Raw genomic sequence first — 144,179 nt, 5'->3', positions numbered from 1 at the left:
TTTCCTTGTAACAATTTTGACAACTTTCTTGAAATAGTTTTTTCTCTTTGCTTCTCTGATACTACTCCCACGTGGTTTGCTTTGTACATTTCTAGCATCTCAATTTCATTCCCCCTTGCTGTCTCCTCTTCCTCTACTTGACCTCTAAATATTAGTTTTTTTCAGGCCTTGGTCTTAAACTCTCTTCTCACCTCCCTCTTATACTCTCACTCTAGGTAATCTCATTCATGGCTTTGAATTCCATCAATATGCCAGTGATTTCTAAAAGTATACCTACAATTCTGATCTCTTCCTCAAATTTGAACTTATGTAGTTAACTGTCTACTTGATATTTCCACTTGAGAGTCTCACAGTACTCTTCATACATCCAAAATAATTATTTATTTCCCTCCTTACAAAGACACATGATATTGCTCCCCTTACCCAGTACCAATAAATGAAACTCTGCATTGCAGTAAATGGAACCACAACACTCCCATTAGCTCTCTCCCAACTTTCTCATAACCAATTCATCACAAGTCCTATATGGTCTCCTACCAACATAAATAGTCAGTTTACTTTCCTCCATTTTTCCAACCACCAACCTAGCCCAAACCATCTCTTTCTTGGATTGTTGCAATGGCCTCCTTTTGTTGGTTTGTTGTTGTTGTTGTTCTTGTTTGTATGTTTATGTACTTTTATTTTATGTAAATTTGATATTTGTGCTTTTTGCCAATCCAAAAAATATAGAAAGATATTAAATGTAAAGTAACTATTTCCATCCCTTCATCTGCCTCTTCTCTGTTCCAACACCCAAAGGCAAGAATTTGTTTGTTTCTGTTTAGAGAAAAAATGTGTACTTTAAGAGTAAATATTCTCCTTGATTCTAATTTTCCTTCCCTACAGTCCTATACAAGAGTAAGATAATCTTTCAAAAGCTAATATATGATTATTTCACCACCCTGCTTAAAGCCCTCATCACTTACCATTTCCTTGGAAATGGAATTTAAACCTACAAATATCTACATGATCTTGCCTAAGACTACCTCTCCTAACTCATTTCACACCACTCTCCACATTACTAAGGTCAGCTACACTAGCCTTTATTCAAGTTCCTCAGAAAAAAATTCTTTCTCAACTTAGGGTTTTGAATATGCTCTTCCCTCTACTGGATTCCTCTTCCCTCAATTCTTTATCCTTCAGGTCTCAGTTCACTGCTACCTACTCAGAGAAGTGATCTCTAGCCACTTCACTCAAAGTAAGTTTTCTCACCCCGTGCCATCATCTGCTCTTCACTCATTCCCTTTTATTCTTAGTAGCTACTGCAGTTTGTAGTTTTATGCTTACTTTTGCTTTTACTTTTCTTTGTTTTCTGCCTTCTTCACCAGTCTGTGAAATAAGTTCTAGGATTGCATGGAGTTCATTTGTACCATTCACCAATGGATACATACAATCTAGAGCTGAGTTAATACATAGTAGATACTTAATAATCATTCTGTCCAAGAGAACTACTGATCTATTTTCTCTCACTACAGATTAGTTTGCATTTTCTGGAATTTTGTATGAATAGAATCATAGAGCATATATTATTAATTGTCTGGAATTTTCCACTAAATACACTCACCCTTTGTAGCCACAGGTTTCACATTCACAGATTCAACCACGAACCAAAAATATTCCAAAAAAAAAAATAAAAAATAAAAATTTAAAAACAATACAGAATCACAAATACTTACATAGCACCTGCAGATTGATTTGAAGTATATAGGAGGATGCATTTAAGTTAGACACAAATACTATGCCATTTTATATGAGGGATTTGAGCATCTGTAGATTTTGGTATCACCGGGGGTCCTGGAATCAATCCCACATGGATACTGAGGGGCAACTGTATAATCATTTTAATATTTATTCATATTGTCATGTATATCATTTCATTTCTTTTTATTCCTGTATTTTATTCCAGTATTCCACAGTGTGGATATACCACAATTTGTTTACGCATCTACCTGTTGATGAACATTTGGTTTGTTTCCAGTTTTGTGCTATTACAGATTAACTTACTATTAACATTCATGTACAAGTATGGAACTATGCTTTCTTTTCTCTTGGGTAAATACCTGGCAGTGGGATTACTAGATCATATGGTAAGGGGTATGTTTAACATTTTGAGGACATGACAAACTGTTTTCAAAAGTGGCTACACCATTTTATATTTCCATCAAAAGTGTTGTAACAGTGTTCCAATTGTTTTACATCCTTGCCAGCATTGGTCATGATATATTTTTTTTTAATTTTAGCCATTCTAATGGGCATGTACTGGCATTTCATTGTGATTTTAATTTGCATTTCCCTAATGACTAATCATGTTGAGCATCTTCTTATATTTTTATTGGCCAGTCATATATTTTATTTCATGTATTTCCTATTCAAATATTTTTGCCCATTTTCATGTTGGATTGTTTGTCTTCTGATTGAGTAGGATGATTTATTTATATTTCCCAGATACAAGTTCTGTATCTAATATATGGGATACAATCATTTCCTCCCAGTCTGCTCCATTTTAGGCACATATACATTTATAATTGTATGTCTTCCTGCTACATCATCTTTATCATTACGAGATGTCTCTTTATCTTTGGTAACATGCTTTGTCTTGAAAAATATTTTACCTGATATTAAAATGCCACTCTAGCATTCTTATGCTTAATACTTGCAAGAAATATCATTTTTCATCCGTTCACTTTCAATCTATTTATATACATATATTTAAAGTGTGTCTCTTAGAGGCAGAATATAGTAGGGTCCAGCCTTTTTTCCACTCTGTCAATCACAGCCTTTTGAGTGTTTAGACCATTAACATTTAATGTAAATATTAATGTTATTGACTGTAGGTCTACCACTGTATTATTTGTTTTCTCTTTGTCTCCTACTTATTTTGTTGTTTTGTTTTCTCTTTCTTTCCTCCTTTTGAAATATTTTGGAATATTTGAATAATTTTACTATTCTATTTGAATTTATAAATTAGTTTTTTAGCTATATTTCTTTGTGTTATTTTTAGTGGTAGCTCTACGAATTACAATAAATATACCTAATCACAGTCTACGTGGAATTTATATTGTGTCACTTCAAGTAAAATGTAGAAGCTTTGCAACCAAAGGTTCTTCTACCCTTCTGCTACCAACCTTGATGTTCTAAATGTCATATAAATTACACCTTTGTAAACAGAAAGCCCCACCAAACAATGTTATGATCTTTGCTTTCCAAAATCATACATATTGTAATAACTTAAAATAACTTCAATAACTTTAATTTTATAGTTACCTAGATGTTTATCATTTTAGTTGTTCTTCACTCCTGAAGATCCAAGTTTCTCTTTGATGTCATTTTCACAGATGCCATTAGTATTTCTTATACAGAAGGTCTATTAGTAATGAAACCTCTTGGTTTTCATCATCTGAAAATGTCATTATTTATCTTTATGTGCTGGGAATAGAATACTGGGTTGACGGTTCTTTCCGTTGAGGACTTTATAGACATCGTTCCATTGTTTTATTATCTCCATAGTTTCTGATGAGAAATTTAGTATTGTTTCACTGTGTGTAATGTGTTATTTTTCCTGGATGCTTTAAAGATTTTTTTCTTTAGCTTTGGTTCTCAGCAGTTTAATTGTGATATGGCTAGACATAGCCTTCTTTCAGTTTATTCTGTTTGAGGCCAGCTGACCTTCTTGAATCTGTAAGTATATGCCTTCCCCCAAATTTGAGAGACTTCTGGTCATTATTTCTTCAAATAATTTTTCTGCCCCAATCTCTTTCTCTTTACTTTCTAGGATTCTAATAACCTTTAGATATTCTCCCACAGCCCTCGCAGTTAGCTTTTTCAATCTTTTTTCCCCTCTCTCTTCTTCAATTTGGATAATTTCTATTGATCTATCTTTAATTTCCCTGATTTTTTCCTTTGCCATCAATATTTTTTTTAAATTTCAGATATTGCATTTTTCAGTTCCAAAATTTTCATTTTCTCTGAGAATTTCTATCTTTCTATTCTCATGAAGTGTGTTTATCTTTACCTCATGAAACATAGTTGGAATAGCTGTTTTAGTCGAAAGGCACAAAGATTTGGTTACACAAGATACATAAATCCTGAAGATTAACTGTAGACCATACTGCCTGTAGTTAAAAATCCTGCATTGTGCACTTTAAAATATGCTGAGGGTAACTCCTATGTTAAGTGTTCTAATAAAAATAATTATAAATACATAAATAAAGAGTGCAGGAGGAAATTTTTGGAGTTGATGGATAGGTTTAGGGCATAGATTTTGGTGATGGTATCATGAGTGTATCTTTATCTCCAAACTCACCAAGTTGTATAGATTAAGTATAACTTTTTGTCTGTCAATCATTTATCAATAAAGTAGTTTTAAAAAATAAAGTCCCACTCAGATAATCGCAACATATTTTTAATCACTTGTGGTCTAGAAAATGATTGGTGTTTGTTTGTTTTATCAGGAAATCAATCTTGTCCAGACTACATGTTGTACTTGAAGTTTCTGTGAGCATATCCAACTGGATAATTAAGGAGGGAACTTGAAATGACAATATGAAACTCAGAAGAATATATATTGGGTATATATATGGAGTCATATCCCTAAACATAATACTTCAAACAGATGAGTGGATTAGTAAGAGAATATGTATAAAACAAAAGGTTTAAAAAAAAAAGAATTCTACAGCAAAGTACCAATCTAGGTATCTGACAGAAAAACCAATACGAGACAGATATGTCAACTTTACTCCCTATCACAATGCCTAGATTATATTTGATGATCAATAAATGATTGTTGAGTCTCTGAATGAAAAAAACAACTTATGAATTCAGTGAAATAATTCTAAGTTTAGAATAGAGTTGAGCATATTTTGATTCAGAGAGAAAGGATCCAGTAGATAAAGAGTTGAGTAGGAAGAGTTGGAGAAACAGGTAGGAAAACCAGTTGGGAGTTTACTGCTATATTAGAAACAATACATGGGAGCAGCTTTATTAGGAATTTCCAGTGAAGATGGAAAAAGGTCATAGGATTTAATATGAACTTTTAGTGGTAAAATAAACGGTATTTTGCAATTAATTTAATACATGGAGGTAATGAAAATGGTGCAAAGTTAGGTCCTCATGAGTGAGTGGTCACGTAAATAATGGTACCATTCTATAAGAAAAGGTAGATAGAAAAGTTCATTTTTGACATCTCCCTTTACCCCATTGTCTCCATTCCAAATAAGTCACTATGAAACAGGACAGAAAATGGCATTACCAAATAGTATGAACATCAAAAGAAGAGATGCTTCTACACAAAAGAGGAAGAGTAATCATTCAGAAGTGACAAATGTTAGGGGAATTCCAATTCCACACTAAAGTCTTATGTCATATGAGTGATGAAATAAAACAGCCTCCCCTAGAGAATTCTTCAATTTATTTTGTGAAAGAACCATGTTTACGTTAGAGCAAGGGGAAGAGAAATTATTCTGTGATAATTGCTGAGGACATATAGGGATTTGTTTACAGTGGAACAGTAGAATGGTAGGGATGAAGGCCAATGGCAATGGTGAGAAGAGCTGGGGCAAGGATGTGTAGTACGATAGGGAGTTAAGAGTACAAAGGAAATAGATATAGAGGGCAATATTTTTTAGCCAGTAACTAAAGGTAACAGAAATAAGAAACGTGAGTAGAACTGACTGATCTCAAGTATTCTTATCACTGATGCACAGAGAACTAATGAAGGATTAATCTGACCTGGTCTTGACATGGATTGCTTTTACTGCTTGTGCCAGCCCTTATGTTGGTGAGACCTGTCTTTACTTTACATGGTAGCATCAAGGAGGATACTTGTATAGATGGGGTCTACCTCACTGTGAGCAACCTTTGGTTTGGTGAGGTCTGCCATACTATTTGTAAAATAAACAAAAAAATGAGAAAAAGACAGACAATTGAATAAAAAAGTGCGTAAGACAGAAGCAAAGTAAGCTCGCACCTAATGATATATTTTGTTGCTGTTGTCTAGAGATCATCATGAAATAAATATTAATACAGTTTGCCATTTTAGCCTTTTTCAAATGCACAGTTCAGTGACATTAATTACTTTCACAACTAGAGGGCGGCAAATGGCCTACGATGGCCAAGATAGGAATGAGAATGAGATCAGTGACTCACATATAACTCAATAGATATTTCTGGGAACTATGAAAAGTTACAGACAAAATGGTCTATCTAAAGGTTACAGTGACTTCTCCACTCCTGCAAACTGTTGCCACCAAGTAATTAGAAATCTAATGCTGCCAGATCTTTTTTGGTTTTTTGAAGAATTAGAACATTTGGACTTTCAGGTAAAATCTCTAAAATTTAAAATCAAGCCACCAGCTTATGAAATTTGTTATAAACAAAAGTTTTATTTTGTATCAGGAAAAGCCTGTCATAAGTTAAGTGACATGCCTTTCTAATGGATCAAAGATGGAAGCTTTGTGATTTTGTCCCACAACTTTGAAAAAGTGAGATAAATAAGTGGAAAATTAGTATTACTCAAGGATAAGAATGGCAAGGCAGAACTAGCAGGTCAAGGAGTCAAGGGATTCTAGTGTGGTAAGTTATTTCTTAGTGACTTTTTAAAAATTTTGTTAGCATGTAGAGACAGGGAGGCTCACGGCAGGGAAGTGCACTGTCCCCAGCCTGAACCCACCCCACCCCCACCTGTGCAGGAGGAAGGAAAAGCACTGATGCTGAGACAGGGAGGACCCGAACTACTTCTGTGGATGAGGTCCACAACAGCAGTCACAACAGCTTCTACATGCTCAAGGATGGCTTGTCACTACAGTAGCAGCCATGACCACCATGCACATATTTGACTACATTGACAAGAAAAAGTCACCAGAGGAACCTGGAAAGAGAAGAGGAAGTCTTTCTTCTCAAAGTACACTCCAGAGTAAGAGAAGAAGCAACTGATCTACCAGATGATTAAAAATAAACAGAGAGATACTAAAAATATGAAAAACCAAGAAAATGTGACACCACCAAAGGAATATAGTAATTCTCAAGTACCAGACCCTACAGAACAGGAAACCCTTGAAATGTCTGAAAAGGAATTCAGACTAACAATCTTAAAGTAATTCAATGAGATAAGAGAAGAATCAGTTAAACAACACAATGAAATGAGAAAAAATATCCATGATATGAAGGACGAACTTTATAAAGAGATCAATACCTTTAAAAAGAATGCAGCAGAACTACTTGAATCCTGGAACTGAAGGATTCATTCAACAAAATAAAAAAAAACACAACCAAGAGCTTAAGCAGCAGATTAGAGGAGGCAGAAGAAAGAATTTCTGATCTTGAAGATGGTCCTTATGAAATAATCAAAGTGGACAAAAAAAAGGACAAAAGAATTAAGAAAAATGAAGAAAATCTAAGAGAGATACCATCTTAAGTGCACAAACATCCAAATCATGAGAGTTCCAGAAGGGGAGGAGAAAAGTAAAGGCATTGAAAATATATTAAATGCAATAATAACAGAAAACTTCCCATATATAGGGGTAGACAGAGACCTTCAGATCCAGGAAGCTCAAAGATCTCCAAACAGATTCAATTCAAAAGGATCCTCTCTGAAATACATTATGATCAAAACTGGCAAAGCTCAAAGATGAAGAGAGAATACTTAAAGGAGCAAGGAATAGCATTAAGTCACTTATAAGTGAGACTGTATCAGACTAACAGCAGACTTCTCAACTGAAACTCTACAGGCAAGAAGGAAATGTGATGATATATTCAAAATACCAAAAGAAAAATAATATCACCCAAGAATACTATATCCAGAAAAGCTATCCTTGAGAAATAAGGGAGAAATTGTGTATTTCCCAGAGAAACAAAAGCTGTGGGAGCTCACCACCACCTGACCATCCCTGAAAGAAATTTTCAAGGGAGCCCTGCATCTGGAATCCAAATATCAATACTAACTATTACAAATACACAAGAAAAAATAAAACCAACTGGTAAAACACAAATGCAAAAGAGAAAGTAAAAAGAAACAAAATCTTAATGCCTCAAAAGAAAATCAAATACTGAGGATGAATAATAAAATTGGAAGAAAGGAACAAAAGATAATTAAAACATGTAAACCATAAGTGATAAAATGCCAAAAGGAAGAGAATACCTTTCCATAAAAATCTTAAGTGTAAAGGGATTAAACTCCCCCTTCAAAAATCACAGACTGAGTGACTGGAATAAAAAGCTAGACCCAAGTATATGCTGTCTTCAAGAGACACACCTCACCTGTAGAGAAACACACAGACTAAAAGTTAAGGGATGGAAAAAGATATCCCATGTAAAAGGAAACCAAAAATTAGCAGGAGTAGATATTCTTATATTGGATAAAATACATGTTAAAGCAAAAACCATAAAAAGAGACAAAGAAGGCCACTATATAATGATAAAGGGATCTATCCAACAAGAAGACATAATGGTACTAAATATGTAGGCATTAAACACCGGAGCACCCAGATATATAAAACAAATACTATTAGACCATAGAAAGAGATAGACTCCAATACAATAACAGTGGGGAACCTGAACACACTAATTTCAGCTCTGGACAGATCATCCAGGCAACAAATCAACAGAGAAACACAGGATTTAAACTACACCTTACGCCAACAGGACCTGGAAGATATCCACAGAATAGTTCATCCAACAACTACAGAATATACATTCTTCTCAACAGCACCAGGAACATTCTCCAGGATAGACCACATGTAAGGTTACAAATCAAGTCTCAGCAAATTTTAAAAACTGAAATCATTCCAAGTAACTTTTCAGATCACAATGGACTAAAACTGGAAATCAATAACAAGCAAATCTCTGGAAACTAAACAAATACATAGAAACTAAACAGGCTCTTGAATGACTCATGGGTCCAAGAAGAAATTAAACAGGAAATCAAAAAATTTCTTGAAATAAATGAAAATAAAGACATCATATGAAGACCTGCAAGAAACTGCAAAAGCAGCACTAAGAGAGAAGTTTATTATAATAAACACTTACATCAAAAGAATGGAAAGATTTAAAATAAATTAACTAACACTACACTTCAAAGAACTAGAAAAACAAAAACAATCCAATCCCAAAGTAGAAGATGGAAAGAAACAATTAAAATCAGAGCAAAACTAAATAAAATAGAGACCAAAAAAAATGATGCAAAAGATCAATAAAACAAAACGTTGTTTTTTTGAGAGAGGAAATAAAGTAGACAAACTATTAGGTAGGTCAAGAACAATAACAACAACAACAAAATTAATAAGGGAAAAGACCCAAATAACAAAAATGAGACATGAAAATGGAAGTACTACAAATGATACCACAGAAATGTAGATAATCATCAAAAAGAAATCATAGGGTTTCAAGAAGGCGGTGGCTGCGGCAGCTGGCGCAGAGTAGCTGAGGTGGAAAAAGCGGCCACTGGGACTCAGGCAGCCGGGAAACTTGTGGACGTTCCTCTTGCCATCTCTTAAGGGAGGACTGCAGCTGCTGGCCAGTTGTGGGGGCTGAACACCACTTTGCCCCCGGCAGGAGAGGCTGCCTCATTTACAGGCAACAGCTTTGAAGTGTGGAGCAGGAAAAGAACTGTTTCTTAGCTGCAAAAGCGAGTCTCGAAACAGGGAACACGGCACCAGGGCTGCTGTGGATGCAGACAGGATCCCGGAGGCCGGGGCCGCGCTGAAGGCGGCCAGCTGCCCTATTCAGGATTCGAGGTTTCAGTCCGGCATTAAAGAAGATTCCTGGGAGCGCCCAAGCCGTGCCACGACTGAAAAGCCCGAGGCAGCAGCAGCCAAGAACAGGGAAGGCGAAAAACCAGAGGCAGAGAGTGAGCACCCGACCTGGCACAGCACTGTGAATGACCCCTGGCCAAGTCCTGTTCGGGGGGCTGATGCCCATCCGGCTCCCACCTGCATCACCAGTTCACTCACCGCCCCAGGGCTGCCTCCATTTTCCCAGGTGCTGGCAGCTCCGCCTGGCTCGGCCGTCACTGAGCCTTCCCACTTGCTTGGCCCAGCGCGGGGCTTTCCGGAGCCTGCGGGCCGGCCTCCCCTCCCACTCCCTCCACAGTTCTCTGGTGGGGCTGGAGGCGTGGGGCATCCCCGGCCAGTGTCGGGAGGGCAAGGAAGTATGGGCGGGCCGACTGTCACTCCACCACACCCTGGACTCTGACCCCCAGTAAACTTCCTGTTACTGGGAGGCAGATACCATCTCTGCGGCCACAAGTTTGGAAAATAGCCTAAAAAATTTCTGGTTGGGAATAGTGTGCTAGGAGAGTTCCCAGGTCCGATTGAACCTGCCAGAGAGCTGGCTGCAGGTGGGTGCTAGATTCGGTCTATGCTGGGGGGATACAAAGATGAACAAGCCCCGAGAAAGATCTACACAGTGCTACAAAGGCACCCAGAGTGAGCGGTCGTCTGTGCCTACCAGAAACCTGGCAGACTTCCTGGGCGAGGCGGTGCCGAGCAGGGTCTTGAAGGCCCAGCTGATAGACGAGGGTTGCAGAAGACACGCCCCAGCCCAGCACAGTGCACACAGAGTGGGGAGATGTGCAGCCAGGGAGGCGGAGACTCGACAGAAACCACACACCCTGTGGGGTCGCCACTGCAAGATCAAACAGCCTGGGCCAGAGCACACGGAACAGGGAGAAGTCCTGCACAGGAAGTGAAAGCTCAACAGAGATCACACACCCTGTGGTACGTGATCCACCAGCCCAGCAGAGTCCAAGCTGACCAGAAAAGTGGCTCCCTGGAGAAGCCCAAGACCCGAGGCAACCACACACACAAGGCACTAGAGGCCAACTGAGCAGCCACAGAGGGAGCCAAATGAAATTGGCAACCACAGCAACATCCTAGTTAGTCATTAGTCTCAAACCGGTGGACTGTGAAACCCCCTGCCACAATGAATAAACACCAAAGAAAAGATACCAGAAATACAAAAAATCAAGAAAGTACACCACCAAAAGTTAATAAATCTCAAACTCTAGATCCCATAGAACAAGAAGCCCATGAAATGACTGACAAGGAATTTCGAGTGATAATTCTAAGGAAACTGAATGAGATACAAGAAAACTCAGCTAGACATCATGATGAAATGAGGAAAAGTATACAGGATCTGAAAGAGGAAATGTACAAGGAAATCAATGTCCTGAAAAAAAATGTAGCAGAACTTGCTGAACTGAAGAAGTTATTCAACGAAATAAAAAACACAATGGAGAGTTTAACCAGCAAGCTTGTCGAAGTTGAAGAGAGAACCTCTGAACTTGAAGATGGGCTGTTTGAAATAACACAGGCAGACAAAAAGAAAGAAAAAAGAATCAAGGACATTGAAGAAAATCTGAGGGAGATATCAGACAACCTTAAGCGCTCAAATATCCGAGTCATGGGTATTCCAGAAGGGGAGGAAAATGGAGATTCCATTGAAAACATATTCAACAAAATACTGGCAGAAAACTTCCCAGGTATAGGAAAAATCACAGATCTTCAGATCCAGGAAGCTCAACGATCTCCAAAAGTATTCAACCCAAAAAGGACTTCTCCAAGACATATCATAGTCAAATTGGCAAAACTCAGAGACAAAGAGAGAATCTTAAAAGCTGCAAGAGAGAAGCGTCAAATCACCTATAAGGGAGCCCCAATCAGGCTAACATCAGACTTTTCATCTCAAACCCTAAAAGCTAGAAAGGAATGGGATGATATATTCAAAATACTAAAAGACAAAGATTGCCAGCCAAGAATACTCTACCCTGCAAGGCTATCCTTCCGAAATGAAGGGCAAATAGTATATTTCTCAGACAAACAAAAACTGCGGGAGTTCCCTACCACACGACCACCCCTACAAGAAATCCTCAAGGGAGTACTGGGTTTGGTTCCTGAAAAATAATTACCACTGCCATAAAAACCCAAGAAAAATCAATACCCACTAGTATAATAAAAATGGCATTCATGAAGAGAAAACAAACAAACAAAAACGCTATCTACAACCTAAGGAACCAACAAACACAGAAACCAAACAGTAAATCAGAAAGCAAGGAACAAGAGACACCTAAGACAACCAAACAACCAATAAAATGCTAGGAATAAATCAACACCTTTCAATAACAACACTTAATATAAAAGGCTTAAATTCCCCAATCAAAAGACACAGACTGGCTGACTGGATCAAAAAGGAGGACCCAACTCTCTGCTGCCTACAAGATACCCACCTCACCTGTAAAGATTCACCAGACTAAGAGTGAAAGGATGGAAAAAGATTTACCATGCAAACCGTAAAGAAAACCGTGCTGGAGTAGCCATTCTTATATCTGACAAAATAGACTTTAAACTAAAAACCATAATAAGAGACAATGAGGGACACTACTTAATGATAAAAGGACTGAACCATCAAGATGACATAACAAAAATACCACATGTACTCACTGATTGGTGGGAGCTAAAAATTAATATGTAAATTCACACACACAAAAAAAAAAAACTGGGGGGGGGAGAAGAAGATATAACAACCACAACTACTTGAAGTTGATACGACAAGAAAACAGGATATTGTTGGGGGGGAGGGGGGAAGGGAGAAGGGAGGGAGGTTTTGGTGATGGGGAGCAATAATCAACCACAATGTATATCGACAAAATAAAACTTAAAAAAAAACAAAAGAAGACGTAACAATCATAAATATGTACACACCAAATGTTGGAGCAGCCAGATTTATAAAACAAACTCTATTAGACCTAAAGAAGGAAATAGACACAAATACTATAATAGCAGGGGACCTGAACACCCCACTGTCAATATTAGACAGATCATCCAGGCAAAGAATCAGTAGAGAAACACAAGATCTAAACAAGACTCTAGACCAATTGGAATTGGCAGATATCTACAGAACATTCCACCCAACAACCTCAGAATATTCATTCTTCTCATCAGCACATGGATCATTCTCCAGGATAGATCACATGTTAGGTCACAAATCAAGTCTCAACAAATTCAAAAAAATTGGAATTATCCCATGTATCTTCTCAGACCACAATGGATTAAAACTAGAAATTAATAACAAACAAAACTCTGGAAACTATACAAACACATGGAAATTAAACAGCATTCTACTTAATGACATATGGGTCCAAGAAGAAATCAAGCAGGAAATCAAAAAATTTATTGAAACTAATGAAAACAATGATACATCATACCAAAACCTGTGGGATACTGCAAAAGCAGTATTGAGGGGGAAATTTATTGCATTAAACGCTCACTTCAGAAGAATGGAGAGCTGGCAAGTGAACAACCTAACACTTCACCTTAAAGAACTAGAAAAACAAGAACAATCCAAACCTAAAGTTAGCAGAAGGAAAGAAATCATTAAGATCAGAGCAGAACTGAATGAAATTGAAAACCAAAAAACAATTCAAAAGATCAACGAATCAAAAAGTTGGTTTTTTGAAAAGATAAATAAAATTGACAAACCATTAGCATGGCTAACAAAAAAAAGAAGAGAGAAGACTCAAATAACCAAAATTAGAAATGAAAAAGGCGATATTACAACTGATTCATCTGAAATACAAGGAATCATTCGAGACTACTATAAACAACTATACGCCAACAAATTTGAAAATCTGGAGGAAATGGATAAATTTCTGGACACACACAAGCTCCCAAAACTGAGCCAAGAAGATGGAGAAAATCTGAACAGACCAATAACAAGAAAGGAGATTGAACCTGTTATCAGAAGGTTCCCAACAAAGAAGAGCCCAGGACCAGATGGATTCACAGCAGGATTTTACCAAACATTCAAAGAGGAATTGACACCAATTCTTCGCAAACTATTCCAAATGACTGAAACAAAGGCAAATCTCCCAAACTAATTCTTTGAAGCAAACATCATTCTGATACCAATACCACGTAAAGATACAACTAAAAATGAAAACTACAGGCTGATATCCTTGATGAATATAGATGCAAAAATCCTCACTAAAATATTAGCAAACAGAATACAGCAACACATTCGTAAAATTATTCATCACGATCATCTAGGATTCATCCCAGGGATGCAAGGTTGGTTCAACATACGCAAATCAATAAATGTGATACACCATATTAATAAACTCAAACACAAGGACCATATGATCATCTCTATAGATGCTGAAAAAGCATTTGATAAAGTACAGCACTCATTCATGACAAAGACCCTCTATAAGTTAGGTATAGAGGGAAAGTATCTCAACATAATTTAAGCTATATATGACAAACCTACTGCCAATATCATACTGAATGGGGAAAGGCTGAAAGCTTTTCCTTTAAGAACAGGAAATAGACAAGGATGCCCACTCTCACGACTCCTATTCAACATAGTGTTGGAAGTACTAGCCAGAGCAATCAGAGAAGAGAAGGAAATAAAGGGCATTCAGATTGGAAAAGATGAAGTCAAACTGTCCCTGTTTGCAGATGACATGATCCTATATATCGAACAGCCTAAAACCTCTACAAAAAAGCTCTTGCAATTGATAAATGATTTCAGCACAGTAGCAGGATACAAAATCAACACACAAAAATCAGTAGCATTTCTTTTCTCCAATAGTGAACATGCAGAACGAGAAATCAAGAAAGCCTGCCCATTTACAATAGACACCAAAAAAATAAAATACTTAGGAATTGAGTTAACCAAGCAGGTGAAAAATCTCTATAATGAGAACTACAAACTACTACTGAGAGAAATTAGAGAGGATACAGGAAGATGGAAAGATATCCCATGCTCTTGGATTGGACGAATCAGCATAGTGAAAATGTCCATACTACCCAAAGTAATATACAAATTCAATGCAATCCCCATCAAAATTTCAAAGACATTTTTCTCAGAAATGGAAAAAACTATCCAGACATTTATGTGGAACAATAAAAGACCATGCATAGCCAAAGCAATGCTGAGCAAAAAAAATAAAGCTGGAGGCATAACACTACCTGACTTTAAGCTATACTACATGTGGGGAGCTGCCCACGTTACACCGTAATCGCCATTACAAGATGGCGCCGGCCGACACTGACAATCGGCAAAAACAAGTCTAGAGCGCATGTGCTGGGAATTTCCCCACCTCCAGTCTCTGCCTCTCCCGTGGCGTCATCTGGGCTGATGTACGACCGCCAGTCAGAGAGGGACACGTCCTAGGCGAGGGACAGTTTTCTATAAAAGGGAACGGGTTTCTGTACTTGGGGTCTCCGCCCCGATAAGCTTGTGCTCTGCCTCTCAAGACGCATTAAAGCTTTACTGCAGAAGGATCCTTGTGTGCCGCGTCGTTCTTGCTGGCGAGACGGTAGCGCGGGACAACTACAAAGCTATAATAACCAAAACAGTATGGTACTGCCATAAAAACAGACACACTGGCCAATGGAATAGAATAGAGAATCCAGAAATCAACCCACACGCTTACTTCCATCTGATCTTTGACAAAGGCACCAAGCCTATCCACTGGGGAAGTGACTGCCTCTTCAGTAAATGGTGCTGGGATAACTGGATATCCATATGCAGGAGAATGAAACTAGATCCATACCTCTCACTGTATAATAAAATCAACTCAAAATGGATTAAGTATTTAAATATACACCCTGAAACAATAAAACTTCTTAAAGAAAACATAGGAGAAACACTTCAGTAAATAGGACTGGGCACATACTTCATGAATACGACCCCAAAAGCACGGGCAACCAAAGGAAAAATAAACAAATGGGATTATATCAAACTAAAAAGCTTCTGCACAGCAAAAGAAACAATTAACAGAGTTAAAAGACAACCAACAGAGTGGGAGAAAATATTTGCAAAATATACATCTGACAAAGGATTAATATCCAGAATATATAAGGAACTCAAACAACTTTACAAGAAGAAAACAAGCAACCCAATTAAAAAATAGGCAAAAGAACTAAATAGGCATTTCTCTAAGGAAGATATACAAATGGCCAACAGACATATGAAAAAATGCTCAACATCACTCACCATTCGGGAAATGTAAATCAAAACCTTTGGGATACCATCTCACTCCAGTTTGGATGGCTAATGTCCAAAACCCTGAGAATGGTAAATGCTGACAGGTTTGTGGAGAAAAAGGAACACTCCTGCACTGTTGGTGGGACTGCAAAATGGTGCAGCCTCTATGGAAAATGGTATGGAGGTTCCTCAAACAATTGCAGATAGATCTACCATACGACCCAGCTATCCCATTGTTGGGAATATACCTAGAGGAATGGAAATCATCAAGTCGAAGGTATACCTGTTCCCTAATGTTCATCGCAGCACTCTTTACAATAGCCAAGAGTTGGAACCAGCCCAAATGTCCATCATCAGATGAGTGGATACGGAAAATATGGTACATGTACACAATGGAATACTACTCAGCTATAAAAACGAATGAAATACTGCCATTTGCAACAACATGGATGGACCTTGAGAGAATTATATTAAGTGAAACAAGTCAGGCACAGAAAGAGAAACACCACATGTTCTCACTTATTGGTGGGAGCTAAAAGTTAATATATAAATTCACACACACACACACACACACACACACACACACACACAGACACACACACAAAACCGGGGGAGAAGATATAACAACCACAATTACTTGAAGTTGATACGACAAGCAAACAGAAAGGACATTGTTGGGGGGGAGGGGGGGAGGGAGAAGGGAGGGAGGTTTTGGTGATGGGGAGCAATAATCAGCCACAATGTATACCTACAAAATCAAATTTTAAAAAAAATAAATAAAAATAAAAAAATAAAGAAAAAAAAAGAAATGTAGATAATCATTAGAGACTATTGTAAACCACTATATGCCAACAAATATAAAAACCTGGAGAGTATAAATAAATTTCTGGGTACATACAAACTACCAAGACTGAGCCCAGAAGAAACAGAAAACTTGAGCACACCAATAACAAGCAGCAAGTATGAGACAGTAATCAGCAGTCTCCCAATTAAAAATAGCCCAAGACTGTATGGCTTTACTGCTGAATTCTACCAAAACTTTAAAGAGAAATTAATAACAATTCTCTTCAAACACCAAAAAATTGAAACAGAGATCATTCTCCCAAACTCATTCTACGAGGCCAGCATCACCTTGATACCAAAACCAGACAAAAATATAGCAAAAAAAGAAAAGTAAAGGCCAATATCATTGATGGACGTAGACACAAAAATCTTCAACAAAATACTAGCAATCTGAATACAAGAACACATCAAAAAAATTATATACCATGATTAAGTAGTATTCATCCCAGGGATGCAGGGATAATTCAACTTATGCAACTCATTACATATGATGCACCACATCAAAAAAATCAGGACCAAAATCCACATGACTATCTCAACAGACAAAGAAAAAGCATTTGACAAAATTCAATATCCCTTCATGATAAAGGCTTTCAGCAAGTTAGGTATAAAAGGAAAGTATTTCAACAGAATAAAAGCCATCTATGACACAACGATAGTCCATATCATCCTTGAGTCTGAATAGGAACAAGACAAGAATGCCCACTATCACAATTCCTATTTGACATAGTATTGGACGTACTAGTCAGAGCAATCAGGAAAGAGGAAACAAAGGGCATCCAGATTGGAAAGGATGAAGTCAAACGGTCCCTCTTTGCAAATGACATGATCCTATATGTAGAAAAACCTACAGATTCTACCAAAAAACTCTCAGAACTGATTAACAATTTCAGTAATGTTTCAGCATAAAAATCAACACACAAAAACCAGTAGCATTTTAATACCCCAATAACAAACTAACAGAAAAAGAAATCAAGAAAGCAAGCCCATTTACAACAGTCGCAGCAGCAGCAGCAGCAGCAGCAGCAGCAGACGACGACGACGACGACGACGACGACGACGACTAAGAAGAAAGAAGAAGAAGAAGAAGAAGAAGAAGAAGAAGAAGAAGAAGAAGAAGAAGAAGAAGAAGAAGAAGAAGAAGAAGAAGAAGAAGAAGAAGAAGAAGAAGAAGAAGAAGAAGAAGGAAGAAGAAGGAAGAAGAAGAAGGAAGAAGAAGAATGATTATTCCTAGGAATCAATTTATCCAAGGAAGTGAAAGATCTCTACAATGAGAACTACAAAACACTATTGAAGGAAAATTAAAGAAGACACAAAAAGATAGAAACACTTTCCACGCTCTTGGATTGGAAGAACTAACATGGTGAAAATGTCCACACTACCCAAAGCAATCTACAGATTCATTACTATCCCCATCAAAATACCAGTGACATTCTTCACAGAAATACAAAAAAAAAAAAAAAAGGTCCTAACATTCATATGGAACAATAAAAGACCTTGAATAGCCAAAGCAATTCTGAGCAAAATTAAAAAAGCCAAAGGTATAACACTACCTGAGTTCAATTATACTACAAAGCTATTGTAACCAAGATAGCATGGCACTGGCATAAAAACAGACACTCAGACCAATGGAATGGACTCAAGAACCCAGAAGTCAACTCACATACTTACAGCTAACTGATCTTTGACAAAGGCAACAAGAACACACATTGAGGAAAAGACTCCATCTTCAATATATGGGGCTGAGAAAATTGGACATCCATGTGCAGAAGAATAAAACTAGATCCATATCTCTTGCCATATAACAAAATCAATTCAAAATGGATTAAAGACTAAATATAAGACCCCAAATCATAAAATTACTAAAAGAAAATATAGAGGAAACACTCCAGGAAGTAGGACTGGGCAAAGACTTTATATGAATAAGATCCAAAAAGCAAAAGCAACAAAAGAAAAAAACAAATTGGATCATATCAAACTAAAACTCTTCTGCACAGAAAAGGAAACAGTCAATAGAGCAAGAAGACAACCAACGGAATGGGAAAAATATTTGCAAACTATACATCTGACATCTGACAAGGGATTAATATCCAGAATTTATAAAGAAATCAAACAACTTAACAGTAAAAATACAAATAATCCAATTAAAACATGGGCAAAAGAGCTGAGTAGACATTTTTCAAAGAAAGACATACAAATGGCCAACGGGTACATAAAAAAATGCTCAACATCATTAATCATTAGGGAAATGCAAATCAAAAGCACACTGAGATATCATCCCACTCCATTTAGACTAGCCATTATTAAAAAGACCAAGAATAACAAATGCTGGTGAGGATGTGGATAAAGGGGAACCCTTCAACGCTGTCGGTGGTAGCATAAAATAGTACAGCCATTATGAAAAATAGTGTGGAGGTTTCTCAGACAACTACAGATAGAACTAGTATACAATCCAGCAAAAGCCTCCTATCTAAGATATGTAACTAACTCATAAATTAATAAAAAATAAATAAAAATAAAAATTTTGTTAAATTTTTGACATGCAAAATTGTATGTATTTATCATGATCAATATGATATTTTAACGTATATATACATTCTGAAATGATTACATCTAGCTAGTGCACAAATGCATTACCTCACATAGTCATTTTTGTGGTAAGGACACTTAACAACCACACTCTTAGCATTTTTTGAGAATACAATATATTTTCACTAACTCTTTTCACCATGCTGTAAAATAGATCTGTTGAACTTATTCCTCCTATCTAACTGTAAATATGTACCATTCGACCAACATCTCCATAAGCCTCCCTTTCCCCTAACCATCCCAGCCTCTGGTAACCATCATTCTACTCTCTATTTATGTAAAATAAACTTTTATTCAGATTCTGCATATGAGTGAGATCATGCAGTATTTATCTTTCTCTGCTTATCGTTGTACCTTTTATAATTAGCACCTTGCAACTGATAGACAATAAATACTTGTTCAATGGTAAAAGAAGAAAAGGAAAAAGATCGATTGATTTAATCTTATTGGACCATTCAACTTAATAGTGCCTTCATTAAAGTCATAAAAGGGCTTTTCACTTCCCAAATATTTGAAAGGGGCAATTTTTTACCCTTACTGGATTTTCCTAAGCTAACAAAATTGATAACTCATAGCGTCCCATTTTGTAAGCAAGTTTTAGGGCTTTTCTCTTTTAGATGTCAGGATAATAAAAATTAAAATAAGAACCACTAAGTACAAAGATCTTTCTCGTGAGACTGGCAATAAGCATGTTCCACTTTTTGAAATGCAGTGAATATTTATGTTAACCATTTTATATAAAATCATACGAATCTCTTCTAAAAAAATATATCCTTTAAAATATTTATGCTCTTTTAGGACAGGGAACATAGGTTTAGAACACAGAAAGTCTAAGTTCCTTCTTCTATTCCAAGAAATGCATGATAAATTCTTATTCAATCTTTGTTTAACTGAGCAAAATTGAAAATTGTATCAATTCTCACAGCCTTGGCTTCAAGTTCCTTATTTGTCCTTTAATAATCCAAATTTTCATGACTCCATCTTGTCTTAAAAATCAGAACAGGTTCTGTACATTTTGTTTGAGGCTTTTTGGATTTGGGGTTTTTTGTTTGTTTGTTTTTTGTTTTGTTTGTTTGTTTGTTTGTTTATAAAAAGGTCTAAAATGAAACCCACTGTAAAAAAAAAACACAAAATTTAGAAGCTTATTGACTTCAGAAGTGTTTGTATATATTTTTCTTGCTCTCAAGAATTTCATAGCTATTAGGGAAGAAAGCACACAGGAAGTTTTTTTCAATATAGTGTAATTGATATGAAAAGACAGATTTTTCATGAGGGTCCATAGTGGCACAAAGGAAGTGTCGGATCCTTTTTATATCTTGGGAAGGTCAGGTAGAAAATGGTAGCGTTTGGTTGATACTTCAGGGCTTGAGTTAGGATGCTGCTCTATGGTTACATGAGAAAAAAAGCCAAATGTTAGAATTCTTTTGGAGGCAGAAGGATAAGGCCTCAAAACTTAGATCAGAGACAAGGGACTGAGGCACATATTAGAAGTCAAACTTGAGAATTAACATGGATCATATACCGAGGATAATACTAGACAGGAGCAATAGGTAGAGATAGGCTTAAAGAAAGAGTTGTGTAAAATTTCTAAAGATAATAAACAGCTGATGGAATGGAAATCGGAAGGCAGAGCCAAGGGCTAAGATTTTCAATCAAGATGGCATTTTAAGTTCCTTTTTGAGGCACTACCTTTCACCAAACACATAATAATGTTAAGTAAAATATAAATAGTGAAAATAAAAGACATTAGGGACAAAAATGGAAAACATTTTCTGTGAATCATAAATGAAAGAAAAAGATACAACAATGAGTAAAGCTAAAACAATGTCCTGTTGCTCTCTGCACTTAAAATCAGGCAGTTGACCTAGGAATTAATCTCCCACAGATTCCTGGGAGTTGAAAGTGCTTCATGTATGTTTGGAGACTGGGGCCAGGCTTATTGATTACAACAAAGATCTGGGGTGGTATTTGATGGAGTTTGGATGTGTTGTCCCCTCCAAAACTCATGTGGAAATTTGATCTACAACGTGGCAGTGTTGGAAACTGATTGAGTCATGGGGGTGGATCCCTCATGAATGGATTAATGCTCTTCCTGGGGGAGGGGGAGTAATGAGTGAGTTCTTGCTCTATTAGTTCCTGTGAGAGCTTGCTGTTTATAGGACCCTGGCACCTCCTGTCTCTCTCTCTCTTGCTTCCTCTCTCGCCATGTGATCTACTTGTACCTGCCAGCTGCCTGCCACTTTTCTGCCATGAGTAGAAACAGCCTGAGGCCAGTGCCAAATGCAACTGTCCCAGAATCATAAGCCAAATAAACCTCTCTTCTTTATAAATCACCCAGTCTCAGGTATTTCTGTTATAGAAACACAAAATGGACTAAAACACTATTTTCCCACTCATAAAAGAAGGTTGAAAAAAGCTGTTAACAATCTCTGTCTGAGGCAGATTATGTGAAGTGACATAACTTGGGAAGCTCAAGAACACAGACCACAGAATCATGAGCAGAAATTGAGTCAAGTCTCTGTAGGCTGAGTGACTGAATCTGCGATATCTCCAACATGATCGTAAGAGAGCAAATCTGAACCATTAATATACTCAATATTGTAGACACTATCAGTGCCCCAGAGTGACCTGACTTCCAAAAATATATATTTCTTTGCCTGCAGGTTCTATCTGGTATTTGAAGCCCTATTTGTCACCCATGGAACAAGCCAGAAGTGCCAAGGAATTAATGTTCCCCAGAGTAGTCCTCAACCAGTAACTGAGAAATTGGTGAATAAACACCCCAGCTCCCTCAGTCCTTCAGTGGGGTAAGTCTGAGGTAGGTATATTACACTAGATTCTAGAGTTCCTAAAAAGAAATAGGTTTCATTTGCTCACAGTGATAATTTCCTTGATAACAAACCCTAATACTAATTTTGGACTGAGGATCCCTGGGGGCCATGTAGAAGTAAAAGTAAAATGCTAGAAAGGTAGAGGTACAGAGAAAAAGAAGGAAGGAAAGTGTCACTAATTCAAAAAGAAAAACCAAGTAATGGACAGTCTTAGACTTAAAAAAATATATGTGTTTGGAATACTCATAGACATAAATGAATCAATAAAATTCACAATAAGAATAACAAAAGAAAAGCAAACAGAAACAAAATAAGGTGGATATAAATATTAATCTATTAGAAACTTTATAAAGGAAAATTTTAGTAACTGAAATATATGTATTAATGAATAAGATAAACTTTTGACTGGACCTGGAAGAGAGAATGAGAAAATTGAAAGATAGTACTGAGGAATTCACCCATAATGCATCACAGAGAATAAAAGTCATAAGATATATAAAAAGTTTGTTTAAAAATAACATGATATACTTAAGGGTTCCAGCATACTCTTAATAGTAATTCCAAAAGAGTAGAATAAGAGAATGATGAAAAAGTGATATTTGAAGAGGTAAAAGAGTTCATTTTTATAAAAAAATTAAACAAAAACATGAATTCTCAGATTTAAAATATATTCCATATACTAAGCAAGACAGATAAAAATCAATCTATAACCAGATGTATCAGATAGATAACAATTGATAAAACAATCTTAAAAGCAACAGAATAAACAAAGTAGAACTTAAGGCAAAATAGAAATAATGAGAGATAGCACATAAAAATTCAAGGAAAATCTAAAAAGAAGACCAATCAATCAATAATTGCTACATACCTGATAATAGAGGGTTAAACATATAAAGCTAAAACTGACAGAATTAAAATTATAAATTGACATATCTATAAACATGGTGGGAAATTTTAACATATGTTTACCAAAAATCAAAAGATCAAGCACACGAAAAATTAATTAGGAAGTCAAAGATTTGAATGTGAAAAATAACAAGCCAGATCCAGGTTGGAGGATCCAGGATCCTTCTTCTAACAAGAAGGATCAGGTTGGAAGAGCCTCACACTGAAGAATATTCCCAGAAAGTTTCAGCCAGGCCAAAGTAGAATCTTTGACTCAAATTTGCTGTTAGGTGACTCCTGCATTGATCAAGATTGGGTTGCCACCCTTCTCCATCATTGGCCAGGAGTAGCCCAAAGTAAGCATGGTCTGAGCATTCACATGTATGGCACAAATATTTTGTGTATCTTCCAAAAAACTGTATGTCCTCTCTTGGTAAGAAGTGGATATTTTCATACACAAAAAATGGAGAGTACTTATCACTAGCCAGCAGAGAACCCTAACTAATAGAAATACATGACACCTGGTCATCTATTTTATGTGGAAGAAAACATGGCCTGAAGCGAGGAATACAACACACACACACACACACATCTTTTTTTAAACAATGGCCAATGGCTTACCCAGATAATCAGGAGCCTGAAAGGAAAGTGACAGGAATATGGAAGGCAAGGAAGTCTGGGGTAGAGGCATATTGACATATGTATGGGAGTGGGCACTAAATGGAAAGATTTTTGTATCATATGCTAATGCCCAGTAGAAAGAATCCACATGGAAGAGGTACTGAACAAATATGCATTAGCCAAACTTTGTGTTTTGGCTACTCCAGAACTGGCACCATGGGCACATGAATAGAATGGGTGAGGTGACAGAGTGGAAACTATGCATGGATTCAACAGCATGGACTCCATCTTATCAAGATCCACCTCACTACTGCTGCCTCTCAATGTCCAGCCTGCTGACAACAAAATCAGTGCTGAGCTCCTAATAATATGCTATTCTTCAGAGATTGATCAGCCACTTGGTGGTAAATTAACTACATTGGGCTCCTTCTGTCCTGGAAGGGTCACTGGTTTATGCTGTTAAAAAGAGATGCCGACCCTCTAAGTGGGATCTAGGCCATGCCAGGTGAGTCCCTGCACCCAAGAGAGGCCACAGACACCAAATCCTGGGCCCTGAGGCAGTGGTGCTGAGACCCAGCACCTTCCATGTAGGATCCAGGCCATGCCAGGTGAGTCCTTGCCCATACAAGAGGCCCCAGCTGCTGAACCCCAGGACACAAGGCAGTGGCACTGAGACCCAGCACCCTGTATGTGGGATCCAGGCCATGCCAGGTGAGTCCCCACCCCTGAGAGAGGCCCTAGCTGCCGATCCCCAGGCCCAAGGCAGCAGTGCCGAGAATCAGCACCCTCCACACAGGAACTAGGCCATGCCAGGTGAGTCCCTGCCCCTAGGAGAGGCCCCCACCACCCACCCCCAGGCCCCAAGGCAGAAACAGACAGCTGAGCATCAATAAAACTCCCTAATATTGCCACAGACACAAGGGTGGAACAGGTAGACTGTGATAGCCTCTGCCAAAATGACTAAACACGAATACAGAGATATTAGAAATATGAAAAAGCAAGAAAGCACACCACCACCAAAAGGATATAATAACTCTCAAGTTCTAGATCCTGTAGAACAGAAAGTCCTTGAAATGAATGACAAGGAATTTTGAGCAACAATTCTAAGGAAACTAAATGAGATACAATAAGACTCAGACAACACAACGAAATGAGAAAAAGTATACAAGACCTGAAAGGGGAAATGTACAAAGAAATCAATGCCCTTAAAAAGAATGTAGCAGAGCTTGTGGAGCTGAGGATACATTCAACAAAATAAAAAACAACAGAGAGCTTAACTAGCAGGCTAGAACAAGCAGAAGAGAGAATTTCTGACCTAGAAGATGACTTATTTGAAATAATACAGGTGGACAATAAAAAAGGAAAAAGAATTTTAAAAATTGAAGAAATCTAAGAGAGATAACAGACAACCTTATGCACTCAAATATCTGAATTATGGGTATTCCAAGAAGGGGAAGAAGAAGGAAATGGCATTGGAAACATATTCAATGAAATAATACTAGAAAATTTCCCAGGTATAAGGAGAGAAACAAATCTTCAGATTCATGAGGCTCAAAGATCCCCAGACATATTCAATCCAAAAAGGTCCTCTCTAAGACATGTTGTAGTCAAATTAGCAGAACTCAAAGACAAAGACAGAATCTTAAAAGCCACAAGAGAGAAGCATTAAGTCACCTATAAGGGAACCCCTATCAGACTAACATCAGAAACCCTAAAATCCAGAAGAGAATGGGATAATGTATTCAAAATACTAAAATACAAAAATTGCCAACTAAGAATACTTTACTCAGCAAGGCTATCCTTCTGAAATTAAGGACAAATATTATATTTCTCAGACAAACAGAAACTGTGGGAGTTCACTAACTCATGACCAGCCCTACAAGAAATTCTCAAGGGAGTACTGGGTCTGGCACCTGAAAAACAACCATCACTACCATGAATAATCAAGAAAGAACAAAATCACCAGTAAAATGAAAAATACTAATAAGAAAGAAAAAAAGTTTATCTACCATCCTAAGAACCCAACAAACACAGAAGACAAACAGTAAATCAGAAAGAAAAGAACAAAAGGTATTTAAAATATCCAAACAAAAATCAATATAATGCCATGAGTAAATCAATACATTTCAATAATAACTCTTAATGTGAAAAGATTGATCTCCCCACTCAGAAAACACAGACTGACTGATTGGATTAAAAAGATGGACCCAACAATATGCTGCCTTCAAGAGAACCACCTCACCTGTAAAGACACACATAGACTACTAGTGAAAGGATGGAAAAAGATATACCATGCAAATAGAAATGAAAAAAGAGCTGGAGTAGCTATTATTAAGTCTGATAAAATAGACTTTAAACCAAAAACCATGAAAAAAGATAAAGAAGCCCACAGTATAATAATAAAATGATCTATTCAACAAGAAGACATAACAATCATTAATATATATGCACCTGACATTGGAGCAGCCAGATTTATAAAGCAAATGCTATTAGACCTCAAGAAAGAGAGAGACACTAATACTATAATAGTAGGGGATCTGAATGCCCCACTCTCAACATTGGACAGATCATCTAGGCAAAAAATCAACAGAGAAACACAAGATCTAAACAAAACCTTAGACCAATAGGACTTGGCACATATCTACAGAATATTTCATCCAATAAAACAAGAATATACATTCTTCTCAACACATGGAACATTCTCCAGGATAGACCACTTTAGGTCACAATTCAAGTCTAGACAAATTCAAAAAAATTGGAATTATTCCATGTATGTTTTCAGACCACAATGGATTAAAATTAGAAATCAATAATAAACAAAACTCTGCAAACTATACAAATACATGGAAATTAAACAACATTCTACTTTATAACATATGGGTCCAAGAAAAAATTTAACAGGAAATCAAATAATTTATTGAAACTAGTGAAAATAATGACACATCATACCAAAGCCTAGAGGATACTGCAAAATCAGTACTAAGTGAAAAATTTATCTCATTAAATGCTTATTTCAGAAAAATGGAAAGATGGCAAGTAAACAACCTAACACTTCACCTTAAAAAATTGAAAAACAAGAACAATATGAAACCAAAGTTAGTAGAGAGAAAGAAATAATTGACATCAGAGCAGAACTAAATGAAATAGAAACCCAGAAAATAATACAACAAATCAATGAAACAAAAAGTTGGTTTCTGAAAAGATAAATAAAGTTGGCAAACCATTAGCAAGGTTAACTAAAAAAAGAAGAGAGAAGACACAAATAACAAAATTTAGAAATGAAAAAGGTGATATTACAAACAATACCTCAGAAATACAAAGAATCATTAGGAACTACTATAAACAACAATAACCAACAAGTTTGAAAGTCTGGAGGAATGGGTAAACTTTTAGACACATACAAACTACCAAGACTGACCCAAGAAGACATAAAAAATCTGAACACACCAATAACAACCAGAGACTGAAGCTGTTATCAGCAGTCTCCCGACAAAGAAAAGCCCAGGACTGGATGGCCTCACTGTGGAAGTCTACCAAACCTATAAAGAAGAATTAATACCATTCTTCACAAACTATTCCAAAAAACTGAAACAGAGACCATTCTCCCAAACTCATTCTGTGAGGCAAACATCATCCTGAAAACATCATACCAAAACCAGACAAAGATAAAACAAAAAAAGAAAACTGTAGGCCAATATCTTTGATGAATATAGATGCAAAAATCCTCAATAAAATACTAGCTAATAGAATACAGCAACACAGTGAGATCTCAGCATGCTGCCTTACAGCAATTATAAAATCATTTTCCACTGTGCTTTCCAAGTACTGATTTTGTGTCATTTCTCCCTATGTGTTATCCAGAACTCATAGCTCACAGCTGGACTTGTGATGCAGCAGCAGCAGGAGCACCAGAAGTGGAGGACTGAGTAGACCTGAGAGGAGAGTGGCATGGAAGACCAGGTTCCCTGTTCCACCTGATGAGACTTTACACCAATTCGAGCGGGGAGAGAAACTCTTATTAAAAACCTGGAGGAGGTGCCCTGCTGGAAAAGCCAGAGTCCCATGGAGACCATGCACTGAACAGTGCCAGCACAGAACAGAAAAGATAGGCCTTGCCAACACTGGACCCCATCCCCAGCCTGGCCGAGTGTGCACTGACTAGAGAGGTGCCCCACTGGAGAGGCCCGAGATCTGCAGAGACCATGCACCCCGCCATGCCAGGGCATGACTGAGCAGGTAGGTCTCGCTGCCACCAGACCCCAACCCTAGCCCAGCCAACTGTGCAACAACCAAAGAGACACACCCCTGGAGAAGCCCAAGTGCCATGGAGACCATGTGCCCCATGGCACCATCACACAACCTAGCAGGAAGGCCTCACCACCACCAGATCCCATCCCCATCCCGGATGAGTGCATGCCAACCAGAAAGGTGCCCCCCGGAGAAGCCCAAGACACAAGGTGACTATGCACCTGAGGTGCCAGTGGGCAACCAAGCAGACAGTGAGGCAGCCATGCCAAATTGGCAGCCCCAGCAGCAACCCAGACAGACAATAGTGTCAAACCAGTGGACTTTGAAATCCATTGCCACAATGACTAAACATCCAAGGAAAGATACAACAAATATGAGAAATCAAGAAAGTACACCACCAAAGGGGAATAACTCTCAAGTTCTACATCCCATAGAACAAGAAGCCCTTGAAAATTCTGACAAGGAATTTCGAGTGATAATTCTAAAGAAACGAAATGAGATACGAGAAAACTCAGCTAGAAAAAACAATGAAATGAGGAAAAGTATACAGGAACTGAAAGAGAAATGTACAAAGAAATCAATGCCCTGAAAAAGAATGTAGCAGAGCTCGCTGAGCTGAAGAATTCATTCAAAGAAATAAAAACACAACAGAGAGTTTAAACAGCAGGCTTTCAGAAGCAGAAAAGAGAACTTCTGACCTTGAAGATGGGCTGTTTGAAATAACACAGGCAGACAAAAAGAAAAAAAAAAAGAATTAAAAGCATTGAAGAAAATCTAAGAGAAATATCAAACAACCTTAAGCACTCAAATATCCGAGTCATGGGTATTCCAGAAGGGGAGAAAAAAGGAGATTCCATTGAAAACATATTCAACAAAATAGTGGCAGAAAACTTCCCAGGTATAGTAAAAGACAGAGATCATCAGATTCAGGAAGCTCAGAGATCCCGAAATGTAGTCAACCCACAAAGGTCTTCTCCAAGATATGCTATAGGCAAATTGGTAAAACTCAAAGATGAAGAGAGAATCTTAAAAGCTGCAAGAAGTGTCAAATCACCTATAAGGGAGCCCCAATTAGACTAACATCAGACTTTCTATCACAAACCTTAAAAGCCAGAAAGGAATGGGATGATACATTCAAAATACTAAAAAAACAGAGATTGTGAGTCAAGAATACTCTACCCTGCAAGGCTATCCTTCTGAAATGAAGGGCAAATAGTATATTTCTCAGACAGACAAAAACTGCAGTAGTTCACTACCAAATGACCACCCTTACAAGAAATTATAAAGAGAATAATAACTACCTATAATAACTAATTATAAAGAGAATAATAACTACTTCTATAATACTGAAAAATAACTACCACTGCCATAAAAACTGAAGAAAAGTGAAAAACCACCACTAAAATAAAAATGCCAACAATGAAGAAAAAAAGATTATACACAACCCAAGAAACCAACAAATACAGAAGACAAACAGTAAATCAGAAAGAAAAGAACAAAAGAAACTTAAGACATCCAAACAAAAATCAATAAAATGCTACAAGTAAATCATCACTTTTGAATAACAACTCTCAATGTAGAAGGAATAAATTCCTCAATGTAAAGAAACAGACAGGCTGACTGGATTAAAAAAGAGGACCCAACTATATGCTGCCTTCAGGAGACCCACCTCACCTATAAAGACTCACATAGACTAAGAGTGAAAGAATGGAAAAAGATTTACCATGCAAACAGAAATGGAAAATGAGCTGGAGTAGCTACTCTTATCTCTGAAAAAAATAGACTTTAAACTAAAAACCATTAAAAGAGATAATGAGAGCCACTACATAATGATAAAAGGATTGATCCATCAAGAAGACATAATAATCCTAAATACATATGCACCCAATGTCAGAGCACCCAAATTTACAAAGCACACTCTATTAGACCTAAAGAAGGAAATAAACACTAATACCATAATAGCAGGGCATCTGAACACCCCACTGTCAATATTGAACAGATCATCTAGGCAAACAAACAGCAGAGAAACACAAGATCTAAACAACACTCTAGACCAATTGTATTTGGCAGATATCTACAGAACATTCCATCCAACAACCTCAGAATATTCATTCTTCTCATCAGCATATGGATCATTCTCCAGTATAGATCACATGTTAGGTCACAAATCAAGTCTCAACAAATTCTAAAAATTGGAATTATCCCATGTATTTTATCAGACCAAAATGGATTAAAATTAGAAATTAATAACAAACGAAATTCTGGAAACTATACAAGCACATGGAAAATGAACAGAATTCTACTTAATGACATATAAGTCCAAGAAGAATACAAACAGGGAATCAAAAAATTTATTAAAACTAATGAAAATAATGATACATCCTACCAAAACCTGTGGGATACTGCCAAACAGTACTAAGGGGAAAATTTATCACATTAAATGCTTACTTACAAAGAATGGAAAGATGGCAAGTGAACAATCTAATACTTCACCTTAAAGAACTAGAAAACTACGAACAATCCAAACCCAAAGTTAGCAGACAAAAAGAAATCATTAAGATCAGAGGAGAACTTAATGAAATTGAAACCCAAAAAATGATACAAAAAATCAATGAAATAAAAAGTTGGTTTTTTGAAAAGATAAATAAAATTGACAAACTAGTAGCACAGCTAACTAAAAAAATAAGAGAGAAGACCCAAATAAAAAAAAATTAGAAATGAAAAAGGTGATATTACAATAGATACCTCTGAAATACAAGGAATCATTAGAGACTACTTTAACCAACTATATGCCAACAAACTTGAAAATCTAGAGGAAACAGATAAATTTACTGACACACACAAACTACTGAGCTGAGCCAAGATGATGTAGAAAATCTGAACAGACCAATAACAATAAAAGAGATTGAATCAGTTATCAGAAGGCTCCCAACAAAAAATCCCAGGACCAGATGGATTCATGGCAGAATTCTACCAAACATTCAAAGAGGAATTGACACCGATTCTTTACAAACTATTCCAAAAGATTGAAACACACGCAAATCTCCCAAATTCATTCTATGAAACAAATATCACCTTGATACTAAAACCAGGTAAAGATACAACTAAAAAAGAAAACTGCAGGCCAATATCTTTGATGAATATAGATGCAAAAATCCTCAATAAAATACTAGCTAACAGAATACAGCAACACATACACAAAATTATGTACTATGATCAAGTGGGATTCATCCCAGGGATGCAAGGTTGGATCAACATGTGCAAATCAATAAATGTGATACACCACATCAATAAAACCAGTGACAATTACCATACGATCATCTCTATAGATGATGGAAAAGCATTTGACAAAATTCAACATTCATTCCTGATTAGTACTCTCTATAAACTGTGTATAGAAGGAAAGTATATCAACACAATTACAGCCCTATATGAAAAACCCACTGCCAATATCATCCTGAATGGGGAAAATTTGAAAGGTTTTCCCTTAAGAACAGGAACAAGACAAGGATGCCCACTCTCTCCACTCCTATTCAACATAGTGTTGGAAGTACTCACCAGAGCAATCAAGGAATTGAAGTAAATAAAGGGCGTCCAGATTGGAAAAGATGAATTCAAACTTTCCCTGCCTGCAGATGATATGATCCTATGTATAGAACAGCCTAAAGCCTCTGCAAACAAACTCTTAGAGTTGATCAATGAGTTCAGCAAGGATGCAGGATACAAAATCAACACGCAAACATCAATAGCATTTCTATACTCCAACAATGAACTAGCACAAATAGAAATCAAGAAAGCTAGCCCATTTACAATAGTCACCAATAAATAAAATACCAAGTAATAAATTTAACCAAGGATGTAAAAAAACTCTATGATGAGAACTACAAACCACTATTAAGAGAAATTAAAGTGGACACAAAAAAATGGAAAGATATCCCATGCTCTTGGACTGGAAGAATTAACTTTGTGAAAATGTACATACTACCCCAAATGATCTACAGATTCAATGCAATCCCCATCAAAATTCCAATGACATTTTTCTCAGAATTGGAAAAAACTATCCTAAAATTCATATGGGAGAACAAAAGACTGTGAATAGCCCAAGCAATCCTGAGCAAAAAAAATAAAGCTTGAGGCATAAGACTATGTGAGTTTAAACTATACTACAAAGCTATAATAACCAAAACAGCATGGTACTGGCATAAAAACAGACACACAGACCATGGAATAGAATAGAGAATCCAGAAACCAACTCCTGCACCTACAGCCATCTGATCTTTGACAAATGCATCAAGACTATACACACTGGGGAAGAGACTGCCTCTTCAATAAATGGTGCTTGGAAAATTGGACATTCATACGTAGGAGAATGAAACTAGATCCTTACCTTTCAAAATGGATTAAAGAATAAAGTAGAAGTCCTGAAACAATAAAACTCCTTAAAGAAATCATAAGGGAAACACTCCAGTAAGTAGGATTGGGTACAGACTTTGTGAATATGACTCCAAAGTCACCGGCAACCAAAGGAAAAATAAACAGATGGGATTATATCAAATTAAAAAGTTTCTGCACAGAAAAAGAAACAATTAACAGCAAAAAGACAACCAACACAGTGGGAGAAAATAGTTGCAAGCATACATCTGACAAAGGATTAATATCCAGAATATACAAGGAACTGAAACAACAAAAAAACAAGTAACCCAATTAAAAAATGGGCAAAAGAGATGAGAATAGGTATTTCTCAAAGGATGATGTATGAATGGCCAACAGACACATGAAAAAATGCTTAACATCACTCAGCCTTCAGGAAATGCAAATCAAAACAACTTTGAGATACCACCTCACTCCTATTAGGATGGTTAATATCCAAAAGACTGAGAATGATAAATGCTGGTGAGGATGCAAAGAAAAAGGGACCCTCCTACACTGTTGATGGGACTGCAAAATGGTACAGCCTTTATGGAAAATGGTTTGGAGGTTCCTCAAACAATTACCTATAGATCTACCATGTGACTCTGCTATTCCACTTTTGGGTATATACCCAGAGGAATGGAAATTATGATGCCAAAAGCATAACTGTACTCCCATGTTTACTGCAGCACTATTTACAATAGCCAAGAGTTGGAACCAGCCTAAATGCCCATCATTGGATGAGTGGATGTGGAAAATGTGGTATATCTACACAATGGAATATTACTCTGCTATTTTAAAAATGGAATACTACCATTCGCAGCAACATGGATTAGCTTAGAGAAAATTATATTAAGTGAAACAAGTCATGCACAGAAAGAGAAATACCACATGTTCTCTCTGATTTGTTGGAACTAATAAAAATAAATAAATATACAAACAAACGGGGGGAAGAAGACACAACAATCACAATTCCTTGAACTTGTTAAGATAGGTGAACAGATATGATGTTGAAGTAGGGGAAAGGGGAGAGGTAGGGAAGAAAAGGAGCAATTAGTAAAGGGACAGGATAATAAACTACATTGCATATTGATTAAAAATAAATAAATAAATAAATAAATAAATAAGGGAAAAAAAGAGATGCCTATTCTGGGTATGGGTTTTTACCTTTCCTGCTAATAGGGCCTCAACCAGAATCATTATATGGAAGCTTACATAATACCTGATTTGAGGTGTGGAAGTGGGTCTATGACTATGAGATCCACTGGTCATATCACATACCACACAATCTAGAATCAGCCAGTACTACAGACTGCTGGAATGACCAGCTTAAAGCACAATTGAAGTGACGGCTTATAGGCAATGCTCAACAAGGATAGGATTCTATTCTTTAAGATTCAGAATACGAATAAAATCAGAGATCTCTATATGGTACAATGTTCACAACAGGAATAAAATATGGTTCTGGGAACCAAGGAGTAGAAGAAGAACTGGCCTGACTTACCATCACTCAAATGACCCACCTGAGTATGTTCTACTCCCCATTACTCTGGGCTCTGCATTATTAGATGTCCAGGTCTCTAATGGACATATTCTTGCCTGGGATTACAGGCACAATCTTACTGAACTAGAAGCTACAGGTGCCACCTGAGTTGCTTGGACTCCTTGTGTCTAGGGACTTGCAGATGAGAAGTCAACATTGTAGAAAAGGATATTAACCATAATTAGCATGAACAGATTTGTTTCCTTTTACACGATGGTGGCAGAGAGAAAATGTGTGGAACTTAGGTAATATCTTTGGTCACCTTTTGATACTTTCATGCCTATTTGCATAGTTGCAGCAATCCCAGTCTGAGAAGGGAATGATTATCAAGGACTCAGTCTCCTCAGGAATGAATTGTTAGCTCAAATGACCAAGCAAGACTTTAAGACCTGCTGAAGTTATAACAGAGGTGTGAGATGAGTAGCAATTGTGGCCTGAGACCAAGTGCATTGATGAGAGTAGTATTTGAAAGAAAGTGAGCCGAGATGCTGGGTACTATTCAAGCTTTATTAAAGGAAAAGAATCTGCCGAACTGTGCTCAAAGTGAGGAACAGCTGGGGGCTGCCCTGAAAATGGGAGACAGCACCAGGTGTGGGGGTGGTGGAGCTTATACAGTGTGCCAGGGGCTGGCTGATACCATCAAGGAGGGCCATTATGCTAATGTGGATCAGGGTGGAGAACTGCATCCTTGCAGAAGCAAAAGGGACTTCTGTTTAAGTCAGGAGGCCTCTCCTAAAGGGAAGTGTGGAGGGACTTGGTGCTGGGGTGGAAGACGAGGCCGGCAGCTATTTTGTGCTCATTGTGTGCACAATGGTACCGGTCACATCCAAAATCCATTGACAGTCCCCATAGTAATCAAGGCCCACAGGAACTATAGGGAAGATGCTCCCTAAACACATGTGGAGAAATAGAAATGTGTGGCAAAAGAAGTAGAATGTAACAAGGTAGAGATGCACCACTCAGATCTCTTTCAGAAGAATCTGAAGCAAAGATCATAGTTCCTGCTCCTACCTCTATGAATTCTGAGAGCATACTTACTCAGTACTGCTCCCAGTCAATGAAGAAGTACAGTGAGGGTACTAGTGCTGGCCCATTCCTGCCCTTGGGAACTCCATATAGGCCAGCTGAAACTTTATCAGAATTGTGCAGTGGTCGGAGGATCTTCTTACCCAATCTTTCCTTCTCTCTCTCCTTTCTCAGTTATCATACTTGAATCACAGTGTAAAACTTCTCTTTGCCTACTCATGTTCCCTCCCTATTACTCACAGATGTTTTACCAACAAATTTCTTGCCCATCCAGTCCTGTCTTGACATGTGCTCTTCAGAGGATAAGAAATGGCATATAGGCCATGACAATTAATCTTCTAGATAGGGAGAATAAATGTCTATCAGACTAACCCTCCTACCAAGAAATAGAAAAGGCTGATTTTTTTTAAGAAAACAAAAAAATTATATAAAGAAATCAAAGAACTATAAGGAACGTGATCTAGGACATAAGGGAAACACTGATAGGTAAGCCTCACACTCACACGGCTTCACATCTCAAGGCATTTTTTCAATTCATAAGTAATAGCCAAGAAGTTAGGAAGCTGAACAGAGACTTAGGACTTCTCAAGAAACTAACGGTGAAGCAAAAATTATAGCTCAGGGTCCATCAAGGTGGAGGATAACACACCAAGTTTGAGTTGGGACACCTAAGTGGATAGACCCGGGACAAAGAGCAAAAACCAGAAATAAGCCCTCAAAAGGATTAAAAGCCAGCCTTCATTCAGTTTAATCACTGATTGGATTAAATGGTCTGCCTCTATCATAATTACTGCCAGAAGCAAAAGTTAATTCTTTCCAGGAGAAGATATAATCAAGAGTTTCAAATTATCTCAACATCATTTCACACAATGCTTAGGATTCAATAAAATTTGTAAAATATACTACCTTTTAAAAATAACCAAAATACAAGAGAAAAATACTCAAAAGGAGCATCCTCACGAGAGTTTCAGATATTAAAGTTGTCAAAAAGAAACTTTATAATAACTATGACTAATGTGTTGAAGAGAACACTGGACAAAAAAAAGAATTTCAGCAGAAAACTAGAATCAGTAAAAAGAATCAAATGCAAATTCTAGAACTGACAAACTAAAATTAGAAATTTAGTGAAAGTTTTTAACAATAGAGAGCAAAAAATATGATTAGTGAAATGAAAGCTAAGTCATAGAAAATATCCAGACTGAAACACAGGGAAAACAAAAAGATAAAAATGTAAACACAGAGAGAGAAACTCTCACTCAACTCAACAGCAAGAAAATAAATAACCTGATTTTAAAAATGGGCAAAGCAACTGAACAAACATTTCTTGAAAGAGGACATACAAATGGCCAAAAGATACATAAAAAAAAAAAATACTCAGTATCGCTAATCGTTAGGGAAATGCAAATTAAAACCACAACATGATATTACTTCACACCTGTTAGAATGGTTTTTATCAAAAAGGTGAAAGATAATTAGTGTTTGTAAGGGTGCAGAGAAAAGTAAAACTCTTGTACATTGTTGATGGCAGTGTAAACTAGTATAAACATTTCAGAAAATGATAGGGAGGTTTCTCAAAAAAATAAAAATAAAACTATCTCATGATCCGGTAATACCACTCCTGGGTATATATCCAAAAACACAAATCAATATGTCGTAGGAATATCTACACTCCCATGTTTATTTCAGCATTATTTACAAGAGCCAAGACATAGAATCAACCTAAGAGTCCATCAATGGATAAATGACTTTTAGAAATGTGGTATATATATATACACAATGAGATACTATTTTGCCTTAAGAAAGGGGGTAATCCTGTCATTTTTCACAACACAGATAATTCTAGGTGATATTATGCTAAATGAAATGAGGCACAGAAAGACAAATACCACATGATCTCAACTAAAAATGTTGAACTCATAGAAGCAGAGAATAGAATGATGCTTACCAGAGGCTAGGGTGGGGCCTATGGGGAGGAAAGGAATGGGCAGTTGTTGATCAAAGCGTACAAAGTTTTAGACAGACAAGAGGAATAGGTTTTGAGATTTGTTGCACAGCATGGTGACTACAGTCAATAGTAATATATTTTGTATCTCAAAATAACTGAGTATAAACTTCAAATATCTCACAAAAAAAGATAATTAAGTGAGGTTATGGATATGTTAATTAGCTTGATCTAATTCCACATTGTATACATATAACAAAACATCACATTGCATCCCTTAAAGTACACAATTAACATTTGTTAATCAAAAGTAATGTTAATAATGAAAAATAAAATAAAATGAAACAAGATTTTCTGTTAATCAAATAATTCTACTAAGTGATCAGAAAGAAAGGCAAAGGACAAGAGAAGATTTCTGCAATACATATACATGACAAAGATATCACATCCAGAATATATAAAGAATTTGTACAGGTAAATAAGAAAAAGATAGACAAACCATAGAAAAATGGGCAAGAGATTTAGACACCCTATGAAAGACAGTATCAACATAGTCATCAAGCATATAAAAAGGTAGTCAACCTCATTAGTCATCAGGAAGATGCAAACTAAACTACAATGAAATTCTAGAAGAAACACACCATAAACACCAAAATCCAAATGATTAATGACACTAGGTGTTGGTAAGAATACTGAGGTACAGGTAATCTTCTTCACTCATATTCAAAGTATAAATTAGCATATGCCTTTGGTTAAGCAATTCTACACCTACAGTATTATATACAGAATGTACATAATTTCATACATTTGTGTACCAAAAAATACATACAAGAATGTTGATAAAGGCATTTTTCATAACAGGCAAATATTGGAAACCATTCAAGTTGATAAATATATATTGTATCTTCATAAAAAGAAATATACCACAGCAATGAAAATGAAAAGCAAGCTGTATGCATAAGTGTGGATGGAGCTCACAAACATAATATTTAGCAAAAGAAAGTATAGGAGGTCCTGAGGCATGGAGCTGAGGGCCATCTCCCCCATCTGCAACCAGTCAAGGAGCACATCAAAAACACCACTTCCACTTGGGTGGCCCACCACAGCCACTGCCATAGCCACATCTGCAAAAGTGGTTAGACACCACAGCAGTAGCCACAGCCACAGTGCAGGTGACCCACCAGACACTTGACTGCATTGACACAAGGAGAGTCACCAGAGGAGACCAAAAAAAGAAGAGAATGTGCCTCTCCACCAAGCCCACTCCAGAGTAGTAGAAGAAGCATCTTCTCTACAATAATAGTGAGGAACTTAAACACCCCTCTGTCAGCACTGAGCAGATCATCTAAGCAATAAATCAACAGAGAAATCATTCATCTTTCAGGAGAAAACAAATCTATAGTTATTAGGGGTGGGAGGGAGGAGAAGGGTATGGGGAGTGATTGGATAAGGAGCATAAAGAATAAGCATGATCTGTAATAATGAATATGCTAATAATATAGATTTGATTCACATATGTTGTACACAGGTGATGGTAGTCAATGTTGTACCCCAAAACATGTATAATCAATTTTGCTTTAATAAAAATAAAAACTAAAAAATTTAAAAGAATAGAAAATTTTAAAAAATAAAAATTTTGCTTTATTTCTATAAACAATCTAACTTTTAAAGTTGCATAAATATACTGCCAATTGTTCTGGTACAATTTATTAAACAATCCATACTTTTCCCATTAAAAAGAAAAAAGAAAGTATACAGAAAAGAATACAAACTGTATGATTCTATGTATAAAAAGTACATAATTTGAAAAACATGAGAGTACTTCAAAAAGTTACTGGAAAGATAAAAGATAATACAAATCCTTCCATGAACTCTTTGAAGTACGCTTGTGTGGGGAAAATAGAATAGTTTAGTCATAACCCCTCACCTCAGGTCTGGTTGGGGGTGGTGCAGCACACGCTTTGTAAACAAGTTGTGTGTGGGTGGAGTTAGTGCACATGCATGCCAATGTATCTTTTTAGTTTTGTTGCTATTGTGTGTTCTGCAGTTTATGAAGCAGAGGCTGGCTGGCAGAGAGCTCACGTCTAAAAGAGCATGTTTACTTTGCTGGCAGCTGCTCAGTTTTTGTTTTTGTTTTTGTTTTTGTTTGGACTTTGCCAGTAGCAGTTGAGTTTCTGAGTTTCTTTTTGGACTCCCTAGCTCTTTGACATGTGTGTGCTGAATAAAGACTATTCTTTCTTCAACCAAGGCTCCAATGACCTTTTTTCCAGTTACCTAGCTCACAGACCTGCGTGTGAAAGGTTTGTGACCCAGTCTGGACAACGGGCTTGAGGGGTCTGTGAGCTTCAGACATAGCCGTAGCTCTACACCTTGTATATGGTTCTAGAAGCAAGGAATGTTATTTTCTTTGATCAAGAGGGAGATTAGTGACAGTCAGGGGTAGGAGGGAAGCTTCTAGGGTGTCAAAAGTGTTTTAGTGTTTGATACTGATGGTTATTATATGGGAGTGTTTGCTTTATGAAAATTTATCAAGCTGAATAATCATGATTTCTGTACTTTTTGTAAGCATGTTATACTTCAATAAAAATGATTTTAAAATATACATTAAGTCAGAATAGTAGTTTTCTTGTTGGAAGGGAGCACAAAGTTTGCTTCTGGGGGGCGCTTAGTCATGTTCTGTTTCTTGATTTGTGTGATTGTTACACAGTAGTTCACTTTGCAAAAATTTATAGTATATTAAATATTAAAAACAGTTACAAATATATTATGTCATACAGACTACATTTCTAACCATAGTAAATATCAATTACAGAGCAACTATTCCATTCCTTAGGATACTTAAAAAGTCCACTCCTAAGTAATTGTGGTTTAAGATTATATTATAATGGTAATTATAAAATATGTGGAACTTAAAAGAATTGCTTCTGACAATTCATCAGTATAGTCCTTTCTCAAATGTATTTCTGGTACAAATTTATAACACCTTTGTGGTCAGAAAAATCTCAACTAGAGAATTTAATTTAAAGTTATCTCAGATTGATAGTTCCCCTATTTAGTAGTCAGGAAAAATGCAAATCTTTCAGGAATAATACATTTTCAATCAAGGCCATACAGAATTTCCAAAATGATATTCCAAGGAGAATGTGGAGCTTATACTTTAAAATAATGAAATGAACAAGTAAACGAGACACCGTAAGTGAGAGTTAGCAGGAAAAACAAAAAACAGACTTAGAAGAGTAATGATTTTAGATGTTAGATTGATTAGATATGAATATAAAAAACTATGATTACCAAGTTTAAGTAGATAAAAGAAAAATTTGAAAATAGGAGTAAAAAATGACCAAGCCAAGTTGAAAAAGAACAAACACAACATCTAAAGATAAAAAATATAAACACTGAAATTTAAAATTCAGTCAATGGATTAAAAAGCAAGTTAGGCACATCTAAAAGGAAAATTGGTGAACTGGAAAATAAATCTTAAGAAATTATCCCCAATACAATCCACAGATAAGAAGAAGTGGAAAATACGAGAGAGGTTACAAAGACATAAAGGACAGAGTGAGAAACTCTAACATATGTCTAATCCAAATGCTAGATGGAGACCAGAGGGAGAATGGGGAACATGAGATATACAAAAAAATAATGACTGAGAATATTTCAAATTTGTTGAAAGTTAAAAATCTTCCAGTGTAGGAAGCCCAAGAAGTCTTGATGAAAGTAAACAATTATTATAAACCACTTTATGCCTAAACTTTTAAAACCCTAGATGGTAGAAAAATAAAACTTTCCAAAACTTACTCAAGAGGAAATATAAATATATACATGTATCAAAACATCACATTGTGCTCCATAAATATATACAATTATTATTTGACCAAAGACAATCCTAAATAGTCCTATAACCATGAAAACACTAAATAAGGAATTTGAAATATGCCTGCTAGAAAAAGCACAGCCAGGTAGATTTACAGGTGGTATACTCATTCAGTGGATTATTATACTTCTGTAAAAACGATTGAACTAGAGTTACATGTTACAATATAGATGAGTTTTACCAACATCATGTTGAATAAATGAAGCAAAATGAGAAAAATATGCATGATATTTTTTTCACATAAAGTTCAAATGCAAGATAAATTAAATAAACATGAATATAATAATTATACTGATTTGATCACCACATATTGTACACAGGTATTAATCTGTACCTCACAAATATGTATAATCAATTATGTTTCAATAAAAAAAAGTCTGTCAAAGAAATATCACAATTTGTAAGAATGAATGCTAATAATAAATAAAAATTTAAAATAAAAAAAATCCCCTAAATAACTTGTTGTTCAAGGAAATCTACGTAGGTGCTGTAGATGTACAGAAAAACAAGAAAGAAATAGTATTACAGAATTCAGAGTGCTTATTCTATCTAGGAGGGAAGGAAGGAGATCAATTAGATAGAGGCATACAAAGGACAGTTAGATACAAGTAATATTCTACATCTTACACTAGACAGTGGGTTCAACATTATTCCTTTTATTATTACTTTTCAAAATATAAACATACTTTTGTATTTAAAACATATATCACAATACTTTTAATAAGATAAAAATTATATCAAGAAAAGGGAAGTTGGGCAACTTTATAAGCAGGAGAAAAACATGAGTAACTACACAGAAAAATGACTATTCTCTGTCAAAGTCAGCAGTCCTGAAAATAGTAGCCCCACAAAAGAAGAAATATTCACTTGTAGGACAGTTTGAGAGAACTGACTAATGGCAATACATGCATTATTTTCTAACTTAAAGACTTCACTAAGGTCTTCATTTTAAAAAGAAGGCCAATTTTAGTTTTATTCCTACGAAAATTATATTGATACAACATAATCAACCTATTTTGAACATTTTTAGTTTGCCTTACTTCATTTCTAAGAAATGATACTGTTTCCTCATATCTTATCACCCACAACTTGGATGAGCTGAGAAAATAATGGAAATGCCATTCCAAGCACACCAAAATTTCCTTCTCAGTGCTTTGAGACACAAATTTAAATTGTTATATTAAAATAGTCTAACTTCCTCTCCAAGCTTTAAACGTAGCAACAGAGTCAGTAAAAAATCTCATCACTTGTAGGACAAATTACCCATATTGCAATCTTGTAAGTGTATTAAAAACTGTTAATTTCACATTTTTTGTTCCAGGTAAGTAGGTACTATATAATCAGGAACAGTAATTGATATTTAATATCATTTAATAACCATTTAATATTATTAGACATATCTTCTAAAGATATCTGATAAGACATTATTGACATGCAATAAAACACTATTAGGCAATGCTTACTTTCAGACTTCTTAAAGGTGACTTTTTAAAGTCCCTTACATCTTTTTTCATGTGTTAAACTCTTAAACATGATTAAGGCTTTCAACATTAACTTCTAAAGAAAGCTTCTAGTTAAAAAAATATAAAATGTGAATTTTTTTTTTTTTTTTTTTTTTTTTTTTTTTGGCTGCTGGTGTTGTGAGGTTGTCACTCAGGAAAGGAACCAAACACTTAATTAAGAATTTTAACAGAGTCTTTATTAGCCAGCCAGCAACTGCCTCCCCTAGGTATTTTGGGAGGACATCAGCCAGCCTTGGTCTGCTGGAGTTTATAGAGGCAAAAACCAAATCCCTTTGGCACACGGGTTTGTCCAGATGCACAAAGCAAGCTAGGTCACAGAAGCCAAAAGTGAGCAGTTAGAGCAATCAGGCATAACATTTTCATTGTGTATGGTTTCTGTTTCTATGCAACAGTTTCTGTTTTCAATGGTTTCTCATGCAGGGGGGTGGTTTAGAGAAGGTCAGTGGTTTCTCAAGTGGAAGAGGTTTAGCCTGTGTCTTCCTTAGTATTGTTTAGGGTCCTCTGTTACATTCCCCACTGGTTTTATGTATATGAGTCAAATCTTAGACTCATTTGTGTTTAATCTGTTATAGTACGTTTTTAAAACCATTAATTTTACTGATTGGATTCTCTGTTTAACATACTTAGCAAGGCAGGTAAAGGCACAAGGGCCTATCATGAAGAACAGCAGAATTAAAAGTAAGGGACCAGCTAAGGCAGGAAGGAGAGATGTTAGCCAAGGAGACTAGGAGAATAAGGTTTCATACAAGTAGTTGTTTCCATTTTTTATTTTTTTTTTATTTTTTTTTACTTTTTTTGATTAGGGAGAGGCTGTCTTTTATTATTCCTGAGTAATTAGTATAAAAAGAACAGGTTTCCCCTAGAACCTTATATAATCCACCTTGTTAGTCTGATTGTGTGGATTATATATGGGTGCAGTTGCTGCTGCACATTCAGATGGGTACAGCCTCTGTGTAGGATACAATGACCACAGCAAAGAGGAAAAAATTAACTTTTTACCACATCGTCAGATTGACCACTTGGTGTAAATCTTTTAATCAAAGCATTTTACATTTTAAAATTGTTATTTAACTGGAAAAACTCACAATAAACTAGGAATAGAAAGAACCTTCCTCAATCTAATAAAGTGCATTTACAAAAAGCCCACAGCTAACATCATATCTAATGGTGAAAGACTGTGTGCTTTTCCCATAAACTGAGAAATAAGGCAAGCATGTCCACTCTTGTCACTTCTATGCAGCATTGTATGGGGGTGCTAGCCAGTCTGCTCATGACAAAGAAGGAAGTCCAGATTGGAAAGGAACAAGTAAAACTGTCTTTATCCATAGATGGTATGGTCCTGTGTGTAGAAAATACTGAGGAATCCATACAAAAAAGCTACTAGAACTAAACATATTTGGCAAGTTTGAGAACCTGAGATTAAAATGAAAAAAGCAACTGTACTTTTATGTACCAGCAATGAACAGTCTGAAAATGAACTTAACAATTTCACTTACAGTAGCATTGAAGAGAATAAAATGTTTTGGAACAAATTTAACAAAAGCATGCAAGACTTGTCTGTTGAAAACTACAAAATACTGCTAATAGAAATTAAAGACAGTCTAAATAAATGCAGAGACATTTTATGTCCATGGACTAGAAGACAATATTGTTAAGATGTCAATTCTTTTCAAATTGATTGGTAGATTCAGTGTAACCCCTCTCAAATTCCAGGAGTCCTTTTTGTAGAATTGACAATTTGCTTTTGTCAGTGGGTAGGCCTCTCTGACCAAGGGGCGAATCTGGCGTAGTACATGTTGGAGGGCCTGAATAGACTGAAGAAGGCTATCTTTAGTGATTTCAGTAAGTTTATCATCTTTGAGGTGGGGCAACAGAGGGGGTGGCCTTCCAAACAACTTCATCAGCTGTAATTCCTTGTATGTAGGGGGTGCTTCTAGCCCTTAGGAGGGCAAAGGGAAGGAGGCTTATCCAGTTCTTGCCAGTCTCTAGTTTTAATTTGGTGTTTCTTTTAAAGTCCGATTCATCTGTTCTACCTGTCCTGAACTTTGTGGCCTATAAAAACAATGTAAATTCCAATTTATTTTTAATGTTTTAGCTAATAAGTGGGAAATGTGGGCTGTGAAATCCAGGCCATTGTCAGACCCCAAGGTTACAGGTAGGCCAAATCTGGGGACAATTTCTTGTAACAAAATCTTTAGCATTATCTGAGCAGTTTCAGTTTTTGTAGGAAAAGCTTCTACCTGCCCAGAAAAAGTGTCTATGAACACCAAAAGTAGTGATACCCATGTTGTCCAGGTTTTACCTCAGTGAAGTCAATTTCCAAGTGTTCGCCAGGGTTGGTGCCTTGTGTTCTGGTTCCAATGGGCAGCCTTGATTTTGGCCCTGGATTTACTTGTGAACAAATTTCATATCTGGTTTTTTTTTTAAGTTAATTTTGTGGATCAAAGGTGTGTTCCCTGATGTATCTATTTAATCAACAATCTGCCTAGAGCCTGTGGCAAATAAATCCTGTGGTCTGGTAGAATTTTCTAATTCATAGCATTGTTGGAGGTTTTTAAGATCTTAGCATGTTCTACTTCTTCTTTAGTATAATGGGGTTTCAGCAGCAATTGATGTGCCAGAACAACTATTAAAGAGTCAAATGGCCCCACTGGTTTTAATGTGGCATCTATGGCAGTCAAATCTGTAGCAGCATTGCCTTGGGTCTCAAGCAAGTTATCTTTCTGGTGCCCCCAACAATGTATGATGGCCACTCTTTTTGGATACCATATGGCCTCAAGGACTGCTAGTATTTTTGCTTTATTTTTTTATTATGTCTTTTCCTCCTGATATTATTAGTCCTCTCCGTTTATAAAGGGCCCTGTGTATGTGGGCTATAGCAAAGGCATTATCTACTGTCAGTGTATATGTTGACAGTTTTGTTTTTTCCATGTATCAGAGCTTGTGCTAAGGCTATAAGTTCAGCTTTTTGAGCAGATGTTCCTTGGCTCAAAGTTTGAGCCCAAATGACCTGTTCTAAGGTCACTATTACTGCTCTGGCATGCCTGGTTCCATTGGAGATGAAGTCGTTCCCATCAGTGAACATTACTTTATCAGTTTGTATCCAGGGCATGTCAGTCAGTTTAGGTCAGAGTCTCTGGAGAACCTCTGTCATTCTGAGGAAGCCATGCATGGGTTTCTTTGGGTCATCGTCCGGGAGGAGAGTTGCTGGGTTTAAAGCTGCTGTTTTAAGAAATTTTATTTGCGGTTGATCTAGGAGTAGGGCCTGATTAGTGATGTGGGCATTGGCGAGCCAATGTTCAAGTGCACTTTGTAAGAGAGTGTATAGAGTGGAGGGCCACTAAGCATGTGTCTTTTTGGCCTATTTTACCAGTAAATCAGTTGCCATTATGGCTCGGAGACAGGTTGGCCATCCTGCAGCTACACTGTTCAACCTCTTGGAGAGGTAGGTGACAAGGCTCTTCCATGGTCCCAGGGCTTCAGTGAGGACCCCCTTGGCAATGCCTCGCATCTCAGCAACAAACAGGCTGAAGGGCTTGTTTACATCTGGCTGTGCGAGTACCTGTTTTAGATCTTTAAAGGCCTTTTGTTCAAGCTCAGTCAAAATTAAGGGGCTATTTCTTTTCCCAGGGAACCCAGGTATCTAAAGGGGGCAGTAGCTTATAGCCCTCAAGAATTTGTGAACTTGTTTTTTTGTTTTTGTTTTTGTTTTGGGGTCTGGGATTTTTTCAATTATCTCTATTCTTCTGAAAGATAGAGTCCTTTTTCCTTCTTTCAATTTGTACCCCAGATAAATGGCTTTTGAGGTGCAAATTTGAGCCTTTTTAGCTGAGACTTGATACCCCAGGGTTTGTAATTCCTTTAATAGATCTTTTGTAGCCTCCTTGCATGTGTCTTTTGTGGCCAGGAGGAGATCATCTACATATTGTAATAGTGGGACCTCGGGGTGTTTTTTTCTATAAGGCAGGAGGTCTTGGCTTAGAGCTTCATCAAATAAGGTTGGGGAATTTTTAAACCCTTGGGGGAGGCAAGCTCAAGTTAATTGCTCAGAGTACCTGCCCCCGTGGTCAGTCCATTCAGAGGCAAAGAGAGGTTGGCTTATTCAGCCAGCGGGAGGCTGAAGAAGGCATTCTTAAGATCTAGCTTTCTGGTTTGTTTTTCTTCTGGATTATCTCTGTTGTTAAAGACCCTCTGGGCAATTTCAACCAGCTCAGATAACAATTTTCCTTTAAATCCTTCCTGTCTTTGAAGCTTTATCCTAATGTCTGGGCCTGACTGCATAACAAAGGCAATACTTATCACCTGCTGGTTTTCTGGGGTCTCAGGGTCCACAGGAGTGTAGGTCCTGTAAGCTTCCATAAGGCATTCCAGGAAAGCGGCAGGAGATTCATTTCATTCCTGAATAGTTTCACTTACTGAAACTGTTTGATAGGCTGTGTGGAATTCCCTAAGGAGAGTGTGGTGATACAGGTTGAGAGCCCCCTTACCTTGGTCCATGTTTGGGTCACACCCAGGTCTGTTAGAGGGGAACATGCATTTGAGGTGAAGGGGTTCATCAGAGGGCTGGCCATCATGACTGGTAACAGTTTTCAGGGCTTCCCTCCGGATCCACTTGCGTTCTTCTGACGTGAAGAGAGTCTGCAGGAGCTGCTGACAATTCATCCCATGTAGGCTGGTGGGTAAAGAAAACAGACTCCAGGAGGGAGATGAGGCCCTGAGGTTTTTCTGAGAAAAAAGGATTTTGATTTTTTCCAGTTGTAGAAGTCACTAGTAGAAAATGGGACATAAACCATGAAGTGAGCCTGATCTTGAGGAGTTCTGGGAGGCAAGGGAGCCTGTCAGAGCGAGAGGGGGGTTTGGAGGAGCGGCAAGGAGAGGACTGATAGGCAGTGCCACTCCAATTATGTGGGGGAGAGGTGTCAGGGAGGACAGGAGGTGCTGCAGGGGCTGCAGGCTTCTTCAGGGAAGCTGGAAGAGAAGGCTCAGTTAGAAGGACAGTTGATCCATTTACCTGGGGACATTTTTTAAGGCATTTCTTTAGCCATGATGGCTTGTCAGAGACTATATCAATCCACACCTGTATGTAAGGCAGTTGATCAGGATGTCCAGAGTGCCCAAGACATGATAAGCTGTTGGAAAATCAGTAGTTCCATATGAAGGCCACCCAACATTGAAAGTTGGCCTGTCAAGTTCAGAGAATTTTCTGAGATCAAATGGGTTGACTGACACCCCATAATCTGTTGTCTTCATTTGGAAATACTTGAAGTTAGAAATCATGCATTCAAGGGGGCCTGCGATGTGAATCGGCCAAGATGGAGCTTGCCCCATTTGGTTATAAATGACAATGATGAAACACACACAGAAACAAACAAATAACAGGCAGGACACCAAAGACTAAGAATTTTGTCCCATTATGTTATATAGGACCACAGTTAATGACACACAACAACACACAACCGGCAACACACAAAAGACAGAGACAAGTGGCCATGTCCAAATTCCAAACCAAAGGAGACAGCGATGTCTCACAGGAGTCCTAGACCTGGGAAGTATTGCTGCATCCAGCCTTCTGCTTGGATCTCAAATCCGAGCTCTGATACCCAAATGCAAAACCAAGTTTTTGACATCTCAAACCAAAGCTTACCTCTGGAGGTCCAAGACAGAAAGTAATAGGACAAACAAAGACTCTGGTGCCAATTGAAGAATCTGGTTGCACTGGGCTTTTGGGTGGGTGCCAAAGGACCCAGGGGCCAATTTCCATCTTGGTGGCCTCCCCTAGGGTCTGCAGCGAGTCTCATCCCCAGGCCAATTTCTGTCTCAGTGGCCTCCCCTAGGGAGACTCGCCGAATTGCCCCATGTCCGAAGCTGCAGTTTTTGGTTCCCGTGAGTGACAAGATCCCACTGGGGCCTCCAAATGTTGTGAGGTTGTCACTCAGGAAAGGAACCAAACATTTAATTAAGAATTTTAACAGTCTATATTAGCTTGCCGGTGACTGCCTCCCCTAGGCATTTTGGGAGGTACAGCAGCCAGCTTTGGTCTGCTGGAGTTTATAAAGGCAAAAACCAAATCCCGTTGCCACATGGGTTTGACCAAGTGCACAAAGCAAGCTAGGTCACAGAAGCCAAAAATGAGCAATTAGAGCAATCTGGCATAAAATTTTCATTGTGTATGGTTTCTGTTTCTATGCAACAATTTCTGTTTTCAATAGTTTCTCATGCAGGGTGGTGGTTTAGAGAAGGTCAATGGTTTCTCACGTGGAAGGGGTTTAGCCTGTGTCTTCCTTAGTATTGTTCAGGGTCCTCTGTTACAGTGGTCTGTAAAGGGAACTGAAACATTGACCTTGTTTAAAAAAGAAAAAAGATGTGCTGATATATTGCCAACTGTCTGTTGACATTTATGTTGCAAATATCAAATAGGCATGCCATTTCTAGGGAGATAAAGTTTACAACTAATAGGCACTACCATTATTTATACTGTTTGATTTCTATATCCATTAACAATTTTAGATAAAATGATATGCACCTTGCGTTTGTTCTGTAGGTGTTGCCAAGGCAATATCTAGAATATTGGAATTATTCTTTCTTAATATTTATTTTTCTAATTTGTTTATATTAGAGAGAATTCTAATCAGAATTATATCATGTCTTGATGGCCAAGTAGCAATACTTTTTTCTCTGTAAATAAATGGTCCTAAACTTGGTATTACACTACTCTTTACTTCCTAACTCTGACCAAGCTCTGCAAATATTCAAAGCCACAAATATGGCAGTTACTCCAAGTATTCCCTGAAAATTAAAGCCAGACATCAGTCAAATTAAACTTGAGTCTTTGTAAGTACAAAAGAAAATTGGCTATTCTTAAAAAGCCAAAGACAGTAAAAAGATTACCACAATAGCATTTAAAATAATTTTCCTGTCACCAGAATGTCCCCTTACTCCATCCATTTTATACAATGATACTAAGTTAATCTTCCAAAATTTTACACTCATTGTGGCCAGCACCACTCTTCACTCCTGAATTAAGAATTTAGAGGGATTCTTTATTATTTATCAGATCAAGTCTGTAAATCTTCACTCTGGCATTCAATGCCCTCAGTAAATTTTCTTGACTTTCCCATCATATTCATCCCTCCTGCTCTCTCCCCTTCTCCTTCTTTTGTCTGCCCCTGTGCTTCTGCCTCCTATTTTCTGAAAGAAATCTTGTGCCCAAATCACACCAGCCTCCTCCTTGCTGCCCTACATATATGTCAAGTTCTTCCCATCTCCATGTCTTTATCTATTCCTTTTCTCCCATATTCTACTCTAACTAGCCCAGTATTTTACCCTTCTTCATCACAAATCCAAATACTACCTTCACAAAAAGAGCCAGCTCAAAGGCCACAACTTACAGTTAAGAAGCCTGGCAAGGTACCTCAATTTGTCTAATAAAACTGGGAGGGGGATTCTATGAAGAGATACAGATTGAATCAAGTGCAAAGGTATATTACCAACTTCTGTGTGAGTATTTCTCTTAGGCTAGCCTATCCTACAAACAGTAAACTCTATCTCATATTAGAAAGAAAATTATGTGAATGAGTGGGGTGGCAAGGATAGGGGTATAGAAAATTATATTGCAAAAACATTTTAATATCTTCTCAAAATGTAAAGGTCCAATAATGATATGGATCACACAGACACACACACATGGCCCCTCTGAATCTTCATACCACAATATTCATATAGTCATCATACTCATTTATATCACAAATTAAGAAACAATGTTGCTGACATTTCAAGATATTTCATTTCTCAACATGTATTTCATTCTATGCCTTTCGAAGTCACCTCATAACTACCAACACAGTTCACAGTTACTTGATGAATATAACAGCCTAGCATCACACAAAATTGCATAAAGTATGGCTAAAAACATTCTTTCTTTAAAATGAATAAACTTTCAAAAATCAATTCCTAAAAATTAAGCAAATATGATTTCATTTTTCAGAACAATGCTGGGTACAGAGTAATAATAATAATAGCTAAAATGTATTGAGCTATTATGTATCAGACATTAAGCACTTTACATACATTATCATATTTAATCCCTAAAACAAATAGTCCAAGTAAAATGATTATGCCTATTTTTCAGATAAATAGAGATTCAAAATAATAAAGTATATTACCCAAAGTCACAAAATTAGTACCCGAGAGAACTGAGATTTAAACTCAAGCAACATGAATCTAGACTCTATATTCTTAACTACAATGCTTTACTGCCACTTAATTAAATATTGATTGACAAATTAATAATGAAGTCAAGTACACTGGAGAGGACTGAATTATTACTCTGTCATTAATATATAACTTATAGTGACTAGTTTGGGTTTTATCCCCTGAAAGTGATAATTGTGAGTATTCTTGTCTACAAAAGGAGATTGCTCCATGGATGTAAGAGCAATCTATCCAACCCATTCTGATTTTTAAATCTCACTCATGGGCTCTGTTCTTTTTTTCCGGTTTGGACCTCACACTGTAGTATCCTTATTGTTGCTATGTTCCAACACAATTGAGCTAGCACCTAAGCAACATCTTTGTTAGCAGTTTCATATTGGAGACTTCACTGAGATACTGGCAACCCAGCATGAGATGCTGATAGAGTTTGTATATGTTGTGCTCCCAAAGCTCATGTTAAAATCTGATCCCCAACTTGGTAGTGTTGGGAGGTATTTGGGTCATGGGGGGGGGTCCCTCATGAATAGATTAATGCCCTCCCTGGGGGGGGTAGTGAGTGAGTTCTCATTCTATCAGTTCCCTTGAGAGCTGGCCATTTAAAGGATCCTGACACCTCCCCTCCCTGTCTCTCTCCTCTTCTGCTGTTCTGCCACGTGACACACTGTTTTGCTGTGAAAATCACTACCTACCAACAAGACTCTCACCAGATGTGTTCCCTGGACTTTGGGCTTCCCAGCCTCTGAAATTGTAAGCAAGGAATATTGTTTCCCTACAAATTACCCCATTTCAGGTGTTTCTGTTATAAGCAACAGAAACAGACTAATACAGAATACTGGTACCAAGGAGTGGGGTGTTGCTATACAAATACCTGAAAATGTGAAGGTGGCTTTAGAACTGGGTAATGGGCAAAGGTTGGATTATTTTGGAGGACTCAATAAAAGACAAAAAGTTGAGGGAAAGTTTGGAACTTCTTAGAGTCTGGTTAAATGGTTGTGACCAGAATGCTGATAGAAATGTGGACAGTAAAGGCCATGCTCATGAGGTCTCAAGTAGAAATGAGAAACTTATTAGGAATTGGACAAAAGATGACCCTTTGTACACTATAGCAAGGAACTTGGCTGCATTTTATTCATGCCCTAGGACTTTGTGGAAGGTGTGACATAAGAGTTGTGAACCAGAACATCTGGCAGAAGAAATTTCTAAGCAGCAAAGCATTCAGACAGCTACATGGCTACTTGTAACATCCTATGCTCAGTTATAATGGCAAAGGCATGATGTAAAGCCAGAATTTATAATTAAGAAGGAAGCAAAGCATAAACATTTGGAAAATTTGCAGCCTGACCATGTGGTAGAGAATGAGAGAGAATTTTCAGGAGAAAAATTGAGGGTGCAGCAGATAGACTGGTTGCTAAAGATATTAGCATGACTATGAGGCAGCCAGGTGCCAAGAGCCAGAACAAAGAGAAAGTCCTTGAAGGCATTGCAGAAGTATCCTGTGCCACCCCTCCCATCACAGCCCTAGAGGCCTAGGAGGAATGAATTCTCCTGGGAGACAGACCAGTGTATCACTGCCCTGTGCAGTCTTGGGATGCTGCTCCCTGCATCCTGGCAGCTCCAGCTGGAGCAGCCTTGCCTCAAGCAGCCCTAAGTGAGGTTCCTGCAGCAGCTCTGGAGAACATGTCAGAAAACCTTGGTGGCAATCACATGGTGTTGTCTATGGGCTGGCAGAACTTGAGAGCAACAAAGGCGTGGCAGCTTCCACCTAGATTTCAGAGGATGTATGCAAAAACCTGAGGACCAAGGCAGAGACCTGACACAGGGGCAGAGCCACCACAGAGAACATTTACTAGAGCAATGCTAAGCAGAAATGTGGTGTCAGAGCCCCCCCACAAAGCCCCCACCAGAGCAATGTCTAGTAGAGCCAAGGGAGTGGGGCCACTTCCAGGACCCCAGAACTGTAAGGCCACTGGCAATGAACAACAACCTCCCTGGAAAAGCCATAGGCACCAGTGCAGCCTCGTGGGCTACTCCCTGGCAGACTCATGGGGGCAGGGATGCCCACGGCTTTGGGAGTCCAAATCCCCCTCTGTGCCCAGGATGCAGGAGTCAATGAAGATTATTTTGCAGCTTTAAGATTTAGGACTAATACAGACACCCATTTAAGATATATATGATTGGTTTTCAGTCAAGACAATAGCTGAGCTCACTGGTTTAGAAATTGGTTCAAAATGATGCCTAATTCTTCCATATCTTCCATGGATATACTCAGATATGGGAATCTTCTGCCATTAGTTTTATACAGTCATATAACACATTCAATCCTGTTTCCCCTCCAGCTTGGAACTAAAAATTAATTTAATTTAATTTATTTTGGCAGCTGACCTGTACTAGGATCCAAACTCTTGACCTTGGTGTTATAACACCATATTCTAACCAACCAAGCTAACTGGCCAGCTCTTGGAACTAAATATTAATAGAGCTTGGTGCTCACCATTTATACCTGCTCATGGCTGAGGTTCTCAGAGTAGGCACACTACCAACTATAGTACTACTGTCTGGAAGACAGGCTACCTTAGCTGTAGGTAACTTATCTTGGCAATACCATTCTTACTGCTCTAATATTACCTGACCCACCAGAAACAGAAACTGGACAGATGTCTTCTTATTCTTTCATTGCACCCTAGGCTTTAGCTTCATAGCGAAAGGAGGAGTTTATCTTTGTACCTAGGGTGGCAGTTATTCTCCATTCAAGTCCATGGCATGGTATATTCTGAGAAATCAGGTAGTTTTAAAAATCAAGTCCTGCTTCAGCATGCCTAGTAGTTCACATGACTCATTCTTATGCTGGTATAGTGTGCAACTTACTAAATCATTTCACTCATTTACACATTCATATTTTCATCATATATTTTTTGAGCATCTACACTGAATGTATTTGAATCCTGATTTTTCGACTAGTTACCTTACTTTCCTTATCCCCAGTTTCTTCATCTGTAAAGTGGGCATAATATAGCTACAAAGGGAATGGTGAAGATTTCATGAGGTAATGTGAAATACTTAGAATGGCGACTGAACAGTTAATAAAAATTCAGTAACTGTCACTTATTACCATCTTATCATCATCATTATTTATTACTATATGTTGGCAGTATTGTCAGATGCTGGATATAGAGTGGTAAAAAAGGCAATCATATTTCCATACTTTATGGAATTTATTTTTTTATTTTTATTTTTATATTTTTAAGGAAATGCAAATTGAAACTTTATTTTTTTATTACAAATATTAATGATATACAAAGCTGATTGTCCATCCTTCTGCCCATGATGTGAGGGCCAGATTCATACTGGGGGCATACCCATTACCAGACATTACTTTTGTACCCTTTGTTCCCTCCCAATTACCCCCAACCTCCCTCCCCTTCCCCCACTCCCCTTCACTCCAATTTGTAGCCCTAGGAATGTTCCCTCCCTCTGTTGGATCATGGCACTGCTGTGGTCTTTCTTTCTTGTCTTCCTTTCTCTCTTAGCTCCCACATATGAGTGAGCACATGTGGTATTTATCCCTCTGTGCTTTGCTTGTTTCACTCAACATAAGTTTCTCCAGGTTCATCCATGTTGTTGCAAATGGGAGTATTTCATTCTTTTTTTATGGCAGAGTAGTATTCCATAGTGTATATATACCACCGTTTCCTTATCCAATCATCTATTGATGGACATTTAGGTTGGTTCCATATCTTGGCTATTGTAAACAGAGCTGCAGTAAACACAGGAGTGTAGGTATCTCTTCAACATGATGATTTCCATCCCTCTGGATATATAACCAGAAGAGGGATTGTTGGATCACATGGAAGATCTATCTATAGTTGTTTGAGAAACCCCCATATTGTTTTCCAAAGTGGTTGTACTAATTTACAGTCCCACCAACAGTGCAGGAGTGTTCCCTTCTCTCCACACCCTCACCAGCATTTCTTATTCACCATCTTTTTTATTATAGCCAGTCTAACTGGGGTGAGGTGATATCTCAATGTGGTTTTAATTTGCATTTCCCTGATGACTAGTGATGTTTAAAATGTAGTTCACACAGACTATACATTGAAACCAATAACAAACTGCCTGACATTTCTTTTGAGTCTCATCTTCTACTGGCTGGAGACTGATTTTTACTTAGAGAACCCAAACCTTGAACTTGACAACACCTCATGGTTTTTCCCCTAGCATTGCCTGAGGGGTCTTCAGCTCCCCCTCTACCTATCTTCTTCCCTTATGACCATCTCAAATCAATATGGTAGCTAACAGGTAGTGTTTTTAGATGAGGAGATGGAAAATATAGCCCTATGTCAGGAGTGTTAATGAGTTATTTACTTGGTACCCAGAGCCTAAGGTGCTACTATATAGTAATATTTATTTCTAATGCTTGCTGAAACTGAGGTCTTCCAGAGCTACATCAATACTAATTTGTGACAAGGGTTCATCAGGCCTTCCACTTCCCCTGTGAGGTCCCACCTACTAAAAAACTGTTAAAAAAAAAAAAGTTCAGGTAATTTTATTTTTCTTTCACCAGAACTCTATACCTAGTGCAGGGAATCCAAGCTGCCAAATAAGAGAGAATTACAATGGAACAACTAGAAGACAGTGGACACAACTTTAACCAAAAACATACCTCCTTTTGAAACTGATCATCGTCACTTTGAGAAAGACTCAGTCGCAGGAACTTGTGTCGGCGAATAAGAATTTCCTTTGCCTGTTCTGCTGTTCCTGTTTCTCCCGGAAGTATATACCTGTTATATGCTGGAGCCTGGTCAAAATGCACAACACAGATATTTCAGAATTAAAAGTGCCAATAATATGAATTTTTTGAAAAAATCAACAAATTCTACCTATACATAAGTAAAATTGACATGAACTGTTAATGTATGAAAGATATTAGAGTTCTTCAAAGATAAAAAAATGTCTTTTTATCCTTTATTATGTCTCTACTGGGCTAATGAATAAGGCATATTTCTCAAGCCAAAATATTCAAAATTTCTTCAGTTTAAAGAGTTCATAAAGATGTAACAAGAAAATGGACTGTATTTTAAATAAACCAATATTTATTTTATAAACACATCATATCTTTAGAGGCTTGGTGTGACACTTTAGAAACTATGTATATATCCAAATCTTGTTTGCTGAATTAGACCACTACTAACAATTAGCCATTGTTTAAACTACTTAAAAAAATGAAAGTATGAACCACAAACTAATATAAAACTTATTACCTTTAGATGGAAGGAAGGAATAGGGTGAAAGGAGATAGGGATAAACGCTAGACTTATCTGAATTATACTATGTGAGGGCACTTCTTAAACTTCATGGAAAAATAGAATGAAAGATAATACAAATATTTCCATGAACTTTTTGAAGTACCCTCATAAGCACCAGCCAGACCAACCACATGCAGTACCCCCACAAAGCAGCCTCAATAGCCAACTCAGTTTCTTGCAGGTCCCCCTGAATTAATTGCATGCAGTGCAGCTGCTTCCACCATAGCCATTGCACAAGAAGGACAGGCTGGGGCTGAGAGAGTGAGTGAGGAAGTGGCAGACCCCAGCACTGCTGATCTCACCATGAATTAACCCTGCAGATGCCAAAGCCTCAGTAAGAGTGAGCAAGACAGATGCAATCCCCAAAGCCACTGTTCCCACAGCAAATTAACCCCACAGCTACCAGGGCCACTGAGGAAGTCAGTGAGGAAGTGGCAGACCCCAGCGCTACTGCCCTAGCACTGAATTGACCTTACAGCCACCAGGGCCACTGCAGACGAGAGTGGGGCAGTTACAGCCATTGTTACTGCTGTTGTCACCATGAGGTAACTCTACTGACACCTACGACAGCACTAAGGACACCACAGATGAGAGTGAGGCATTTCCAACCACTGGTGGTGCTGCTGTCCACATGAGATAACCTCCCTACTGTTGCAGACACACTACACAGGCATCAGAGGCTGTGGTTGCTAACAGTACCACTGCCACCCCACAAGTTAACCCCACTTCCCTCACTTCCACCACTGATATTGCAGACGAGAAGGAGACAGATGCAGCCTGCCCCAACGAGGTAACCCCACTGTCACTGCAGACACAGTAAACTCGAGGGAGGCAGTTGCAGCTGCCAGTGCTGCTGCCACCCTCACAAAGTAACCCCTCTACCACTGTAGACAATATAGATTCAAGGGAGGCAATTACAGCCACTGGTGCAGCTGCTGCCTCCATGAGTTAAACCAGTTATTGCTGCAGTGACTGTAGCTATGCGGCTATAAAGGTCACTACATCCAGGCACTGCCACCAGCACATAGCCACCATTATTGTGCAAGCATCCTTCCACTGCCAGAGCCAATGCTGTCATGCAGGCAACCTGCCAAAGAAACTACCACAACCACCACTACCACAAGGGTGGCCTACTACCACAGCAGCAGCCATAAGAGCCGCTGAAGCTGTGCAGGCAGACAGCCAATCAGTCATCTGAATTGACACAAAGAGGGTCACCAGCAGAGTCCAGGGAAAGAGAGTAATAAAAGAAGGAACTGCTCTTCCAGATGACTAAACATCAATGTAAAGACACTAAAAATATGAAAAATCAAGAAAATATGAGTCCACAAAAAGAATATAATAAATCTCAAGAAGCAAACCCCATAGAATGGGAAACACTTGAAATGGCTGAAAAGGAATTCCATGTAAAAATCTTTAGGAAACTCAATGAGATACAACAACATGCAGTTAGACTACATAATGAACTGAGAAAAACTATCCAGGATATGAATGAGGAAATTGACAAACAGATTAATACATTAAAAAAGAATGTAGCAGAACTCATGAAACTGAGGAGTTATAGAACCAAATAAAAAACACAACTGAAAGCTTAAGCAACAAGATAGAGCAAGCAGAAGAAAGAATTACTCATCTTGAAGACAATCTCTTTGAAATAACTCAGGCAGACAAAATAAAAGAGAAAATAATTTTTTAAAATGAAGGTAATCTAAGAGAGACAGCAGATAACATTAAGCATACAAATATCTGAATAATGGGTATTCCTGAAGGGGAGGGGAAAGGTAAAGGCACTGAGAACATATTCTATGAAATAATAGCAGAAAGTTTTCCAGGTATAGGGACAGAAACGGACCTTCAGATTGAAGAGGCTCAAAGATCACCAAGCAGTTTCAACCCAAAAATGTCCTCTCTGAGACAAAATTGCTCAAAGTCAAAGACAAAGAGAGAATCCAAAAACAGCAAGAGAAAAAGCATCAAGTGACATATAAAGGAGTCCCCATCACAGACTAACAGCAGACTTCTCAACAGAAAGTCTACAAGCCTGAAGAGAATGGGATGATATATTCAAAACACTAAAAGAAAGAAACTTCCAGCCAAGAATACAATAGCCAGCTAAGCTAGCATTCAGAAATGATGGAGAAATAGTGCATTCCCCAGACAAATAAAGATTATTAGAGTTCACCACCAAATGACCAGTCCTACAAGAAATCCTCAAGGGAGTACTGCATCTGGAATCCAAAAATGATAATCACTTCAATGAATACCCAAGAAAGAACAAAACCCACAAATAGAACAAAAATTTTAAAAAGAAACAGAAACTATATTTTACCACTTCAAAAAACAAAGACAACAAAGAAAAACAATAAAAGAGGAAGGAAGAAACATAGGATATTCGAAACATCCAAATGAAAATCTATAGAATACCAGAAGTAACACAATACTTTTCAGTAACAACCCTAAATGTAAATTCCCCACTCAAAAGACATAAACTGGCTAACTGGATTAAATAGCTAGACTCTACTATATGCTGTTTACAAAAGACACACCTCATCTATAAAGATATACACAGACTAAGAGTGAAGGGATGGAAAAAGATATACCACGCAAATGGAAATCAAAAATAAACAGGAGAAGATACTCTTAAATCAGATAAAATAGACTTTAAAACAAAAACTATAAAAAGAGACAAAAAAGCCACTACATAATGATAAAGGGATCTATCCAGCAAGAAGACATAACAATCATAAATATATATGCACCCAACATGGGAGCACCCAGATATATAAAGCAAACACTATTATACTTAAGGAAAGAGATAGACCCCAATACTATAACAGTAGAGGACTTAAACACCTCTTTATCTACATTGGACAGATCATCTAGGCAAAAAGTCAATAGAGAAACACAGGATTTAAACCACACTTTAGACCAACTGGACTTGGCAGATATCCACAAAACATTTCAGCCAATAACTACACAATATACATACTTCTCACTATTTCATGGCACATTCTCCAGGATAGACCACATGCTAGGTCACAAATCAAGCCTAAACAAATTTTAAATATTGAAATAATTTCAAGTATCATCTCAGACCACAATAGATTAAAACTAGAAATCAACAACAAGCAAAACTCTGGAAACTATACAAGCACATGGAAAGTAAACAACATGCTCCTGAACGACATATGGGTCCAAGAACAAATTAAACAGGAAATTTAAAAAATTCTCAAAACTAATGAAAATAATGAAACATCACAGCAAAACAGGTGGGATGCTCCAAAAGCATTTCTAAGAGAGAAGTTTATTGCATGAAATGCTCACATCAAAAGAATAGAGTGTTTCCAAATTAACGACCTAACACCACACCTCAAAGAATTAGAACAAGAACAATCCAATCTCGAAGGTTGTGGATGGAAAGAAATGAGCAAGATCAGAGCAGAACTAAATGAAATACAAACCCAAAAACAACACAAAAGATCAATCAAACAGAACATTGATTTTCTGAAAAGATAAATAAAATAGACAAGCCATTAGCCAGACTAACTAAAAAAAGAAGAGAGAAGACCCAGATAACAGAAATTAGAGATGAAAAAGGAGACATCACAACAAATACCACAGAAATACAAACAATCATTAGAGACTATTATGAACAACTATATGCCAACAAATGTGAAAACCTGGAGGAAATGGATAAATTTCTGGACACAAACTACCAACACTAAACCAAAAGGAAATAGAAAACCTGAACAGACCAATAACAAGCAAACAGATTGAAAAATGGTAATCAGAAGTCTTCCATCAAAGAAAAGCCCAGGACCAGATGGCTTTACTGCTGAATCCTACCAAACATTTGAAGAGAACATTTAAATACCAATTATTTTTAAATTATTACAAAAAATTGAAACAGAGGCCATTTCCCCAATTCATTCTATGAGGCCTGTTTCACCCTGATAACCAAAGCCAGACAACAATTCAACAAAAAAAGGAAAACTATGGGACAATATCCTTGATGAACACAGATGCAAAAACCTTAACAAAATATTAGCAAACGGAATACAGCAACACATCAAAAAAATTATACACCATGATCAAGTGGGATTCATCCCAGGGATGCAAGTATGGTTCTACATACACAAATCAATAAATGTGATACACCACATCAACAAAATCAAGGACAAAAACCATATGATTATTTCAATAGATGCATAAAAAACATTTGACAAAATTCAGTATCCCTTCATGAAAAAGACTCTCAGCAATTATATATAGAAGGAAATTATCTCAACATAATAAAAACCATACATGGCAAACCTTCTACCAATATCATCCCAAATGGGGAAATATTGAAAGCTTTTCCCTTGAGAATGAGAACAAGACAAGGATGCCCACTCTTCGCCACTCCTATTCAACATAGTACAGGAAGTATCACCCAGTGAAATCAGGCAAGACAAAGAAATAAAGGGCACTCAGACTGGAAAAAGATGAAGTCAAATTGTACCTGTTTGCAGATGACATCCTATATATAGAACAGCCCAAAATCTCTACAAAAAAAACCTCTTAGATTTGACAAATGACTTTAGTAAAGTTGCAGTATACAAAATCTATGCACAAAAATTGGTAGGATTTTTATACTCCAACAACAAACTATGAGAAAAAGAATTCAAGGAAGCAAGCCAATTTATAATAGTCTTAAAAAAATAAAGTGCCTAGGAATCAACTTAACCAAGGAGGTGAAAGAACTTTACAATGAAAACTACAAATCACTGTTGAAATAAATGAAAGAGGACACAAAACGATGGAAAGACATTCCCTGCTCCTGGATTGGAAGAATTAACATTGTGAAAATGTCCATACTTCCCAAAGTGATCTATAGATTCAATGCAATTCCCATCAAAATACCAATGACATTCTTCACAGAAATAGAAAAAACAGTCCTAACATCCATATGGAACAACAAAAGACCCTGAATAGCCAAAGCTTGAGCAAAAAAAAAAAAAAAAAAACCTAAAGTTGGAGGCGTAGCACTACCTGACTTCAAACTATACTACAAAGCTATATTTACCAAAACAGCATGGTGGTGGCATAAAAACAGACACTTGGACCAATGGAACAGAATAGAGAACCCAGAAATCAACCCACAAAACTACAGCCAACTGATTTCCGACAAAGACAACAAGAACATCCATTGGAGAAAAGATTGCCTCATCAATAAATGGTGCTGAGAAAACCAGACATCCATATGTAGAAGAATGAAACTAGTCCTTTACGTCTCGCCATACACCAAAATCAACTCAAAATGGATTAAATACTTAAAGATAATACCTGAAACTATAAAGCTCCTAAAAGAAATTGCAGGGGAAACAGTTAAAGAAGTAGGACTGAAAAAAAAATAAGTAGGACTGGGCAAAAAGTTTATGAATACGAACCCCAAAGCACAGGCAACCAAAAGTAAGAATAAACAAATGGGATTATCTCAAACTACAAATTTTCTGCACAGCAAAAGACACAATTAACAGAGCAAAAAGACAACCTACAAAGTGGGAGAAAATATTTGCAAAGTAAGTATCTGACAAGGGATTAATATCCAGAATATACAAGAAACTCAAACAACTTAATGCTAAAAAAAGGAACTGAATAGGCATCTCTCAAAGGAAGATATACAAATGGCCAAGAGACACATGCAAAAATGCTCAAAATCACTCAGCATCAGGAAAATGCAAATCAAAACCACATTAAGATACCATCTCTCCCCAGTTAGACTGGCTACCATCAAAAAGACAGAGAACAACAAACGCCAGTGAGGATGTGGGGAAAAGGGAGCCCTCCTACACGGTTGGTGGGACTGCAAATTTGTGCAGCTTTGATGGAAAATGATATGAAGATTCCTTAAACAACTTCAGATAGAACTGCCATATGATCCAGCAATGCCACTGCTGGGTATATAACCAAAGGATGGAAATCATAATGTCACAGAGATACCTGCAGCCCCATGTTGATCACAGGTCTATTTACAGTAGCCAAGAGTCGGAACCAACCTAAATGCTCATCATCAGACAACAGGATAAGGAAAATGTGTTACATATACACAATGGAATATTACTCAGCTATAAAAAAATGAAATATTGCCATTCGCAGCAATATGTATGAACTTAGACAAAATCATATTAAGTGAAATAAGCCAGGCACGTAAAGAAAAACACCATATGTTCTCACTCATAAGTGGGAGGTAAAATCATAAATATATAAATAAAAGAAAGATACAATATTCACAATAATACATTGAACTTTCAAAAGGAGAACCGAGGTTACAAGTGGGAAGGGAGGGGGAAGGGAGGAATGGGTAAAGGGCCACAAATAGCAATGATTGTGTGGATTATTGCATATTATAATTATACTGATGTGAGCATCACATATATATTGTACATGAGTATTTATGTTCAATTCGTACCCCACAGATGTGTACAATCAACTTTGTTACAATAAAATAATAAAATAAAATAAAAAACAAACAAAAAAATCAATCAATGTAATACATCATATTACCTAACCAAAATGTTTTTTAAACATGATATTCTCAATGGACACAAAAAGCATTTGAAAAAATTCAGCATCCATTTCTTATAAAAACTCTCAGCACTGAAGTAATAGAATACAACTTCCTAAACTTGATTAAGGGCAGCTACGAAAACCTCCAGCTAACATTAAACATACTGGTGAAAGGCTGGATGGTTTCCCCCAATGGTAAGAAAAAAGACAAGTATATACATTCTTACCCCCTCTATACAGCATTCTACTGAAGGATCTAGCCAGTGCAATGAGACAAAAAAAAAAGTATGAAAAGCATGCACAAGATAACAAGGAAGAAGTAAAACTGTCTCTATTTGCTATTTGCAGGTGACATTATTGTATATGTAAAAAAATCTGATGGAATAAAAATATTCTATAATAACTAATAAGTGATTTTAACAAGATTGTAGAATACAATATCAATAATTTAAATTAAGTTTAATTTCTACATACTAAGAAAAAAGAATAGAAAATAAAATTTTAAAATAATACCATTTATAATACCATCAAGGTTTTTAAATACTGAAGGATGAATCTGACAAAATGTGTGACAGACTTGTACACTGAAAAAAACATTGCTGAGATAAATTGTAAAAGACATAAATAAATGAAGAGATATACCATGTTTATGATTCAAAAGATTCAGTATTGGTGAGACATCAGTTCTTGCCAAAGTGATCTGTAGATATCAGTATTCTAGTAGACTGGGCAATGTCAGCTAAAATGGCAGCAGAGGCCACTCAAAGGGTATATATGTCTCACCAAAGAAACAGAAAAACATCAAGCAAAAACTAACAGAATCAACTTCTTCAGAATTCTGGAAAAAAGTTTAAGGCTTATAGCAACCAAGAAAATGTTGAAAAAAGAAAATGGAAACTTAAAAATGGTAGGAATGCTTTGTAGCATTTTCATTTGCCCTTGTCCCTCTCCCCTCCACATCTGTGCAGTGGTCTTGAAGATGACAACCTACTTTCTCAGTGTGGGACCCTAATACTTGTTTCCAGAGTCAGTAGAACAAACCTTATTCTCAAAGAATTGTGTTTGTCTATTCTAACCTATCTGGGGGTTGCCTGAAAAACTGATCCAGGGCAGTTGCCTTCATTTTATCTAAATAAGAAGTTATACGAGGTGGGAAAATGGCTGCAAAAAAGTCATTCTTCAGAAACATTGCAAAGCAAATTTAAAAATTACTGCTACCTGGGGAAAACATCTATAGTGGAGGCAAAAAAAAAACAGGATGCACCAAAATCCTGGGAGAAAAAACTGGGAAGATAGTGTTTTGGGAAAATGAGGGCATCCAAAATCATTAGCATATAGTGGAGAATTCAGAAAGCCACGAGCATACCCAAAGAATGAGGCATGCTCAGAAATGGCCTAAGAAGACCCTAAGCTTTCACCTCTGGCTTGTATTTACACTCAGTGCTAGCAGGAAGTGAAGGCTATGGCAGACTTGTAAATAGCCTGATACCACATTGATGTAGTGTTCCAACATACTGGCAAACTATAAAGACTAGATTTTCTTTTCTTTACTTTTTCTTTTTTAAAAAAACTTTTTCCTGTCTTTTTTACCCCCTCTCGTGGCATTCAGTGCAATCTGTCTAAACACTAGCTGAACACAAGCTAAAGAAACACAGACCTTGGAGACTACACATGACAAAGAATACAAGTTTAAAAGTTACCATACCAAAGGAAAAAAAAGCTACAGCCTACAGCAACCAATAACAAAATTATTCCTGAGGAGTTGAGGTAAGAATCTTATTTCCAAAGTTACCACATTATAATATTTAAAATGCCCCATTTTTTAAAAAAAATGTGAAGTTTTACAAAAAACAAGAACATGTACACCATTCACAGAAGAAATCAACAAAATTGACTTTCAGAAAGCACAGGTATTGGACTTACTAGACAGAGACTTTAAATAAACTATCTTAAATATGCTCAAATAGACAAAGAAAACAAAGGAAAAGAAGCTAAAGAAAAATAGAAGAATGATGTATGAACAGACTATCAAAAAAGACATGGAAATTATAAAAGGGAATAAAACATAAATTTTGTAGCTGAAAAGTATGATAACATAAATAGAAAGATACAACAATCACAATAATTCATTTAACTTTCAAAAGGAGAGAACAGAACTGAGGCCACTAGTGGTAGGAAAGGGTGAGGGGGTTAGCAAGAAATTGTTAAAGGGACACAAAAAATGATTACACTGTGTTATGTTGAATATACTAATTATCCTGATTTGATCATCACTTACTATACACAGGTACTGATATTCAATGCTGTATCTCAAAGATATGTACAATCAATTATGTTTCATTAAATTAAAAAATAAAAAAAATTTACTGAAGATTTTCAATGGCAGATTTTAACAGTTATAAGAAAGAATCAGCAAATTTGAAAAGAGGTCAATTGAAATTATCCAGTCTGAGAGGAGGAAAGAAAAGGAATAAAGAAAATTATCAGAGCCTAAAATACCTATAAAACAAAATCAAGTATACCAAAGTATACGTTAGAGTCCCAGAAAGATAAAAGAAAGAGATATGGGAAGAAAAATATTTGAGGAAATAATGGCCAAAAAATCACAAATTTGATAAAAGACACAAATACACACATTCAAAAAGCTCAATGAACTCTAAGAAGAATAAACTCAAAGAGATCAACACAGAAACAAATTATAATCACATTGTGAAAGCTAAAAATAAAGAATCTTGAAAGCAACAGAGTGTTTTGACTCATCACGTACAACAGATCCTCAATAGGAGCAACATTTGACTGATTTCTCATCAGAAACCATGGAGTCCTGAGGTAGTGGGGTGGCATATTTAAACTGCTGATAGAAAGAAAACATTAAGCAAGAATTCTATATCCAGGAAAACTATGCTTCAAAAATAAAGGAGAAATTAAGACATTCCCAGATAAACAAAAGCTGGGAAAGATTATTACTAGTAGACCTGCCCTATAAGAAATTCTAAAGAGAGGCTTTCAGGCTGAAATGAAAAAAAACATTACTCAGTAACTTGAAGCCATAGAAAGAAATAAAGAATTACAGAGAAGGTAATTACATAGGTAAATATAAAAGCCAACATTATTATACTTTTGGTTTCCAACACCTCTTTCTGGTTCCTGTATAATATAAAAGACAAATGCATAAAACAATAATTGTGGATAAAAATAAAAGTGGATAAAAAACACAACTCAAATATATGCTGTGTATGAGTGATTCATTTTATTTTATTTTTTAAAGTTTACTTATTTGTTAATATTATTTTTTTACATTCATGATGCTGTTGCAGAGCAGTTGTGGGGGAGAGGGAGATGGGAAGGGGGAAGGAAATAGGGTGGGAGAAGGAGGAAGGAGGAGGGGTGGGGTGGAAGCCTGTGTCACCCCCCCTCATTCCTGCAGGGGAGACCAGAGGGCTTCCTGCAGTATCTTGGTCATGACTGGGCTGTGTGCAAATGTCTGGGGGTGTGACTGAAGCCCTCGCCCCCCACTGCCCCAGTTGGGGAGCCTGGAGCACACCCTGTGGCAGCTCAGTGGTAGTCAGCTGGTTGCAGGTCTAAGGGGGGCATGGCCAAGTCCCTCGGCCCACAACTACCTCAGCTCAGGACAGCCTGGGGCACTTCCTGTGGTGTCTCAGTGGTCATTGCTGGACTGGTTGTGGGTGTTGGGGGGCATGGCTTGGGCCTCCAGCCCTTCCCACTTCCTGGCTTGGTAGCCCAGGGGACTTCCGGTCCTTCTAGGTTTTATAGGTATTCTGAGGTGATGTGAGACCTTTACTAGATAATATCAAACTTTGCCTCTGGTCTGTGGGTATTTTGTTTTTTCTTCCAGTTCTGTGATGGTTTATTTGCTTTTCCTACCACTTAAACTCTGCACTGGAACTAATTTGTTGTCCTTTGCTCACTTCTAAAATAGGGGAACTTCCTGTGGGGACCAACACTTAAGCTCTGTGGTTGAGCTAAATTGTTGCTTTGCTGCTGATTCCCTAGGGAAGGCTTTTTGTGAAGCTCAGGTTCTTATGGTTGACTTTATAGGTACTTCTGGATCACATGATATCTGGTACACCTGGGTTGTGTGGACACTCGGATCTGGGCCTGAGTCTTTTCATCAAACTGCACCCCCAGCAATTCTGTATTCCTGACCAGTCTCCACTGAGTAATCCTGTCCTGATTGGGGGGCATATCAGCTGTCCATGCTGTGCCCCAGTGTTCTCCTGATGGGCTGGTCTCCCCTACCACCCATGCTCCAAACTCTTCCCATGGGATAGGCCATGTGCTTGTCCCTCACTGGAATATGAATGGCTCCTTTTTTCAGTTGTTGTGGCTCCTTGCTCCTATGTGGGTCCACAGGAACCCTGTTAGTGGTCTTGCTGGCCTGGAGGCCACCAAGGCCCTCTTCTCATCTGCCACCTCCAAGACACTTCATACAAAGGGTACAGCTGCAGCTTTTGCCAGCTCTTTCTCTGTGTGTTTGCCAGCTCTAGCCTTGAAGTGGCCAGGGATCAAATGGTCAGAGTAGTTCTTTCTTTCTCTCATCGTGTTTACTCCCACCTTCATGCACTCTATAGGTCTCTCCTCCTCTTCCTCTGAGCTCTAGTGGCCCCAGCTTGACTGTTGTTGCTTTTTGATAGTTGCAAATTAGTTGATTTGTGGAAGAGAGTGATGCTGGGGACTGTCTATTCTGCCATCTTGACTGGAATCCACAAGTGACTCATTTTAGATCCAAAGACACAAATAGGTTGAAAATGAAAAAGATAATACTATGTAAATAGTAACTAAAATAAAGCTGGAGTGGCTATACTAATATCACACAAAATAGTCTTTAAGTCAAAAATTGTTACCATTGATAAAAGGATCAATTCATCTAGAAGATATAAAATTATAAACATATATGCACCAAACAAGAAAATCCCAAAATATGTAAAGCAAACCTTGACAGAATTCAAAGAAGTAAAACTAATAGTCTTATAATGACAGCTATAGACTTTAATAGCCCATGTTCAACAATGAATAGAACTTCTGGACAGAATATCAGTAAAGAAGTACAGGACTTGAACACCACTATAAACATATTAGACCTCACAGACATACACAGAACACTCTATACAGTTTTTGAGTGAACACTGCAAATTTTCCAATAAAGACTACTTGTTAGGTATAAAAACCAGTCTCCATAAATTTTAAATGATTGAAATCATACAAAATGTCTCCTCTGACCATAAAAGAGTAAAGTTACCAATCGATAACAGAAGGAAAACTGAAAAATTTACAAAAATATTAAAATTAAACAACACACTCTTTAACAGCAAGTGTGTCAAAAAAGAAATCACAGGGGAAGGAGGTAGAGATTTTAGTGACAAACTGGTAAAGGGCCACAAAAAATGACTACATCATGTAATGTCAACTATACTAAGTATCCTGATTTGAGCATCACATATGGCACATAGGTATTGATATTCAACCCTGTACCCCACAGATATGTACAATCAATTATGTTTCAATTTTTTTAAAAAAATAGTTTTTTAAAAAAGAAATCACAGAGGAAATTAGAAAATAATTTGAGACAATTTAAGAAAAACATAAAATATCCTCTTATGTATGGAGTGAAACAGTGCTCACAGAGAAATTTTGAACTATATGTTAAAAAGGAAGAAATATCTCAAATTAATAAAATAAATTTACACCTAAGAGAATCAGCAAAAGAAGAGCAAACTGAACACAAAACTGCACAAGGAAAAAAACAATAAAGATTATAATGGAAAGAAATGAAAAAGAGAAAAAATAGAGAAAAAATGAACCCCTAAGTTGATTTTTAAATGTACAAATTATTTATCTAAAGTGACTTAGAAAACATAGAGAAAATATAACGAACTTATGTCCAGAAATAAAAATGTGGGTGTTACTATCAACCTTACAGAATGAAAAATGATTATAAGAAAATAATATGAAAAATTATGCCAAAATAAATTGGATAACCTAGGTGAAATGGACAAGTCCCTAGAAACACACAAATTATCAAAACTGACTCAAGAAGAAATAGAAAATATATACAAACTTATAACAAGTAAAGAGACTGAATTAATAATCAAAAACCTCCCAACAAAGAAAAGTTCAAGGCCAAATGGGTCCACTGTGACTTTTACAAACACTTACAGAATATTTAACATCAACTGACTCAAACTCTTCTAAAACAAACAGAAGAGGAGGGAACACTTTCTAACTCATTCTGTGAGGCTAGTATTACCCTGATACAAAAGCCAGACAAAAAGATTTTTTAAAAAACTATAGATCAATATCTCTCATGAATATAGGTGCCAAAATCCTCAACAAAATCTAGCAAACTAAATCCAAGAACATATTTTAAAAATTACATATTATAATCTAGTGGGACTTATCTCAGAAATTTAAGTTGGGTTCAGCATAAGAAAATCAATCAATGTAATTATAGTGGATTGAATTATGTCCCCCCAAAACTCACTTAAGCTTGAATTGCATCCCCCAAGTTTTATGTGTTAGAAACTTGGCCCCCACTGTGACTGTTAAGAGGTTGGGAATTCCTATTATGGTAATTGAAAGGTGGAGCCTTGAAGAGGTGATTAGATTGTAGGACCATGAGGTAGTGTATGGATTAAAAATGGTGGTCAAAGGCATGGTTCTGAGGGCTTTAAAAGAAGAGAGAGGAGAGTCTGTCTCTCTCCCCTTCTCTCTCTCTCTGCTCTCTCTGCTTCCATCATCTTGAAATTTGAGACACTTGGGTCACTGTCACAACTACCAGATAGACTTTGGACTTCCCAGCCTCAGAAACCGTAAGCAATAAATTTCATTTTTTTTATAAATTACCCAGTTCCATGTATTTTGTTATAAGCAACAGAAACAGACTAATACAGTAATATAACACAATAATAGAATGAAGGAAAAATAAATGATAATGCCAATTGATGCATAAAAAGCTTCTAACAAAATCCAGTAGTCTTTAATGATAAAAACACACAGAAAACTAGGTATAGAAGGGAACTTCTTCAACACAATAGACAGCACTCAAGAAAAAGCCACAGCTAACATTGTAGTCCATAGTGAAAACTAAGAGCTTTCCGTAAGGTCAGGAACAAGACAAGAATGCCTATTGTTACCACTGCTATTCAACTTTGTACTGAGTTATAGCCAGAGCAACTAGGAAAAAAAAGAAGAAAAGTAATGTAAATTAGAAAGACAGAAGCAAAACTATCTCTACTCTCAGATTACATACTATATATAGAAAATCCTGGATAATTCACAGGACATCAAAAAGGTTACATATCATGATCAAGTGGGATTCATCCTAAGGATGCAAGGATGGCTCAACATAATGCAAATCAATAAATGCGATACACCACATCAACAAAATCAAGGATAAAAACCATATAATTATCTCAACAGAAACAAAAAGCATCTGGCAAAATTCTACATTCCTTCAGGATAAAGATTCTCAACAAATTATGCATACAAACAAAGTATCTCAACCCAATAAAAGCCATATATGACAAACCCACCTCCAACATCATCATGAAGGGGAAAGGTTGAAAGATTTTCATCTACAAACAAGAACAAGACAAAGATGCCCACTTTCACCCCGTCTATTTAACTACTGGAAGTACTTGCCAGAGCAATCAGGCAACAGATAGATAAAAAGGGCATCCGAATTGTTGGAAAAGAAGTAAAATTTTTCCTGTTCACAGATGACATGATCTTTTATATAGAAAAACCTAAGGACTCCACGAAAAACTTCTAGAGCTGATAAACAATTTCAGTAAAGGTGCAGGATACAAAATCAACATACAAAAATCAGTAGCACTTTTATATACCAACACTAACTAGCAGAAAGAGAAATCAAGAAAGCAAAACCATTTACAATAACAACCAAGAGCATAAAATACCTGGGAATAAATTTAATGAAGGAGGTGAAAGATCTCTATAATGAGAACTACAAAACAATGAGAAATAAAGAGGACACTGAAAGATGGAAAGACATTCCATGCTCATGGACTGGAAGAATGAATGTTGTGAAAATGTCCATACTACTCAAAGCAACCTACAGATTCAATGCAATCCCCATTAAAACACCAATAACATTCTTCACAGAAATAGAAAAAAACATCCTAACATTCATATGGAACAACAAAAGACCCTGAATAACCAAAGCAATCCTGAGCAATAAATAAATAAATAAATAAAGCCAGAGGCATTACACCACCTGACTTCAAATTATACTACAAAGCTACAGTGAACAAGACAGCATGGTACTGGCATAAAAACTGACACATGGACAAATGGAACAGAGTAGAGAACCCAGAAATCAAGCCATGTACCTACAGTCAACTGATCTTAGACAAAGGCTCTAAGAACACATGTTGGGGAAAGGACAGTCTCTTCAATAAATGTTTCTGGGAAAACTGGATATCCATATGTAGAAGAATGAAACTGGATCCATACCTCTCGCCATATACCAAAATGAACTCAAAATGGATTAAAGACAAATATAAAATGTGAAACTATAAAACTCCCAGAAGAAAACATGGGGAAACACTCCAGGATTTAGCACTAGACAAAGATTTTATGAATAAGACCCCAAAAGCACAGGCAACAAAAGAAAAAATAAACAAATGGCATTGTATCAAACTAAAAAGCATCTGCATAGCAACAGAAACAATCAACAGAGTGAAAAGACAACCTACATAACAGAAGAAAATATTTGCAAAGTATACATCTGACAAGGGATTCATGTCCAGAATATACAATTAACTCAAACAACTTAATAGTAAAAAATCAAATAATCCAATTTAGAAATGGGCAAAGGAGGTGAATAGACATATCTTAAGAGAAGACATACAAATGGCCAAAAGGTATATGAAAAAATGCTCAACATCACTAATCATCAGAAAAAAGCAAATCAAACTACATTGAGTTATCATCTCACCCAGTTAGACTAGCTATTACCAAAAAAAAAAAAAAAAAAAGAATAGCAAATGCTGATGAGGATGCAGAGAAAGGGGAACCCTTCTACACTATTTGTAGGACTATAAATTAGTTTAGCCATTATGGAAAGCAGTATGGAGGTTTCTCAAACAATTACAGATATAACTGTCATATGATCCAGCAATCCCACTACTGGGTATACCCAAAGGAATGGAAATCATCATGTCAAAGGGATACCTGTACTCCCATGTTTACTGCAGCTCTATTTACAATAGTCAAGACATAGAACTAACCTAAATGTCCATCAGCAGATCACTGGATAAGGAAAATGAGGTATATATACCCAATGGAGTATTATTCAGCCATAAAAAATGAATGAAATTCTGTCATTGGCAGCAAAACGGATGAGTTTAGAGAAAATTATATTAAGTGAAATAAACCAGGCACAGAAAGAGAAATATAGCATGTCCTCAGTTATAAGTGGGAGCTATTAAATAAATAAATAAGAAAGAAAGAAACAACAACCACAATAATAAACCAAACTTTCAGAAAGAGAGAATAGAACTGTGGTTACTAGAGGTGGAGGAGGGGGAGGGGAAGGTCGACGGGGTTAGCAAGAAATTGGTTAACCGGCACAAGGAATAATTATGTTTTGTAATGACGAATGTGCTAATTATTCTGATTTGATCATTATACATTGGACACAGGTATAGATATTCCACTCTGTATTCCACGAATATGTATAATCAACTATATTTCAATAAAAAAATAATATGTTGAACTTTCAGAAGGAGAAAACAGAACTGTGATTACTACGGGTGGGTAAGGGGGAGGGGGAGGAGGTTAGCAAGAGACAGGTTAATGCATACAAAGAATGATTATATTTTGTAATGATGAATATGCTAATTATCCTGATTTGACCATAACACATTATACACAAGTATTGATATTCAACTCTGTATCCCACAAATATGTATATCAATTATGTTTCAATAATAAAAAGTAAAAACTGCAATTAATCAAATATAGATCAAATAAAAACTACATCAAATGTAAAAAATCTATTCATTCATAAAGTATACTTAAAATTCACTAGTCACCTTTGGAGGTTCCTAGTATGCCAACTCATTACTCTGAAATGTACAAGTAAAGTGGAAAAATAAAGCATGTATCCTGACTTTGCTATAAGGAAACAGTTTTAAGGTTACCAAATAGTTGATGAATAATTGTTCTTCTTTATAGAAGAATCCCAGCTAATATACACAGAAGGACTGATACATTTAGAAAGTTACCATTTTGCAACCTCCAATCAAACAAAGGACCTGAGCAACACCCATCAAAGTTGACCGGGAAACTTTATAATGAGTGGATCATGTTGACACTCCTGAATCCACTGGTCAATTTTAGGAAACTATATTCTTCCTGATTTAATACTATTTAAAGTAAACAGCATCACCTATGAAGTACTCTTGCTAAAATAATAAAGCTGAATGTAATTAAAATTCTAAATTTATTGACAACAGAAATTGGGAGACTAGAGGAACACATTAAATTACAACACAAGGATGCAATCCGCCCAATCCAAACACTGAGAAATTCTACAGGACAAATTATTCACTTTCTTCAACAAATAAGTGGCTTGTTAAAGGGGTAAAAGTCAACCTGTTAGATATTAAAAGACACCTGTCAACCTAACACAAACATGTGGCCTTTCTGAGTACTGCTTCAAAGAAAACAACTATAAAGAGATATGTTTTGAGACACTAAGGGAAAACTGAATATATACTACTTTCAGGATGATATTAAGGAATTATTGTTAATTTGTGGGTGTAATAATGATACTGTGTTTTTTAAATATGTCAGTATACTGAAATATTTATGGGTGAAATAATACATCTTGGATTTGCTTTAAAATTATTCCAGAAGAAAAAGTAAGTGGAAGTGGAGAATAGATGTAGCTAAAATTGCAAACTGCTGATAATTTTTTTGTCCTGAGTGATAGATATGTAAAGATTTATTATAATATATTCTCCACATTTTATGTTTGAAAATAAAATCAATAAATTTTAATAAACTGATAGCTTTATATGCTCATATAGAATAAGAAAGCCACCTTGTCTAGTACCTGTAATAAGCCTATGGAAGTATTTTAACTGTAGAAAAATATCTTATTTGAGAATTAATTTGCAAGTCATAATGTAACATTTCTCAATTCAGACTACCTCAGCATAAATTCGGGGTTTCCTGCTTACTAACTGTACAACCTTGGGATAGTTATGTAACTTGTCTAAACCTCAGTTTTCTCAACATTTTAATGAAAATAATGATGCTGTTAACTTCATAAAGGCATTATGAGGTATAACTAAAATAATCCATATAAAGTGATAGCATAGTGCATAGCATATAATAAATGTCCAATAAAGGTTAACTCTCCTTATTAATCTATAGTCTCAAGATCCATTTTAAAGAGAAGAAAACTATTTAAATCACAACTTGTAATACACAGAATTCAAAGGCTGGATATGATATACAGAAATCATCTGGTAACTTTAGATAGTGTAAAGCCAAAGTCACCAGAAAGAATTGTCTATTCATCTGGAACAGAGACTAGAAAGATGCCATAGGACCTATTTTCCCTCACTTGACTAATTTGTTTCTCTGCCTCCCAACCCCGCCCCTTCCTTTATCCTCCCACATATCATTTAAATTCAAAAAACAAAACTATATACAATTCTTTTTAAAGGGCCTGATAATGCAGAATGTAGACATATCACATTACTTTGATCATTTTAATTACTTCATACACTAAGAAGTAATATTTATAAAAAACTTAGTAAACAAATATATTACATTGTTATACCAATTTGAGAAAATAATTTGGATTATGTATGAATTGGCATTAAAATAATAATATTCATTCATCGTTAGATATTTATTACTGAAATTATGTTTCAGTTTTCTTCTCAAGAGCTCAAAGTGATTTTCATGTCTATTGAGCTCTATTCTCTAAGCCTCTTCATCACACAGTAACTCTGTTATCCAGCAGGCTATCTAACAATACTTTTGACACTTGTGTTGACTGGCACTTCCATTACATTTATTTGTACCTAGGGTTACTAAATGCATAGAGGAAAAATTGACTTAACAGCAATGACCTAAAAACTTCAAGTTTAAATCAAGTTGTTTCTAACAAAAAGTAAACTTCTTAATTTTGAAGTGCGATTGTGCCTACTCACTTGCAGATGAGAATTTTTTTCAGTGATGAATGGGGAAAGATAGGATTCTGATATGCTTAAGAACTTCCAGATTTCTGAACTATCAAAGAAATATTACCTACTGTTCAATTTTACATATATGAGGTATATTTTATCATAATCTAAATCTTCAAAACTTTGGAATTACTTTAATAACTAAAACATCCAATTTTATAATATGCTAAATAGAAGAGAGTTTACTGCACAAAACTGTGTATGTAAGAAAATGCCATCACTTTTCAGGACCCTTGGGCATCATGTGATGCACTGCACTGGCAGTTAAATAGAAATTGTTAAAGCACTTTCCTATGAGTAACAAATCTAAATGTGACTTAAACACTGACGTCATTTCATTCACCCTGCCAATATTCCTGTGACATATGAAGGGGCCAAGATTCATTTGGAAATATGAAAAGAAAAGTCACTAGATTTATTCCATTTGTATGACAAGTTAAGTGATATGTACTAAAAAAAAAACTTACCACTCTCCTGATTTTGTAAAGGTTTGTGGTTAATATTTCTTGAATATTATCCATAAGTTCTTGATTCGGAGGTTCTGGGAATGGGATTGACATGGTTGTTTCACGGCTGTGGCTGCAAAGAAAATATCTGGGTTCCTTACAGCTATTTAACATGTAAATATACAAATTCAATAAACACATCCATGAAAGCTAAAGAATCAATAAATAGATGCATTCCAAAGATGGTCTCAAAGACTAACTGAGAGCAGGGTGGAGGATGAGGATTGTAGAAAGGTACATTAAAAAGCAGAAATCTGAGCTTTTAGAGTAGTAAATGCAGACATTCAGGAAATTTCTACTTTAAAACCTATTTATCTCAATATTTTAAGAATATACTTGTATGTATAGACCAGTAGATATCTAAGCAAAAATATTTTGGAGGACAGTTCTATTTGTGAGTGCTAAAATTTTTATAATCCATACCTCTGCATATCTACACACAATTAAATAAGTGTATACTGTATATAATGCTGATAATACATTCCTCAAAATAGCTTTAGTAAAGATATAGAAGGAATGCCTGTTAAAATTTAACTTAAATCACTTACTTACTGTGCAAGGAAAACGGCAAATAAGTTTACTATGATGACTAAGACTAGGCATCAGAATTAGGCTGTTTCATACTGGCAATTCAATTGGCCTTTGAAATTTTTCTTAAGAATGCTACCATATAATGATAACTGAATTGACTTTTCTTCCATATACTATCTTAGAACAATATTTTTATGATACTCATGCAATTAATGCTTTATTCTCCATTCAAATTCTGAAAGACGTTATTATTTTAAAAAGGGACATCAAATCATAAAGATTTAATATATTTCCTATCCTAATATTATTGTCAAATTTATATATTAAATCAAGAGAAATTTAAATAATTATATGGTCATTTCGACAACAATGAGAGAGCCAATCTGTATAATTTAGATGAAATAAAATTCGCATTTAGGATCTTAAATTAATCAGATTTACTATATATACTTCTCAAATACATCAAATTCATATTGAGCCTTTCACTGTATTTTAATTTTATATATCTGGCTTGATAAATTATCAATGATGATACCCTTCCTAAATACATCCAAAGCCTAATCTACACAAGAATTTACAGAAGATGGCCTATAATCATTACCTACTTATCTTTACCTAGCCCACCATGCCAATGTAGAAGATTCAGCTGAGACAATTGATAGAAGAAAAAACTTCAGTAGTTCCGGGCAGTTCACTTTAAAAAGGCAAGTCAAAAAACCTAAAGAAAATTATGTTCTTTCCTAATTAAAGAACTCTTTTAAAAAAATTTGTAATATATTTTCATATCCTGTTCCAGTGTTATTTGTTAACTCATTCTTGAAAAGGCATCCCTTAACTTCAGTCAATTGTTTGGAACTACCAAAGGATTCCCAATCTTGTATTTGGGATATTTTTTGTTCATTTTTACCTTACATACTGTTTTACTGTCAATTATTACAATTCCCTTTCCTAAATGCCTGCGTAATTTTTTCTAGTTATAAAATTAATATATACATACTGCCAAAAATATAGAAAAAAATATATAAAGAATACAAAAATCAAATTATCTTAACACCTAGAGAAAATTACAATTAACTCTTGGTGTATGCATTTCCAGGATTTTTTACACAAAGATACAGACACAGGCTTATAAATTATATTTTCTACCAAAAAATGATCATGTTGAACTTTCTACTTTTCAAGCTTCTTATTCCACTTAACAAGGCACTCCAGATATAGTTTCATATCAATATATGCTACATATATCTGTATCACTTTAATAGAATGCTGCTACACAGCATTCTAGCCCATTACTAACTATTAAAAAAGAACTAAATTTTTAGGCCTTGGCTTCTGGATGCAGAACAGAGACATGAACTATCCACTGATGAAATACATTCCTGTCAAATTAAGCACTGACTGGTCGAAAAAGATGCATCCGATGGGATACAATGATAACTTAGTTAATTCTTTTGTCTTTGGCTAAATATGTAACTACAGTTACTTCACACCAGTTAAAATAAATTAAATTAAAAGAATAAAAATATCGTATAAAAATGTAATCAAAAGAACCCTCCCCTCAAAAAATTTCATGATGCAGAAAAACACCAAATTTCTACTCAAACACCATTCACAGTAAATATTCATAATAATATTCTTTTCCCCCTTTATAACTTTTCCTTCCTTATATTTTCCATTTTCAGGATCTCTCTTCTCTCTCTTTAGCAATTGCCTACAAACCTAAAGTCAGGAAATCCCAACTTATATATATATATATATATATATATTTTCTCTATTGATTCTCTCCATTAAAAACAAATTAAACACCTTTTAACACTCAATTTAGTTCTTAATCAACAAAAGCCTACAATAAACTATTTTGCTTAACATGACTTTTTAAATGAAATAAAAATACAAACATGTATCTCCTGGAAGGTAGTTTTTTAACACTTTTAGAAGCTAGAAGTTTTATAGACAAAATTTATGTTATTAACTTCTGGTCACTAGTCTATGCTAAACAATGCAGCTTGTGGTACTCAAACAAACATCCTCAATTTTATCTTAGTTGTTCTTTATGATTTTCCAGGAGGTGATGCAAGGAAAGGCAAACTGTGCTTTAAAGGGAAGGCACTTTGAAGAATTTTTAAATTTTTCTGTGATATCTCATTAGAAAGATTAACACACACACACACACACACACACACTTACAGCAAAGATGTACTAGATGGTGTGTGTAATAACTGGCCCGCTTCTACCAGCTCAATGGCATGTTTTCTCTCAAGCTTTTCATAAAGTAGCACAATGCTTGATTTGGGATGGTCATATTCTCTGAGTAAAACCTTCTGCAGATATCTGCTGTTGAAATACTCCAATCTGTTCAAGAAGCAAATAAAATAGAAATCACAGGTATTTATTTCCATTTTTTCAGGACTTTTACACTCTAGTCAGAAGGTCCCAGACCTGGTTCACCTACTACCTATTCCAAATCTACTTCATTTAAATGGAAAATTTAATCTATGGTGAAGGGAGAAAAAAATCTCGTAAGAAATTCTAATTTAACTTCAAATATGTGCTTATGAAAAAATTACAGCTTTAGATTTACCCCACTAGAATCAAGCAGGCGAAGGGAAAGCAGACTGTGAAGAAAAAACTCTTGCAGCAAAGACTGAAATACCGGCCAAGCAGGATCTGCATTTGAGAGAAAGCTATGAAAAATGAGGGCACTTAAAACAGTTTATTTTCAAAGAATGGAAAAAGAAATGGGACACCTTTGTTAAACGTTCGCTTAAGGAATCTGGATTTAAACTTGCACAATAAACTCACAAAATGAAAGAAAAATCATGTTAACTCACAGCTTAATAACACCTAAGTGAAAATGTTCAACTAACTATAGATTTACGGCCAATAAAGTTATATTTTTAAAAAACTGCGTAGTAATCTGAAAGACTTGATTGAGGTTTACTTCTTTTACAAATTTTTACATATTAAAAGGCATATTCTAGTACTCTAGGGGTCTGCGGCTCCCTCTACTGTAATTTCAAACTGTCAACCTGAAATGTGCTTAAGAAGACAAGAGGTGGCAGCATTAGGCTTAGAAAAAGCAAAAACAAAGAAACAAACAACAACAAAAAAAAACTGGAGAATGTTACAAAGGCAAGTTTTACCTCAGAAAAAAAATGGACCCAGAAATGTATGGTGCTTGGTAGAGATGCTATTTTAAGGGAGGAGGATATCCATGTACAAAGGATGAGAGCAAGGAGAAGAAAAGGGAAAGGAGATGACCCAAATTTGTGCAACCATAAAGTTTTCAAAGGCTGTGTAGCTCCTTCATAAACAAATGTCTTACTGCATAAAATTACATGGAACATACTCAAACAGAAAACTAAGTAATTACCTCAAATTTTTTATTATAATAATATTTTATTGTTTTGCTGTTTTACTTATCAGGAAAGGCAAAGAAATGAGTATAAACACTCCCATTCATGGTTTATATCCTTTCCCTGTGATAAGCATCCAAATGAAACATGTGAAAAAGATCTATTTTTGTCAGACTCTTCCCATTTATATTTAGGGTAAAGGAATCGAATCTATTTATCAGACTTTGAAGTTGCTTTTGGGGAAACCACTATCCTAATTTCTCTTGGTTTTCTGACCTTAATTTTATTTTACAACAGACCCCTCCTGGAAGATGACATAAAATAATGTCTACATCAAACCTAGCGCTTGTGCCGGGTATTTGCTGCTAAAACCAGATGTGGTATTATACATAGCTCCTGTTAGGAATCAAGGCTGAAGTACCAGATTTTAATATGTATTGCTATCAGGGAATTTAGGAGTAGATCATAATTTATAATAATTCAAACATTTGGATTGAAATCTAGGACTGGATTTAGTATCAGCAGAAAAAATGACCCTTTTATAATCCATTGTCACTCATACATTTATTCAAAAATATTTATTGGGTACCTATTGTATGGAAGGAACTCTTCTAAGTGCTGCAGTTACAGAAGGTAATAAGATTGACAAGGTCACTACCCTCATGCAGCTTATATTTTAGTGGAAGAGAAACATAAAATAAAAATAATTACATATTTTTATATAAATTATATTTTTAAAATAAAAATTAAAAATATCATTTAAGGGCAGGCCCCGTGGCACACTCAGGAGAGTGCAGTGCTTGGGAGCGCAGTGGCGCTCCCGCCGCGGGTTTGGATCCTATATAGGAATGGCGGGTGCACTCACTGGCTAAGCGCGGTTCGGACGACACCAAGCCAAGGGTTGCAATCCCCTTACCGGTCACAAAAAGACAAAATATATATATATATATATATCATTTAATAAGAAAGTTAAAACTTTAAAATATAAGAGAGTTATTTGTTATTCAGAGAATTATAGTACACTGATGTAATAGAGAATGATTAAGTAGTAAGGAAAGAACTTACTGAGGAGATGAAATTTAAGCTAAAATTTAAGTAACGAGAAAATGCTGGGCATGCAAAGATCAGGTAGAACGGCATTCCAGGAAGAAGGAACATTATGCAAAGGATTTAAGGTAGAAATATGCTGAATTGTGCTTAATGTGTTGAAGAAACAGACAGAAGGAAGATATGGCTGTGGTGTAGTAGATCACAGGGAGAGATGAGGTAAGAAAGCCAGTAGCCAGCTTATGCAGGGCTTTGTAAAACAAGGTAAACAGTTTGGATTTTTGTTTCTTTGCTTTTTCTTTTTTTTTTAAATTTTACTTCTCAATATACATTGTAGTTGATTTTCATGCCCCTTTACCCATTCCTCTCCACCCTTCCCCCCACCCCACATCATATCTGTTCACTTGACTTAAATAGTCCAAGGAATTTTTGAGGTTACTCTGTCTTCTTCCCCACACCCCCACCCTTGATTTGTTTGTGTTTATTTATTTATTTATTTATTTTTAGCTCCCACAAATAAGTGAGAACATGTGGTATTTCTCTTTCTGTGCCTGACTTGTTTCACTTAATATAATTTTCTCTAAATCTATCCATGTTGTTGCAAGTAGTAGTATTTTGTTCTTTTTTTATAGCAGAGTAGTATTCCATTATGTACATATACCACAGTTTCCTTATCCACTCATCAGTTGATGGACATTTGGGCTGGTTCCAACTCTTGGCTATTGTAAATTGCAGTGTGGATTTTTTAAGGGGCAAGGTATTAGAAGGTTTAATTAGGATAGTAAAATGATCTGATGTAAAATTCTTCTCTCTGGAAGTGTGCATAATACTCCCAAAAGAAAGGGATGGCTTAAAATTTTTATGGTGCACCATTTATTTTCAGAGTCTGAATTTGGTGTCAGTCATGTCTCTCATGGTAAGGAAAAGAAAAGAAAAGACCTTTGTTTTTAGTTGTAATCTTTTTTATAAGAAGTGGATAAATAAAGTTCAACTATCCCCAGTGGAAACATACAAAAACAGAAGCAGAGTCATGCTGTTTCTTTTTTCTACACATGTACACAGGTATACTTTTGGCAAATTCTCACTTGTCTTTCCAGTAATATTGTCCCCAGTGTCCTGATATATCTTCTATGCCAGCCAATAAATGATCAAAGAACTGAAACAGAACAAAAGATGTGTCTGAATATATAGCATATGTAAGGAACATGGTCAATTACTACCAGACAAAAAGATCCATCAAAAGCATTTTCAAATTTATTGATTTCATCTGACATGCTTATTGCTTAATCCTACACACTTTTCAGGGTAAACATAAAAAAGAAGCATCTACACTTGTGAGGATATTGGCAGTACCTCTAGTGTAAGTATTAGAAATGCTCTATTTGAAATTAAAAATGTACATTTCAATCAGTACCATATGACAGATTCATGCATCTACCAAAGATCTAATCTCAGTACCACAGAAGAAATGAAGTAAAAGGCATGGTCCTTGCCATCGAAGGACTTAGAATCAAATTGGAGAGGCACGAAGACTTAAAGAAGATAGAGATCAAGTTCAAATGTAGCAGGTGTATATGTATAAATGCAACAAAAAAAGGCAAATTTAGGAAAGAAGTAGAAAAAGGTGTAGTTAGAGAAGGCTTATATGAAAATATGCATTGTGAGACTGCCCCTGATTAAATGGGATTATGAAAGTAAAAGGAAGTCATTCTATGAAATGTGAACAACATGAGTAAAATATATGGGAGAAAATAAGGAATTTTATAAGAGAATTATAAAAAGGAAGATTGGATAAATATGGGCGAGGAAAAGGGAGCAGTTAACAAAGGGCTTTGAATACTAAGATTAAAAGTTTAATTTGATATAATATCACAAAAATGCATAGCTTTAATCTACTTATGAGAAGATGATCAATAAATTTAACTTGAGTGATATCCTACAAAACAACCTGGATGTACTCTTCAAAAATGCCAGTGTCATGAAAGATTATGAAAAGCTGAAAAAGTTTTATGTTAAAGGTGATTTAAAAAATATGACAACTAGATGCAATGCATAATTCTAGAGTAGAAGAAAAAGGTACTACAGAAAACATTATTGGGATATTTAGCAAAATTTTGAATATGGACTTATGTTAGATAATGCTATTGTATCAATTTTGACCTTTCTGAATTTGATAAATAGATCCTGATTATGCTCTAAAATGTTCTTTTTCTTGTAAAATATTAATACATGCTGAAGTATTTAGTGGGGAAATGGTCAGAATGCAACTTAGCCTAGAATGATTCAGGAAATGACAGTAATAACATGTATGTACAAAGAGATAAAAATTATAGCAAAGGTAACAATGGATCCAAGGAAAGTATATATAGGTCCTCATTGAACTTTCTTTGGAATTCTGAGGCTTGACATTTTTATAAAATAAAATGTTGGAAAAAGAAAATAAAGTTTGAACTGATTCTATAAATTGTTTAAATAAATTATTTCTTATCAATGTAAAAATGTATTATGTAGTCATTAAAGTCACTCTCTCATGTGGCAGGAACCGGACAGTAAAAACATGAATTTCCCCCAAATTAACATAAAAATCTCATTCAATTACAATAAAAACACCAACAGATTTCTTTTTACAACTTGAGCAATCAAATATTAAAATGTGAAGAAAAGAACGTAAAGAGTTGAATTAGTTCTGTTTATATGTGCACATTCTTACACACATAAGTATTCATAAAACTTACATGTTTTACAGGCAGAAAGCCAGTATATGTGCCAAATTGATGATAGAAACAGGGTTGTCATTGAATGTTCTTCCCCTCTTTTAAGTTTTAAGCTTTTTTTAATATTAATAAATCTGTCTTGAAATCACTCTTAAGACTCACTATATTTCACTATTTGATTGTTATATTCTATAATATAGTCCAATACTATAATCAACATTTCAAATTCTGTTTCTGTAAGATAAAAGTAACTGATATAAAGTTTACACCTTTACATTTCTCTGACCCTCTCTTTACTTCCAATGCAGAAATAAGGCATTTTTCCTTTCAATTCTGGGTACTTCTAAAATCCTATTTCAAAAAGTGTGTTTTGCAACTTAACTTTTAAAATCTTTAGATTTCTCAACCATTCATGGTATTAAAAAAAAACCACCAAAGAATTAACTATGCCCCCCAAAATTACATATGGCCTACACAGGTAAATTTATAAGAAATTGCTTTATAATATGAAATAGAAAATAAAATAAGATACAGGAATAATTTAGCCTAGTATTAAGAAGTAGCACAATAAAGGAATTAAGAACACTCATAATAATAACTTGAAGTAAAATCACTTATAATTCATGATTATTCAACCTGGATAGGCCCACAGAGATCATGTAAACAACCATTTTAATGTACTACTGAGGAAACTAAATCCACAAAGAAGCTGAAAGACTATTTCAAGATAATGTGGGAAGCTGGGTAGCAACAGCACAAAGGCTAGAATCCAGATTCTTAGTATTCTCACTCCCTAATCAGAAGAAGTTTTTTTATTTTGTTTTATTTTATTTTTAAATTACAAATGAGTGCAAAATAACAAATACCTATTCAGAAGTCAGAAAATTATGTCTACTTTTATAAAGAGAAAATTCCAAGTATAAAAAGACCTAACATACATTCAACAAGATTACCTAGATGACATATAGACAACTTACTTACCCTAATGAGAATTTGTTCACTTACAGTTGGAGAGGTCTCTCTTCTTCTTGTCACATCTAGCAAGTCAACAAGAGGACGGATGGTCATCCCCTACAAAATGACAAAGCAAAAAGCCACAGTCCTTTCATATGAAATTAGTGTTTCAATATGTCCCTGGTGTGTTTGTGTGTGTGTGTGTGTGTGATTGGAATGGAATTTAAAACATTATCTTAAAGTTCAGAAGAATCATTAGGCATAAGCTAACACCAGAGAGAAGTGTTGTGATTTCTCTCACAGAGGTTAATGGGGAATTTATATTGTATACAAAAATCTGGATCACCTAATAAAATCTAAAAGAAAAAAAATAGTCTACCACTATGTTTCAAAAATAGAAGGAATGTACCAGCCAGCTGCCAAAAAAAAAAAAAGGAGGAAGTAGTCACATCACAAAGTCAAAGTGCTGCAAGAGATTTTCATTTTAATATCTGCCAATTACCTCAAGCTCATCATTTTGTCCTTATTGTTTATCATGCATCAAAAGCGGAATAATAGTCCTGTTGGCATGCTACTTTAAATTTTTCTTAAGGGGAATGATAAAAGAAGAAAACATTCTATATTAATGACCATTCATTAAATTCTGCTATAATATTCATTGAGCATTATTATGTGCCAGATTTTATATTAGGCACTGGGGTTACAATAGGGAACGAAAGTTGAATTGGTCCACAACTTTATGGAGCCTAAAATGTAGTGTAATTCCTTGGGGAGAGAGCCATTGTCAAATAATTGCACTAATGAACAAACAAGTATAAACTGAAATAAGTGTTCTGCAGGAAATGAAGCAATTTTTGTGACAAACTAATACATTTTAAGTTGATGGGTTAAAGAAAGTTTTCTCTAAGGAAGTGACACCTGAGCTAAGACGTGAAAGATGAGTGACATTAACTACATGAAGGGGAATGAAATATTCCAGGCTTAGGGAATAGCATTGGTAAGACCCTATGGTAGGAGAAGGCATGGCACATTAGAGAAACTGAAAACCCTATATGGCTGGGTTGTAGCATGCAGGGGGATCATATTATTAACAGGACTGGAAAGATAGGCTTCTTAGACCATGCAAAGCTTTATAGACCATGTTAATTTTTTTTTAACTAATACTAATGAGAAACCATTAAAATGGCTTTACCAGGCTTATGTTTCAAAAAGATCACTCTAGAGACTTCTGGTCAAGATGGTGGAATAGACAGTACACAGCATTACTCTCTCCCACAATCAACCAATTTACAACTATTTAAAAGTAACAACTGCCAAGCTGGGGCCTCTAGAGCCCAGTGGAAAAGGAGGAGAGACCTACGGAGTTCATGAAGGCAGGAGGAGATGCAATAAGAGAAAGAAAGGACTACTCTAACCACTTTGAGCCCCAGAAAATTCAAGGCTGACCCTGGTGAGCATACCAAGCAAGAGCTGGCAAAAGCTGCAGCTGTGCACTTCCTATGAAGTTGCTCAGAGGTTGCAGGGTAGAAGAGGGCCTTGATGCTCCCAGACCAGCTAGACCACTAACAGGGTTCCCATGGACCCACATAGGAGCAAGGGGCCACAGACAACTGAAAAAAAGAGCCATTCAGAGGCTTGTGGATCACTGCAAGAGACAAGCACATAGCCCATCCAATGGGAAGTTCTTAGAGTGTGGGCAGTGGGGGAGATGGGACCACCTGGGAAACACTGGGGCACAGCATAGACAGTTGATCTGCCCTCCAATCAGCAGAAGACCACTCAGTGGAGACTGGTCAGGAATATAGAACTGCAGGAGTGGCAGTTTGCAGAAAAGACTCAGGCCCAGAACAGAGTTTCCATACAACCTGGGTGTACCAGACCTCACAAGAGCTGGAAGTGCTTACAAGGTCAACAATTAAAACCTGAGCTGCACAAAAGCTTTCCCCAGAGAAACAGCAGCAAAGCAGCAATTAGGCTCAATCACAGAGCTCAAGTGCTGGTCCCCACAGGAAGTTCCGCCATGCTAGAAGTAAGCAAAGGACAACAAATTAGTTCTGGTGCAGAGTTTAAGTGGTGGGAGTAGCTAATAATCCAATAGAGAAGTGAAAGAAAATACAGAACACCCACAGATCAGAGACAAAGTTCTGATATTAACCAGTCAAGTTCTAACACTACCAAAACACACCTATAAAACCTAGAAGGACCAAGCCAGGGTGGAGGGGGTTGAAGGCCTCAACTTCGCCCTCTGACATCCACATCCAACCCAACAATGACCACCAGGCTGCTGCTGGAAGTGCCCCAGGCTCCCGAGCCAGGACAGTGGAAGGCCGAGGGCCTTAGCCATGCCCCATGATGTCTCCATGCAGCCCAACAATGGCCACCAGGCCACCACCAGAAGCACCCCACGCTCCCGAGCCAGGGTGAGGGGGCCAAAGGCATCAGCCATGCCTCTGATATCTGCATCCAACCCAGCAATGACCACCGAGCCACTGCTGGAAGCACCCTGGGCTCCTAAGCTGGGATGGAGGGGCCAAGGGCCTCAGCCTACCCCCAGACATCTGCATCCAGCCTATCAACAACCACCAGGCCACCACTGGATATGCCCCAGGCTCCTGAGCTGGGGTAGGGAGGGCCAAGGGCTTCAGCCACATCCCCCTGACATCTGCATCCAGCCGAGCCATGACAGAGCCACTGCCAGAAGCCCCCTGGGCTCCTCTGCCAGAATGAGCAGGATGGCACAGGCCTCAACCATGCTCCCCTCCCCCATTCCTTTTCCTCTCACCCTATCCTCCTTCCCTTTCCTCTCTCTGCTTCACCCCAACTGCTCCACAACAACATCTTAGAATGTAAAAAAATAATAGTAGTAAATAAATAAACTTTAAAAAAAGATCACTTTAGCTGCAGTGTGGGAAAAAAAGTGTTGAAAATGAGACATAACAGATATGAGGAGAATACCTAGGAGGCCATTTTAGTATCCCAGGTAAGACATGGTTTTAGCTTGGACTAAGGTGATGGCAGAGGAGATGGAGAAAAATGGATTTAGTGACCAAATTTATGTGGAGGAAGGCAATGTGATACAGATGGAGGCATAAAAGATGATGCTAAGATTTCATACTTGAGAAAAAGGGTAGAGGGTAGAAAAACTAACCTAGAGATTGCTGCTTTACTGCTGTTTCCCTAGGGAAGGCTTTTTGTGCATCTCAGGGTTTAACAGTTGATCTTTTAGGTACTTCCAGCTCTCCAGAGACCCGGTGGATCTGTGTTCTGTAGAACCCCTGATCTGGGGAGTAGCTGAGGTGGAAAAGGCGGCCACTGGGCCTTAGGCAGCCGGGAAACTTGTGGACCTTTCTCTTGCCGTCTCTTAAGGGAGGACCGCTGCTGGTGGCCGGTCGTGGGGGCTGAACACCACTTTGCCCTTGGCAGGAGAGGCTGCCTCGTTGATAGGCAACAGCTTTGAAGTGTGGAGCAGGAAAAGAACTGTTTCTTAGCTGCAGCGGCCAGCTGCCCTATTCAGGATTCGAGGTTTCAGGCCGGCATAAAAGAAGATTCCTGGGAGCGCCCGAGCCGCGCCACGGGACCAAGTGAGCAGCCCGAGGTGGCGGCGGCCGAGGATGGGGACAGCGACAACGTGGAGGCAGAGAGGGAGCTGCCCGGCCTGGCCCAGCCCCATGAGTGACCCCCGGCCCGGCCCTGCTCGGGAGGGCACACGCCGGCCTGGCTTCTACCTGCCCCACCAGGCCACTCACCGGCCCCGGGGCTGCCTCCATTTTCTCAGGTGGTGGCGGCTCTGGCCCGGCTTGGCCAGGCCTGTCCTCCTCGCTCAGCTCGGCTCCTCACTGAGCCTTCCCACTTGCTTGCCACAGCGCAGGGCTTCCCAGGGCATATGGGCTGGCCTCCCCTCCCACTCCCTCCAGGGTTCTCTGGCAGAGCTGGTGGCATGGGGTGTCCCCGGCCAGTGTCGGGAGGGCAAGGAAGTACGGGCGGGGCCAACTGTCACTCCACTGTACCCTGGGCTCTGGCCCCCAATAAACTTCCTGTTACCGGGAGGCAGATACCATCTCTGCGGCCACCAGTTCAGAAAAACACCTAACGGATGTCTGGTTAGGAATAGTGTGGTCGGAGCGTTCCCGAGTTCACTTGAACCTGCGGTAGAGCTGACTGCGGGCAGGCACCAGAGTCGGTCCACGCCGGGGGGATTCAAAGGTGAACCGTGTGCTGCAGGCTCCTTCCCCAAGGAGCTCACACTCTGGTGTGGGAGATAAGACAAGTACACAAATAACCGCAATACCAGGAGGAAGGTGATAAGTCCTGAGAAAGATCTACACAGTGCTGCAAAGGCACCCAGAGCGATCTGTCGTCTGTGCCTAGCAGAAACCTGGTAGACTTCCTGGGCGAGGCGGTGCCAAGCAGGGTCTTGAAGGCCCGGCCGGTAGACGAGGGTTGCAGAAGACACATCACAGCCCAGCCCACTGCGCACAGAGTGGGGAGACGTCTGGCTAGGGAGGCTGAGACTCAGCAGAAAAGACACACCCTGTGGGGCCACCACTAAATGATCCAACAGCCGGGGCCAGAGCGCACGGAACAGGGAGAAGTCCTACATGGGAAGTGGAAGCTCAGCAGAGACCACACACCCTGCGGTACCACCCCGTGATCCAGCAGCCCAGCAGAGTCCAAGCTGACCAGAGAGGTGTCTCCCCAGAGAGGCCCAAGAGCCGAGGCAACCACACACACAAGGCACTAGAGGCCAACTGAACAGTCATGGTGGTAGCCATACCAAATTGGCAACCACAGCAACATCTTACTTAGTCAATAGTCTCAAACTGGTAGACTGTGAAACCCCCTGCCACAATGAATAAACACCAAAAAAAAGATACCAGAAATACAAAAAATCAAGAAAGTACACCACCACAAGTTAATAAATCTCAAACTCTATATCCTATAGAACAAGAAGCCCTTGAAATGACTGACAAGGAATTTCGAGTGATAATTCTAAGGAAACTGAATGAGATACAAGAAAACTCAGCCAGACATCATGATGAAAAGAGGAAAAGTATACAGGATCTGAAAGAGGAAATGTACAAAGAAATCAATGTCCTGAAAAAAAATGTAGCAGAACTTGCTGAACTGAAGAAGTTATTCAACGAAATAAAAAACACAATGGAGAGTTTAACCAGCAGGCTTGTCGAGGTTGAAGAGAGAACCTCTGAACTTCAAGATGGGCTGTTCAAAATAACACAAGCAGACAAAAAAAAAAGAAAAAAAAATCAAAGACATTGAAGAAAATCTGAGAGAGATATCAGACAACCTTAAGTGCTCAAATATCTGAGTCATGGGTATTCCAGAAGGGGAGGAAAATGGAGATTGCATTGAAAACATATTTAACAAAATAGTGTCAGAAAACTTCCCAGGTATAGGTAAAATCACAGATCTTCAGATCCAGGAAGCTCAATGATCTCCAAACGTATTCAACCCAAAAAGGCTTTCTCCAAGACATGTTATAGTCAAATTGGCAAAACTCAGAGACAAAGAGAGAATCTTAAAAGCTGCAAGAGAGAAGCAAATCACCTACAAGGGAGCCCCAATCAGGCTAACATCAGACTTTTCATCTCAAACCCTAAAAGATAGAAAGGAATGGGATGATATATTCAAAATACTAAAAGACAAAGATTGCCAGCCAAGAATACTCTACCCTGCAAGGCTATCCTTCCGAAATGAAGGGCAAATAGTATATTTCTCAGACAAACAAAAACTGCGGGAGTTCACTACCACACGACCACCCTTACAAGGAATCCTCAAGGGAGTACTAGGTTTGGTTCCTGAAAAATAACTACCACTGCCATAAAAACCCAAGAAAAATCAAAACCCACTAGTATAATAAAAATGGCATTCATGAAGAGAAAACAAACAAACAAAAACGGTACCTACAACCTAAGGAACCAACAAACACAGAAACCAAACAGTAAAACAGAAAGCAAGGAACAAAAGACACCTAAGACAACCAAACAACCAATAAAATGCTAGGAATAAATCAACACCTTTCAATAACAACTCTTAATGTAAAAGGCTTAAATTCCCCAATCAAAAGACACAGACTGGCTGACTGGATCGAAAAGGAGGACCCAACTCTATGCTGCCTACAAGAGACCCACCTCACCCATAAAGATTCACACAGACTAAGAGTGAAAGGATGGAAAAAGATTTACCATGCAAACAGAAAAGAAAAACGAGCTGGAATAGCTATTCTTATATCTGACAAAATAGACTTTAAACTAAAAACCATAAAAAGAGACAATGAGGGACACTACTTAATGATAAAAGGACTGATCCATCAAGAAGACATAACAATCATAAATATGTACGCACCCAATGTTGGAGCAGCCAGATTTATAAAACAAACTCTATTAGACCTAAAGAAGGAAATAGACACTAATACCATAATAGCAGGGGACCTGAACACCCCACTGTCAATATTAGACAGATCATCTAGGCAAAGAATCAGTAGAGAAACACAAGATCTAAACAAGACTCTAGACCAATTGGAATTGGCAGATATCTACAGAACATTCCACCCAACAACCTCAGAATATTCATTCTTCTCATCAGCACACGGATCATTCTCCAGGATAGATCATATGTTAGGTCACAAATCAAGTCTCAACAAATTCAAAAAAATTGGAATTATCCCATGTATCTTCTCAGACCACAATGGATTAAAACTAGAAATTAATAACAAACAAAACTCTGGAAACTATACAAACACATGGAAATTAAACAGCATTCTACTTAATGACATATGGGTCCAAGAAGAAATCAAGCAGGAAATCAAAAAATTTATTGAAACTAATGAAAACAATGATACATCATACCAAAACCTGTGGGATACTGCAAAAGCAGTATTAAGGGGGAAATTTAATTGCATTAAATGCTCACCTCAGAAGAATGGAAAGATGGCAAGTGAACAACCTAACACTTCACCTTAAAGAACTAAAAAAATGAGAACAATCCAAACCTAAAGTTAGCAGACGGAAAGAAATCATTAAGATCAGAGCAGAACTCAATGAAATTGAAACCCGAAAAACAATACAAAAGATCAATGAATCAAAAAGTTGGTTTTTTGAAAAGATAAGTTAAATTGACAAACCATTAGCATGGCTAACAAAAAAAAGAACAGAGAAGATTCAAATAACAAAAATTAGAAATGAAAAAGGCGATATTACAACTGATTCATCTGAAATACAAGGAATCATTCGAGACTACTATAAACAAGTATATGCCAACAAATTTGAAAATCTGGAGGAAATGGATAAATTTCTGGACACACACAACCTCCCAAAACTGAACCATGAAGACGTAGAAAATTTGAACAGACCAATAACAATAAAGGAGATTGAAGCTGTTATCAGAAGGCTCCCAACAAAGAAAAGCCCAGGACCAGATGGATTCACAGCAGAATTTTACCAAACATTCAAAGAGGAACTGACACCGATTCTTTACAAACTATTCCAAAAGATTGAAATGGACGCAAATCTCCCAAACTCATTCTATGAAGCAAACATCATCCTGATAACCAAACCAGGTAAAGATATAACCAAAAAACAAAAAACTACAGGCCGATATCCTTGATGAATATAGATTCAAAAATCCTCACTAAAATACTAGCAAACAGAATACAGCAACACATACGTAAAATTATTGACCACTATCAAGTCGGATTCATCCCAGGGACGCAAGGTTGGTTCAACATATGCAAATCAATAAATGTGATACACCATATTAATAAAGTCAAACACAAGGACCATACGATCATCTCTATAGATACTGAAAAAGCATTTGATAAAATTCAGCACTCATTCATGACAAAGACCCTCTATAAGTTAGGTATCGAGGGAAAGTATCTCAACATAATAAAGGCCATATATGACAAACCCACTGCCAATATCATCCTGTATGGGGAAAAGCTGAAAGCTTTTCCTTTAAGAACAGGAACTAGACAAGGATGCCCACTCTCACCACTCCTATTCAACAGAGTGTTGGAAGTACTAGCCAGAGCAATCAGAGAAGAGAAGGAAATAAAGGGCATCTAGATTGGAAAAGATGAAGTCAAACTGTCCCTGTTTGCAGATGACATGATCCTATATATCAAACAGCCTAAAACCTCTACAAAAAAACTCTTGGAATTGATAAATGATTTCAACACAGTAGCAAGATAAAAAATCAACACACAAAAATCAGTAGCATTTCTTTTCTTCAATAGTGAACATGCAGAATGAGAAATCAAGAAAGCCTGCCCATTTACAATAGCCACCAAAAAAATAAAATACTTAGGAATTGAGTTAACCAAGGAGGTGAAAAATCTGTATAATGAGAACTACAAACCACTGCTGAGAGAAATTAGAGAGGATACAAGAAGATGGAAAGATATCCCATGCTCTTGGATTGGAAGAATCAACATAGTGAAAATGTCCATACTACCCAAAGTGATATACAAATTCAATGCAATCCCCATCAAAATTCCAAAGACATTTTTCCCAGAAATGGAAAGAACTATCCAGACATTTATATGGAATAATAAAAGACCACGCATAGCCAAAGCAACGCTGAGCAAAAAAATAAAGCTGGAGGCATAACACTACCTGACTTTGAGCTATACTACAAAGCTATAATAACCAAAACAGTATGGTACTGGCATAAAAACAGACACACTGATCAATGGAATAGAATAGAGAATCCAGAAATCAACCCACACACTTACTGCGATCTGATCTTTGACAAAGGCACCAAGCCTATTCACTGGGGAAGGGACTGCCTCTTCAGCAAATGATGCTGGGATAACTGGATATCCATATGCAACAGAATGAAACTAGACCCATAACTCTCACCATATTCTAAAATCAACTCAAAATGGATTAAGGATTTAAATATACACCCTGAAACAATAAAACTTCTTAAAGAAAACATAGGAGAAACACTTCAGGAAATAGGACTGGACACAGACTTCATGAATACGACCCCAAAAGCATGGGCAACCAAAGGAAAAATAAACAAATGGGATTATATCAAACTAAAAAGCTTCTGCACAGCAAAAGAAACAATGAACAGAGTTAAAAGACAACCAACAGAGTGGGAGAAAATATTTGCAAAATATACATCTGACAAAGGATTAATATCCAGAATATATAAGGAACTCAAACAACTTTACAAGAAAAAAACAAGCAACCCAATTAAAAAATGGGCAAAAGAGCTAAGTAGGCATTTCTCTAAGGAAGATATACAAATGGCCAACAGACATATGAAAAAATGCTCAACATCACTCAGCATCTGGGAAATGCAAATCAAAACCACACTGAGATACCATCTAATCCCAGTTAGGATGGCTAAAATCCAAAAGACTCTGAATGATAAATGCTGACGAGGTTGCGGAGAAAAAGGAACTCTCATACATTGTTGGTGGGACTGCAAAATGGTGCAGCCTCTATGGAAAATGGTATGGAGATTCCTCAAACAATTGCAGATAGATCTACCATATGACCCAGCTATCCCACTGCTGGGAATATACCCAGAGGAATGGAAATCATCAAGTTGAATGTATACCTGTTCCCCAATGTTCATTGCAGCACTTTTTACAATAGCCAAGATTTGGAACCAGCTCAAATGTCCATCATTGGATGAGTGGATACGGAAAATGTGGTACATCTACACAATGGAATACTACTCAGCTATAAAAACGAGTGAAATACTGCCATTTGCAACAACATGGATGGACCTTGAGAGAATTATATTAAGTGAAACGAGTCAGGCACAGAAAGAGAAATTCCACATGTTCTCACTTATTGGTGGGAGCTAAAAATTAATATATAAATTCACACACACACACACACACAAAGAAAACCGGGGGGGGGGAAGGAGATATAACAACCACTATTACTTGAAGTTGATACAACATGCAAACAGAAAGGACATTGTTGGGGGGGAGGGAGGAGATGGATGAGGGACGGAACTTTCGGTAATGTGCAACAATAATCAACCACAATGTATATCGACAAAATAAAATTTAAAAAAAAAAAAACTAACCTAGATGAGAAAGACTAAGGGTAAGAACCAAGTTGAGAGGGAAAACCAGAAGTTCAATTTTAGACATGAAAGTCTTAAAATGCCTTTGGGGTATACAAGCGAGAATGTCAAAGAAATAGTTAGCTATATGAGCTAAAACTTAGAGGAGATATTTGGGCTAGAGGTACACATTTGTAAGTCATACGTATATAGTCAGTAAATGAAGCTGTGTGTGGGTATAGATGAGATCATCAGGGAAAGAGAAAAGAGTGAGAAGAGGAAAGGGTCCAGAGTCATTCCTTGAGAACCTCCAACATTTACTGATGTAAAAATGGGAATAAGCCTGCAGAAGAGATGGCAAGAGGCACCAGAGAGGTAAGAGGAAAATAAGAAAGTGGGTTGTCACAGAACATAAAAAAAGAGAATATTTCAAGAAGGGAGGAGATTGGCCCATGTGGAATGCTACTGAGAACTCAAGTCAAATGAGGATGGAAGATGCCCATCAGTAACCTTAATAAAAGAGGTGGCAACAACAAAGATCAATAGAGAATGTATTTTAGTTTAGTTTAGTTGTGTTATGGTGTGTTTTAAACAGGAGTGATTTGAGTCTGTTTAAAGCTGATGGAAAGGATTGAGTTAAGAATAATGTATATATTCAGTGGAGAAAAGAAATGATCGATAATGCAAAATGAGAAAGAAATAGGTTACAGAGCACAGCTTGAGACAGAAGATTCCATCCCCTTTGGGAAATGGTAAGAGAGAAAAAAAGGATGGAAGCAGATGCAGATAGATTGGGAAGTTAAAAGAACTTCCATGCTTGGCTACTCTAAGCAAGTTGTTCTTTGGAGACTTCCAAAGATTTATAAGGATTTTAGGGCTGAATGGAATACAAGATGGCCAGGTGGTTCTCAACTGTTCTGAACCACTCCCAAAAGACGTTTGAAAATATTGGAGGGAATGCATTTTTGAGTTGTCACAATGGCGCTTACTACTGATGTTTAGAGGGTAGGGGTCAGGGATGCTAAATAATAAAGAACTGTCCTACCCAAAAAGCCAATAGCGACCCCGTTAAAAAACCCATTGCTATGGTTTGAATGTCCCTTCAAAAACTCAAGTTGAAATTTAATTGCCATTGTGACAAATCCAAGAGGTGGGACCATAAAGAGATGACTAGATTGTAAGGGCTCTACCCTCAATAATGGATTAATATTATCATCATGAGAGTGTATTCATTATTGTGAGATTGGGTTGTTATAAAAGCAAGTATGGCCCTCTCTGTCTCTTTCTTTCACCCTCCCATGCTCTTCACCCTTCTGCCTTCTGCCATGAGATGACGCAGCACAAAGACCTTCACCAGATGCTGGCACCAGTCTATTGGACTTCCTGGTCTCCAGAACCATGAGCCAAATAAACTTCTATTGTTTACAAATTATCCAGTATCAGGTATTCTGCTATAGCAACACAAAACAGACAAAAACACCCCTTATTTTGCAGATAAGAAAGCCAAAAACAAGTTAGGAGATTTCCTAATGTCAATACAATAAGTTTTACAGAGATATGACTCAAGTTCAGATTACCTAATTCTAAATCCATGATCTTTTACTATATCATGACATCAATTTAAGAATAAGAGATGATATTTGAAGTTCAAAAAAAGTTCCTAAAGTAGTCAGAGGTCAAAATGATTAAAACATCTTAACACACGCAGAACTCTTAAGTTTTTTAGTGCTCTCTGAGGATGGGAGAGGATAGCACTTTAAGTTTTCTTATATGTTTGTGCTAAAAGGCACCTCTACTGTGTTTTTAAATGTAATTATCCCATTGCCTGATGATCTATAAAATAAACATATTGCCAGTTCTGCTACTAATAATGACAGGAGGTAAAGGCAGAAGTGTCAGAAGTCTTATTAAACATTTAAAAACAATTATACTAATTAGGTCATAAGCTTAGAGAAGCCAAAATCAGTGTTTATTTTGTTTTCGCTATATTGCAAACAACCTAATAAATAGTAGTTGCTCAACAAATATTTGTTGACTACATCAACCACATTAAGTAACATGAATGATAAAGTAAAATCATAGATGCGAAAGCACTTTGCACAGTGTCACACAATTGTGTGGTCTAGCTAAAAATAAAAATTATATTATGGAGAGCACTGATTAGCCACTACTTCTAGTAAAGATTTATTGATTATTAATCTTCTAATCTGGCTTTTACATCAGAGTGGCAAAGGCTCATTTGAATTAAACTTATCCTTAAAAGAGCACAGGAAAGAAAAATAAAGTTGCACAAACAAAATAAAAGTTGCACATTTGGTAGCTCCTACCTACCAAATGCCTGTTTTTTCTACCAGATCTGATCTACAGGCTCTGACTCTTCCCTTGGGCAAAGACTCTCAATTAAGAGCAAGGGGAAGGATACAGGGTTGATGAATTCTACATATCATATAATCTGCTATTAAAGAAATTTGACTGCCCTTGTATGTCATGTCATTTTGAGAGTCCCAATGTAAATAATGCATATTGATTCTTAAATCCTTAATCAAACAGATTAACTGACTACATAGTCTAAACTGACTTAATACTTAATTTCAGGAACAAATCAGTGCCTTAAGGTAGAAAGATAGTAAGTGGAACACCAGTTTTGTAGACCTTAAATGCATACTTAACATCACCATCAAATGAACAGGAGAGTGAGTGGTGTTTGCCTTTTCACTTTCTATAGTCAGAGAGAAAGGATAGCAAGAATGAGATTAAGAGAAAAGAAAGGGAGAGAAAAAATGAAGAGTTATAAATTGCCCAAAATATTGTTTTGTTTTGTTTTGTTTTTATAAATCAAGGTATGGTTAAATTAAAAATAAGAGAAGGAGTTCAGATTTTCTTTAGAGTTTACATGTGAGAACAAGGGCTTTAAGGAAGACAACTATCAACCAAGGACAAAAACCTGATGTGAAACATGAGAAAAAAATGGCTACAAATAGACAACAAAACCTACTGCTTTCAAATGAGCATCCATACTACTTAGTGATTTTCAAAGCACTTTGAAAGTGTATCCCCATAAAGTTGCTATTTTCACTTTATTTCAGAAATGTGGAAAGAAGCATGCAATAATTTCCATTAATGTTAATGCTGAAATTTAAAAGAAACTAAGGGTGTCCTAGCCTTTTACCAGTTCTTCAGTCTTTTAAATTACAGAAGTGCCTTACTGTGCCTCTGGTTTCATTAACTCACTAAAAGAGCATGTCGCCCCAATAGCTTCCTTTCCATTTTGAAACTATGCAATTTTTTGTAAATGCATCTGAATTTCCCAAAGTCAAAGGATCATCCAATTCACATGGCTTCCACAAGTAATTTTGTGCAATTCTTGCTTTTTAGGTGACATTTGAGTTGTGAGATTACACTAAATTCATTCTGACATTTGAAAATTATCACACAATGCTTTCATGGGATAGAACCACATCCTTTTAACCATGCTTATCGCTGGCAAAAAGCTAGCAGATCTGCCTAATGACCCAGTCTTTTAAAAGGCTGACTCCATATTTGCATTTTTAAACCCATTCACATTACTCTCTGTCTTCACTTACTAAATGCATTCCACTCAATGTGGATAGATCAAAATTACTGCTTTTAAACATAAAAATGTCAAACCAACAAGACTCAGTGACATCTCCTCATACAATCTATTTTATGTATTTGGTACTATTATAGTCTGCCCATTTGATGATGTAAAATGCACTCGAGAGAAAAAATTTCATACTATATGGTTGAATCTCTGTAGTAACTAGCATATCTGATTAAATAGAGTATTTTTGAAATCAAGGCCATGGTATAAAATATAAATATGTACATGTATATAAATATATATATGTGTATATATACATGCACACATATACATATATACACACACACATATATTTCACAGTTCTACTATAATATATGTTCATTATTTATATCTCAACTCCATATCAACCATATTAACTATTTAATAATTTCTTTATTTATTTCATAGATGTTCATTGCACATTTCACTGGAGCCAGGCACCATATCAGACACTGAGTATATAGTAGGAATCCACTTACATAGACTGGTCTGAGAAGGCTTCTCTGAGGAACTTATATATTATATGAGAATAAAAGGATGAGAAAAAGTCACACATGTGAGGAACTAGGAGAAGGTATTCTAGGTGGAGGAATAACATGTTTGAAAGCTCAAGATAAAATAAAGTTTCTCATGTCTGAGGAAGTAAAAGAAGGCTGTAAAACACAGTGGACAAGAGGGATAGTGGTCCAAATACATGAAGTTTAAAGTAGAAAAGGAAATCAAGAAAGCAATCCCATTTATAATAGTCACCAAAAAAAAAAAAAAAATACCTAGGAATCAATTTAACCAAGGAGGTGAAAGATCTGTACAAAGATAACTACAAATCGCTACTGAAAGAAATTCCAGAGGACACAAAAAGATTGGAAGACATTCCATGCTCTTGGAATGGAAGAATCAACGTTGTGAATATGTCCATACTAACCAAAGTGATCTACAGCATCAATACAATATCCATCAAAATACCAATGACATTCTTCACAGAAATGGAAAAAACAATAGTAACATTTATATGGAACAAAAAAAGACCCCAAACGGCCAAAGCAATCCTGAACAAAAAAATAAAGCCAGAGGCATTACACTACCTGGCCTTAAATTATACTACAGAGCTATAGTAACCAAAACAGCATGGTTCTGGCATAAAAATAGACACTCGGTTTAATAGAACAGAATAGAGAACTAAGAAATCAACCCACATACTTATAGCCAACAGATCTTTGACAAAGGCAGTGAGAACATACATTGGGGAAAAGACTGCCTCTTCAATAAATGGTGCTTGGAAAATTTGACATCCATATGCAGAAGAATGAAACTAGACCTGCACCTCTCACCATATACCCAAGTCAACTCAAAATGGATTAAAGACTTAAGGATAAGACCTGAAACTGTAAAACTACTAAAGGAAAACATAGAGGAAACACTTCAGGAAGTAGGATTGGGCAAAGACTTTATGAATCAGACCCCAAAAGTACATGGAACAAAAGAAAAATAAATGGGATTATATCAAACTAAAAAGCTTCTGCACAGCAAAGGAAACAATCAACAGAGTGAAAAGACAACCTACAGAATGGAAGAAAATATTTGCAAACTATATATCCAACAAGGGATTAATATCTAGAATATACAAGGAATTCAAAAAACTACACAGAAAAAAATCAAACAACCCTATTAAAAATGGGTAAAGGAGCTGAATAGACATTTTTTGAAGGAAGACATACAAATCGCCAATAAATACTTTAAAAAAATGCTGTACAAAACTAATCATCAGGAAAATGCAAATTAAAACCACACTGAGATATCATTGCATCCCACTTAGACTGGATATAATCAAAAAGACTGAGAATAGCAAATGCTGGCAAGGATGCGGAGAAAGGGGAACTCTTCTACACTGTTGGTGGGACTGTAAATTAGTATAGCCACTATGGAAAACAATATGAAGTTTTCTCAAACAACTACAGATAGATGTACCATATGATCCACCAATCCCACTTCTGGGTATATCCCCAAAGGAATGCAAATCATCATGTCAGAGGGATACATGCACTCTCATGTTCACTGAAACTGTATTTATAATAGCCAAGATATGGAACCAACCTAAATGTCCATCAACAGATGACTGCATAAGGAAAATGTGGTATATATACACAATGGAATGCTACTCTGCCATAAAAAAAGAATGAAACTCTGCCATTCACAGCAACATGGATAAGCTTAGAGAAAATTATGTTAAGTGAAATAAGCCAGGCATAGAGGGAAAAATACCACATGTTGTCACTCATAAGTGGGATCTAAGAAAGAAAGACCAAAGGAAAGAAAAATCACAGTGGTTTGCTGGACTTGCAAAAGGAGAGAACACACCTCGGGTTGCAACGTAGGGGGTGGGACGAGGGAGGGGTGTTGGAAAGAGGCTGGGTGGGGAACACAGGGAATAATAGTGATTTGGGATGGTGGGTATGCTGACAGTATTGATCTGTTCATCACATCTTGGGTGCGGATGCTAACGGTCAATTCCGTGACCCATGAATATGTAAAATAAATAAAATATATACCTTTATATATAAATATAAAAACAAAGGTAGACTTGAGCCATATTGGTCCCAGCTCATAGCCATACTAGTTTTTGTTTGTTTGTTTGTTTGTTTATTATTAAAAATTCCTAAATGAAGCAGTATTTTTAAAGGTAAGTAGTAAAATTTGTGTTTTGAAAAAATTGCTTTCGTTCCTGTGGGGATTGAAGCAGGAAAAGAAACAGTGAAAATTTTAAGGCAGTTCAGGAAAGTGATGACAGTAGCTTAGGCTGGGATGATTGGGGTGGAAATGGAAGATAGTATATGAATTCAACAAGGAGACACATACAAGAATGTTCATGGCAGCACTATTTGCAAAAAAACAAAAAAAAAAAAATAGGAAAAATGAAAGAAAAAAACCCCACATAGCAATTGGAAGGGGAATGGATGGATAAGCTGATGTATAATCATAAAGTGCAAAATTATAAAATGGTGAAAATGAGTGAACTACAACTACTCAAAACAATAGGAATAAATACCAGTAATATACCATCAAACTAAAAATTCGAGAAGGCTACATAAAACACACATAGTTTTATAAAGTTAAAAATTAAACTAATCAATACATTAATTATGCATATGTTTCTATGATTTTAATATGTGATTTCAATAACAATTTTTCAAAAGGCAAGAGAACGGTAAATGGTACATTCAGGATATAAGCTAAGTGTGAGAGGGAGAGGCAAAGGAATAGGAAAGGGGAGCATTACATAGGTTATTAATAATTTTTGATTTCAAAGGTTGAGTGGTGGGTTCACAGTTGTTAAAAGTATAATAAGACTAATGTCACCAAGATGGTGGAATAGGAAAGTCAAGCCCTCATTCCCCCACAAAAACACCAATTTAACAAAGGACCAATGAACCTTTATGAGATCCAGAATCCAGTTATAAATTTACAGTACTCTAGACAAGTACAAAACCAAGAATAGCCACATTGAAATGGGTAAAAAGAACAATTTCACTTAACCTGCATCAGCCCTCCCTGAAACTGGCACAGCTCAGCACTGAGAGAGATCACATTGGCCTGCAACTTCTCCCTTTTAGGAAAAGAGAGAGTTGATTGTGTTTTCAATGGCTACAGCCTTTCAATGTACTGCCTTTCAGTTTCTGTCTCACTTCACCCAGATTCCAGCAGAGCTTGAACATCTGGGGGCAGCTAAGAAGAAAGAAAAGGGGGTAGGTAACTTGCTTTGGCCAGCATGGCTCTGTGAAATTGAGAGAAGGACAGTCTGCGGTTTCTCCCCAAGGAGGGAGGGAGAGGATTGGAGTGTGCCAAAATGTCCCTAAGCTTTCAGTGCACTGCGCAAGGGGCCAGTTTCTGTGGCACCTCATCCAGAGTGCTGACAGAACCCTCATAGTTTGGTGGGAGCAGCTAAGAACTAAAGAAAAGTGGCAGGTGACCCACTTCACCTAGCACAACTCAGCAAAATTGTGAGAAGGTTCAGAACTCAGATCTTCTCCACAGGGAATGAGGCAGAGGAATGGAGTATGTTTCCCATATCTTGGCCTATGTTACAGAAGTCAGACCCCAAAGGGAGCAAATGATTATGAGCTTCTGAAAAAAAAAGAAAGAGAGAGAGAAAAGAAAGAAAACAGTAACTCCGATTTAATCAGGAATTTACACACATAGGTCCAAAGAAGACACATCCATAGAAAAGATTTGACAGGCTCCTACAAACTCTAGCCAGGCAGATTGGTAAAAGTCTTTCCTTCTTGAAACCAATTCATTAAGACTAGGAGAGGTTGCTGTTTCTTCAAATGTACACACATTGACAAAAAGCTCCAAGGAACATGAAGAATCAGAGAATCTCTAAAAGAAATGGAGATTTAAGAATTGCATGATAAAAAATTCAAAATAATCATCATAAAGAAGTTCAGTGAATTACAAGAAAACACCTATGGACAACTAAGTAAAATCAGGAAAATAATACATGAATAAAATGAGAGTATCATCAACAACATAAAGAAAAGCCATAAAAAAGAACTAAACAGAAATTCTTGACCTGAAGAATATGATAACTAAACTGAAAAATTCACTAAAACAAAAGACTAGGTCTTCAACAGCAGACTTGATTAGGCAGGAAAAAAAATAAGCAAACTCAAAGACAGGTCATTTAAAATTATCCAGTCAGAGAAACAAGAAGAAAAAATAATGTAAAAGAGTAAAGAAAGCCTGAGGTACTTACAGGATACCATCAGTGATCATTATGGAAGTCCCAGAATGAGAAAAGAGAGAGAGAATGGGGAAGAAAGCTTATTTATAGAAATAATGGCTGAAAATTTCCCAAATACTGGGAGGGAAATGGACATCCAGATTCATAAAACTCAAATGATTATGATAGGATGAACTCAAAGAGGTCTATACTGAGATACATTACAATCAAATTGTTGAAGGTCAAAAAATGTTTGGAAAACAATAGAAAAGCTACTCATCACATATAAGGAAGCCCCCCTAAGACTACCAGTGGATTCCTCAGCAGAAACCTTACAGGCCAGAAGGGAGTAAATGAAATATTCAAAGTGCTGAAAGAAAAAAAAAATCTACCAACCCCAAGTATTTTACCTGGCAAAACTGTTCTTCAAAAATGAAGAAAAGGTAAAGTCTTTATCATGCAAACAAAAGCTGAGGGATTTTGTCACCACTAGACCTGCCTTACAAGAAATACTAAAAGGTGTTTATCAGGTTGAAACAAAAGGACCCTAACAACATGAAAGTATAAAACTCACTGGCAAAAGCAAATATACAGACAAGTATAGAATAATGTAATCCTGTAATGGTTTTGTTTAAATCACTGTTAATTCCAGTATAAAGTGTAAAACACAAAGAGTATTAAGAAAAAAAACTACAAAAATTTGTTAATAGGCATAAATATAAAAAGATGTAAATTGTAACATCAATAATATAAAGGGTTGGTGAAGAGGTAAAAGTAGAAATTTTATATGCAATTGAAGTTAAGTTGTCATCAGCTTAAAATAGACTACTATAACAAAAATATATTTTATGTAAGCCCGAGGGTGACAACAAAGAAAATACATATATCACTACAAGAAAAAAATCAACAAATAACTAAGGAAGACAGCAATAGAGGAAAGAGGGACAAAATTACTACAATACACATAGAAAACAATTAACAAAATGGCATTAGAAAGTCCTTACCTACCAATAATTAATTTAAACATAAATGGGTTAAACTCCCCAATCCAAAGATATAGAGTGTCTGAATAGATTAAAAAAGAAAATAAGATCTAACAATATTCTGCTTATATACATTCACATTAGAATTAATGACACACATAGACTGAAAGTGAAGGGATGAAAAAATGGTAACAAAGAGCAGGGGTGGCTATACCTATATCACACAAAACAGACTTTAAAACAAAAACTTTCACGAACTATAAAGAAGGTCAATTTATAAGGAAGATATAATAATTATAAATATATATGCAACCAATATCAATACACTTAAATAAACAAAGCAAGCACTGACAGATCTGAAGGGAGAAAAAGACAGAAATACAATAATAGTACAAGGCTTACATACCTCACTTTCAATAATGGATACAATATTCAGACAAAAAATCAATAAGAGAACAGCAGACTCAAATAATGTTATAAACAAATGAACCTAACACACATATATGGAACATGCCACCCAAAGCAACAGAAGTACGTTCTTCTCAAGTGCATAAGGAACATTCTCCAGGAGAGATCACATATTAGCTCACAAAGCAAGTTTCGACAAATTTAAGAAGATTTAGGTCATACCAAGTATCTTTTCAGAACACGATGAAATAAAATTACAAAACAATAACAGAAGAAAAATTGGAAAATTCACAAACGTGTACAAATTAACACACTCCTGAACATAAATGGGTCAAACAAGAATCAAAGGAAAATTAGAAAATATTTTAAGACATCAAAAACAAAACACAACACACCAAAACTTAGGGGATGCAGCAAACACAGTACTAAGAAGGAAGTTTATAGTGATAAATGCCTACATTACAAAAGGGATATCTCAAATAAAGAAATTAACATTATATTTTAAGAAAGGAAAAGAAGAAAAACAAACTAAGCTCAAAGCAGAAGGAAGAGAATTATAAAGATTAGAGCAGAAATAAACAAAATAAAGAATGGAAAAACAATAGAAAAAACAGATAGAAAAATATATTTAAAAAAATAGAAAAAAATAAACAAAACTATAAGTTGTTTTTTAAAACATCAAAAAATCCCCTTAGCTATATAAAGAAAAAAAGAAAGAAGACCCAAATATATAAAATCAGAAATGAAAGAGGAGACATTACAACCGATGCCACAAAATAAAAAGAATCATAAGAGACTACTATGAATAATTATATGCAACAAACTGTATAAACTAGAAGAAATATATGAATTCCTGGAAACATAACACCTACCGAGACTGGATCATGAAGAAATAGAAAATCGGAAAAGATCAGTAACAAATGAGACTGAATCAGTAATGAAACAATTCCAACCAAAACAAAGCCTAGGACTAGATGACTTCACTGGTGAATTCTATCAAACATACAAAGAATAATTAAGATCTATCCTTCTTACACTCTTCCAAAATACTGAATAAAAGGGAGCACTTCCAGGCTCATTGTATGAGGCCAGCATTACCTTGATACCAAAGCCAAACAAAGACAGCACATGAAAAGAAAACTACAGGCCAATATCCCAGATGAATATAGATGCAAAAATACTCAACAAAATACTAGCAAAACAAATTCATCACCACAGTAAAAGGATCACACACCATGATCAAGTGGGATTTACCCCCTAGAATGCAAAAACGATTCAACATATGCAATTCAATTAATGTGACATACCACAATAACAGAATAAATAATGAAAATAACATGATTATCTCAGTAGATACAAAAAGTAATCTGACAAAATCCAATATTCCTTCATGATAAAACCTCTCAAAATATCAGATTGTACCCCATAAATATATGCAAATGACAATGTAGCAATTAAAATAAATATTTTAAAATGTTTAAAAAGAACTAGCAAAAAAATTAATACAATAAAATAATTTTTAAAAGTTTTTCAATAAATTAGATATAAAAGGAATGTACCTCAATGAAATAATGGCCTTATATGACAAGCCCACAACAAATATCACACTCAGCAGTGAAAACCTGAAAACGTTTTCTCTAAGATCAGGAACAAAACAAGAATGCCCACTTTTGCCACTTCTATTTAATATAGTGCTCTATGTCTTAGAGCAACTAGGCAACAAAAAGAAGTAAAAGCACCCAAATCAGAAAGGAAGAAGTAAAATGATCTCTGTTCACGGATGGCATGATCTTATATACAGAATATACATAGAACTCAAACAATTATACAGTAAAAAAAAAAAAAAAACAAATAACCCAATTAAAAAATGGGCAAAGGAGCTGAATAGACATTTTTCAAAGGAAGACATACAAATGGCCAAGAGATACATGAAAAAATGTTTAACATCACTAGTCATCAGGGAAATGCAAATTAAAACTACATTGAGATACCACCTCGCCCCAGTCAGACTGGCTATAATCAAAAAGATGGTGAATAACAAATGCTGGCAAGGGTATGGAGAGAAGGGAACACTCCTACACTGTTGGTGGGACTGTAAATTAGTACAACCACTATGGAAAACAGTATGGAGTTTTCTCAAACAACTACAGGTAGATCTTCCATATGATCCAGCAAGCCCTCTTCTGGGTATATACCCAGAGGAATGGAAATCATCATGTTGAAGGTATACCTGCACTCCCATGTTCACTGCAGCTCTGTTTACAATAGCCAATACATGGAACCAACCTACATGTCTATCAGTGGATGACTGGATAAGGAAACTGTGGTATATATACACATGGAATACTACTCTGCCATAAAAAGAATGAAATACTCCCATTTGCAACAACATAGATGAACCTGGAGAAACTTATGTTGAGTGAAATAAGCAAAGCACAGAGGGATAATTACCTCATGTGCTCACTCATATGTGGGAGCTAAGAGAAAAAGAAGGAAGGAAAGAAAGCCACAGTAGTGCATTGGTCTTACAGAGGGAGGGAACATTCCTAGGGCTACAAAGTGGAGTAAGGGGCAAAGGGGGAGGGCAAAGAAGGTTGGAGGATAATTGGTTGGGGGACACAGGGTACAAAAGTAATATCTGGTAATGGGTATGCTACCAGTATGAATCTGTCCCTCACATCGTGGGCATGAGGAGTGACAAGGCAACAAGACAAGGATGCCCACTCCTATTTAACATTGTATTGGAAGCACTTGCCAGAGCAATTAGACAAGAGAAAGAAACAAAAGACAGCCAAATTAGAAAAGATGAAGTCAAATTGTCCCTGTTCACAGATGACATGATTCCTATATAGAAAACCCAAGAGACTCTACCAAAAACTCTTAGAGCTGATAAACAAATTCAGTAAGGTTGCAGGATACAAAATCAATATACAAAAATCACTAGTGATTTTATACTCTAACAACAAACTAATAGAAAAAAAGTCACCAAAAAAAAATAAGATACCTAGGAATAAATTTAACTAAGGAGGTGAAAGATCTCTGCAATGAGAACTACAAATCACTGCTGAAGGAAATTAAAAAGAACACAAAAAGATGGAAAGACATCCCATGCTCTTGGATTTGAAAAGTTAACATCATGAAAATATTCATACTACCCAAAGCAATCTACAGATTCAATGCAATCCCCTCTAAATACCAATGACATTCTTCACAGAGATAGAAAAAACAAACCTAACATTCATATGGAAAAACAAAAGACTCTGAATAGCCAAAGCAATCCTTACCAAATAAATAATAGTGCAGGCATTACACTTCCTGATGTCAAACTATATTACAAAGCTATAGTAACCAAAACATCATGGTACTGGCATAAAAACAGACATGTGGACAAAGGGAACCGAATAGAGAATCCATAAATCAACCCATGTGTATACAGCCAAATGATCTTCAACAAAGGCACCAAGAACATACAATGGGGAAAGGACAGCCTCTTCAATAAATGGTGCTGGGAAAACTGGATGTCTATATGTAGAAGAATAAAACTAGATCTGTACCTCTCACCACACACCAAAATCACTTCAAAATGGATTAAACACTAAAATGTAAGACCTGAAACTTTAAAACTCTCAGAAGAAAACACAGGGGAAATACTCCAGGGTGTTAGACTGGGCAAAGACTTCACAAATAAGACCTCAAATGCACAGACAACAAAAGAAAAAAATATACAAGTAGGATTACATCAAACTAAAAATATTCTGCACAGCAAAGGAAACAATGAAGAGAGTGAAAAGACAACCTACAGAATGGGAGAAAATATTTGCAAACTATGCATCTGACAAGGGATTAATATCCAGAATACACAGGGAACTCAAACAACTTTACAGTAAAAAAACAAATAATCCAATTAAAAAATGGGCTAGTGAGCTGAATATACATTTCTCAAAGGAGGACATACAAATGGCCAAAAGGTATATGAAAAAATTCTCAACATCACTAATCATCAGGTAAATGCAAAACAAAACCACTTTGAGATATCATCTCACCCCAGATAGACTGGCTATTATCAAAAAGAGAGAATAACAAATGCTGATGAGGATGTGGAGAAAGGGGAGCCCTCCTACACCATTGATGGGACTGTAAATTAGTGTAGCCATTATGGAAAACATTACAGAAATTCCTCAAACAGCTACAGGTAGAACTACCATATGATGCACCAATCCCATTGCTGTGTATATACCCAAAGGAATGGAAATCATCATGTTGAAGTGATACCTGCACTCCCATGTTTATTGCAGCTCTATTTATAGTAGCCAAGAGTTGGAATCAACCTAAATGTCCATTGACAGATGACTGGACAAGGAAAATGTGGTGTGTGTGTGTGTGTGTGTGTGTGTGTGTGTGTGTGTGTGTGTGTGTGTGTGTGTGTACATAAACACAATGGAATACTACTCTTCCATAAGAAAGAATGAAATTCTGCCATTTGCAAGAACATGGATGAACTTAGAGAAAATTATGTTAAATGAAATAAGCCGGGCATTGAAAGAGAAATACCACATGTCCTCATCCATAAGTGGGAACTCAGAGAAGAAGAAATAAGGAAAGAAAGAAAGAAAAAACGAGATAGAAATAAAGAAAATGAATCACAATAATACATCGAACTTTCGAAAGAAAGAGAGAACAGAACTGTGTTAATTAGAAGTGCCATAGGAGGAGGGGGATGGGGGTTAGCAGGAAACTAATTAAGGGTCATGAAGATTATGTTTTGTAAATGTAAGTATACTAATTATCTTGATTTGATCACCACATATTGTATACATGTATTGATATTCAAATCTGTACTTCACAAATACATATAATCAATCTTTCAATGAAAAGAACATATGTTTTATATTTATGGAACTTACTACAACTCAGTGGCAAAAAAAAAAAAAAAAAAAAAAACCCAAAAAACAAAAAATACCAAATAACCAGATTTAAAAATGGGCAAAGAACCTGAACAGACATTTCTCCAAAGAAGACATACAAATGGCCAACAGGACATGAAAAAATGCTCAACACCACTAATCATCAGGGAAATGCAAATCAAAACCACAATGATATATCACTTCATACCTGTTAGGATGTAATTATCATAAAAGCAAAAGATAAGACGTGCTGGTGAGGATGTGGAGAAACTGAAACCCTTGTACGCCATCACTGGGAATGTAAATGGTGCACCTGCTATGGAAAACCATATGCAGGGTGCTCATAAAATTAAAACATAAGATTACCATATGATCTGGCAATCCCACTTCTGAGTATATATCAAAAAAAATGAAATCAGGATCTCAAACAGATATCTGCACTCTCATGTTCACTGCAGCATTACCCACAATAGCCAAGATACGGAAACAATCCAAATTTTCATCAGTGGATGAATGCATAAAGAAAATGTGGTATACACATACATTGGAATATTATTTCACATTAAAAAAGAAGGAAATTATTCCATATGTGACAGCATGAATAAACCTGGAGGACATTACACTAAGTGAAATTAGCAGGTCATAGAAGGACCAGTACTGTGCCACGTTCCTTATATGAGCAGTATAAAATGGTCAAATTCATAGAAGGAGAGAGTAGAATGGTGGTTGTCAGGGGCTGGCTTGAGGGGAAAAAGAGGAGTTGTTGTTCCACATGTATAAAGCTTCAGTTATACAAGATAGATAAGTCCTAGAGATCTGCTGTACAACATTGTGCCTATAGTAAACAATATTGTATTGTGCTCTTAAAATTTTGTTAATACTGTAGATCTCATGTTGTGTTTTTACGACAATAAAAAAGCATATTGAAGATAAATAAGCAAACAAACCAGCCATGTATAGACCAATAATTATACTCTGTCATTAATCGAAATATATTAATAAAATTCTCTATAACTTGAAACACGTTTTTAAAACAGAACATGTGGATTGAAGATAAATTATTTTTTGTGTTAGAAACCACAAGAATTGATATGAGAGATAAGAAAAAGAAAAGAATCAAAGATGCATCCTACATTTCTGGCTTTAGTAAGGGAGCCCCAATCAGACTAACATCAGACTTTTCATCACAACCCCTAAAAGACAGAAAGGAATGGGATGATATATTCAAAATACTAAAAGACAGAGATTGCCAGCCAAGAATACTGTACCCCACAAGGCTATCCTTCTGAAATGAAGGGCAAATAGTATATTTCTCAGACAAATAAATACTGCAGGCGTTCACTACCACACAACCACCGTTACAAGAAATTCTCAAGGGAGTACTGGGTTTGGTACCTGAAAAGTAACTACCACTGCCATAAAAACTCAAAAAACAAAATAAAAACCCACATATAAAAACCCCCAGTATAATAAAAATGGCATCCATGAAAAGAAACAAACAAACAAAAATGCTATCTACAACCCAAGGAACCAACAAATACAAAAAACAAACAGTAAATCAGAAAGAAAGGAACAAGAGACACCTAAGACATCCAAGCAATAATCAATAAAATGCTAGGATTAAATGAACACTTTTCAATAACAACTCTTAATGTAAAAGGATTAAATTCCCCAATTAAAAGACACAGACTGGCTGACTGGATTAAAAAGGAGGATCCAACTAAGTGCTGCCTTCCAGAGACCCACCTCACCCATAAAGACTCACATACACTAAGAGTGAAAGGATGGAAAAAGATTTACCATGCAAACAGAAAAGAAAAACGAGCTAGAGTAGCTATTCTTATATCTGACAAAATAGACTTTAAACTAAAAACCATAAAAAGAGACAATGAGGGACACTGCTTAATGATAAAAGGACTGATCCATCAAGAAGACATAACAATCATAAATATGTACGCACCCAATGTTGGAGCAGCCAGATTTATAAAACAAACTCTATTAGACCTAAAGAAGGAAATAGACACTAATACCATGATAGCAAGGGACCTGAACACCCCACTGTCAATATTAGACAGATCATCTAGGCAAAGAATCAGCAGAGAAACATAAGATCTAAACAACATACTAGACCAATTGGACTTGGCAGATATCTACAGAACATTCCACCCAACAACCTCAGAATATTCATTCTTCTCATCAGCACATGGATCATTCTACAGGATAGATCATACCAAAACCTGTGGGATACTGCAAAAGAAGTATTAAGGGGGAAATTTATTGCATTAAATGCTCACCTCAGAAGAATAGAAAGATGGCAAGTGAATAACCTGATACTTCACCTTAAAGAACTAGAAAAACAAGAACAATCCAAACCCAAAGTTAGCAGATGGAAAGAAATCATTAAGATCAGAGCAGAACTTAATGAAATTGAAACCCAAAAAACAATACAAAAGATCAACAAATCAAAAAGTTGGTTTTTTGAAAAGATAAATAAAATTAACAAACCATTAGCATGGCTAACAAAAAAAAGAAGAGAGAAGATCCAAATAAAAATTAGAAATGAAAAAAGGTGATATTACAACTGATACATCTGAAATACCAGGAATCATTCAAGACTACTATAAACAACTATATGCCAACAAATTTGAAAATCTGGAGGAAATGGATAAATTTCTGGACACACACAAACTACCAAAACTGAGCCAAAAAGATGTAGAAAATCTGAACAGACCAATAACAATAAAGGAGATTGAAGCTGTTATCAGAAGGCTCCCAACAAAGAAAAGCCCAGGAGCAGATGGATTCACAGCAGAATTTTACCAAACATTCAAAGAAGAATTGACACCAATTCTTTGCAAACTATTCCAAAAGATTGAAACAGAGGCAAATCTCCCAAACTCATCCTATGAAGCAAACATCATCCTGATACCAAAACCATGTAAAGATACAACTAAAGAAGAAAACTACAGGCTGATATCCTTAATGAATATAGAGGCAAAAATCCTCAAAAAAGTACTAGCTAACAGAATACGGCAACACGTATATAAAATTATTCATCACGATCAAGTAGGATTCATCCCAGGGATGCAAGCTTGGTTCAACATATGCAAATCAATAAATGTGATACACCATATTAATAACATCAAACTCAAGGACTATATGGTTGTCTCTATAGATGCTGAAAAAGCATTTGATAAAATTCAACATTCATTCATGACAAAGACCCTCTATAAGTTAGGTATAGAGGGAAAGTATCTCAACATAATTAAAGCCATATATGATAAACCCACTGCAAATATCATCCTGACTGGGGAAAAGCTGAAAGCTTTACCTCTAAGAACAGGATCTAGACAAGGATGCCCACTCTCACCACTCCTATTCAACAGAGTGTTGGAAGTACTAGCCAGAGCAATCAGAGAAGAGAAGGAAATAAAGGGCATTCAGATTGGAAAAGATGAAGTCAAACTGTCCCTGTTTGCAGATGACATGATCCTATATATCGAACAGCCTAAAGCTTCTACAAAAAAACTCTTGGAGTTGATAAATGATTTCAGCAAAGTACCAGGATACAAAATCAACACACAAAAATCAGTAGCATTTCTTTTCTCCAATAGTGAACATGCAGAAAGAGAAATCAAGAAAGCTGGCCCATTTAAAATAGCTACCAAAAAAATAAAATACTTAGGAATTAAGTAAACCAAGGATGTGAAAAATCTCTATAATGAGAACTACAAACTACTGCTGAGAGAAATTAGAGGGGATACAAGAAGATGGAAAGATATCCCATGCTCTTGGATTGGAAGAATCAACATAGTGAAAATATCCATACTACCCAAAGTGATATACAAATTCAATGCAATCCCCATCAAAATTGCAATGACATTTTTCTCAGAAATGAAAAACAAATATCCAAACATTTATATGGAAAAACAAATGACCACACATAGCCAAAGCAATGCAGAGCAAAAAAAAAATTAAAGCTGGAGGCATAACACTACTTGACTTTAAACTATACTACAAAGCTATAATAACCAAAACAGTATGGTACTGGCATAAAAACAGACACACTGATCAATGGAATCGAATAGAGAATCCAGAAATCAACCCACACACCTCCATCCATCTGATATTTGACAAAGGCACCAAGCCTATACACTGGGGAAGAGACTGCCTCTTCATCAAATGGTGCTGGGATAACTGGATATCTATATGCAGGAGAATGAAACTAGACCTATACCTTTCACCGTATACTAAAGTCAACTCAAAATGGATTAAAGAATTAAATATACACCCTGAAACAATAAAACTTCTTAAAGAAAACATAGGAGAAACACTTCCGGAAGTAGGACTGGACACAGAGTTCATGAATACGACCCCAAAAGCACTGGCAACCAAAGGAAAAATAAACAAATGGGATTATATCAAACTAAAGAGCTTCTGCACAGCAAAAGAAACAATTAACAGAGTTAAAAGACAACCAACAGAGTGGAAGAAAATATTTGCAAAATATACATCTGACAAAGGATTAGTTTTCAGAATATACAAGGAACAGGAACTGAAACAACTTTACAAGAAAAAAACAAGCAACCCAATTTAAAATGGGCAAAAGAGCTAAATAGGTATTTCTCAAAGGGAGATATACGAATGGCCAACAGACATATGAAAAAATGCTCAACATCACTCAGCATTCGGGAAATGCAAATCAAAACCACATTGAGGTACCATCTCTCTCCAGCTAGGATGTCTAATATCCAAAAGAATGTGAACGATAAATGCTGGCGAGGTTGCAGAGAAAAAGGAACTCTCATACATTGTTGGTGGGACTGCAAAATGGTGCAGCTTCTATGGAAAATGGTACGGAGGTTCCTCAAACAATTACAGATAGATCTACCATAGGACCCAGGTATCTCACTGCTGGGAATATACCCAGAGGAATGGAAATTATCAACCCGAAGGTATACCTGTTCCCCAATGTTCATCACAGCACTCTTTACAATAGCCAAGAGTTGGAACCAACCCAAATGTCCATCATCAGATGAGTGGATACGGAAAAAGTGGTACATCTACACAATGGAATACTACTCTGCTGTAAAAAAGAACAAAATACTGCCATTTACAACAACATGGATGGACCTACAGAGAATTATATTAAATGAAACAAGTCAGGCACAGAAAGAGAAATATCACATGTTCTCACTTATTTGTGGGAGCTAAAAATAAATAAATACACAAAAAACCCAGGGGCTGGGGGAGAGAAGAAGACACAACAATTACAATTCCTTGAAGTTGATCCAACAAGCAAACAGAAAGGACATTGTTGGGAGGGAGGGGCGAGAGGGATGGGGGAGGGAGGTTTTGGTAATGGGCCACAATAATCAACCACATTTTATATTGACAAAATAAAATAAAATTTGGAAGAAAAAAAAAATGATGCACCCTACATTTCTGGCTTTAGTAAGTGTGTGGCTAACAGTGCTATTTACTGAGAGAGGAGAAAACTGATGAGGATCAGATTTGTCCTTTGTGGACATCTTAGCTGTGATGTTTTTGTGAGACATGCAATTGGAGTTGTTTAACAATAGTTGAATATATACACCTGGATCTCATAGTTGATGTATGAACATCTGAAAGTCATCAGAATTTATAATGCATTTGAAGCCATGAGAATGAATATATCACCTAATGAAAATGTGTAGAGAGAATAAAATCATTTAGAGGTCCAACAGAGAAAAAACAGCCTGCAAAGAAGACTAAAAATGCCCAGAGAGCAGAAACTCTTGGAGGATGTGATAACAAGAAAAGCAAAAAAAGAGAGTATTTCAAGAAAGTGGAAGTAGAAAACTGAATGAAACTGCTGACAAGCTGCATAACATTAGGACAAAACAAATTGTCCTAAGTTGGCAATATGGAAGTCAGTGGATGCTTTGGTAAGAACAAATTCGGTGGAACAGTGAGGGCAAAATTTAGACTATATTTATGTGGCAGTGACAAGTAGAGACAGCATGTGAAGATAAGTTTCTTCAGTGTACCAGGTCACAATAATACTAACAATGGCACCTTATAAACATAATGTGCTTTATATTTTATACTATTTTATCTTTGTAACAAAAAATCCCTGAAAGACAAGTCCTTTATTATCTTCCTACAAATCAGGATACAAGTAATCAGTGATATGTGTAAGATTACAAGGCTACTCAGGAATAAATTGTGATTAGAATCCAGGTTTTCTGATTTCGACTCCAGTCCTCTTTTCCCTTCAAGAAGAACCAAAGAGTAAATGAATGGCTGAAGGATTACAGAAGGTTCTCCACTATGTCACAGAAAAATATTCAAAAGATGTGTACTACTGATGGTGGACCAGGCATTCTGCCTGAAGCACATCAAGACAATTCACCAATATCCAATAAGTAAAATATAACATTTTTTTCTTTTTGCCAATGGGTCTTAATTCTTAAACAAAATGAAAATTTGTGCAAATATTTTAACCACTAGATGGTGTTGGAATGACATGAGAGGCTCTCTATAGTGCAATCTATCTTCGATTGCAATCTCCAACAACCCCCAGGCTACTGAGAACACCCACGCCTCACCAAAACTCCCTGATCAGAGTCTTAAAATGGATAACTCTATCATCTGAAACAATGGGGGAAATGTAAATGTAAAGTGATGAAGTCTTTGGGAGTAAGATTCATATAATACTTAGAAGAAATGCGAAATTAAAGGAGAATATAAGTGTTATTGATAAATTATCAGAAGCATCAAAAATTTTTCAAGATGCGGGAACTGGAAGTTAATTCTTTTAAACTACTTTACATTTTGAAGTAATATTTTACTACCTGACACGTACATTAAAGTGAAGGTCAGTTAATGCTTGTATTTAAAAAAATAATAATTTGATTTAGTGCTGGTTTAATACAATTTATTAATTTTCAAATGAGAAAAAAATAAATGTTTAAACTTAATCAGAGTCATTTACCAAAAAAACCCAAAAAATCCACAAAAAACAAAAAACAGGTTAATATCTAAGAAATCACATCACTCATTTTAGAGAAATAATTATTTTGTTTAAAGGGAAGTCTGTCAAATCTACATCTCCTCACTTGTCTTATCCCCACAACACACACACACACACACACACACACACACACACACAAATATCTACCATCATTATTCTAGTTTAAAAGTTTAGCCAAAATTTTAAATAATGTCTCATTCGGTTACTAAATATACTTTTAGACATTTTGTCCAAGATTCTTTTGACTAGATTTACAGAACTAAAGTTCAGGATACTGGCGATTTAAGAAAAGTGGTAATGTGCACAGGCCAAAGGCACAATTCAAGAGAAAATATGCCTTGGAATTTAAATTCTAAAGCATTTTATTTATATTCCCTGCTGCCCTCAACCTCAACCTCACCTTTTTAAGTAGCTTAAATGCAGTATTCGTTATAAAGCTATCGGTGTCATCCACTTGAATAAATGGTACATCCTCCCATTCCCCTATGGATTTAAAATTAAATCCCATCTTAGCTTTCGTAAATGCCCAGTTTGAGTTATGGTAGAAGCCATGTCACATGCTATAGTTTGTTTCCATCTAAGTGGAAGATTTCAACTTATACTTCTTTAATAGTTTGTTTACCTGTACAAAAACAGTAAAGAAGATAACAACTGTGGTTGCTGCAATGAAGAGCTTCTTTCTGGAAAACTCTGGGAGCAGGAAAACAAGGGAAAAGCAGATTGCTCCCCTCAATCCTCCGTAGGCTATAATAAATTGGTCCTTTCTGGTGACTGTATTCACATGACATTTGTTCACGAAGAAAGTCAGCACAAGAACTCCTAAATTTTCCAATAAGAAGAGGAGGTGAGTAATTAACCAATATAAAGAAAAATGTTAAAAATATGTTGTAATAAATTAGTGTTAAACTAGATGGGAATTCTAAGAATTTGTGATGAATAGTTTAAAAGCCTAAACTAATTAAACCATTAAAAGGTGTATTCCATAAAATTACTCTTGGAGAGTTTTCTTTAAATTGTTTTGTTTTGGTTTGGTTGTGTTTTGGTTTTTGCTTTTGATTGTTCTCAGTATTTTAGAGTGAAAGCAGTACAATTTCCTTCCTTAGGTCCATGTGGATTCTCTGGGATATTCTGAAAAAGCAACCTCCACAAACAAAATATAGCATTTCTCTTCAGTCTTATAAATACCACAGAGCTGACCCAAGCTAGTGAACTAAAAGCTAAGTAAGGTGATCTGTAATCTGTATTGTTTTAATCTTTAATGAGAAAGACTTCCAGATAGTTCAAGGCTTTGGAGAAAAGTAGTTTTTCTCTTGCCACCCAGTGTCTAGGGTTCTGAGATCCAAGTCTCAGCTAAAGCTTTTCATTACTCACACTTTTCTATAGTCTCAAAATCTAGCCTTAACCATGTGAGAAGTATTTGGTCAAGTACGGTAAAATTTAAAGGGCACTAGTTAAATTTTTCTCCCAAAGATCTCATCCCTGGTGATCAGTTATATACTATTTGAGTTACACTACTCCTTTTCTCTTTTTTCAATATGCATTACATCTTGAACATCTTATTGTGAATAAATTTATCAGATGATTTATTTCAAGACCAGAATGAGAACACAAGGTTCTTTGACAGGTAGACTGAAAGTAGGGACCCTTACACAAAATTTAAGCTGAAAAAAAAAATGAAAAAAATTTAAGCTGAAATAAGTTTTCCAACAGACAATTTAGCCAAAATTGACATAGATTTTTTTAAAAATCCCAGATTCTCTTTCTTTGAGTACATGACAATTAGAGGTGCCACGGGAGTAGTCTTTCAGCCCTTGGTGGATGATTAAGAATTTTTGTCTAGTTTTCTATTTTTTAAAAACATTTTTATTTAATTAAATATTCTATATGGTGCCAGGAAATGAAAACATAGTCAAACTATTAGAGCAGGTCATCCATTACACTTTCAGTCAAATTGCATTTAGTCAACTTAGGTATATTGCTTCAGCTGATCAAATATTGACAGGATCCTGACTTTTCAGTTTTGCTTTTACTGATCCTATGTAGGTACCTGAAGCAAAAGGAATAAGAATATTCTGATGCACCAACTATTGAAACATTGTAACATAATAGAATTGCAAAAAAAAAAGGTATGGAGTTGCACACACTTCATTGACTACATTACAATAGTTGTCTCTTCCTCTTCTGTCCTCATACCATAGGCAGTGATTATCTACACATTATAGTTTAGAAATACAATGGTATTGGAAACATGATTTTTTGTCTCCTGAATTTTCCCACAAAACTATATACATAAATCTACAGAAATCCTTGCCTTCAGTACGAATGCTTGCTCTTGCTAGGTGTTAATATTTTATAGAAAAACCTCCTCAATTATTACCAGCGTTTTTTATCTGTCAGCTATTTTTTATAGCATATGGACACAAAGTAGATTTTTTATTCAATTTTAATTAAAAAGATGTTTAGATGAAAAAAGAACATTTTACAACCTTAGTGAGAATTTTCCAGTGGGCTCAGAATAAGCTATAAATAGCCTTCTATGAACTTGCAAGACATTCAGCTGGTGGTTTCACTGTTAATGGCCAACCTAAACACATTTTAATGGATAAAAGAGCATCCACTGGCCTACCTTATTTTTCATCCTTAAAACCCTAACAATTTTTCTAACATGCCTCTCAGTATTGGTAAAGTAAGTTTTATAGTCTCCAAAGAAAAGTCTACAATAACTCTGTTCATTTGTGGAGGGGGAGAGGAGTAGAAATATAAATGTCAAGAAAAGATGATAAACTATAAACTGAATTTTTACACACACTATACAACGTAAGATTAAACAGACAGCTCACTTTAACTAGAAATGAAGCTGTGATGTTTTCAGGATGGAAAATATGCTACACATGTGTATTTCACTTCAGTACAAATAGATTTTTTTTTTTTTTTTAATGTAAGGGTTGGACTGAGAAAAGGGTTTAACTGCAGCCAACAGTAAAGTCATATAGCAGGTGTGGTTTAGGGGCATGAGATGTCACTCAGCCTCTGCCGGTGTTTGGGGAAAAGACAGAGATGGTATATATTTTCCTGCTGGAGTCAGCATTTTCCAAGATACAGTTAGTACTTCAATAGCACTGATGCAGACATTATCAAGGTGCCTACGTGTGTGTTAGGATGGGAAGTTGGAACAACAGTGCTGAAGGCAGTGATGACTTTTACTCCTTCTTTGTAAGCTGGGATAAGACAGAGAGATGTGAACACTCAGAAAGAGAAGAATGACAGAAACCATTCAGCTCTCATCCTAGCAATAGTAGTAGTAATAGGAGGTTTCATATATTTGTTATATTCTACTACATTATAATAGTATTAGTATTTATAGTAGCAGCATCAGTAGCAGCAGCAGCAGCCGCCGCCAAAACCACAGCAGCAGCAGTAATAGTAGTAGCAGTAGTAGCAGTAGTAGCAGTAGTAGCAAAAACTAACATTTACTGAGAGCTTACAATGTGCCAGGCTCTGTGCTAAGCTCTTTGATAACATTATCTCATGTAATTCTCACAATAACTGGCAGAAGTTGAAATATTACCATTCCCATTTTACAGCTGGGGAAACCAAGGCCTAGAGTGATTATATAACTTTCTCAAAGCCATTAAGCTAAGGAGTGAAGCTAGAATTTGAATTCAGGTAGTCTAGTTTCAGTGCTTGTTCCTTAGCCTTAATATTACATACTTGCTACATAAATGGAGGAATAAAATAGTTTATGAAGAAGTAAAATGAAAATAGCACATTGGAATTTTAAATTTCTTGCTTCTAATGCAATCTCAAGTTCAGCTGGCATATTTTTACATGAACAACAATATTCACCATACCTAATGCTCTCCAAATAAGACAAAAAATGACAGTGAAACAAATGTAAGGCCAGCTCCATTCATGGTTATTTCCAATGGTAGAAACACCAAGGAAGATGAAGATAAGAGTGTCACTAACACTGCTCCACATCTTCATAAAGTACTTGATAGTAGTATGGGACTTCTGAGAAATGTTCGCTTCCACATAGCGTTTCATGCTCATAGCACAAGTAATAATTCTAAATAAAGGAAAAAAAATGTGTGAGAGTAATACTTGCATTTAACTTTAAGGGAAAGTGATCACATAAACATTCTTGAAGAATAAATCAGGATTTTTGTTACTTAAGGTGCCTTACTCTGCTCCAAGAATATGAAAAACATGTCATTTTCCCAGAATTTATATAACAACATTTCCAAGACTGTCAACTGCCTAGTTTTCAAAGTAAATGACAGTTTATATGTCCTTTTGTGCGCTGAGAACTACCTGTTTGCTTTATCATCTTTAACATTGTCTAATCTGTCCTCCTTAAATAGGGTTGCACTGACAGATTCTAATCATTAGTTGGCAGCAAATCACCAAGAGGCAGGGGCTTAGAATAAGAAGTATATCCTTGTAGCTGCTACAGCACTATTGTGTTATTAATAAAAGTAATTTTCCATTGATGCTCAGGAAAGTTTTTACTGTTTTATTCTATTCACTATGCTTTTGAAAGTATGTTTTTATACACCTGTTTAATAATCCTTTCCATGTCTTCCACAAGAGCATTTCAATGCACTTTTCCATCCACCAAAATGGCTCTGGCCTGCAAGATATTCTTCCAACTCTTATTGGTTTAGGGGTCACATATTTAGATATTTTCCTAATGACCTGGGAGCATGCAGGGTGGGAAGAACATTGTACAAAGGGATGAGCAACAACCTATCAGCTCCCCATACTAAATTATTTTTAACTCATTCTCTACTGAAGATATGGGGAAGGGTGATAGCCATTCATATATGTGCATTCATTTCAGATGCTGCAGTGAAGGTGGATGTTCTTCCACCTCTAGTACAACCCTTTTAAAATGCAAGATTTTCAGAAAATGACTTATGTTAAAAGCCAGAAGGGTAAGAATGCTACAGTAAAAATCTGGGATACAGACTAAGGGTATGGGTCAGCTTTGTCTAATCCACAATTTTGCACAGGGCTAGCCCAGGCCAAACAAACAACTCTAAATCTTGTCATGTGACATTCAGCACATAAAAAACATAAGTTGCTAAACTTTAGCTTAAACTAATCTATCCTGGAAATCGCCAGAGAATTGCTGTATGTAAAATACCAAGTAGTAGATGAAACAGTGATCAGTAAGAAACTAAGTTCAAGTTTCATCTGTAGTTAAAGCCAGACTCACAAAAGAACCCTTTGAAAAAATGATTCCCCTTCAGCTTCTTTTAATATCAGTAATAACTTATTGACAGTTTTCTTAAATTGACTTCAGGCCCTCTGGGATTGCTCCACTCCAAATAAAGCCATGCTATTCAGTTAGAGACAAAATGACTTAAGGTAATATGACTTGAAAGTGTCAGTTGATGAGCTTAATCCTTGCTCTTTTTTGAACTACAGATAACGTTAAAATATATGTATTCATATTTATATACAATTGTAACTAACATTTCTTAAATGCTTATTTTGTAATAAGTGTTTTATCTATTTTATCTCAATTAATTATCAGATCCACCTTTACAAAACAGACACTCTTTCCATCTCATGCTACAGATGAGTGAGGCATGGAGGTCAAATAACTTGCTCAAGGTCACATGGCTAGGAAGTAGCAGAGCCATCTCCAGATCTTTCTGCAGAGCCGATGCTCATAACAACCTTGATATATATTTCAAATATACACAAGGTATTGCATTTGTGTGAATGATGATTTAATGCTTTTCAAGTGTGACATGTTCAACCAACATCACATTTTGCTTTTCCATTTCTTGGAAGTTAAGAATTAAAGTTACATTTTCTTATTGACTTGCTTTTCTATGTTTTCCTTCATTAGTTGGGTACTGAAATTTTTTTTTTTTCTTTTGTCATTTTTGTGACCGGCCGCACCGGGCTCAGCCAGTGAGCGCATCGGCCATCCCTATATAGGATCCGAACACACGGCGGGAGCTGCTGCGCTCCCAGCGCCGCACTCTCCTGAGTGCGCCACGGGGTCGGCCTTGAAATTTTTTGACATTAAGTATCAGTCCAATACAACCTCCCTCCTTGGAAACAAGAGAAGAAGAATATAAAAAGCTTCTCTGGTTTTTCCTTTCTTTTTTCCTCACAATAGCTTACAAGTTTTCTGGTGATTATTTCAGTTTTTGAAAGTATTGTCTCAAAGTATTTGTTACACTTAGAATCAAGCAGTTACTAATGTACACTATCTTAACTGTCAAATTGCAATTTCTCTCAAGTTGGTTTAGTTCTAAAGATCTGCTTCTCCTGCCATTGTTACATAGCTTTGCTTCTTTGTTCTCTAAATAGTTGGGATTTCTTCCAGAAACTGGAAGAGTTCCACGATCATGGCTAGTGTTCCAGGATAAAAATTTTTAAATGTTTTTAATTGCACTAGTTTTATTTTAGCCTCAGCTACTTTAAGTAGATAGGCTTGGTCAACTAGTGAACGGCCTATCTTTTAAAAATGTGATAACCAACCATCTGCCCTCAATCTGTCACAGATTTTTTGTTTTCAATTGTAGTTCTGTGTGCAAATTTTGAAAGAGAAAGCTGAGTTTCTGTCATAAGTATATCTCATGAATAATGTTTTATTTGGCTAGTAAATTTTTATTTATTTTTATTTTTAAAAGTTCCTGAATAATATTAAAAATATCTAAAAATAATGTGAGCATCAAAAGCCTTAAGTGAATTGTCAAGTGCTAATTAATCTCAAGATAATTCATTTCATTATTATTTTCACTATGTTCAATAATCTCTTCTAATAAATAGCATTTGGTGACTTGATAATTACCATCAATTTTTTTCCCACCTGTTACTATTCAGGTTTTATTCTCATTTTCTATTCTGTAACAAAACAAAAACAAATAAAGCAGTTCAGTAACCACAAACGTCCATTCTCTTAGGTCAACTTGTGATTGTTTGAAACAAATAAAAAATGAAATCCTCAGGAAGCAAGCGTCACATTGAGCATCTGCTGAAATTCCTGAAATACAACATGCTGCCTGGTATCTTTCAGCACAGGATTGTTCTTTGTTTGCAGCTTTGAATATCTTGGAGGAGGTAACTAATTAAAATATTTCCCAGAATATATTATTGCCATCATAAATGAACTATGATTACACATCCACATCTGTTCTGAGGCAATTTACAATTGCTGCTATTTAATATTTCCTGAGCAGTATGGTATGTTTTGTGATATGCCCCCATGACATGATTCCTGTTGTCAATCACTTTATAATCTAAGGTGACATGACATCACCCTGATAATACATATATCAAGCCAATTTCATGTACGCTGATTATTTTTAAACATTAATTATAATTTTTCCTTCTATTCTGTTTTCTAGGTATACACACACACATCCACATGTCTCATAAAGAAAGACAATTGCCAGATATAAGATTTAAGAAGTATTTGTGGTTTTAAGCCACTACCCCCTGCCCACAGATTAAGAGAGGTGGAGATGAAAGATCAGTTATACAAAACCAGAAATATGGCTTTGTCACTTCTTTTAGCTAGGGAAAGAACAGCTAGTAAAAGTGACAAGGTCAAGTAAAGTTATTCAAGTCAAATTTAGTGATAAAGCAGGATAAAAATTTATTTTGATTTGTTAACTGTTAAATATAGAACATTCCTAACAAAACACTTGGAACTGCTAATATTTCGGTGCCTACTATATTATAGTTACTTTCATATATTATTCCATTTAACCCTCACAATAACCTCACAGTAACACATGAAGTACAAAAGAGTTAACTAACTGGCTCAAGATTAAATAACTGGCATGCTGCAGAGCAGAGATTTGAACCCAACTCTGACTGACTCCAGAGCGCACGGCCTTTCCATTACACAATGCCACCTCACTAAAATAAAAATTACCCTAAATAGATATGATTATTTTTCATATTTTAAAAAGTTTTTAATATCCTTTTCACAAAAAATTTTACCGTGAGCACCCTAAGATTGTACTTTACAAAGAAGAAAAGTCTAAAGATCTAAAACACAACAAAATCTATGGTGGAATACTAGACACAAATTTTTCCAAGTACATTCTATTTTACACAGTGTGCATATCTTAGGACTTCCCTTTACACAAAAAAACTCTACATGGTATATAGTAAATTGCTATGAAATTAAGTTATGACAGTTCACCTTTCTGGGTAACAGCTACATCTGAAATCTACAATTCAGAACACCTGTCAAAAAAAAAAAAGATTCATGTCAATCACCAGCAATAATCAGATATGGTTCCTGTTGCTCTTCACGCAAAGCAAACCAAGCCTGCCTAAGTTCAATTTGGCTTCTTCTAGTTTGGCACTCCCCATGCTCTAATTTGGCAATAATTCTCATCTACTTTGTAAGATTTCTTGTCGCTACCTTTTTCATTACTTTCCCTTCTACTGTCAGATGTCACTCAACATTTGCCACATAGAACAAGGTATTTTTACTCATCAGACCTTTACCTTTGGCTGCCGTTTTTCCTTTTTATTCCTTTCTCTTTTCATTGTGCAATTCCAAAATGTTGTTTCAGCAACATTTTTTTTAAAGTAGACAAATTCTACTTTTTAAAAATAAAGCCACTTAAGAATCTAATTCTAACAGAAATTCTTTAACAATATACTAATAAGGATTTTAAAGAAAGTGAGAAAATTTGAGTATGTCTGTGCGAAGAGTCTGAGATAACAATGGGACCAGTTATACCCAAAGCCCCCCCCCACCACCTATTAACAACCAATCAAAACCAAGTATTATTTGTTTATTTACACTTCTTTAATAAAAAGTTAGGGAGAAAATGGCTTCATAATAATATTCAAACTTATAAATACATAGAAATTAACTCTTCCTTTGCAAGGAAGAAAAGCAAAATTTTTATAACAAAACAAAATATTAATTCAAAAGGCTGGTGCAAAGAATGTTTCTCTTTAGCCTCATTCTAATATATCAAACATAAACAGGATGATGACCTTCGTCAACAAATCTGGCTGCAATTCCAGGCAGTCTCTCTTTTGCCTTTTAAGAATAGTCTCCTGTTGGTATTTGTTAGGATTCAATATTTGGGTAACAGCTACAAAATTACCAGCTTTCATCTATTCTTTACTGCTTTACATCTTAGAGCTGTCAGTCCAAGAGAACAAAAAGGACCACTGAGCCTTTCAATAGAATGGTATGGCTTTTAGCCTCGAAAAGGTGATTACAAAATAGTTTAAGCAAGAAAGGATGGCCGAAGGTGAATATAAATAACATTACTGAACTGTACACATAAAAAGTGTTTGAGATGGTAAATTTTATGTTATCATAATTCATGTGGAATTGCTTTTCTCTGAGACTCTTCAAAAGTAAAAGATATTCTTATCTGTGAAATGACTTAGTTATACTCCAGTGTGAAAAAAAAAATCAACTGTGTAATCATCCTCTCATCTCTTCAGGTTTCTGGGCATCAGTTTCCTCAACTGAAAAAAAGAGAGGGTTGGATTAAACGATTACAAAATTTTCTTCCAACTGTAAGTTTTGTGCTAATTTTGTACTTCTGTTTTTGGTTTTGAAGAAGAATAAATAGGAAGTGCATTTCACCCTGAAAAGGGAACAGACAGGATAAGGACCAGATTGTTATGAACATATAACTAAAATCAAATAATGCCCTGAATATATGGTTCCTACTCCAACACATTAAAGCAATAAATGCAGCAATTAATGCTTTACATGTAAATCATTTCACAAGTTTGAGAAGAATGAGGAAATAAGAATCCTTATGCTTTCATACTAGTGAAGTTTTAATCTATGAATGGATCTATATAAAAATAAATATTATTTCATACTATTCAAACCTAATTTTAACCAGATTGTTATCACATTATAAACTTGGGGGGGGAGGCAGGAAGAGTTCACAAAATGTTTAAGCCCAATGCCAAAAAAAAAAAGTTGTAATTCTTTGATTACTCATGAGCAATTCAATCAACAAAAGTTAAAAAAACAATGTACTAGTCAAGTGTAAGATTTGCTTAATAAAATGTTATAATAAGCCCAGTGTTTTTCAGTATATGGAGAAAAGAAAACTGCCCAGCTCAAAGAATGTCCTTTATACGTCTATGCAAGACCACTGTTATGTAGTATTCTACCCGAATACACAAGCTTGGCTCCCAAGGCCCTAAAGGAAACAGGAACAGACTTTTCCAAAATTGAAGCTAAGCCTTCCCCTTCTCCCCCTGCTTTTTAAATGCTATCACGATATATAGAAAAAAATCTAGGAAGGATATTCAACAAAATATTGCTTATAGTTTTATATTGGCATGTTTATTTATAATAATAATATTTTTAAAAATGTTTTAATTTTTTTTCCAATTTTCTGAATACTTTGCAAGGAGCATGCATAACATAAGGAAAAATATTTTTTTTTCAAAGTTATTTAGCATGATTCATACACCCTGGCAGCACTATAGGCTACCAGCTCAATGGAAGTCTGAAATAAAGAGAAAATCTGTGAGACAGAAATGAGTAAGATTTTTGTTCATTGCATTTATATTTTTTGGTTGTTGTTGTGCAAGTGGAATTTATTTTTTATTTTTTATTTTTTTTAATTTTATTTTATTTTGTCAATATACAATGTGTTTGATTATTGTGGCCCATTACCGAAACCTCCCTCCCTCCTACCTCTCCCCACTCCCTCCAACAACCTCCTATCTGTTCGCTTGTCATATCAACTTCAAGGAATTATAATTGTTGTGTCTTCTTCCCTCTCCCCCAGTTTGTGTATTTATTTATTTATTTTTAGCTCCCACCAATAAGTGAGAACATGTGATATTTCTCTTTCTGTGTCTGACTTGTTTCATTTAATATAATGCTCTGTAGGTCCATCCATGTTGTTGTAAATGGCAGTATTTTGTTCTTTTTTTATAGCAGAGTAGTATTCCATTGTGTAGATATACCACATTTATATCCACACATCTGATGATGGACATTTGGGCTGGCTCCAACTCTTAGCTATTGTAAAGAGTGCTGCAACTTCGACTTGATGATTTCCATTCCTCTGAGTATATTCCCAGCAGTGGGATAGCTGGGTCATATGGTAGAACTATCTGCAATTGTTTGAGGAACCTCCATACCATTTTCCATAGAAGCTGCACCATTTTGCAATCCCACCAACAATGTATGAGAGTTCCTTTTTCTCCACAACCTTGCCAGCATTTATCGTTCACAGTCTTTTGGATATTAGACATCCTAGCTGCAGAGAGATGGTACCTCAGTGTGGTTTTGATTTGCATTTCCCAAATGCTGAATGATGCTGAGCAGTTTTCATGTGTCTGTTGGCCATTCGTATATCTCCCTTTGAGAAATACCTATTTAGCTCTTTTGCCCATTTTAAATTGGGTTGCTTGTTTTTTTCTTGTAAAGTTGTTTCGGTTCCTTGTATATTCTGGATATTAATCCTTTGTCTGATGTATATTTTGCAAATATTTTCTCCCACTCCGTTGGTTGTCTTTTAACTGTGTTAATTGTTTCTTTTGCTGTGCAGAAGCTTTTTAGTTTGATATAATCCCATTTGTTTATTTTTCCTTTGGTTGCCTGTGCTTTTGGGGTCATATTCACGAAGTCTGTGTCCAGTCCTACTTCCTGAAGTATTTCTCCCATGTTTTTTTTAAGAAGTTTTATTGTTTCAGGGTGTGTATTTAATTTTTTAATCCATTTTGAGTTGATTTTAGTATACGGTGAGAGGTATGGGTCTAGTTTCATTCTCCTGCATATGGATATCCAGTTATCCCAGCACCAATTGCTGAAGAGGCAGTCTCTTCCCCAGTGTATAGGCTTGGTGCCTTTGTCAAAGATCAGATGGCTGTAGGTGTGTGGGTTGATTTCTGGATTCGCTATTCTATTCCATTGATCAGTGTGTCCGTTTTTATGCCAATACCATGCTGTTTTGGTTATTATAGCTTTGTAGTATAGTTTAAAAATCAGGTTCATTGCATTTAATAGAGCACAAGGTTCACATATTTTTAAGGGTGATAGGTAAACAGTAAATAACAATATACCATTTATTGAGTTCTTGTAAAGGGCCAGGTACTGTGCTAAGTAAGCCCTTTATATCTCATGAGATGCTCACAACAAGGTCACACAGCTAGCAAGTGATGGACCTGGGACTTGAACCCAGATTTGTTTAATTTCAAATCCTATGGTCCTGACCACTACCCTAATACCACCTTCCTCCATCTCTAACCTATTTTAAAAAAAAAAAAAACAACTAAGATCATCATACCTCAAATAATTTAATTGTAATGAATAATGAACTATTTTCTGAAACACAAAAAGTATGTTTGTTCTGCAATGATTGTTTCATTTGTTGGAATATATTCTGCAACACCCTCACTCCAACATCACCAGACCTTTTCCACCTTATATGGTTGTTGCTTCTGGGACTTGATCTCAAGAATAAATACATACATAATACATGAAAGCACAAACCAATAGAATACAAACACAACTACTAGTGAATGATTATTCATTTCTAACACAAAACCATATATGGTCTTCAGCCATATTTCGCATTTCTCAGGAATTAGATATGAGAAGTCTACAACTTATACATTCGTGAATGTGATGCATTCCAAAAGTCTACTATTCATAATTTGAAAATATCAATGTTATGAATGGTAGTTGCATTCCCAGACTATCACACAAACCTTATTTAACCCAGAACGTAGCTAATAAGTACTACCAGGCTGAGCTGTACATCCCAGGAACTAGAAGTCCCGCAGTGCTGAGGGTATAAGTTTTTCCTTTGGTTTTTATTGGATAAAAGACTAGCCTGGAGCCAAATTTCAAAATCAGATGTTTTTAAGTCATCAAGAAACTGCATCTCCTCCAGCTATATCATTTTGTCTCAAATCCAAATATCACATAAATCCAAGGTCAATTTAGAAATGCAAGATGCCAATTAAACTTTTGCCCTTTGATTACAATTGAATAATTGATGCTTTAACCTTAATGATACAGGTGGTTAGTCTAATAGATTCACTTTTAAAGACTTCTATAATCCCCATCTAGCAATCCAAGAAGGTCAAAGCAATCATAAAAGTATTTTAAATCAAACTTTTCCTTCTCTATGACATTTTAGCAATAGATTTTTAGAAAACTAAAGATCCAGCCACCTAAATCCAGACAAATGAGTCACAAAATTCAAATTTTTTGAGTGCCATTTTTTATGAAAAATATTTTCCCCCCCAGTAACTACTCTTAATCTACTGAGTTCCTTTAGAAAATTAAAACCCCAAAAATGTTTTGTGCAAGATCAAGCACTTCTCTTTGAAGTAGGCTTCTCTAGCCATTCTCCATTTGCTTAAACCATACTTCTTCTTCAAAGACCAACTCAAGTGTTTCCTTATTTGTGAAGCCTATGTCACTTACAGAAATTTATTCGCAACTACCAAATGACTCTCATCACCTCTTTCCTGTATCATAGTTACTCATATAGATGTTTCTTCCCTACAAATAATAGCTAATACTCACTGAACACATCCTGTACAGCATGCACTCACTATTCATATCACTTTACATACACTAGCTTGTTTAATCCTTACAGCAACTGCATCAATTAAGCATTACTTATTATGCCCATTTTACAGATTAGAAAGAGAAGTTAAGTAACTTGCCTGAGGTTATGCACCTAACAACAATCAGAGCAGGGTTTCACAATCACATCAGTCATGCAGACTGATTGTTGCTAGGTGCAAAACCTCAGGCAAGTTAGTTAACTTCTCTTTCTGATCCATAAAACTGCACTATAATCTACCACCTACCACCCATCTGACCCTGCTGGACTCATACAGAACTCAGCCTTATTCATCTTCATATGACCAGCTCCTGATAAGGTGCCTTATACCTTTACTTAAAATGCTTAATAAAGATGTTGAACAGCTATTTCCAAGACTCACTTTGGCCTAGATCAGTGCTTCTCAAATTATCTACAACAAAAGACCAGTTTCTGTTAATTACAATAAAAATAAATTAGTACAAAAACAAACTAAAAAATGAGACTTTTTAAATCATATTTAACAGAGTATTAAACACTATAAAAGTTTTCAATTTCTATGCTAACTAACAGCTCATGGACCAGCACAGGTTCGTGGGCCACACTTTGAATACCATTGTCCTAGATCACTATAAAGTACTTCACACTGTCAAAACACATTTTATTAGGCTACTACAATCCCTTTGTGCAGAAGTCACAGCAATGTATGAACTCTCTAGGACACACATGGGAGAGAACCAATGCCCATCAATGGACGATTGCATAAGGAAAATGTGGTGTATATACACCATGGAATACTACTGTGCCATAAAAAAGAATTAAATTCTCCCATTTGCAACAACATGGATGAGCTTGGACAAACTTATGTTGAGTGAAATAAGCAAAGTACAGAAGAAAAAATACCACATGCACTCACTCATATGTGGGAGCTAAGAGAGAAAGAAGGAAGGAAAGAAAGACCACAGTGGTGCGTTGGACTTGCAGAGGGAGAGAGCATACCTAGGGATACAAAGTGGAGTGCAGAATGGGGGATGGGCAGAGAGGTCAAGGATAATTGGGGGGATAACTGGGTGGGGGACACGGGGTATAATCACAACTTGTGGTAATGGACATGCTGCCAGTATGGATCTGGCCATCACATCTTAGGCACCAGTGCTGACAATTTCATTTGTACCCCATGAATATTCATAAGCAATAAAAAATAAATTAAATAAATAAAATAAGATTTTAAAAAATAAAAATCATAGCTTATTCTAAGTCCTTTTTTTCTTAATAGAATTAGCCTTGATTTTTATGTACCATCTTAATTCATTTCATGTTTGTTTCTTGATGAACTCAATAAGATTTCTCAGTCATTAAAATTAGAGTCTGAATTTTAATTAAACTTTCAAGTATTGATTGCCATATGTGTAAAAGAGTTTGTTAGTAATTTAATTCTAAAAGATCATGTCTGTCATTGACTCATTTACAGATCTTTAGGAAATTCACTTCACCTTCTTCCTTAAGCATAGGGTACTTAAGAATGTCATCTACTCACTTCCTGGATCCATTTCTCTTTACGGTAGGTAGGCTGTGTATGAGTCATAGAAGCATGATTAACATAAGTACTTTCTTTTACAGAAGCAGCCTCATGATGTCTTACCTAAAATTCCCCTAGTCATTCATAAACTCATTTGTACATTCATTAAAAAAAGTGACAATTGAGCCCTCTCTGCATGCAAGTCTTGCTACTGATCTTGCTTCTCACATCATTCTCAGCAAAAAGCAGTTGTTCTTTCCTGAGATCATCATTGATGTTGCAGTTTTGTAATTGAGCAAGCTGGGTGGGCCAGAGAAGCTTTCCTGAAGACTCATCCACCAGATCCTATTTTATTATGGTATTGAGGATTTTGGATTAAAAAGGGGGGTTAGTGAGCAGTGGAAGCTTTGTGATTCTCTGTTTAGTTGTTTGCTCTAATACCAGTGATTAAATGTACAAGTATCCCATCAACTACTTCAAATGACTATAAGATAGTTTAATAAATTTCAAAAGAAATAAAAAAGAAAATATTTTATGGTATTCTATGATTCTGCTTGGTGTCTTTGAGAATATTCTCAAGCTAGTAGTGTCTACTATAATAATGAAATACGGGCTTCAGCTATAATTTCTTATTTTATTTATTTTGAGCTAGGACTTCATTTTAAATTTAAGGTTAGTATTTAAGATCTAGTATTCTGTAACTAGGCTAGAAAGTAAATAGAGGGTACATATTGGGAAGCTACAGATAACGGAGATCACAGTGGCCAGGTAAAGCCATCTGTGTGTCAGCGGGATAGAAGAAAACTTCTTCCGAAAGTGAAAGAGCTCTATGCTCCACAGGTACGTAGAGTCCTACCATTTGAGCTAACAAAAAGGAACTTCTACTCAATTCCAACAGTTTTGAAAGCTAAGCAAAGTTATAATGTGGTATAGAAACTGCATTATACCGGGCATTTTTGTGCTTATGAATGTCACTTTCTGGGATAAAGCATCATTATAAAACAAATTAATTATGAAATTTAGCAACCGATACAGCTCAAACTCATCACAGAATCATCATTAGGAGACCTAAGCTAGAGTATTCTTAAATTCTAGTTCTTTGATTTTGTAGTTCAAATGCACAAAAATAGCTTTATAATATAGTTCTTAAATCACACAAAAACCATTTGTCACTGCACAAAAACATCTTTCTGAATCCTCATACTCTATAAAGAACCTCTTTCTTCCAGAATATAGGAGATTTGTTTTTGTTTCTTTTGGTGGGAGGAAGAAAATTACATATAAAAAGAATACCCTTTGAGTATTTTAATTATAATTAGAATTTTTCATTGGAATGTGAAAGAATTGTTTTCAAGCTCATGAATAAAAATCACAAAAAAATCTTATCACAAAGACAATTTTCTGTAGAAAGCATCATCCTTTATCTAAGGATATTTATAATACAAGAGCAGAATGTGAGAAATGAATTGCTCTGCTGCTTACTGCACTGTAACTTTGATATAATACTATCTGCAGAGCCAGCAAATGGTGCACGTCATTAATTGTATATAAAAATGGTACCAGACAGGAATAGTTGTTCCTCTGTCTCTTCTGCCAAGAAGTGGTGTCAACCTGACATTTAATAACAATGCCTATTATTTTCCGAGAGTCTCAAAAACAATATTAGACAGTCACAGCTGTCTGACCCAACCACAGTTAATTAACAAAAATTGTTTTCCTACCTATGTTGGTAGGCAACAAAAGCAAAGTAGCAGTTTTCTGAATGTAACACAGACCTATTTGAAAATCGGAGAAGCAAATTCATATTTACAAAGCGGTAAAAAAGGTGATAATATAATGATGATTAAAAACATATTTTCAAGTTTCAAAGTAGAGATCTGGCCTTTGATATTAATCTCAAAAAAACACTAACAGCTATTAACTGATAATATGAAAATATATGTCATAATGTAATGTTTTCTTATTATAACCTCTTATTTAATATTGCATGCATAAATTTTATATTTAGTAATTAATGGGACTGATGGGTAGCTTTTTTACCAAAAAATGTCTATAGTAGCAGTCAATTTAATTTAACAAAATCTATCTTTGAGTAGTAGTAAATATCAGTAAATGTGTACTTATTGACTTCAGAAACAATTCATAATTGAAAAGAAATAAAATGAGTTCTATAATGGGTGCAACATACTACTATTAAAAGCAACTATCATTAAAACTGGATGCTTTACAGTCTTATGCTAAAAAGAGTGATCAATCCCACAATTCTCCTGAAAGAATTTTAATTGCTTTTCACATAGTAACGTTGCTTCCTTGTCTCCCCCCGCCCCACACACACACAAATCAATGATGATATTGGCCATTCTGAGAACCAATAATTCTTCAGGTAGAGACTGATTCAAACACAGCTCATTTGTGAAAAGTGATCAATGCTTGAATGAGTGCAGACATTTCATGCTTCATTTTTCAAATTATTGGACAATAGAACAAAATGGAAGGAAGAGAAATCTTTCCCAAAGTAACATTTTACTTATGATTATACTTTTGCCTCATGCTCAACACAGTGATTCAATCAATGAATAACTACAGAATAACTAAAAATTAGTTTTCATGTTTAAATCACATTTGGTTAATACATTATTTTATTACAATCATACTGTGAAATAGGTATTATTATCCACACTTAAAAGATGAAGGAAGTAAAGCTCAGAAAGATTTGAAGGAGGTTTTCTATTTCCGTCACAAAAGACAGAATTTTAATTTTTCAAATTAATTTTTAAAATTTATTGACTATTAGTTGAATTATTTTATCCATTTAAATTATGTGTCAATATCTTCATTATCTATCTGCTTTGGTCATTTAGGTGACCCAAATATCAGTGTCCAATTTCCTAATCCAGTGCATTCAGCCTAATCAATTTTCCAATTAATACAATGTTTCAAAGAGGATTCACTCAAATATTTTAAATTGTGCTCATGTTCTTCTTTTTCAACAGTATTTAAAATAATTGAACATTAGGTAAGACATAGTTTACCCCCCAACAAACACAGTTTATACAGGTGTATATTTTTAAAAAGGGTATTACCACAACTTTTAAGTAACAAAAATATACCCAAAGCCCTAGGCTAAGATGGTCTGTAATGGTTTGAATAATGACCCCCCAAAACCCCCTGGACCTTGAATTGTGTCCCCCAAGTTTTATGTATTAGAAACTTGGCCCCCACTGTGACTGTTAAGAGGGTGGAAAATCCTATTATGATAATTGAAAGGTGGAGCCTTGAGGAAGTGATTAGATTGTAGGACCATGTCTTAGTGAATGGATTAAAAATGGTGGTCAGGGGTGTGGTTCTCAGGGCTTGAAAAGAAGAGAGAGGAGAGTCTGCCCCTCTCTCTCTCTCTCTCTCTCTCCCTCTCTCTCTGCTCCACCATTTTTGCAATATGATACCCTGCCGTCACTGTCACCACCACCAAGAACTTCACCAGCTGTGCTCCCTGGACTTTGGACTTCCCAGCCTCAGAAACTGTAAGCAATAAAGTTTGTTTTCTTTATAAATCACCCAGTTTCAAGTATTTTGTTACAAGCAACAGAAACAGACTAATACATGGTCTGAATAAAAACTAAATAATTTCATGGATTTTTGTTAACCTATCTCCATAGAAAATAATGGAATATCTTTTTTCACTACCTTTTGTAGTTAAAAGAAACAAAATTATCAGATTATAGACCCAAGGCATCCTTGTAATACTAACTGAAAAGGAAAGACCCTACACTTATAAGAAAGTTAAGCTTCGGGAGATTTTCAGAGGAAGCAAGAGATTTGACATTATTGTTTTCCCTGTGTTTCATTCTTTCAGAACTCAACACAGACATGGCAACAACTTCCATAATGTCAAGTTTTTTGAAAGTCCAGAGTGCTTCAAAGAAGGAAGTCACTTGAAAGATACCACTTTAAAAGTTCAGGTCAATGCTCTGGATTAAAATTAAATAAATTGCTTCATCTAATTCCATACATTTGTTGGCTTTCTTTACCTGTCTTTTGTAATAGGTAATGCAGACAATAAAAATCAAAAACTATTTAAAGCACAACCGTATCTCTTATCAAATTAAGAAGCAATTGTTCTTGCTTTTAACCTAGAACATTTTCATCTAAACAAATTCCAGCCACTGTACCATGACATATATTATTCACACTAAATCCTTTCAGAACTTAGATTAACCTAAAGGCATTAGTTCTGTGGAATTTAACTTAAATCAATTTTTTTTTTTTTCTTTTTAAGCTTCTGGAAAAACCCTGCAACATCTGAAAAAAACACATTCGATTATTCCTTTAAAATATACAAAACAGGATGGCCTGTCTAGATCCTAATGCAAAAGCATTTAGATGTTAATACTGTTTAGCTTACCATGTGGGCATTTAGCCTTACAAGTTTACTATTAGACATGAGGGATTAACATCACCGGTTATATGCCACTGATGGATAAGAGAAAAACATAGCATATTCTATATAGCTTACAAGAGAAGTAATAAAATACTTTAGTTGTTATGGCAGAAAGTTCATTTATACAAGAACAGTTAATGCCAAGCTTATTTCCACGGTATGCCATCTAATTATTTACCACAGGAATGCTATTGTGCTCAGACACACTAATCTATTAGCAGAATGATTACCCCTGCGAAGACAGTGAATTGTCTTAGGTAGCCGCATGCCAAATTCTCAGAATGTTTATTATACAATGAGAGAGTCATATTTCCTCCCCTTATTCCTCACCCATATAGTCAAGGTAGCTGGGAGATTACCCTCCCACATCTAGGAGATGCAATTTCCTAATTTTCAGTGGAAAGTCAGACTCACTACTTAAAAGAAATTGTTTACGTATAAAACTTGTCCAGATACTTACGCCACAATCCCTGAAAGATGGAACATTTCAGCTGTCAGGTAGGAGAGATAACTGTATAAGAAGACAAAGAGAGGTTCAATGACCCGAATGGTCTTGGTAAAGCGGGTGGTAAAGGCAGCAAACACACCAAACAGGAGCCCGATGAAAACTCCTCCTATTCCAACCAAAAAAATCTTTCCTATGGCAGCCAAAATATCCACCAGCTTGATAGATGGCATTTCACAGAAAGATTTGAACAGCTTATAAAGTACCTGCATAAGAAAAGATTACAGCAAATATATGCATCAGAAAAGCCTCAAATTGTACCCTATCTATCCTTCTAATTTGAAGTTTCTCAACTTTGAAGCCCTCCAACTACCCATTTCTCCACCCCCAAAATAAGTTCCTAGAAAGCTTCCCCACATCAAGATATATTTCTGCAGTTCATTGTCAAACTATGCATTATTCTGTCTGAAAACTTTCTAATGGGCTATGAAGATATCCTGCATAGCTAAGATATTCTTATCTGGCGTTACTGGGAAGACCCTGACCTCCAGAAGGTTTATCCCAGTTTTCACTTAATAAACTCATAGAGGATTAATGTAGTAGCAAGAAAGCACTGTCATTTTCTAAAACATATTACAGACTGTTAAATCATATTCTCTCAATTCATAAACTTACTCCTAGGACTACATTGCTCAATTATGGCCTAAACCAGAATTTAATTCTTATCTAAATTTCAGGGGTGAGCTTTAAAAATCCTAATTTGTTACCTAAAAAGCCCAATGCCTGGGATACTTACAACAGTAACAGCATCATTAAGGAGGGATTCTCCAAATACCAAAATATGAAGTTTCTCATTCACATGAATTTCTTCAAATACGGAGAGTACAGCCACAGGATCTACTGCAGCAATCAAACTACCAAACCAAAGGTTATGGAGCAATGAGACATCTTGAAGGCTGAAGTACTTCACCTGACATATGCCGTACAGGGAAAGGCCTATTCCAAATGCATTCCACATGGTTCCAACTACAGCGTACAACAGAATGGTTCCTATGTTCTCAAAAAAGGGCCGACTGGGCATAAAATATCCTGCCTCAAGGACTATTGGTGGAAGTAAGTACAGGAAAAATATGTCACTATCCATGACTGGTGGGGATTTGTCATTTAAACTGTAAATTAGTCCTCCCATGATGAGACCAACAAATATTAAGAGGCAGCTTTCAGGTACAACTGTGGGCATCTTATTATAGAGGTGAAATCCTGCAAAAGAGAAAAAAGAGTATTATACATCTTCATTATCAGTTACCTCTGTATGTCATACTTCTTGTCAAGCTTCATGATTGAAAATAGCTTCTTAGTCTTTTCATATTTTCCATTTTAATAATAACTTAAAGATGCAGAGGCATGAATAGAGGCATTTGTCTCTATAATGGAAAAAAATTACTAATAGAATGAGAGGATTCACAGTTAACAACAAAATTATTTATGCACCCACTGAAAAATTTTCAAATGTAGGCACATATTTAAAAATGGAAACAAGGCATAATCTGCTCTTCTCTATCACAGTGATAAACATCAGTAGCCTAAAGAGTATGTAACTGAGAACTATAATTCAAATGTCTTCTTTGTGTAATAAGAGTTGATAAAGCCTTTAGTAATCATAACTAATTCTTCCTTGATAAGGAATCATACCTAATTATTTATAAAGAAATTGAGGCCAAAGAACCAAGGTAACTTTTCATGATTACACAGTAAGTATGGGACAGAGCTGGGATAACAACCCAGCTAGGTCTTCTGATCCCTAGCCCAGTGGTCTTATAATTACTGCAAACTACCACTTGGACTGTTTTACAGACCTGGGCATACATTAATTCATACTACTGAATTATCAAAATACAATCTCAATTATAGAGTTTGTTTTCTCTCTTAGAAGCACATGAGCTTTTATCCCATGTGGGAAATGCAGCCACCTCTAGCAGCCCACATGGCAGCAGTTCTTTGTTTTATCCTATATTCTTTTGCCTTTTCCCTGTGTTATATACCACATCATTATGCTCTAGCTTACCTGAAGCCTATAGATAATGACACAAATTATCATCAATTCTCTCTGCCATTTAAATGACCTTAAAAGTTATCTGGGCTAATCCATCCCCTGCCTCATTACCCCAGTTCCTACCAATGCTGAAATCCCATTCGAATATACTTGTTAATTAATTTGACTACAAATTTCTCAAAGATTGAGGTTAGTTTTTACATTTATTCCTTAGCACAGTGCTGGCACATAGAATTAGCTGAACAGATACTTATCAAGTAAGTAATAAGCACATTTTTAGAAAAGAAAGTCAGCTGGCTTCTGAACTTTATTCTCAATAGTTGCAAAAGTGCTTTCACATATATTCTCTCATTTGATTCTCTCATCACACCAACACAGCAAGGTAAATACTGTTATTCTCATTTTATAAATGATAAAAATGAGGCACTAATGAGAAATTAATGAGAAATTGGTTAACTGATACAAAGAATGATTATGTATTGTAATGATGAATAAGCTAACTAACTATCCTGATCTAACCATCACACATTGTACACAACTACTGATAATCAACTTTGTACCCCACAAATATGTATAATCATTCATGCTTCAATAAAAAAAAAAATTAAAAAGAAGCATTTCACTCATCCAACACATACCTATTGATTGCCTGCCATGTGCTAAGCACTGTCTCCTAAATTTGCACAAATACAATAGTACTTCAAAAAGTTCATGGAAAGATTCATATTCTTTTAATTCTATTTTTCAACAAACTTTTGAAGTACTCTTGTATTAAATAGGTCAAATTAATCTGCTCTTACCTCTACATCATGGTGCTTCCCTTTTTATCCTCAACAGAACCATGTCTTTCCTCTAGGCATTAAAACAATCTGAAAGCTCCTCACAGAAAAGATGGAGTCTTACTCAGTTCTATAGCCCATAGGCCCAACATAATGCTCCACACATAACATGTGTTCAGAAAATATTTGTGGAATGAATGAATGAATGAATGCTAAAAAGAAAAAATTTTAACTCACATTCTCTTACTAAGGTTATGACAAAAAAATTATGTGTCAGTAGTGGCTTAATACATTCCCACTTAAACAAGTGGAGAGGGATGACCTATTAGGAAGTCTCTTTTGCCCTATGATCCTGATATTAACATTTAATTAGACTATTGCAATAAATATATCTAGTACTGCAAAAAATACGGAAGAGCCTTAACTATCCACAAGTGCTAATTATTGTCACCCAAGACAGCATGCATTTCTGATCAAGGAGAAAGAAGACCAGCATTCTAGTTCTGGTTTATGAATGTGGCAAAGTATCCTCTCTCCCTGGGCCTCAGATAATCCTATCTATAAAAGTGAACGAGAATGCGGGGGTTGGATGGGAACAATATCTAAGGGTTTTTCTATCTCTGACAATCTATCATAATGTGAACCTATGTATCTTGTGTGTATCATCATTAAATAATGCATTTTATTAATGCTAAAGCTATGTTATCAATAAAGTCATTTAGCTAGTATTTTGGAATGCTAAAACATGATTTATTTTAGAACTAATAAATTCATTTTAAAATAACAAAATTCTAAAGATTCTGACATGTTTCCTAGAATTGTTTTTGGTTTTGATCCTACAAAAAAACAGTCACTCAATAATAAACACTTTGAACTGTTAAAGGATTCATAATTTTTACATCACCAAGGCAAAAGCCCAATAAATTATTAAAGAACATAAAAGGAATAACTGAGAATAACTCTCCTTAGGAGAATCATGCTACTAGTAATTCAGGTTATTCATAAAGGCTAAATAGTTAAAATATAACAGCTCTTCTATTCCACTTGCTGGATTTATTCTTAGCTTGGTTTTCCTTTTAAATTCTGAGTGGTGGCAAAAGGGCATTTATCTTAAAAAATGGGAAACGGACTTGTCACACTTTCTCACTACCTGGCAAATAAAACAAGCTTCCTGTTGCGGGGGAAGGGGGAAAGACTGCCTAAAGACTCACGTCAATTAGTATCCAGAATCAATATAGTAACATTTTTCTGTTCTCCCTTTTAAAGTTATGCCTCCTCCTCCCAACCCTTGAACAACTGGGACCCTTTGCAGTCTAAATTCCTGTGATTTAGGAATTCACGATAGGGCCTATTCCCACCTTCTTTCGCTGGGAGATCACCGGTATTTGAAAATAATTACTGGCAAGTGGGTTTGAGCTGTGAAGAAGAGGTCATTTTGGCAGAAAGTAGAAGGAAAATGTTTAAGCTCACCTTTCTGTGATCTCTTATGCAAAGGGTGCCTTTCTTAACATAAAGCCCTGAGAGTCCCTATTGTTAGGCAACTCTATGGGAGAGCCCTGGGAAACCCCTCACTTACCTATCTTTGCAAGAGAGGCTAACATAATCCAGAGTGTGATCTCAAAAGGGACCTGCACATGCTGGTAATCCAGGGAGAAGAGGAGTGTGTGAGCAGACACCACTGAGCCATTATCCTGTGTTCCTTCCAGTCCCCAGCTGCCGTTATCTGTCCGTGGGTCCCGTTGGTGCTGCATACTATCTCCAGAGGTTCCCGAGAGCTGGGAGCAGAGCTGCCCCAGTAGCAAGGGCAACAGGAGCACTAGCCCACGGCCCATCACCAGCTCTGCCAGCTGTGCTTGCTAAAGTCGTTTAATCTCCTCCTCAGCTGCAGCTATTCACAACTGCGGTTTGCTGCCCCTGACCCTTAGACCTGCTGGCTAGCACTTAGAAGATCAATGGATACTCCAGCAGCTCCCTGGCGTCCCTGCAGAGAACTACAAGGTTGTTGTGTCCTGAAATGAGATTAGAGCCAGAAGCCTGCAAAGGGGGGGAGCTGGGAAAAATTCATTGATTGACATAGAAAAGGAGTTTACCGCCGCCCTGCCCTCCCCGCCCCCACCTCCCTCAACTTTCAAGGGAGGAAAACCACTGGGAACTGGATTCTGGCCACTTAGCAATCTATTTTCTAACTGTGAGACTACTCCAATTCCCTGTTGATATGCAAAGAGTGCTCAAGAAGAATTCTTAAATCTCTTGGAGACTATCAAGGCCTCTGCGCACAGGAACAGTAGCTAAGGTGCCCATGTGTCAAGATGCATTTGGGAGGAAAACTGTAGAAACAGAGCTTCTTGGTGTTTTCAGAGAGACAGGGGAAGAGTATGACAAATGTAGATCAACTGTTTCTGAAAACTCCAGAAAATTTTTTTTCTTTATTCCGAATAAATGCCTTCATAGTTAAAAGCAGGGCAACAGTACTATTTTTACAATTGCTACAGTTCATGTGATATCTTCTAATAGAGCTTCCAAAAAAGGCCAAGGACCTTCTACCCCCACTTTCAACCCATGTAAGTTATGCCTATTTTATTTCTTTATCAAGTTATTCAGGTTTCACCATGACCAACATGTATTGGTTTGATGAATACAAAATGCAATGAGATTTCACCAGTGAGGCTGACATCTAGAATAGTTGCAAATCCTTTCATATCATCATCATGCCCATGTCAGTTTTCCTCAGCTTTACTGGGGTATAATTAACAAATAAAAAGTGTATATATTCAAAGTGTACAACATGATGTTTTGACGTACGTATACATTGTGAAATGTTTTCCACAATCAAGCTGATTAATATATCTATATACTTAAGATCTACTCACAGTGAATTTCAAATATATATACATTATTAGTAAGTATAGTTACCAAACTGTACATTAGGTCTTCAGAATATATTCAGTTTATAACTGCAATTTTGTACCCTTTAACCAACTTCCCCATTTCTTCCAACCTCAAATCCCTGGTAACAACCTTTCTACTCTCTCTGAGTTCGACTCTTTTTAGAGTCTACATTTTTAAGTATGAATTTAAGTCTGGTGTCTTATTTTCTACTGTTTTCCCTTGTCGAAATCTTTAGAATGCATCCTTGTATGTAGATTACTAAATTTAATATCATCAAAAATTTAACACTTACATATTTATTTTGACTGTAGCAATCAGAGAAAATATGCAATTAAAAGTAGGATGGATTGTGTTATCAGTTTCACAGAATAGAGACAATCATCTAAGAAAGGAAGAGGCTTTATGCAATCTCCATGTGACTTCTTTCCCTGAATTTTCAATGATAAGTATCCACATAAAACACATATAGTTAACGGGTTATATTATATATACACACGTACAAGAATACTTCAAAAAATTCATGGAAATGGGATTAATAGATAATACAAATCTTTCCATGAACTTTTTGAAGACCCCTTGTGTGTGTGTTTGGGGGGGTGTGTATGTGTGTCTGTGTCTGTGTGTGTGTAAAATGTCTTTTCCTAGAGAAAATGGTGATCTATTCTGGTCTACTTAATTTTACAAGCTAAAGATACAATATATTTATGGAAGAAAATAATGATACGGACTTTATAATAATACAGGACAAATACAAAGATGTAGTTTAAGAATGCCATAGTAGTCAGCAAAATTCACCACCTTTGTTAACATGTCATGAGATTTGTATGTATGTATACACATAAACATATGCATACATGTACATATAAATAGACACACAAAATATACGTATAAACATTCACCATCTTTGTTAGCATGCCATGTCCACAATGGTGTGTCGGACTTGCAGACAAAGAGAACATACCTAGGGATACAAAGAGGAGTGAGGGAAAGGGGGAGGGGAAGGGAGATTGGGGATAATTGGATGGAGAACATGGGGTATAATCGCAATTTGTGGTAATGGGCATGCTGCAAGTATGGATCTGGCCTTCACATCTTGGGCACGAGGGGTGACAATCAGCTTTGTATCTCATGAATATTCATAACCACTAATTAAAATTATAACAAAAATAACTTATATTACAATTAAATTAAATTTAATTATCTATTAAATATATAATTTAATAGATAATTAAATATTTTAATTATATACTAAATGTTTAATTTAGTTATATATTAAATTGCCAAAGATGGCAAATTTTGCTACCTATTGCATTTTTAAACTACATCTTTGTAGTTGTCTTATGTTATTATTATAAAGTCCTTTATTATTATTATTATTTCTTTCCTATAAATATATAGCTTTTTAGCTTCTAAAATTAAAAAGACTAGAATAGATCACCATTTTCTCAAGGTAAAGATATTTAAAATATAGCAATGCTTTCAGTAGGTACTCAATGAAAAAAAATGTGGGGGATGGTGATGAGTGTACTTTGAAAGTGATGTACACTTTGAGCATTATGGTAAATATAAATATTTGTAAGACCAAGGAAAGTTCTTCTTTCTTGTTTTCTGTGTGGTCAGAATACTGCTAAATTACACAGTAAATATGAGGAAATGTTTTCCTGGTAATTTTTTTATTTTAATAATAATAATTCTTACCTTCCTGATAGTAGACAAAAATGAGAGAGAGAGAGAGAAGGAACAAAGGAATGAAGTAACAGAAGGAAGGAAAACCAAAATAAGCAAACAAGTATTTCACAAAACAGGATGCCTGGATGTTAACAACATGGTTGACTATTCACAGAGAACATGGATAATTAAAACATGGGAGCCTTAGGCTATTAATAAATCAATGACCTATTCTTTTCTTAGCTGCCTAAACACCATCCAACCTAAAAGCTAAATGATAAATCAATGTCTCCATCTTTCAGCAAAGAGGGAAAAATTTGGACACACAGACTCACCAATGCATATGCTTTTGATTTGTCAACAAGAAGTCTTTCTTGAAAAGAATATTTTTAAAAGTGGGGCATAATTTTAAAAAGGGAGAACCTAAAATTTAATTTCCCTATAAACTTCTTCATTTGCAAATTTATTTACGATCATCCTGTACTCAACATTTAGCTATTTACTTTTAGATCAGAAACTATTAATTTGACACTAGCCACTATTCTCAGTAATTATTTTCTAAGTTTCCATTAGACCAAATTCTGGAGTAATTACATTAGGCATGGAATTTTCAATATGATGTACCTCATTATCTAAGCCTAGCCCTTTCTGTCAGTCATATAACGTTGTGATTTTAGGATATATGGAAGGTCATCACATGATCAGAAAATACCTCTCCATTCTTTTCTTTTTTATTGATGTATAATATACATTTAATATAATATGCAGATCTTAAGTATTCAGTTAGATGAGGTTTTGGTAATTTATATAAGAGGATACTTCAAAAAGTTCATGAAAAAATAGGATTAAAAGATAATACGAATCTTTTCATGAACTTTTTGAAGTACCCTCATGCATCTTTGCAACTACCACCTCAACAAAGATATAGAAGCTTTCCCTCATGTTCCTTTTTAGCCTATCCTTCACCCTAATCCCCAGCCAACCACAGTTTCAGTTTTTTCAACATAGATTAGTTTTTGCCTGTTTATGAACTTCATATAAATTGAATCACACAGTATGAACTCTTTTGTGTTTGGCTTCTTTCAGTCAGTGTACTATCTATAGGAGTTATCTATGTTGTTGTGTACATCAATAGTTCAATTGTTTTTATTGCTGAATAGTGTTCCATTGTATGAATATACCACAATTTGTTCATTCATCCTCAGGTTGATTTGGGTTTTTTACTGGTTTTTGGTAATTGTGAAAAAGGCTGCTATGAACATTCTCAAATAGGTTGTGTACAAGCTCATGATTTCATTTTTTTAATTTGTAAACTTTACTGAGGTATAATTGATACAAAAATTTCACAACTTTAATGTATACATTTTGAATAGTTTGGACATATGTACATAC

The 144,179-nt window shown here is 36.1% G+C and overlaps 1 protein-coding gene across 1 annotated transcript; it reads right to left on the bottom strand.

Moving 5' to 3' along the window:
• Positions 1–77,883: 77,883 nt before the first annotated feature.
• LOC134368121 (sodium/hydrogen exchanger 2-like) lies at positions 77,884–140,062 on the bottom strand. Its single transcript, XM_063084690.1, has 8 exons — positions 139,807–140,062; positions 136,195–136,658; positions 135,414–135,664; positions 119,301–119,518; positions 116,072–116,268; positions 83,799–83,888; positions 81,189–81,259; positions 77,884–78,052 (listed from the first exon to the last, which is right to left on the bottom strand). Exons 1-8 carry the CDS (start codon positions 140,060–140,062, stop codon positions 77,884–77,886), a joined length of 1,716 nt encoding a protein of 571 aa, XP_062940760.1.
• Positions 140,063–144,179: the final 4,117 nt, after the last annotated feature.

The sequence above is a fragment of the Cynocephalus volans genome, chromosome X (assembly GCF_027409185.1).
Source record: "Cynocephalus volans isolate mCynVol1 chromosome X, mCynVol1.pri, whole genome shotgun sequence".
NCBI classification, from domain to species: domain Eukaryota; kingdom Metazoa; phylum Chordata; class Mammalia; order Dermoptera; family Cynocephalidae; genus Cynocephalus; species Cynocephalus volans.
This window is presented reverse-complemented; position numbering and strand designations above follow the sequence as displayed.

Coding starts and splice junctions, on each gene's coding strand:
- LOC134368121 (XM_063084690.1), bottom strand. CDS start 140,062: ATGGGCCGTGGGCTAGTGCTCCTGTTGCCCTTGCTACTGGGGCAGCTC. Junction 136,659..139,806: donor AGCCTCTCTTGCAAAGATAG/GTAAGTGAGGGG, acceptor TCTCTTTTGCAG/GATTTCACCTCTATAATAAG. Junction 83,889..116,071: donor TCTTTACTGTTTTTGTACAG/GTAAACAAACTA, acceptor GTCATTTTGTAG/GGGATGACCATCCGTCCTCT.